Below are 144179 nucleotides of genomic sequence, written 5' to 3'. Positions count from 1 at the left end.
GGTAAGTGTTAAGTGTCTGAGGCTGGATTTGAACTCAGGTCCCCCTGACTCCATGGCTGGTGCTCTATCCACTGTGCCACCTAGCTGCCCCTCACTAATAGAGTTTTGCTATTTCTTCCTGTAACTCAAAACTTCTTCTCTAAGAATTTGGATGCTGTACCACTTAGTGCATATGTTTAAGATTGATATTACTTCATTGTCTAGATACCTTTTAGAAAGATGTAGTTTCCTTCTTTATATCTTTAAATTAGGTCTATTTTTGCTTTTTCTTTGTCTGAGATAAGGATTGCTGCCCCTGCTTTTTATTTTTTTACTTCAGTTGAAGTATAATATATTCTACTCCAGCCTTTTACCTTTATTCTGTGTGTGTCTCTCTGCTTCAAATGTGTTTCTTTCTTTTTTTTTTTTTTTTTGCGGGGCAATGGGGGTTAAGTCACACAGCTAGTGTCAAGTGTCTGACGTTGGATTTGAACTCAGGTACTCCTGAATCCAGGGCTGGTGCTTTATCCACTGCGCCACCTAGCTTCCCCAAATGTGTTTATTTTATACGACATATTGTAGGATTCTGTTTTTTAATCCACTCTGCTATCCAGTTCCATTTTATGGGAGAGTTCATCCCATTCACATTCACAGTTATGATTACTAGCTGCGTATCTCCCTGCATCCTATTTTCCTCCTTGTTTATACTTTTCTCTTTACTTTCCAGTCCCTTCTCACCAGTGTTGTATTTCTGGCCACCACCTCCCTTAGTTTACCCTCCCTTCTATCAGCCCCAACTCCTTTTTTCCCTTTTCCCTTTCACCTCCTAGTTTTATCCTCTCTTTTGTCAGCATCCCACCCTTTTCTTTTCCCTTTCCCCTTTTACTTCCCTATAGGATAAGATAAGATTCTATGCCTAACTGAGTGTGTATGTTATTTCCTCTTTGAGCCAAATCAAATGAAAGTAAGGTCAAAACAATGCTCACCCCTTCCTACTTTGCCTCTATTATAATAGGTCTTTTTTGCCTCTTTATGTGATACAATTTACCCCCATTCTGCCTTTCCTTTTCTCTTCTCCCAGTATAATCCTTTTTGTTACCTCTTAAGTTTTTTTTCCATATAATCACACCGAAATCAACTTATACCCACTCCTTCTGTCTTTGTGTACTCCTCCTATCTGCCTTAATAGAGATACAGTCCTCAAGAGTTACAGGTATCTTCTTCCCATGTAGGGATGGAAGCATTTTAACCTTATTGAATAGCATGTTTTGTTTCCCCCCTTTACCTTTTCATGCTTCTCCTGAGTCTTGTATTTGTAGATTAAATTTTCTGTTCAGTTCTGGGCTTTTCATTAGGAAATTTTTTAAGTCTCCAAATTTATTGAATACCCATCTTTTCCCCTGAAAGATTATGCTTAATTTTGCTGGGTAGTACACTCTTCGTTGTAATCCCAGTTCCTTTGCCCTTTGGAATATCATTCCAAGCCCTCTGATCCTTTAGTGTTGAAGGTGCCAGGTCCTGTGTAATCCTGATTGTTGTTCCTTGATGTTTAAATGGTTTCTTTCTGGCTGCTTGCAGTATTTTCTCCTTTACATGATAAGTCTGCAATTTGGCTATGATATTCCTTGGAGTTTTCCTTTTGAAGTCTCTTTCAGGAGGTCTTGCAGACTTCAGAGAGACCCTTGGGGTCTGACAAGTTTAAATATGACTTTAGGAACATGAGCAGAAAGACCAAATGTGTCCTTAAGTTAACCTTATGGCATTTAAACCCCAAAAACCCACCCCTAGGAAAAAAGTACCCACCTTGGGGGATGTCTTAGCACCCCAGGAATTTCAAAATAAGATGTGAACCTCCCACAAGTTAGAGATAAAGATAATGAGAAAATAACTTACTTTTCTCACTATAAATATAACCATTTCCATCTCTCTCTTTGAGACACATTTCTTCTTTGAGTGATTCTGTGATCATCAGTCTTTTAATAAAACTTGGGAAACTGAGTCACTGAGTCTTGTAATTCTTTGGGATGCCTCATGATCAATTTGATCAACTAAATCCATCCTGACTTCAAAATGTAAATTTTAAGTCTGCTTATGCTCCAATTTTTACTGGACAAACAGTGAGAATGCAGAAAATTACACCATACCATAACTTGCAAGCTGCATCCCTTCCAATGCCCATGCCCACAAGGACACTTTAGGTCTTTGTCATGATAAAGTCCCATATTGACTATATCTTCTGGTACATAAGGAGCTGTGGGCAGAGGAGAGCTGGTTTACCCTTTCCCCTTGGCCTCTTGGGCTGGAATTGTGGCCTGCCCAACCTGTGTGAGATTTTGCTAGTCCAGGTCTTGGGAACTGGGGTGCAGGTCAAGCAGCAGACTGAGACTGTGGACAGTCAGAATCTGGGGACTCTACCATTATTTATTGTAATATTTATGTATTTCTTATTTATTTAATATGTATCAAATTGTTACTATTTTAAAAATCAAATCTCTATATTTTTTACACATAACTGACAGTTTTTGAACATTGTATTCCTGACCCTATTTCTCTTTTAAGCCTTGTTATTTTTATTGTGTGATTCTACAAAATGTGATACTTTTTGGGAATGCAGTAATCATGTTATATCAAAATTGACTATACTTGGTTCTGCAGGGTAAGTTATTCTTGCTTATAAGCTTTTGTATTTAGCTTTTTGGAATATCATATTCCATGCTTTTTTCTTCTTTATGATTGTTTTAACCTTTTTATGTCTTCCTGACTAGAATTCCTTGGTTACTTGAACTCTTTCTTTCTGCCTGCTTCTAATATATATGTGTGTGTGTGTGTAATATATATATAAAATATGTGTGTATAAATTATACATATATACACATATGCAATAGAAACATATCTCTGTATTTATACACTCATATTTATCTGTACATATCGATATATTTTTGGATTTTGACAGTTAAATTCCTGGACATTTTCAGTTTGGAACTGAGGTGATCATTGGATTCTGTCTATTTTCACTTTACTCTCTTTTTCTAATAGATCTGAGCTGTTTTCTTTTATAATTTATTGAAATAAGGCATCTATGTTTTTGGTTAGTTATGTTTTTCCAGAAGTCTTTCCATGTCAGTTAAAAAAAACCAAAACAACTATTTTTTCAATCTTTTAATTTTGTTCTAATATTTCTTGTTGTCTCATAGGATCACTGTGTTCGGTTTGATTTTGTTTTTCAGAGAGTTCATTATTTGGGTAAGGTTTCCTATATTTTGTTTTTAGCTACTTATTCTCCTTCCATTTTTCCCTAAAGACCTTTTAATTTCACTTATAAATTCACTTTTTAATACCTTCATTTGTTCTAGGCACTCTGAGCCTTTGGAGTCAAATCAGTTTTTTTTCTATGAGGCTTTGCTAGTATTCTTTACAAAGTTATTTCCATATACCCTCCAACATTTGTCATTTTCTGGTATATTCCGTTCTATTTCCATTCAAACTGAGTTATTTAAAACCCTGAAAGATGATGCTGTTAAAGTGCTGCACTCAATATGCCAGCAAATTTTTAAAAACTCAACATTGACCACTATATGGAAAAAGATCAATTTACTTCTCATCCCTAAAGAAGGGCAATAGCAAAGAGTGTTCAAATTACTAAACAATTGCATTCATTTCACATGCAAGCAAAGTTATGCTTAAGATTCTGAAAGCTAGGCTTCAGCAATATGTACACAGAGAATTACCAGGGGAGCAGGATGGTATTTGAAGAGGCAGAAATAAGACCATCTTGTCTCCTGAAGAACCTGTATGAGGGTCAAGAAGCAACAGTTATAACCAATCATGGAACAAATGATTGGTTTAAGATTGGAAAAGGAGTATGAGAAAGCTGTGTAGTGTCACCTTACTTATTTAACTTACATGCAGAGTACATTATATGAAATGCCAGTCTGGATGGATCAAAAGCTGGATGAATCAAAAATTAAGATTGCCAGAAGAATGATCAACAATTTTGGATATGTACATACCACTCTCATGGCAAAAAGTAAAGAAGAATTATGAAACCTCTTGATGAGGGTGAAAGAAGAGAATGTAAAAGCTGGCTTGAAGCATAACAGATTTTGCTTTAGCCCTTTATTTTAACTTTGTGTGTAACTTTCTATTTCAAGTGTATTTCTTTTTAAAAAAAATTTATTTTTATGTGCGATATATAATTATATTTTATACATATATCAAACATAGAATATATACATACACATATATGATATATAATGTCAATTATCTGCATGATTACATTTAGATATACCTAGATATATTCTAATGCATATAACTTAGTATTTTAAATATTTAAATAACTTTTATAAATAACATACATATCAATTTGTATAAATAATGTATATGACAAATTTGTTTAAATATAATGATTATATACATAAGACCTAAATAACTCATATATGTGCAACATATATATTTATGTGTGTGTATATAAATACATATATACCTCCTGAATCCTATCAGCACACCCCTCCCTCACCTATTTTTTAAAAAATATTTTTTCCAGCTTAAACATTTTTATTTAGATTTTTCTGTTCTAATCTCTATCCTTCCTTCCTTTCCCCCTCCCCAAGGTGGCAAACAATCCAATATGTGTTTTACATATATGATCATGCAAAACAACATCATATTTGTCACTTAATAAAAGAATGCAAAAAATAGCATGCTTCAATCTATTCCCTCAATATCAGTTCTTTCTTTGGAGGTGGAGAGTATGTTTCATCATTGGTCCTTTGGGATTGTCTTAGATTATTGTTGAGAATAGTCAAGTCATTCACAGTCGTTCATCGAACAATATTGTTGTCTCTGAGTACAGTGTCACTTCCCAATACATCATTTCATAAATGTCTTTCCAGTCTTTTTTGAAGACATCCTGTTTGTTGTTTGCACAGTAATATTCCATCACCATCATATACCACAGTTTGTTTAGTCATTCCCCAATTAATGGGCATACCTTTGATTTCCAATTTTTAGCTACCACAAAAAGAGCTGCTATAAATATTTTTGTACAAATAGGTCTTTTTGTCTTTTTGGAGATGTCTGGGATATAAACCAAGTAATGGTATTGCTGGATCAAAGGGTATGCACAATTCTATAGCCCTTTGGGTATAATTCCAAATTGCTCTCCAGAATACATGTAACCATTTTGACCTTTTTTAGTATACGGTGTGAGATGTTGGTCCATACCTAATTTCTTCCATATTGTTTTCAAGTTTTCCCAACAGTTTTTGTTAAATAATGAGTTTTTGTTCCAAAAGCTTGGATCTTGGGGTTCATCATATACTAGATTACTATAGTAATTTACTATAGTATGGTTTCTGTCTATTCTATTCCACCTCTCTATTTCTTAGCCAGTACTAGATTGTTTTGATAATTACCACTTTATAGTACAGTTGGAGATCTGGTATTGATAGACCACCTTTTTTTGTATTTTTTTAATTGATTCCCATGATATCCTTGAACTTTTGTTTTTCCAGATGTATTTTGTTATTATTTTTTCTAGCTCTGTAAAATGTTTTTTGATAGTTTGATTGGTATAGCACTAAATAAATAAATTTAGGTAGAATTGTCATTTTTATTATATTGACTGCCTACCCATGAGCAATTAATATTTTTCCAATTATTTAGATGTGACTTCTATGAATTTGTCATCCTTTAAGTTTTGAAGCATTAATTTTTTCCACCATTTTCCACTGGAATTCCAAGTATGGCCAGGGATTGTGGAAGTGCCAGTTCAGTGATTAGGCATGACAACCCTGCCCTACTTTGTTGTCTTAATGGTTCTGTAATGTTGAATTGTCAAAAATAGGAGCAATTAAATTGAGGATGACATTCAAGCAATTCAAGAGCTAGCTTTCAAAAGTGCTTAGAATTGTATTTGATTTAATTGCATAATTAACAATTGCATAATGATGTAGCCTTGCAGCAACCACGCCCTGGAAAAACAATTTTGGCAGATAGGCTACACTAGGTTGAGAGTAACCAACAAGTCTCAGATCATCAGTGAGGTAGGGGAATGTCTATCCCAAGCATGTGAAGACTTCTGCTAGGCAGAATGGGCTAATGAGAACAATTTCTTCCAAGGGCCATGAAAGCAGCTGCAGCAAGTATCATGGAGTGTTTAGATATTGGTTAGAGATTGAAGATGCCAAGGTCATTCACTACATCCTGGGCTATTGCCAGTCACTTGATTTTTTTCTTGCCACTGGAGTTTGATGACTCTGTAAAAGAGAGTGTGGCTCCAACTTTGTGCAACTCTGCCTCACTTAAATCTAATTTATGTGCAAATAACCCTATGATGTTATTGGTCCTCTTTGAAAATGAAGGACAAACAACAATTGAACCCTAACAAGATCAGAGATATGAGGGTAGGAAATGAAAGTTGGAGTGAGAAATCAAAATTTGCCCTGGAAGTAAGAGGACCTTTCTCAATGTGCTTCAGAGCGGATTTGGAGAATTTTATTACAAAAAGAGTTGAGAGGCATCAGAAGTTTAAGCCTAATGAGTCAATTAGAAAAATGGTTGGTGAGAACATCATCAAATGGGTTTAGTATGGAGTTCTTGTTGGCTGCAGAGTTCCATGGATTTTGGGGGTCTCACAGAAGACTTGCTTTTGTAAGACTAGGTAAGTCAATTACAGGCTCAGTTTAAGGACCATCCTTTGTCCCCTATGAGGTGGTCAAAATAGGGAATTGTCCATACCTGGTTCTGTCAAGATATGTTCCCTTTAAAAATTAAATGGATTTTAGGAGGACATAGTAAAATTGTACTAATGAGGGACCTCAACTTTACCTTTTCAGAACAAAATAAATAAGAAAGAAGTGAAGAATATGAATAGAATTTTAGAAAGTTAGCTATGATAGACCTCTGGAGAAAATTGAATGGAAATGGAAGGGAATACACCAGAAAACGACAAATGTTGGAGGGGATGTGGAAAAATAAGGACACTAATGGACTATTGTTGGAGTTGTGAACTGATCCAACCATTCTGGGGAGCAATTTGAAACTATGTCCAAAGGGCTATAAAACTGAATACTTGGGGCAGCTAGGTGGCACAGTGGATAGAGCACTGGCCCTGGATTCAGGAGGACCTGAGTTCAAATCCGGCCTCAGACATTTAACACTTACTCGCTGTGTGACCCTGGGCAAGTCACTTAACCCCAATTGCCTCACCAAAAAAAAAAAAGATTAAAAAAAATATGATAAAGGCCTTTTTTCTCAAATATATAGGGAACTGAGACAAATTAATAAAAATACGAGCCATTTCCCAATTGATGAATGGTCAAAGAATATGAACAGGCAGCTTTCAGAAAAAGTAATCATTAATAGTCATATGAAAAAATGCTTTAAATTACTATTGATTAGAGAAATAGAAATTTCTGTCATATTAGCCAACCTGATAGGTGTGATGAGCTACCTCAGAGTTGTTTTAATGTGCATTTCTCTAATTAATAGGGAGTAAATGCCTTTTCTAAGATGAGAAGCACATTGGAGAGGGCTTGTGAGCTACCATGCAGGAATAGTCACCCACAGGTTTATCCCTAGAAACCAAGGCAGCAGGTGCCCCTCTGGGCACCCAGCTTGTCAGTAGGAGTTTAGGAGTGGGGTAAGAGTGAATCTTGGGATGGCACTACAGAAATAATGTCTAACTGAGAGGAAAGGAGAGCACTAACAATCTGGGGTGATCAGTGAAGGCTTGTGTGGAGGTAGCCCTTCAGCTCAGCCTTGATGGAAGCCAACAGCTATGTAAAGTTAGGGACGCACTGGTTAAGTGTATTTAAAGGCAAGCAGGCAGGAAGTGTGATCTTTGTATTGGGAATAGTATATGAGCCAGTTTGTCTACATTATATGAGAAAGGAAAGCCAGATTGGATCCAGATTCAAAGCACTTTTATTTCCCATATAGTGAGGTGTATAGTGGGAAGAGAATCTGATTTAGAGTCAGATGATGTGGATGGAAATCCTGATCTTCCTTCTGTGACTTTGGGCAAACCATTTCTTCTATTATTCCCTCATCTTTAACAGCTCTAGATTCAGTGGTCAGTAGTAGAAATATATTCCAAGTGTTTATTTACTGCTTGTTAAAATTAGTAGCAAGGAGAATAGGGCTTATTTAAAAAAATTTTTTTTTAAATGTTAGAGTCTGATTCCGAGAACTTTGCACAATTGGAGCTCTTGGCAATGCTCACTGGAACACTGGAGAAAACAGTGAGATTTGGCAGCTAAACTTGCCAGGGTATGCCCACAGAGGATATTTTTGGTTAGGCACTCCTGCCTGTCACTCCTCCAAATTGCGCCACCAGAACACACACATCTGCTCACACACTCTTATCTTCCAGACAGACTGGTCTATTTGCCCTTTCTTGTAACTGACCTCTTGCCTATAGACCTTTGCACAAGCTATTTCCTTAGGCTTGGAATATGTTCCCTCCTCCCTCTGCCTCTTGGAATCCTTAGCTTCTCTTCAAGGTTCAGGCAGATAGTGTGATCTTTCACCCATGAACCCCTTTTTGTTCTCTTGGATTTACTTCTCTCTTTACAGGTCCAGTAGATCAATCAGCCAATCAGTGAGCAAAGATGAAAAGAGTCTTTGCCCTCAAAGAACCTACATTCTTTTGGAGGGAGAAGGTCCCCTCCACACTAAAATGTTGATAGTAGCCCTTTTTATAATGGCAAAGAACTGAAAACAAAGCAGAAACCCACTGACTGGGGACTGAATAAATGAGTGGTAGTGGAATGGAGTAGAATTACAGTTATCCTTTCCACATCATGGGGTTAGCAGGGTGGTGCCCTGCCCCCTCAGTCTGGAAAATCCACATACAATTTTTTTTGTTCTCTCTTTGTGCCAGAGAAGAAGTCTGAATCATTATGGCATTAAAATATAAAACATGCTGATGTTATGCAATAATATAGATAGATAGGTAGATAGGTAGATATACACACATACATAATACACAACACACACATTTGCTTATTTATTTTCATTTATTCATTTGTTCATTTATGCATTTCTGAGTTTCAAAACTTTTTGGTGTCATCTGACGTGTGTCTTCTGTAGCTTCTGCAAAACTCCCTAAAAATTCTCATTTACTTTCTTATGCCAACCAGTGATATAACGAAACCTTGATGGGGAAGGTCATGATGTGAAGGGATAACTGTAGTTACTTTGACCAAAACTGACAGCTTTTTACGATTTTGGAGGCTGCTCTCCGTATGGTGGTGCCCACCTATAGTCCCTACCCTAGGGGAGGCTTGAGTTCAGGAATTCCAATCTGCAATGGACTAAAATGATAGGATAACTGTGCTAAGACTAGCTCCAACATGGTGAACCCTTGAGAATGGGGCAGGGGGGTCCACCAGGCTGCCTAAGAAAGGACGAACCGACTTAGGACAGAAATGGGCAGCTTCTTTACTAATCAGCAGTGGGGTCAAGCTGTACTTCCAGCCTGGGCAAACTAGGGAGATCCAATCTCAAAGAATCAACAAAACAAAACAAACCAACAAAACCCCAAATCAATCAAACAAACAAAGAAATTGGCAGCTAAGTGGTGTCTAGCCAGGAGACTGGCCTTCAAACCTGAAAACCTGGAATCAAGTCTGTTCTTTGACACACACTGACAGTGTGACTTTGAGCAAGTCACTTAAACACTCCCTGCCCTAGATAACTTTCTAAGACTGAAGTTGCAAAAAACCCCAAACCATACTGACTTCCATTTAGAGAGTATTTTCTAGCTCAATTAAATCAGTGATGCAGTCCCTACTCTCTTTAATACTATAATTTTATTTTAGGGGCAATGAGGGTCAAGTGACTTGCCCAGGGTCACACAGCTAGTAAGTGTCAAGTGTCTGAGGCTGGATTTGAACTCAGGTCCTCCTGAATCCAGGGCCAGTGCTTTATCCACTGTGCCACCTAGCTGCCTCCCTACTCTTTTTAATGCTATCATTTTTTTTAGGGGCAATGAGGGTTAAGTGACTTGCCCAGGGTCACACAGCTAGTAAGTGTCAAGTGTTTGAGGCTGGATTTGAACTCAGGTCCTCCTGAATCCAGGGCCAGTGCTCTATCCACTGTGCCACCTAGCTGCCCCATTGCTATAATTTAAAAATAGAAAAGCTGGGCTGCTCTATTGCCGATATCTTCTCTTCCCACTAAGGTGCGGAAGAATCTGTCTTTAGCCAGAGCCTTGGAGGATCTCAGGAACCCTCTTGTTACCCTGCCACTTCCCCCAGAGATCTTTTGGGATCAGCCACACAGCCCCTCTGAAATGCCGATTGGGCACCGCTGAGGGGAGGCACTCTTCAGGGGCGGAATTTCCTCAGGGGCTTGGGAAGAGGGGGAAGGCCCTAAGCATCAGTGCATTGGGCCAGGGGCTCTGGACAGCACCTGGGGCTTTGGCTTGGTGTACCACAGTGCTGTCCTTAAGCCCACTGCCAGGAGCAGCCTGCAGCAGGCTTCTCCCTGGGCCAATTCAGGGAAGCCCCAAGCCCGTAGCTCTCATACTGCATGCGGCAGCTTTCCCCCAGTTCTTCTCATCTGCTGCACTGCCAAATGCTGGAACCTCTCCGAGGTCCCAAGCACAGAATTCCCAGAAAGAATCCCTTAGAGCTGTGAGTTGCTGGACACACCCCAGCAGCTGCTTCCCAGGAGGGATGGGGGCCAGCCAACTTCTTCATCAGCAAATGCTAATATTTCATGTGATGTTTGTCGCAGATATTGTAGCTGGCCAGGAACAGCTTCCAAACGTCCTATTTAATGAAGGACAAACTTTCCTGGAGGTTCATCCTTTTTGGGGGGTGACTGGGGGCTTTTTCCCATTTTTTCTCCTCTCTTTCTAGGAAGAACTTCATTTTCCCTACTTCATTTTTCCTCCATTGACTTCCACACTTCCATTTCCACTTTAATTTCTTTTTTTCTTTCATCCCCTCATTTTTCCTCCTATGGTTTTGGGGCTTCCCTTTCTAAGTGGGATTCATAGTATTTGTCTTTGCAAGATATCTCCTCTTCAGATAAGGAGGGAGGGGTGAAAGAAGGGAGGGCAGATTGGGGGAGGCGGCAGTCAGAAGCAAATCCCTTTTGAGGAGGGATAGGGTGAAAGAAGATAGATAACAGAGTAAATGTCATGGGGAAGGGAACAGGATGGAGGGAAACAGTTAACAGTAAGTGTGAAAAAAGAGAAAAGGAAAAAAATTGCACAAAAAAGATTTATAGCAACTCTTTGTGGTGGCTACGAATTGGAAATCAAAGGGATGCCCATCCATTGAGGAATGACTAAACAAGCTGTGGTATATGATTATAATGGAATATTATTGTGCTATAAGAAATGACAAGCAGAATGACTTCAGAAAAACCTGAAAGACTCACATGAACTGATGTATAGTGAAGTGAGCAGAACCAGGAGAACACTGTGCACAGTGACAGCATTACTGTTCTATGAGCGATTGTGAATGACTCAACTACTCTCAGCAACACAATGATCCAAGACAATCCCAAAGGCAAAATGTCTCCTCTTTGCTGCCCAACGTCTCTTTCTCCTTCCCTTCATCCCCCCAGCACATCCTAGGATCATAGATTTAGAACTGGAGGCTATGAAGTCCACCCCGCCCTGCATTTTATAAATGAGGGAGCTGAGGCAAAGAAAGGATGTCACACAAGTCGGTGGAATTGGAATTCAGGTCCTCTTGACTTCGTGCCCAGTTCTCCATCCATAAGTAACACACACACACACACACTCCTTGAGAGAAGCAACTATCCTGCTTTTGCCTTAGTATCCCCAGGAGACATAAGACCTTCCTTTTAAACAGAGGGTGCTTAATACGTGTTTCTGAATTGAATTATTCTGTTACCTTACATAGACTCCCTTGAGCCCTTAGCTCTTGACTTTTTGTTGTCCTTTTGGTCTTGCCCAACTCTTCCTCACCCCATTTAGTGTTTTCTTGGTAAAGATACTGGAGTGGTTGGCCATTTCCATCTCCAGCTCATTTTACAGATTAGGAAACTGAAGTGAACAAGGTGAAGTGACTTATCCAGGGTCACACAGTAAGTGTCTGAGGCCACATTTGAACTCATATCTTCCTGACCTTAGGCCTGGATCTCTATCCACATAGCTGTCCGTAGCCCTTGACCAGACTGTTACTTTAATGGTGTGAAAAACCAACATCCATGTACCATCCCTTTGACTTTAGGCAAAGACACATTTATCACCTCCCATGGGGGCAGCTAGGTGGCACAGTGGATAAAACACCGACCCTGGATTCAGGAGGACCTGAGTTCAAATCCAGCCTCAGACACTTGACACTTAATAGCTGTGTGACCCTGGGCAAGTCACTTAACCCTCAGTGCCCTGCATAAACAAAAACAAAAGAAAACAAACAACAACAAAAAAACCCCATGGATTATTGCAAGAGCTGCTCGTTGGTCTGTCTGCCTCAGGTCTTCCCCACTCCAGTCCATTCTCCATTCAGTCCCTAAAATCACCTTTTGAAAGGGCAGGCCTGACCATATTCCCCTTCCCATTCAAGTTTATAACCCAGCACCTCCATATTCAGTAAATCCCAGTGGCTCCCTATTACCTCTGAGATCAAATAGAAACTACTCCCTTTGGCCTTCAGAGCCCTTCAGAACTGACCCTTTCCTATCTTTCCACTCTTCTCACCCCTTAGTCCTTGACAAGGGCCTCCTTGCTGTTCCTCACATGGGACTCTCTTTCTCCTCTGGCTGGACCCCGATGCTGAATGTTCTTGGATCATCTCTGCCTCCCAGATTCCCTGGTTTCCTTCAGATCTCAGTAAAGTCTTTCTTTCTGCAAGAAGTCTTCCTTAAGCTTCACACTTTCCCTCCAAACCTATCCCCATCCATGTTTGTATATAGTTGTTTAAATGTTGCCCACCCCTTCCCCCCTTGAGTGTGCCCTCCCTGAGGGCAGGGACTGGCTTTTGCCTTTGTTTTTTTTTTCTTTTTTCTTTGTTTTCTTTTCTTTTTTTTTTTTGGTGGGGCAATGAGGGTTAAGTGACTTGCCCAGAGTCACACAGCCAGCAAGTGTCAAGTGTCTGAGGCTGGATTTGAACTCAAGTCCTCCTGAATCCAGGGCCAGTGCTTAATTTCCCTTTCCTCCTTCCTTCCTTCCTTCCTTCCTTCCTTCCTTCCTTCCTTCCTTCCTTCCTTCCTTCCTTCCTTCCTTCCTTCCTTCCTTTCTTTCTTTCTTTCTTTCTTTTTTGGTATTTGCCTTTCTTTATATCCCCACACTTAGCACAGTGCCTGGCACATAGTAGGTACTTAATAAACGCCAGTTGCCTGGTGCTCACAGGAAAGAAGCACTCCTCCAGTGGGAGTCGAGGCCATTCTGGGCCCTGGTTAAATGCTTTGTTGTGGTCCTGTCAAGGGCATCCGCTGCCATCATGTGAATCAATGACTGGCTAAGTAATTAATTGGACTGCTGCCCACTTAATCAGATTCATTTGTTAAAATAGCCAAAATAACTGATCAGAGCCAAAGATAGCGCCTGTTCTCAGAACAGAAGCCTTCCCACTAGTCAGTCATCTTTAGCCACTTCTATTAGTCTCCCTATGGTCAGTATTAGAAGGAACCCTGAGGAAAACTGGCTTCTAGTCCTGGCTTTCCCAATGATCAGCCCTGGTAAAAACGTCTTATATAAAAACATGGTGAGATATGGCTTGATAGAGTGTATAGGCCTCGACTGGAAGTCAAAGTCCCAGGAATCTGGACTGTTCAGTTCCACTCTTAACCCTGAAGTTCCACACACCTGTAAAATGGAGATATTTGCACTATCTTTGAAAATGAAAAACTCTTAGGGGCAGCTAGGTAGTGCAGTGGATAGAGCACCGGCCGTGGATTTAGGAGGACCCGAGTTCAAATCCAACCTCAGACACTTGACACTTACTAGCTGTGTGACCCTGAGCAAGTCACTTAACCCCAACTGCCTCATTAAAAAAAAAAGAAGAAAATGACAAACTGTTATAGATGGGTTAGTTGTTAGTATTAATTTATGTAATGTTAAGGTATAGTATTATTATATAGCTATATAATTATATTACATATATTGAATAACTTTATTATTACATAGTTATATGGTTACATTATATATAGAGAGAGCACTTTAAGGTTTATAAAGCATTTTCTAAGTGTTATTTCATTTGATCCTCACAAAAACCCTGGGTTGAAGGTGATAGTATTGCCCACATTTTGTTGTTGTTCAGTTGTTTTTCAGTCATGTCTGAATCTTTGTGATCCCATTTGGGGTTTTCTTGGAAAAAAATGCTGCAGTGGTTTGCCATCAACTTCTTCAGTTCATTTGATAGATGAGGAAATGGAGGCAAACAGGGTGAAGTGACTTGCCCAGGGTCACACAGCTAGAAAGTGTCTGAGGCTGTATATGAACTCAGGGAATCTTCCTGACTCCAGGTTTGGCACTCTATCTACTGTACCACGTAGTCCTATTTTACAGGTAAACAAAGAGAAGCAGATAGAGATTAAGTGGCTTGCCCAGGTCACACCTAGTAAATGTTTAAGGCCATATTTGAATTCAGGTCTTCCTGACTCCAGGCCCAATTCTCTACCAACTGTACCATGAGCTGCCTAATTTGAGCCGCCAAATCTTGTGAGCTGTCTAAGTAAAGCCAGCAGCATTCCTTTTTCAAATGTCACCAGGAAAACGTGCTAAATGCCAGGAAAACAAAAAGAGCCAAAAAGACAGTTCTGCTCCTCAAAGAGCTCACAATCGAATGGTGGAGACTACCATGTACAAACAAGTCCTATACAGGATAAACTGGAAATAGTCAGCGGGGGGGAAGGCCCCAAATTCAGAGGGGTTGGAAAAGGCCTCCCACAGAAGGTGGGGTTGTAGCTGGTTTTATAGACTTGAGGGAAGTCAGAGAAGCTAGGAAGGAGAGGGGGGAGAATACTCCATGCACGCACAGTATACACAAAAGTCAATGGAAACGTCGGGTCTGGAGATGGGGCATCTTGTTTGAAGAGCAGCCAGGAAGCCGGTGTCACTAGATCACAGAGCACGTGGTGTGTACAGAAGAAGACTGGAGAGGCAGCCAGAGGGTGGGGAGGAAGATAGGTTATGAAGGGCCTTGAACGTCAGTGCCAAGCAGAGGATCGTGAATTTGATCCTGGAGGCAATAGGGAATTTGGTGTTTATTGAGAGGCTGTGGGGATGTGGGGAAGTAACACGGGCAGACATATGCTCATATGCTTTAGGAAATTCCCTTTGACAGGTGAGTGAAGGATGTACTGGAGTGAGGAGAAATGGTGCAATATATTAGAGGTTGGACATGTGCAGTCATGTGGAACACATTTCCATATTAGTCATGTTGTGAAAGAAAACAGATAAGAATGCCCCCTCCCCCGAGAAAAATGAAGAAAGTAAAAAAAACCAAGTATTCTTTAATCTGTATTCACACTACACTCACTCTTTGTCTGGAGACAGATAGCATTTTTCATCATAAGTCCTTTAGAATTGTCTTGGATCATTATATTGCTAAGAATAGCAATCATTATACACAATTTCTGTTACTATGTACAATGTTTTATTGGTTCTGCTTACCACAAAACCAAAACAAAACAAAAAACCAAAACAGCTATAACTATTTTTTTGACTTATAGGTCCTTTTTTCCCCCCTCTGATCTCTTTGAGATAAAACCTAGTAGTAGTACTCCTGGGTCAAAGGGTATACACAGATTTTTTTTTTTTAATCGTAAAAGTATTTTATTATTTTCTAGTTATATGTAAAGATAGTTTTCAACATTTGTTTTCATAAGATTTTTAGTTCCAATTTTTTCTCCCTCCCCTCCCTTCCCTCCTCCCTCCCCAAGACAGAAAGCAATCTGATATAGATTATATATGTAAAATCACATTAAACATATTTCTGCATTAGTCATGTTGTGAAAGAAGAATCCGAATGAAAGAAAAAAAAGTAGAAACAGTATGGTTCAATCTGCAATCAGAATCCACAGTTCTTTTTTCTGGACCTATTTGTTTTTGTTTTTTGTTTTTGTGGGGCAATGAGGGTTAAGTGACTTGCCCAGGGTCACACAGCTAGTAAGTGTCAAGTGTCTGAGGCTGGATTTGAACTCAGGTCTTCCTGAATCCAGGGCTGGTGCATTATCCATTGGGCCACCTAGCTGCCCCCGCACAGTTCTTTTTTCTGGATGTGGAGAACATTTTCCATCATGAGTTCTTTGGAATTGTCTTGGATCATTGCACTGCTGAGAGGAGCTAAGTCTATCACAGTTGATCATCACACAATGTTGCTGTTACTGTGTACAATGTTATCCTGGTTCTGTTCACTTTACTTAGCATCAGTCCACTTATGTCTTTCTAGTTTTTTCTGAAATCTGCCTGCCCATCATTTCTTTAAAAAAAATTTATTTAGAGTTTTATTTTTCCAAATTACATATAAAAGCAAATTTTGACATCATTAAAAAAACAACAACTGTGTTCCAACTTCTCTTCCTCCCTTTCTCACCCCCCCCCCCCCGGAACTCAGGCAATTCGGTATAAGTTATACATGAGTAGTCATGCAAAACATGTCCACCCTAGTCCTGGTTCCCTTGCACCCTACTGTGCCCCAAGGTATCTCCCCTTCCTATAACAAGGAGGAGATTATAAATCTTTAGTGTTAACTCCCACTTGCTTAAGCCCATATGTTACCTTGGGCTATTTGGATCTCAGAATAAGAATCCTACTGCCTCTTCTCATATTAAAGTCAGAAGAGGAACCTGGGATAATTTTCTTTGGTGGGCTTGGAAAACTGCTGCCCTCACTATTCCTTTTGTTGGGTAACTTGAACATGAAGCTATGCTTACAAATTTAACATTGGTAATAGAAAAAGTTTCTAATTCCACTGCATTAGGGTTACAAGAATTGGAAGAGTGCTTTATCTCTGGCAAATGACGTCCTGGACTGAGGTGGAGTCTATACGGTTCAGAACACCTCCTAAAGGTTGAGATCCTTGTACAGAGGTTACCTGGACGGCTGAAACTGTTCATAACTGTTTGCTTCGTCCAGTTTTTCATGGAACTCTTGGATTTATTCTGTATTAGGGTCCCTGTTGCCCCTCGCTCTGTTAATCATTTGTGTTTTGTGTTGTGGTCCTTGCATTTGTCCTCCCTCCTAGATCTCTCTCATTTCATAGACCCGCCCCCCCCCCCCATGGGCCCCTATGTTGCCCCCACTCAGCAGGAAACAGTAACAGAAGAGATGACCTTCATCCTTTTTCCCGGGGTATATGAAAAGGGGGAAATGGTGTAGGAGGCAAAAAAGGGGTTAACAGAAAAACTTAAGACCCAAGCTCTAACTTAGATGTGGGCTCTAAGAGAGATTCAGACCCCAGTTAATGGATAACAAGACTTGAGTCTTCATTAATACAAGTCAAGGCCTAGGTTCTTATTCTCCACACAAAGCATCCCCAGTTCCTTATATGACCAGCATTTAATAACACCCTTTGCCATGCTGCTTACCTTCTTTTGAATGCTCTCTGGCTTGTAAGGGTCCTTGAACAGTAATGTTTAACCAGTGCCATTCTCCCAAGTGTTCTGCGGAGGGCACTGGATAGAGGAAGCATCACCCACTTATTCCACTTCTCTGAATGGAACCTGTCTTTTTTCTGAATTTCCTCACATTTGTCATTTCTTATAATTGTACAGTGAAATGCATTGTAGTCATATGCCATCATTTATTCAGCCATTCCGGGTTTTTTTGTGTGTGTGGAGGCTATGGGGGTTAAGTGACTTGCCCAAGCTCACATGGCTAGTAAGCGGCTAGTGTCTGAGGCTGGATTTGAACTCAGGTCCTCCTGAATCCAGGGCAGGTGCTTTATCCACTGAGCCACCTAGCTGCCCCCTCAGCCATTCTTAATAGATGGGCACTTATTGTTTCCAGGGTTTTTACTTTGACCAAAAATGCTGGTGAGAGAAGTAAATGAAATGTGCTCTCCTCAGATTAGGCAGGCCACATTGTTCAAGTCCCAGGGGCTTTCCTCCCCCTCCTCCGCCCCCCCTTCCTTTTCCTGCTGAGCTGAGCTCTTACAGTTATCTAGAGTCAGATAACAGGAGAACCGTGAAGTCTCCGCCCAGAAGTTGTCCCACAGGTGGGGTACAAGTTTAGGAGTTAATCTGAAGTAGGAGTGTCGGGAAGAGTGTGCATCCGGAGTAGCCACCCAATGTCCCGCCACAGCGAAACGCGGGAGGGATTATCTGCTTTAGAGACACAATAAAGGGTTCCTGCGAGGAGCTCACGGTGCACAACGTCTTTGAAAGTGTGTGCCCTTTCTTGTAAGAGCGTGATAAAATGGCCTTCCTGCTCTGCACCAGACCGGGAGTCCTGCCTCAATTGATCTATTTCTTACACTGGTATGCCGATTTTGTCTATTTTATTTTTGGCCATTCTTTGAATCCTCATTGCTTAGGACTGCGCGAGGCATATAGCAAGCACTTAATAAATGCTTGTGAATGGGACTTCTTTTTGTCTTTGACCTCCTTCCCAAACCCTGTTAATTATTTCCTATTTATCTTGTGTTCAGCTTGCTTTGTATATTTTTGTTTACACATTGTTTCCCTCAATCGATTGTTAGCTCCTTCAAGGACTGCCTTTTGCCTCTTTTTGTATCTCCCCAGTGCTTAGCGTACGTCCTGGAACATAGTAGGCACTTAATATTGCTTGCTTGGTACATTCTATGATGGGATCTCTGGTTCAAAGGGTAGGAAGCTGAATGGATGTTCTTACTTAATTCCAAATTGTTTTTCAGAATGATTAGAGCAATTCACAGCTCCACCAACAGTGCATTAGTGTGTCTCTATTCCCTTAGCACTTCCAGCATGAACTATTTCTGTCTCCTAACTTTGCCACTTTAAGGCGTGTGAGGTAAAACGTCAGAGTGGTTTTAATTTGCATTTCTCTTAGTAGTGGTTTGGAAAAAGCTCTCAAGTTGTTGATGGAAGTTTGTTAATTTCTTAAGAAAACAGTATGTTCGCATCCTTTCAGACATGGGCTCTCCAAGTCCTTATTTTTCTTGATCTCTTTGTTGCAGTTGTTCATTCAGTTCTTGAAAGTGTATCTTCCCTATGCTACTCAGACCAGGATTTGTCTCCAGTTCATGCTTTCTTTCTGGGTTCAATATGCTGCATTGCAGGTGGCATTTGGAAGGAACTTTGGGAAATTGTCGAAGCCACAGCACATAGGGACTTCAGTAAGGGCTAGATTGAATGAGGTTTCTTATGATGTGTTTATGGAGAAGATAGAATGTGGTCAGATGATAATATAGTTGGGCAGATCCATGAATGGTTGAAAAATAGGCCTCATTGTGGCCATTACTTGAATCCAGGAGTTCTAAACTGCCATGTTTTAAGTTGATTGGGTGTACATACTAATTCCAGCACTAATCTGGTGGCTTCTCAAGATCAAGGGGTTGGGGGGAGGGGAGGCAAAAGGCCACTCAAGATGGGGAGAGCTCAGGTCAGAAAAATGGAGCAGGTTAAAGCTCATGTCCTGATCAGGCCTGTTGGTGGTTATTTCATTACTAGCCTGGGTAAGATAGGGAGACCTGGTCTTGGGAACAAGGAGGGAAGGAGAGAGAGAGAGAGAGAGAGAGAGAGAGAGAGAGAGAGAGAGAGAGAGAGAGAGAGAGAGAGAGAGAGAGAGGGAGGAAGGGAAAAAGGGAGAGGGAGAGAATGAGAGAATATGAAGGAGGGAGGAGGAGAGAAGGAAGTAAGGAAAGAAGGGAAAAAGAAAGAAAGAAAAAGAAAAACAGGACTGAAAGAAGCCTCAGTTAATGTCCATTTGGACAGAAGGCTTCAGTGGAGTGCCATAATTTACCACTTTTATCAGTGACTTAGAAAAAGTCATAGAAGGCATGTTTTGGGTTGACGTGAAGCTTGGAAGGGTACATATGATGTTGAATCAGGATCTGAAGAGAGCTAGGTGGCAAAGTGGATTGAGCTCCTGGCCTGGAGTCAGGAAGATCTGAATTCAAATCTGTCCTCAGACACCTGCTATGTGACCCTGGGCAAGTCACTTAACCTCTGTCTGCCTCAATTTCCTCATCTGTAAAATGGGGATAATAATAACACCTCCCTCCCAGGGGTGTTATGAGGATCAAGTGACTTAAAATTTATATAAAGTGTTTTACAAACTTTAAAGCCCTGTATAAATGCAAACTATCACCATCATTAATCTTAACAAGCTTTCTAGCTTGTTATCCTTCTGGATAGGCCAAGTCAAATAAAATGAAATTGAATGGGGATAAATGTAAAGTCCTATATTTGGGTTTTAAAAAGTCACCTTTGCAAATATGGAAAGGGTACAATAATAGTCTCATATTACCCAGGTCCTATCACATCTAGTGTCTTATATTGAGTTCCATTAGCCTCCTATTAGCATGGATGTTCACAAGTTTGAGAGTGTCTGTTGTAGGGGAGCCTAGGCTGTAAAGGAATATGTACAAGCCAGCCATGGGATGATTGCCTGGAGAAAGTGGGGGTGTTGAGCCTGCAGAGTGGCAGGTCTAGGGGTGACCAGATGATGCCTTTAAGTATCTGAAGTGCAATTGTGTGGATTAGAGTAGATTAGATTAGTTTTGCTTGTCCTTGAAGAAAGGAATGGAAGCAATGGGTAGAAAGGCAAATTTAGTATCTATTAAGGTATAAACTATAGGCCAAAGACTAATCCATCCACCATCCATCCTCCATCTTTGTACATAGCTGTTTGCATATTGTCTTCTACATTAGAATGTGAGTTCCTGGAAGACAGGGACTATGTTTTGCTTTTTTGTTGTGTCCAAAAAACACCAAAAAAAAAAAAAAAAAGGTCATCATAACTGCTCATTGAGTCCTTGAGGCTAAATCCTCTCTGACTTCCTAGATATGGAGAAAGGGATGGGAGAGAGATCTGAGCCTCTCTGTGTCTGTCTCTGCCTCTATCTGCCCCTGTGTGACTCTGTCTTTCCCGACACTCACATTCTCTCTAATTTTTTGTTTCTGTCTCTCTTCTGTGTCTGTGTATTTGTCTCTGTCTCTCCTTCCCCCTCCTCTCTCCTCTTTCCCCTTTTTCTTTCCTTCTTTTGTTCCTTCCTCCTTCCTCCTCTTCTCTCTCTCTCTTTCTCTCTCTCTCTCTCTCTCTCTCTCTCTCTCTCCCCCTCTCCCTCTCCTTCTCCCCCCACCTCTTTTGTTTTGTCCACAGTGACACCTAGTGTTACAAAAAATCAAAGTTTTCTACAAATTAGAGTTCTTTAAAAAAAAAATTAATGGAATGGGCTACCTAGTAGACACTGATTTCAAGCAGAAGCTTGATGTGGTGGTATCCCTTGCCAAGGACATTGTATAGAAATTTCCTATTGTTGAATTAGACTTTGGATTCTGAATACAACCCTGAGATACTCAGAAATTATTTGAATGTAAGATTCCCTTACATAAATCCCAAATGCCTTATAAGATTCCTAACTTAAGTCAACATAGTTTGTTATTAACCTGATATAGAATTTAGAACTAGAGAAAGCATAGAGATTCTTTGGCTCAATGGTTTCCAAACTTTTTTTGACCATTCCCAATTTTTAATTTTTTTTTTTGAGCACCCCCTCTACAGCAGCTAGGTGGTACCGCAGATAGAGTGCTTTACCTGGAGTCAGGAAGCCTCATCTTCCTGAGTTAAAATCTGGACTCAGACACTTACTAGCTGTGTGACCCTGGGCAAGTAATTTAACCTTGTTTGCCTCACTTTTTTCATCTGTAAAATGATCTGGAGAAGGAAATGGCAAACCACTCCAGTATCTTTGCCAAGAAAATTTCAAATGGGGTCGTGAAGAGTTAGACACAACTGAAATTTTATTTATGTCTATGTCTACACACATATGTGCTACTGTACTAATATTTTATGTATATTATAAAACACATGAAGAAGGAAATTTAAAAGTATGAGATAAAGATGAAGTGGATATTTAAAAAATAATTATGAATAGCACAAAACTTTTTGCTCTTACTATGCATAATTATTAAAAATAATATTTCAACTGAAAGCTATGTTATAAATATGCTTCATTATTTTTGAAAAATTTACCAATTTGTGATAGTGAGATTTGATAGTATGGTTCCTCTTTCAATTTATTGTACTACTTATTTTTAAGCATCCCCATTAAACTGTGAGCTCCTTGATGACCAGGGATTGTTTTTTACCTTTCTTTGGATCTCCACCACTTTAGACATAGTAGGTGCTTCATAAGTGCTTGTTGACTGACTACTTTAAGGAGCTGTCACAATAGTTGTTGCTAGCTCTGCATTCCTGACTTCTATCCAGTCATATTGTTTCCTAGCATCTAGAATAGTTCATACTTTATAATCAATCATTTTGTTTTATGCTTCCTGTTCTTTGTTTTCTTGTACTTCCTTAAACTATATGAAGGCTACTAAGCCTTACCTCATGATCTTTTTTTTCATAAAAGTATTTTATTATTTTCCAGTTACATGTAAAGAGAGTTTTCAACATTTGTTTTTATAAGATTTCTAGTTCAAATTGTTCTCCCTCCCTCCCCTCCCTTCCCCCCTTCCCAAGACAGCAAGTAATTGATATAACATATATATGTACAATCACATTAAACATATTTCTGCATTAGTCATGCTGTGAAAGAAGAATCGGAGCAAAAAGAAAAAGCCTCAAAAAAGAAAAACTACAACAACTAAAACAATAGAAATAATCTGCATCTAGATTCCACAGTTCTTTTTTTTTCCTTTTTTCTGGATTTGGAGAGCATTTTCCATCAACCTCATGATCTTTTGACTGACTGGGTTGAGACCCCTTTTATCGGTAATTGCTAGCCTTACCAATAAATTGAATGTGCTTGAAATTTTGTGTTTCATTTTATCTCAATTTCAAATGTAACAGTATATGGCATGAGATATTGGTATATACCTAGTTTCTGATAGATTGTTTTCCAGTTTTTCCCACAATTTTTGTTAAGTAGTGAGTTTTTGTCCCCATACTTGAGATCTTTGGGCTTATCGAACCCTAGGTTACTATGCTCATTTGCATTTGTGTATTATGTACTTAATCTGTTCCACAGATCAAGCTCTCTATTTCTTACTTAGTAGCAAATTATTTTGATGATTACAGTGTTTTTGTTTTTGTGGTTTTGTGGTTTTTTTTTTTTTTTTTTTGTTGTTGTTGTTGTTTGGTGAGGCAATTGGGGTTAAGTGACTTGCCCAGGTTCACACAGCTAGTGTCAAATGTCTGAGGCCGGATTTGAACTTAGGTCCTCCTGAATCCAGGGCCAGTGCTCTATCTACTGTGTCACCTAGCTGCCCCAAATGATTACAGTTTTGTAGTATAATTTGAGATCTGGTATTGCTAGACACCCTTCCCATTTTTTTCATCGATTCCCTGGATATTCTTGACTTTTTGTTTCTCCATGTGAATTGTTATTAGGTTTTCCCCCCTCAGCTCTGTAAAGTAATTCTTTGGTAGTTTGATTGACATGGCACTGAATAAATAAATTAATTTTGGTAGTATTGTCTTTTGTATTATATTGGCTTGATCTACCCATGAGCAATTTCGATTTCTCCATTTATTTAGATCTGTCTTTATTTGTGTCGAGTGTTTTGTCATTATGTTCAATTAATTCTTGTGTGTGTGTTGGCAGGTAGACCTTTTATATTGTCTGTAGTTATTTTAAATGGGATTTCTCTATCTCTTCCTGCTGGGTTTCATTGGTAATGTACAGAAATGCTGACTATTTGTGTGGGTTTAGTTTACATCTGGCTACTTTGCTGAAATTATTGTTTTGATTAGTTTTTTTAGTTGACTCTCTAGAGTTCTCTAGGGAAAACATTGTATCACCTCCAAAGAATAATAGTTTCATCCTCATTGCCTTTGCATATCCTTTCACTATCTTTTTCTTGTCTTACTACTATAGCTAGCATTTCTAGTACAATATTGAATAATAGTGAAGAAAATGGACATCCTTGCTTCACCCCTGATCTTAGTGGTAAGGCATTTAGCTTGTCCCCATTACGGGTATGCTTGCTCTTTGTTTTAAATAGATACTACTTATCATTTTAAGAAATGCTACATTTATTCCTTTGCTTTTTAGGGAAAAAAGAAATAAAAGGAATGTGTTGTATTTTATCAAAAGGTTTTTTTTTTGCATCTACTGAAATAACATCTGATTTTTGTTGTTAATATGGTCAATTATGCTATAGTTTTCCCAATATTAAACCCATCTTGCATTCATAGTATATAGCCTAATCATTGTGTTTGATCCTTTTGATATATTGCTGTAAGCTCCTTGCTAGTATTTAATTTAAATTTTTTGTATTGATATTCATTAAGGAAATTGGTATGTAGTTTTCTTTTTTCTCTTTGACACTCCCTGAAGTCAAAAGACCATGTTTGTATCATTGAAGGAATTTGGTAGAATTCCTTCTTTATCTAGTTTTTCAAACAGTTTATGTACTATTGGAATCAGTTGTTCTTTAAATGTTTAGTAGAATTTGCTCGCAAATCCATTCGGTCTTGGGTTTTATTTTCCCCCAGGGAGTTCATTTAAGGCTTGTTCATTTGTGTGTTTTTAAGTTTTCTTCTTCTGTATAAGTCTCAAACTTCCTCGTCACCACAGGCTCCTTTTTCCTCTGCTCACTCTTTCAGCTGATTCCTTGATTTGGGATTATGTTCACTTTGGAGGGTGGGGTGGGGGAATGCCTGGCTCGAATATCTGTCCTTTTATAAACGTCTGCTGCTTTCACAGCTTAGTTTGAGACCTTACAAGTTTTTGATGCTTCCAAAGCAGTGTGAGCCAGGAAGAAGTCTGTTCGTGGCCCTCTTGGCCTAAGCTTTGCACATTCCTGACCCAGGGTTGGGTTGTTGGTTTGTCTGTAGCTGAGTTTCAGTAGATTGCTGTTAGATGCAGTTACTGTTAGCTTACTGGGAGGTTCTACAGGTTCAGAGCCACTGAACTGTTTATTGGCTCTCCTTTGGTCTTGATCTCCTGCTCTGCTTATGTTCATTGGGCTCTGAGTCACTGCTCTGCTCCTGGACTCAGAGATACATCCTGACGTTTCTGAAATTGGTTTTGTGCTCAGTACTCAGCCAGGGCTGTGTCCTAATTTATAGCTGCCCTTCTTTGCCTTGGATCCATGACCTGGAACTGGGTAATGGATGACAGTTGCCAGATGGCACCTGTTCCTGCTCCTAGCCCTGGTTCAGGGGTCTCTTGGGATTGTTTCCTGCCCTGGTGCTTTATCTCAGTTCCCTTTCTGTCTCTGGGTCCTAGAATCCTGGTCTGGCCATTGCTACAGTATGGTACTTCTGTTCAACTCTCACCCCAGTGCCTGAAGACTTAAATGACTCATTGTGACTCTTCATGGCTTTCCCATCAGAATTTGGTGTGGTGTGTTTTCTAGGTTGCCGTGGAAGACATATGTTGTGAGAACCAGGCAAAAATGCTGACTTTTACATGCTTCATTCTTCACTTCCCCTTCCCTCACCTTTTACCTTTCCTTATATCCCCAGGACTTAGTATAGTGCCCAGCGCACAGTGCATACTTAATAAATGCTTGTTGACTCACCAAAATATGTTTGTCCAGAAGTCCATGGACACCCCACCCCATCATTGATTGATTAAACTATGTTATTACAAAATTATGTTGGTTAAGGGCATCATATGCTGTAAATAATGTTACAGGGTATGCTTACAATTCTTCCTCCATCATTTCCCAGTCTAGTATCTAGGCTCCCTATTGAGACAATAAATGCAAAGAATTGAATTTTATTTAATTAGATTGGCAATTTCAGTGCTTCACAGATGCGTGGTTTCATTGGTTTAGAAACTTCCTCCACTGATATAGTAGGTCTTAATGAGCAGCTGTGATCACAGGTGCATGCACACTTACATACACTCTCCCTCCCTTCCCCCCATATCACCATTAATGTCTCTGAGTTCATCAACCCCAGACCATGCTTGATGTCTCATTAGCTGGATAAGACAACTAGGGTTTGTTCTCTGCTTGTGTAAATTTTGAAAATGTATAGTCTCAGGGCAGTTGGGTGGCACAGTGGATAATACATTGGCCCTGGATTCAGGAAGACCTGAGTTCAAATCCGGCCTCAGACACTTGACACTTACTAGCTGTGTGACCCTGGGCAAGTCACTTAACCCTCATTGTCCTGCAAACAAACAAACAAAACAAAACTTTATAGTCTCTTTCTCCCTGCCTCAATGAGATATTAGAAAAGCCACCTGAGGAGAACTGAATATAACTAGTGATAACATTTCAAAAAACACATCTATTTATTTATCTATTTGTTTTAAAATTTTTATCATATGATGAGTGAGATGAACAGAACCAGAACATTGTACACAGTATCATCAACATTGTGTGTTGATCTACTGTGATGGACTATATTCTTCTCACCAATGCAAGGGTAGAGAAGAGTTCCAGGGAACTCATGATGGAAGAGGATCTCCAAATCCAGGGGGAAAAAAAACTGTGGAGTGTAGATGCTGAATGAACCATACTATTTCTTTTGTTTTTGGTGCTGTTGTTTTTCTATTTTGAGGTTTTTCGTCATTGCTCTGATTTTTCTCTTATAACATGACTAATGCAGAAATATGTTTAATGTTATTATGTGTGTATATATATATATGTGTGTGTACATATATATATATATATATATACATATAACCTATATCAGATTACCTGCTGTCTAGGGGAGGGAGGAAGGAGGGGAGGGAGGGAGAAAAATCTGAAATTGGAAAGCTTGTAGAAACAAAAGTTGAGAACTATCTTTACATGTAACGGGAAAAAAAATAAAATACTTTATTAATAAAAAAATTGTAGACAACAGAAACAATTTTTATCATAAAAGTATTTTATTATTTTCCAATTACATGTAAAGATAGTTTTTAACATTTGTTTTCATAAAATTTTTAGTTCTGAATTTTTCTTTCTTCCTTCCCTCCCCTCTTCCCAAGACAGAAAGCAATCTGATACAGGTTATATATGTATAATCACTAGTGATAACTTTTTTTTTTTTTGAGATAATTTTTTTTTGTGGGACAATGGGGGTTAAGTGACTTACCCCGGGCCACACAGCTAGTAAGTGTCAAGTGTCTGAGGCCGGATTTGAACTCAGATACTCCTGAATCCAGGGCCAGTGCTTTATCCACTGTGCCACCTGGCTGCCCCCCTAGTGATAACTTTTGAGGAAAGAAGTTCAATTCAACAAGCATCTAATCAGTACAGTGGAAAGATCTTTGGCTCCGAAGTCTGAGGTTCAAATTCTGCCTAGAGGCAACTAGGTGGTGCAGTGGATAGAGGGCCTGGCCTGAAGTCAGGAAGACCTGAGATCAAATCTGGCTTCAGACAGTAGCTGTGTGACCCTGGATGAGTCACATAACCTTTGTTTGACTCTGTTTCTCATAAGTAAAATGAGGGTGATTATTATCCTATTAGTATTATTAATCGTCTCAGCACCTATCTCCTAGGGTAGTTAGGAGGATCAAATGAGATAAGAAAAAATGAAAAAGCACAAGGCCTGGCACATAGTAGGTGCTATATAAATGATGGGTATTGTCATGACCTCTAAAGCTTACTTCCTGTGTGACCCTGGGTAAATCTTTACCAAGGCATTCCTTCAGCTTCCTTTTCCTCATCAGAAAAGGGAACTGATAAGGGGGAGCAGGGAGAAAGGAGGAGAAGGTACTCCCTTGGAGTGAGCAGGGAAGCCAAGAGAAGAGTGAAGATGGCTGGCCAGGCCGTTCTTCAATAGGGGGGGTCTGAGGGGAACTTGCCCATGGGAGGAGGAAGCTGCAGGGACAGAGGCATCTTCTGGGGCGAGAAGCCTGCAAAGGCCAAGGGCTCTTCCAGTGTGTAATAGGACTAATATTTGTGTCCATTGCTCCCATGGAGTTTCTTTCCTGCCCCTGACAAAATGGGTTAGGTCCAGTCTGCTCCTCCTTCCCTCCTGCGCCGGGATTTGCTTTCCTTGAAAGAAGACGGCTAGATTTCAAGCTTATTGGCAAACAGGGCACAATTTGGAAAGACAAAATCCAACCAACCAAAAAAAAAACCCAAACACAAAACCCATGAAACTCCCCACACCTGCCCCTCAGACCTGATTGGCCCCAGCTTGCCTGATGCATCTACCCAGTCACCTATGGTCACAAAAAATCCCAACCACATTGAGTAGCCTCTCACACTTGGTGGATTTCTGAAGACCACACAAGTTGCCAAGTCCTTCACCATATCCTGCCTTGAGATGCATTTCCACTGGAAGATGTAGACAGGTCCAGAGAAGGTAAAGTCCGCTGTATTTTTGTTGCCTATCTTTGTTGTATTAGGGAAAGGTAAAGCTCATTTAATTAACTGTTCAATGATTTTCAAGTGCCTTATTTCAGCCCAACATCAAACCTGAATTAAGAGATTTCTGGCATTAGAACTGCCTCCAAAGCAAGATAAGAAGGCAGTTGAGACATGGGGGTGACATCTGGAGAGTAAGAAGACATGAGCGAAGGATGATTCGCCTGGCCCCTTCTGCAAAAGGGAGGTAGGCTATCTTGGTTAGAATGCAGAGATAGAAGGGGATAGAACATGAAATCGGATTGGAGAGATGGGTTGGAGGCAGACTGTGACGAGCTTTCAATGACAAACAGAAGATTTGATATTTGATATTAGAGACAATAGGAAGCCAGAGGAAGCTCTTGAGCAAGAGGGTGATGGGATTAAGTCTAATCAATTTGGCACTCCTGTGCTGAGTGGAGGAGAAAGACTGGAGGCAAAAAGATGGGTCAGGAGACTGTGGCAGTAGTACAGAAAAAAGGTATAACTTTGGTGATAAGTATTATTTCTAAATAACCCAAACTGATGTAAATAGAGGCCAACTTTGACTGTCTTTAAAAATTCAAGTGAGAAGGGGGTAGCTAGGTGGTGCAGTGGATAGAGCGCTGACTCTGGATTCAGGAGGACCTGAGTTCAAATCCAACCTTAGACACTTGACACTTAACTAGCTGTGTGACCTTGGGCAAGTCACTTAACCCCAATTGCCTCACCAAAAAAAAAAAAAATTCAAGCAAGAGATCAAACTCCCCATTGCTACCAAGTGTGGCATGTGATTCTGCTTAAAATACTGTCCTGGGTAGGAGAGCATTCCATGAACATGACTATAGTGTATAAATAGCTAAACATAGCTGGAAAATGAGTTTTTGCTCCATTAGGCCAACTTGGAAACAACTTATTAATAACCCCATGAACAATGCCATGTTCCTTCCTGCTGTCAACTGCTCCCCACAAGATATGGCATGTTCCTTCTAAGAACGTTGGACAGGCTCTGCCAAGTGAGTGGGTGGGGCCTCTGACAAATCCTGGGATAGCATGCCTGGGAGGAGGAATGCTTGGATTGTGGGCATGTGAAGCCCCGGAATGCCAGCCCTGGGAAGCTTCTAGAAAAAAAAATTCAGCAAAATCATTCAATACACTGAAAAAAACAACAACTGACTGGGGATTTGATGAATTGGCCTCTGGAATTTGCCCACACCTGGGTTAATTTTTTCATTTTTCTTGATTGGTGCTGATTCTGTATCCTAATTTCAGGTTTCAAATAGTGGAGGCACAGAGAATATGCCAAAGAAGAGATAAGAGAAGATACCTCACACTGCTCAGTGTTTTTTAAAAAATTATTCTATTTTTAATTTATGGAATAAACCAAGCATTTCCACAATGTCTTAATCTGGTCCTATTAATTTAATGTGGTTAAATTAAATCATTCCCACCACTGTGGAGTGATGCCAAGAGAATTCTCTATGTTTTACACTTTTTTATTTTTAAAATTTTTATTTATTTATAATTTTGCTTCTTATACCTCCACAATTTCCCCAAATATCCCTGCCCCTCACCCTTCCTTCCTAAGAGCCATTCCATGAAACAAATAGTATTTTTTTAGGAAGGAAAAGATGTCAACACAACCGATTGATGCATTGAAAAGTGTAAAGACGTGTGCAATGTGCTACACCTAAGGACCTGCGTGAGGGGTTAGGTTGGGAATGTCTACTCCTCCATGTTTTTATAGTATAAGGGATGGCTAAGGGTGGGTAAGAAGGCTATAGAAGGAAGTCCAGGTAATGTAAAAACAACAAATACCAATACAATCTCTTTTAAAATGTGGATAACCTGAGGAGGCAATTTTCCAAGCAATTTTTCAAATTTCCCATTTTTAAAAAATCAAAACTTGCTTCCAAGAAGCCTTTGATTGAACCTCTGCTCTCAGTCTTTGCAGTAACTATTTACCCATTTTCCCTCTAAGATTATTTCCCATCTATTCTGTATTTATCTTGTATATTAGACTAGGTTCCTTAAGGGCAGACACTTGTCTTTTCACTTTGTGTCCCCAGAACTTGACAAAGTGCCTGATTTTTAAGAGTTTAGTGAGTGCTTAAGAAGGACCTGGAATTCAAGAATACCTGGAAGGACGAAGCTGTGTCACAGCAAAGCATGAAGCAAAGAAAATAGAGATTGTAGTATGAAAATTTTTTATTTCAAAGAAAAACTATAATACATTATAATTAATTGGGTTTAAAGTGCATTTGCTGCAAATTAAAACAATTCTGAGGTACCACTTCACACCTATCAGATTGACTAATATGACAGAAAAGGAAAATGACAAATATTGGATGTGGAAAAATAGGACGCTAATACATTGTTGGTGGAATTGTGAACTGTTCCAACCATGCTGGAGAGCAATTTGGAACTATGCCTAAAGGGCTATACAACTGTGCATACTCTTTGACCCAGCAATACCACTACTAGCACTATATCCCAAAAGGGATCAAAGAAAAAGGAAAAAGACTTACATGTACAAACATATTTATAGCAGCTCTTTTTGTGGTGACAAAGAATTGGAAATCTAGAGGACACCCATCAATTGGGAAATGGTTGGACAAGTCATGGTATATGATTGCGATGGAATACTAATGTACTATAAGAAATTACAAGCAGAATGCTTTCAGAAAAACTTGGGAAGACTTATATGAACTGATGCAAAGTGAAGTGAGCAGAAGCAGGAGAGCTTTGTACACAGTAACAGCAATAGTATATGATAACCAACTGTGAGTGACTGACAGCTATTTTCAGCATTACGAGTTAAGGTAATTCCCAAGGATTTATGATGAAAAATGCTATCCACCTCCAGAGAAAAAACTGATGGTGTCTGAATACTGAATGAAGCATACTTTTTTTTTTTTTTAAGAAACTTTCTTCATTCTTGAGTTTTTCTGGTCTACAGTTTCTTTTGCGACATGGCTAATATAGAAATGTTTTGCATGACTGCATATCTATAATCTATATCAAATTGCTTGGAGGGGAGGGAAGGAAGGAGAGAATGTAACTCAAAATTTAAAAAAAGGATGTTAAAAATGTTTACATGTAACTGAGAAAAAATTAAAAGTAAAAAAAGGTACATTTGCACAGAAAAGAGAAATTATAGTAAATTATAAACTTTTTTCGTCATTTGACAGCTCTGAGTCTTTCTAATGTTAAATTTTCTTTTTGGGGGCAGCTAGATGGCGCAGTGGATAGAGTACCGGCCCTGGAGTCAGGAGTACCTGAGTTCAAATCTGGCCTCAGACACTTAACACTTACTAGCTGTGTGACCCTGGGCAAGTCACTTAACCCCAATTGCCTCACCAAAAAAAAAAAAAAAAAAAAAAAAGAAAGAAAAATTTTCTTTTTTTCTTTTTGCAGGGCAATGAGGGTTAAGTGACTTGCCCAGGATCACACAGCTAGTCAAGTGTCTGAGGCCAGATTTTAACTCGGGTCCTCCTGAATGCAGGGCCTGTGCTTTATCCACTGTACCACCTAGCTGCCCCTAAATATTTTTTTTAAGTAGGGAAGCTAGGTGGTGCAGTGGATAGAGCACCAGGCCTGAAGTTAGGAAGACTAGAGTTCAAATCCAGTCTCAGACACTTACTAGCTGTCAGACCCTTGGGCAGGTCACTGCTTGCTTCAGTTTCCTCATATGTAAAATGAGCTGGAGAAGGAAATGGCTAACCACATTTTTGTCAAGGAAAACCCCAGATGGGGTCATGAAGAGCCAGATATGACTGAACAACAAAGTTTTAGGGGGAGGACAGAGGGATAGGTTGCCTTCAAGAAATTGAAGAACCTTTTTGATTCCCCCAAATGTCTCCCAGAAATAAAAGCATGTCTTCAAAAAACCAAATTTCTAGCAGAGTTGCTACATATTTGCAAGTTACGGAATGCAGTCGTCTCTGAAGAACTAAAAAATGTGTCAGAGAGTGGGCGATGGAGAGGTATCGCAATATACAAATAAAGAATTTGGAAAAATTACTGGAGTAAAGGATGTCATTAAGAAGTGTCTGGGGGCAGCGAGGTGGCGCAGGGGATAGAGCACCGGCCCTGGAGTCAGGAGGACCTGAGTTCAAATCTGGCCTCATACACTTAACACTTACTAGCTGTGTGACCCTGGGCAAGTCACTTAACCCCAATTCCCTCACTAAAAAAAAAAGAAAAAGAAATGTCTGATTGGGGGCGGGGCAGCTAGGTGGCACAGTGGATAAAGCACCGGCCCTGGATTCAGGAGGACCTAAGTTCAAATCTGGCCTCAGACACTTAACACTTACTAGCTGTGTGACCCTGGGCAAGTCACTTAACCCTCAATGCCCTGTCCCAAAACAAAACAAAACAAAAAAGAAAATGTCTGAGCAAAATGTAGGAACCTGATGCCAGTCACTTTTCTCATCCTAATATTATCAGGTAAAATTGAGGAAAGTCCCTCCATCCTGGGTGGGTAGACTCCTGAGTTGAGTTCATGGGAGGGCATGGGCATGAGTTTCACAGGACAGAGTTGTGATCTGCGTCACAGGGAGATCATACAACCGATGGAACATTTCAAGTACTTGAAGGATAGATCTCTGGGTACCCTCTGAGTAACCAGTTAAGGAGGCCAGATTCTTGTGTATTTTTCCAACCTTGAACTGGGCAGTCAGGAGCTGATCCAACAGCACTTTCCTCTTCTTTTTAAGAATTTAATTAAGTCATGTTGAATTGCCAGCTGTGGATGAACTTGCTCAGCTTGACTGCTCTGGCTGAAAGCCAAATACCATCCAAGATGGGATCCAGTCTATGGAATTTGTTGTTTTGTTTTTGTCTTTTGTTTTTTAGGGCAATGAGGGTTAAGTGACTTGCCCAGGGTCACACACCTAGTAAGTGGTAAGTGTCTGAGGCCGGATTTGAACTCAGGTCCTCCTGAATCCAGGGCTGGTGCTTTATCCACTGCACCACCTAGCTGCGCCCCCTGTTAAACCCTTCTCATTTGCCCTTCCTTATTTCTGTCAAGAGTACTCCCATATGCTTAATGACCCAGGTTTGTAAGCTTGGAGTTAACCTTGACTCTGCCTTTTCACCATAGGCATGCCTAGGTCGTGGGCTGGTTGTCTTAACATTCTATGCATACTTATGCTCTTTTATCATATTCAATTAATTGTCAAGTCTTGCTGATTTTGCTACCACATTTCTCTTATCCACCCACTCCCTTCTTTCTTCTTCTTCTTCTTTTTTTTTTTTGACGGGGCAATGAGGGTTAAGAGACTTGCCCAGGGGCAGCTAGATGGCGCAGTGGTTAAAGCACCGGCCCTGGATTCAGGAGTACCTGAGTTCAAATCCGGCCTCAGACACTTGACACTTACTAGCTGTGTGACCATGGGCAAGTCACTTAACCCCCATTGCCTAAATAAAAAAAAAAAAAAGAGACTTTCCCAAAGTCACACAGCTAGTAACTGTTAAGTGTCTGAGGTCAGATTTGAATTCATATCCTCCTGAATCCAGGGCCAGTGCTTTATCCACTACACCACCCAGCTGCCCAACTACCCCCTTCTTTTTGCTCAGATGGCCACCACCCTAGTTCAGTCTCTTGTCCCTCTTTGCCTAGATGATTTCAACAGCCTTCTAATTAGTTTCTCTGCTTCCAGATTTCCCCCTCTCTATTTTCTCTCCTACACAGCTAGTGAAATATCTTTCCAAAGCACAGGGGTGATCATGTGACTCCCCCACCCCCAAGTCTTCAGTGGATCCCTGTTGCCTCTAGGACAAAGTCCACATTCTTCAACCTGGCTTTTAAGGTCCTTCATAGTCTGCCTCCAACCCACCTTTCCAGATGTATTCCAGAATCCCTTCCATATAATTACATTCCAGTCAAACTGTACTTCCAGCTGACCTTCACCCCTCATCTCCAGTCTCTGGGCATTTGCACAAGCTGTCCTGTGCTCACAGGGCGCACCTTCCTTCAAGGCTCAGCTCAAGCATGGCTTGAGGGTTTCCATGAGGGTTTCTCTATGCTCACCCAAGCTGCCTTGGATTGACTTCTCTGCCTACAGGGTATATTTCATTTTTATCTCTGAATCACCAGGACCCAACTTAGTGCCTTGCACATAGTAGGTGTTTAATAAATATTTGTTGAGTTAAGTCACATCTGTAAGGTTCCTTGTAACCTCAAAACCAGCCTTCTTTGAAATGTCATCATTTCTGTTGACGACGATACTACCCATCCAGTCATCCAGGCTGGCAACTTTGGAGTTGTCCTTGAATCCACTCTTTTTCATCCCACATATCCAATCAATTGTCAAATCTTGCCAATTCTACCTCTTCATCATCTCTCACACTGGCCCCTACTTCAGGGTATCGCCTCTTGCCTAGGCAGCTAGGTGACACAGTGGATAGAATGATGGACTTGGGGTGAGAGAGACCTGACTTCAACTCTTTCCTCAGACAATGGCTAGCTTAAGTCACTTAAGCCCTCTCTGCCTCAGTTTCCTCATCTGTAAAATGGGAATGATAATAGCACCTACTTGATAGAGTTGTGAAGACAAAATGATATTATATGTGCAAAGTGCTTTGCAAATCTTAAAGCACTATATACTATATACATGTTAGTAATTTAATAGGCTTTTAATCAGTCCTCCTCCCTGTAATCTCCTCCCTCCCCAATCTGTCCTCCAAATGGCTAACAAAACAGTATCCCTTTTTTTTTTTTTTTTTTTTAGTGAGGCAATTGGGGTTAAGTGACTTGCCCAGGGTCACACAGCTAGTAAGTATTAAGTGTCTGAGGCCAGATTTGAACTCAGGTACTCCTGACTCCAGGGCTGGTGCTCTATCCACTGTGCCACCTAGCTGCCCCAGTAGTATCCCTAAACGGCAGGTTTGACCCCATTATCCCTCTGGTCAGGAAGCCCCAGTAGTTTCCTATTGCTTTTTTTTTTTTTGTGGGGCAATTGGGGTTAAGTGACTTGCCCAGGGTCACACAGCTAGCAAGTGTCAAGTGTCTGAGGCCAGATTTGAACTCAGGTACTCCTGAATCCAGGGCTGGTGCTTTATCCACTGCGCCACCTAGCCACCCCCCAGTTTCCTATTGCTTTAAGGATCAAATGCCAGCTTCTCTGGGTGACCCTTTCTCATTGGGCTTTATTCCATTGAACACATCCCCATTCCCATTCTGGATTTACACATTTCCCACCTGCACCCACTCTCCTTCCTAACCAGCCTGACTTTCTGACTGTTCTTCATATTCAATGTTCCTACCTACATGCTTTGGGATAGAGTTCTGTATGCCCAGAACTTACCTTTTCCTCATCTCTTCCTCTAGTTTAGTAATCCTATGTTCCTTCAGATTTTCTTATCGGTATCATTGTCTCGGTGGGGTTTTTCTTGGTCCCCCTAGACACTAGTCTCTTACCTCACAATTACTTTGAGGGATCTGGGGGAGAGAGATAGGAGAAAGGAGAGGAGAGGAAAAGAGAGGGAGGGAGGGAAGGGAATAGTAAGGGAAAGGAAAGGAGAGGAGAGGAGAGGAAAGAGAAATGAGGGAGAGAGGGAAGAGTAGGGGAAGAGAAAGCAAAGGAGAGGAGAAGAGAAGAGAGGAGAGGAGAGGAGAGGAGCCTAACCCTAACCTCTCTGCTGGTATCCAGTCTTTCATCTCCAGCTGACTACCAGACATCTTGAATTGTGTCTCCCACAGACATCTTAAACTCACCATTTCCAGAACTGATTCATTATTTTTCTCTTCAGTTCCTCCTCTTTTCCTAACCTTCTTCTAGTAAGAAGGATGAGTCCCACCAGGCTCACAACCATGGTCATTCTCAACTTCCCCCTCTCTCACACTCTTGTACACAATCTTTTGCCAAAGCCCGTTGATTTTGCCTTTGTGGTATCTCTCCTCTTCTCTCTTCTGACACTGCCACCACTCTGGTGTAAGCCCTGATCACCTCATACCTGGACTACTGTAATAGTTTGTTCATTGGTCTGCCTGCCAAAGGTCTCTTCTCACTGATCCACCCTCTGCTCACTCGTCAGTGATCTTCCTAAAGTTCAGGTGTGAATACCCTGCCCCATCCCATGCCCTACTCAATTAACTCGGGTAGATCCCCATCACCTCCAGGATCAAACACAAAATCCTCTGTTCACAACTCTTCATAATTTGTCCCAACCCTTTCCATCCTTCCGATACCTTACAACCCCTCACCTCCATGTGCAACCAAGGGATACTGGTCTCCAACAAGACTCTCCATCTCTTAGCTCTGGACATTCTCTGTCTCCCATGCCTGGAATTCTCTCTCTCCTCATCCCTCATCTCTCTATCCCCTGGATCCCCTGACTTCCTTCAAATCCCAGCTGAAACCACGATTCTCCTGGAAGCCTTTCCCAATCCCTCTTAATTCCAGTCCCTTCCCCCTGTTAATTATTTCCTATTTATCCTGTATACAGCTTATTTGTACATAGTTGTTTTTATGTTAGATTGTGACCTCCTGGAGAGCACGGACTGTCTTTTGCCCTTCTTTGTATCCTCAGGGCTTAGCACAGTGCTTGACACATTGTAGATGCTTAATAGGTATTCATTGACTCAGTGACTACGGATTAAGAGGATGAGAGGAGAGGAGACCTTCCTATGTCTGGGAGCTAAATAGCAAACATTTTATTGGCTTTTTTTTTTTCCATTCTCTACATTCCTCTCATTCTTTCTTGACATTCTCATCCCTTGCTCCTAGTGGTATCACAGGGCCCTTCAGAACTAGTCCAGTCCAATCCCTTTATTTTACAGAGGCAGAAACAAAGGCTAGAGAGGACGAGTGACTTGGCCAAGGTCACAGAGCGAGTGAGGACTTAAATTTGTTCCTTTGTTTACAAATCCAGAGTTCCTTCCTCATTGTTGCCCAGCTTCACGTTCATTCTCCTTCCATAGTAACCATAGAAGCAATGTTATTGATGGATGGTCTGAGCATCATCTCACAAGCTGAGATTGATTTTCTCACAGCCCCTTGAGTGGCTATGTGCTGGAAATACCAACTGGGAGACTCTTTGGGCACTAGCAATTCCTACATAGTTGTAGCTCACACTCATATGTGGGCTTGAATAAAAACCAGGCCCAACATTTTACACCAAGAATATTTATCAATACAAGTTGGCTGAGGTTGCCCTAGTCTTATTTTAGTCATTTTATTTAAACACTATTTGTTATTGGAGTTCCACATGACAGGAGTGAGGAAAAAGATGGTGGTAGGCTCAGGTACAAAGTATATCCCACATGGTCATTGATATTTTGGTAGAGATTCTTATAAGATCTTTAGCTAATAGTCCTCAAGGGAGGCAATGTGGTATAAATGATGATTCAGGAAGACCTGGGTTCAAATCCTGACCCTGGCACTTACTAGCTATATTTTAATAAGTTAAGTGACTTCAACTCCACAAATCCAGTAGGTGCAGTGTGGCACAGTGGATAGTATGTTGTCAGGAACACCTGGTGTCAAATCCTCTCTACTGTAAGTGTGACCTTGGCCAAGTCACTTAACCTGTGTACCCCTTCGGCAAGCCCATAGGGTTGCAATATGGTTAGTGGACGAAGTGTCTACACTAGTTCTCTAGGCTAAAGAAAGCTGAGATCCCATATTTTTTGGATGCTCTTGTATCCAAAAGATACGTATCTTATTATAGAAAAATCTCATGTTCAGGTATTTGGGCAAAATGGGAACAATAATACCTGCTATTCTTACCTCACAGGGTTGTTGAGAGAGACCAGTGAGATTGTGTATCTAACATGCTTTGCAAATGACATATAAATGTCAGCATTGATTATTATAGAACTTTCCATTTAGGGAGCTTAGGGCAGCAACCAAAGTGTCTAATTGACTGATCTTTATATGACGCGGTGAAGTGGGTCAAGACAGACTCGAGACTATTGTTGTTGTTCAGTCATTCGGTCAAATCTGATTATTCATGACCCTGTGGACTATAGCCTGGAATGCTATGGTCCATGGGGTCACAAAGAGTGGGATGACAGTAGGGTGGAAATGCCGTGAGAGTAGGAATTTGGCCTCAGGGATGCTTCTGTAGAATGAGTCTCTTGATCCCATAGCTAAGAACCTCCCATTTCATAGAGAATGGCCTAAACTTGCTGGGAGTGCCGACATGCAAGAGGACCAAATGTCCCATGACCAGGTGAACCAATCCCATCTTGAAGGTGGTTTTTGGATTATGAGGACAGTAGTAACAGACAAAACACTTCACAGAAAGTGGGATGCGCTTCCCCACAAGTAAACTCTGAGAAGATGGTGGGGAGGGAGAGAGAGCACAAACAAGTTTAAGCTACTGAGAGGCACATGGAAGGAGCCCATGTGGTGAAGGCAGCTTACAAGACCAGAAATGCTGGGCCTCTCTGCCTTCTCTCTCCTCAAGGTCTGCATGAAGCCCTCTTTGTGATGGACAGCTTAGTGATGGACAACTTGCTCTGTTTCTCAGATGAACTTGCTCTTTTCAGAGAACAGCCGCTCAGCTGTGGCTGGACTGGGCTGGGCTCTTGGCTGTTGCACTCTTCACAGCATGTGGCATCTTTACTGGATTGATCAATAGGTTCCATTGGGCTTCCCGGGCGACTGCAAGCTTCGCCACCTCTGTCCTGTGGCTTGGTTAGGTAGGGCAGTGCTCTTTTTGGCTAGAAGGTGTTTGTGCTCTTTCAGAAAGGTAGGTGATCGTTAGCCTAGGATTGGTCAAAGTCCTTCCTCTTTGACATACTTGGGACCTCAGCTCTGTCTGGCAATAGCTGTTCAATGACAGAGAGGCTTAGCTAATCTCATCCAGCATCCTTTGTCTAGCCATTGCTTGAGCAGCCCAGCACCATCCAGAATCTGCTGCCCGGCAGAAGAGCAGCCTGCCTGGCCCAGTCCAGCAACAGTCAGGCCCAATGAGGGCCCCATGCCTGTGAATGACCCACCTGACTCAGCCCAGCAGTGCTTTGGCAATCCAGTGGAGACACTGCACCCCATGAGGAGAAGGCAGGACTTGTGAGACCCCAGTTCAATTGACCAGCAGACAGACCCTTCCTTCTCTCATATCATTAAGAATCATCATGGAGGCCTTGTGCCCGTAGAGTTGTGAGTTGCCTTGGGTACACATGTACCACACTGTCATACTACTTTGAGTTCATGCCGCCTCTCCATGAGCTTTGTGTGTGTATTTGTGAGGGAGTATATATACATTTGATTCAGGGTGGAAATGCTTTGTAACTACTGTTTTTGCTATGCTTTGAGCAAATGCTTTTGTTAAATAACTGAGTCTACTGGCTGGTTGTTAACAGGAGGCACATCGGTTGGGGCTCCTGAGCTAGTGTTAGGAAGATGGGCACCCGTAGCATTACCCTTAAATCTTGAAAGTAGCAGCAGCCAGTTCTCTGAGGACCCATCCTGCCAATGCCACCCTGGGTTGGTTGAGTGAGCCTGGGGGCAGGGGAAGGGAAGCTTACATGTATCTTTCTCTGCCTACAGAAAATGCAAACTGTGGTATCTGGAGAGGTTTGAAGAAAGGGATTTTCCTTTAATGTAGAACCCTCTGTGTCCAGGATGGGGTTTGCTGAGATTGTCAGAGGGAATGATTTCATAGGCAAGTTTCTGGAGCAGGGATGAAGGAAGGTGTTACTGATTTAGGGAGGTAGGTGATAAGTGAGCAAATAGCATGGAGCCTTGTACAAGAGGTGGCACTGGATAAATGTTTATTGTTGGAGTAGGGCTGGTGGCAGGGGGAGCGGGGGTAGGCAGTACGACTCAGAAATCCAGACCTACCAAAGGAAGAAATTCAGGCCCTGGAAGGAAATTCAAGAGACGTGGAGAGTTAGGGTGGAATTCCTGTAGCCCTCTGTGTAATCTTTGGTGACCGAGGAATCTTTGGATGGAGACGCTCTTCCCTTGGGTCTCCCAAAGTAGGCCCAAGTAGTACCAGTGTCCTGTGTGACCCCAAGTTGAGTGGGCTGCCTTCTCCCTGTGTGTACAGGGGAGGAAGTGTGTCCTGAGCCAGAATCAAGTTCTCTAAATTTAATTTCCTAATGGAAAAAAAAATCAAGGCACAGATGAGTTAGATACTGTTGACTTCAAGATATCCAGTAAGCTAGAAATGACAAAGATTAGTACAATCTACTCTGGGTAGGTAGGATACACTATGTCTACATTTAAGTATGATCAGATACATCCTTAGACCTATGTAATAGTATGACCAAAATAAGGGCCCGATACCCATGAGGTGTTAAAATATGTTGGTGAATAAGATTGATTTGGCTTTCTCCATCCTATGTTTGCATGGTGAATTAGGTGCAGCCACAGAAATGTAGGGGGCAGCTGGGTGGCACAGTAGATGGAGTGCCAGGCCCGGAGTCAGGAAGACCTGAATTCAAATCCTAGGTGTGTGACCCTGGGCGAGTCACTTAACTCTGTTTGCCTCAGTTTCCTCATCTGGCAAATGAGCGGGAGAAGGAAATGACAAACCACTCCAGTATCTCTGCCAAGAAGGCCCCAAATGGGGCAATAAAGAGTCCGACAGGACTGAAGGACAACTGCAGGAGCGTAGAACAAAGGCCTCCCAGCTCTACTCTACCCCCTCCACTCTTGTAAAACTAAGCTCTAGGGTGACAACATAGGGATTGAGAGGAACTCTTTGCAAACTGATTCCTAGGGAGGACTGGAGGAGGCAAAGGGGTGGAACAAAGACAGATCTGAGCTCACAAAAGGAGTCGAAGTGGCCTTGAACTCTGGGATCTGTTTAAAAAAGGGAACTCTTCTAGGGAAGAGACTGTGGAGAATCAGAGGGAGGCAGCAGCAGCTCAGCGGAGAACCAGCAGGGGGCAGTCTTGGAGAAAGTTGGCCAGTAGACCAGAGGAGGCAGCTCAGCCGGGACCTACTCTTTGTGACCCCATTTGGGGCTTTCAGGGCAGAGATATTGGAGTGGTTTGTCATTGCCTTCTCCAGCCCACTTTACAGAGGAGGAAACTGAGGCCAACAGGGTGAAGGGACTTCCCCAGAGCCACGTGGTCAGTAGGTCCAGCGCTCTATTCATTGTGTCACCTGGAGTAAGGAGCACCCTAAGAGACAGAGATGAGAGCCATTCCCCAACTGATAAATGATCAAAAGATGTGAACAGTTTTCAGATGAAATAATCAAAGCTATCTACAACTAAATGAAAAAATACTCTCACTATTGATTATAGAGATGCAAGTCAAAACAATCTCATACCTTTTGGATTGGATAATAGGACGGGAGAGGAAAATGACAAATGTTGTAGGGGATATGGAGGAAATGAGACATTAATACACTTTTGGTAAAGTTATAAACTCATTCAAACATTCTGTAGAGCAATTTGGAACTATGGCTAAAGGGCTATAAAACCATGCATGCTCTTTGACCTAGTAATATCACTACTAGGTCAGTATCCAAAAAGAGATAAAAACCAGAAAGTTAAAGGACCTATATGTACAAAAAATATTTATGTCAGCCCTTTTCTGGTGCAAAAAATTTGAAATTGAGGAGATGCCCATCAACTGGGGAATAGCTGAACAAATTGTGGGATGAAATTATGATGGAACACTATTATGCTGTAAGAAATTATGATCAGGATGCTCTCAGAAAAACCTGGAAAGACTTACATGAGCTGATGCAAAGTGAGATGTATTGTATACAAAGTAACAGCAATATTGTAAGATGATCAGCTGTGAATGAATTGTCTATTCTCAGCAATACTGTGATCCAAGACAATTCTGAAGGACTTATGAAAAATGCAGTCCATCTCCAGAGAAAGAACTGATGGTCTTTGAATACAGATTGAAGCATATTTTTTTAGTTTCTTTTTCTTAAGTTTTTTTTTTGTCTGTTTTCTTTCACAACCTAATGTGGAAATGTTTTGCATGACTACATATGTATAACTTAATATTGAATTGCTTGTGTTCTTAAGAGGGGGGAGGGAGGGAGGAAGTGAATTTGGAACACAAAGTTTCAAAGATGGATGTTAAAATTGTTTTTGCATGTAATTGGGGGAAAATAAAATTCTAAATAAAACTACATAAAAAAAGACACACTGTGTGACCCTGGCCAAGTCACTTAACCCCAATTGCCTCACTTAAAAAAAGAGAGAGAGAGAGAGAGAGAGAGAGAGAGAGAGACAGAGATGATCCAGGTGGGATTCAGTCTTAGGAATGCAAAACTAGATATTTTCCCTTGTTTACTGGTTTCATGCTTTGGAAGAACACACTTCTATGCACATACCTAGATATTTAATGAAATGCTTTTGCTTTGAGCTAACACTGTCTCTGGTTTGACCAGGTAAAAGGATTTTGAGCAGTGGATTTGAGTAGACACTTACCCAAAACATACCTGGAACCTGGATAGAGCTTTGAGGCACCCCTGATTGAGGGGGGAGAGGCCCGTGACCTTGGGTTTGTTGTGGTCCTCATTACCATTTGTTGAGGTCCCAATACCTCATTGCTGTGGGGAAATGACTAGAGCAGCCTAGTGCAAGCACGGGCCGGTCCACTGCTGGAAGGGCCTGAATAACCAGGCCAGCGGTAGATGGTGGCTCTGTCACATGATGACAAGCCTAGCTAAGTGCAAATAGATTCATTACCAGAAGGCTGAGTGGCCACCAGTGAATGGGAAGTTTTGGTCACAGTTCACGAAGAATGACGAAGAGGGCCTGGGAGGCCTGGGATTTGTGAGCTTTGGAAATCTCGAACCACTTTGCAGTCCCAGAGTCTTTCATTATGGCAATTTGCCCTGGTCTGTGTCATGTTGTTCACGGAGCTCTTGGGAAACTTGAGAATTCCTGCCAGCTTTGCTGGCTCTGAGTGAGAGAATCAGAAGTTCTAGCTTAGGTGGCCCAGTGGATAAAGCACCAGCCCTGGATTCAGGAAGACCTGAGTTCAAATCCAACCTCAGACACTTGACACTTACTAGCTGTGTGACCCTGGGCAAGTCACTTAACCCTCATTGCCCTGCCCCCTAGTTATCCTGGGTTTAAATCTTGAATGAACACATTTAAATGGATAATGCATTTATGAAGCACTTACTATGTGCCAGGTACTGGGAATAAAATGTATTAGCTGTGTGGCCTTGGGTAAGTCATGTGCTTCTCCCGGACCTTGGTTTCCTCATCTACAAAATAAAAGGCTTGGACTAGATGACCTCTAAGTTCCATGTGGCTCTGAATCTTTAATTTCTGATCTAGTTGGGCATGGCTGCCGGGGAGAGGTATGACTCTAGATGGACTTTGAAGAATGGCTGGAAGTTGGATGGATGGTGGGGGTAGGGAATGAATAAACAAATGAATAAAGCATTTGTTATTAAGCCTTTACTCTCTGCAAAGCTCTTCAAGAGCTCACATTCTATTTATGTATGTATGTATGGGGCAATGGGGGTTAAGTGACTTGCCCAGGGTCACATAGCTAATAAGTGTCAAGTGTCTGAGGCTGGATTTGAACTCAGGTCCTCCCGAATCCAGGGCTGGTGCTTTATCCACTGTCCCACCTAGCTGCCCCTAGAGCTCACATTCTAAATACAAAGCTTCTTAAACGGTGGGTCTGAATAATGGAATTTGGGAGTCCCCCCAAACTGGGCACCAGTAAAAGGTTATGTATACCTATTTTATATACCTATATATCTGAGGTTGCATAAACATTTTTCTGAAAATTCCTCCAGCAAAAAGGGGTCACAATTGGAAAAAGTTTAAGAAGTTCTGTTCTAATGGGGGAGACAAACATCTGGGGGATATCAGCTGCAAGTGACACAGGAAGGTACCAGGATCCTTTAATGGACAGCCTCATGCCTCCTTAATGTCATTTCCATTGATAAAAATCAATTTATTTTAATTTTGGGGGGAGGGGCAATGAGGGTTAAGTGACTTGTTCAGGGTCACACAGCTAGCAAGTGTCAAGTGTCTGAGGTTGGATTTGAACTCAGGTCCTTCTGAATCCAGGGCTGGTGCTTTATCCACTATAGCGCCACCTAACTGCCCCCTAAAAAACAACAGTTTCTGATGTAGAACCATTTGATAGGGAAATAGACTTTGGTGGCAAAAACACTTCTTTCTGGGTCTCCAGTAGCTGAGGCTTTAACACCTGTCTGAACAGTGGCCAGACTGCTTCTGCACAGGGGTCACTTCTTAGGATGATGCCTGAAGGCACTGGACTAGAAACATTGATCTTGGGATCAGGGTCCTGTCTGAGGGATGCGGATGGTCATGATTGATGGTAAGTGTTGTTTAGACTTGCCTGGCACATGCTGCTTCCTATCTCTCCCTTCTGGTATCTTCTGCTAGTCTGGCTTGTCTGCCCAGTGAGTGACAATTGGTTGGCACTTGGTGAGGGTGGCTGGCTGCCCCTTTGTGATTATTAGCTGTGTAACCATGTTTAAGTCACTTCAATTTCTTATTGATTTAACCTATATTGGTACCTGTGGTCCCCAACACTCCCACCACCGACTCCTTCCTTTTAAAGGAAAAATGAAACTGACATAGTGAAGAGGCTGACCCAGTTTATACCACATTCTACAATTGTAGTCCCCACATTTTCCAAGAGGAGAAAGATCTGTTTTCTTATCATTTCTCCAGGATGGGATTATTCATTACAATTTCCCAGAGTTCATAAACCAATTAATTTCTCTGTGTTTGAGTAACCTAATCTGTAATAATATGTAGAGTGCCTACTTTCCAGAGCTTTTTGGCAGATTTGGTCCCCTCCTCTACATTGCTGATGTAATCACTGAGTGTAATCAAATGATTGAGGGGTTAAAGGATTCACCACGTCTTAACACCATGATCACTTTACTAGTATAGACACCTTTCCCTGATGGAATGAAAGGAAGCCTGGGCATTGGATGAGAAAAAAAAAATGGCCACGCCTAGGGGTTAGGGTGGGGTGGTTAGGAGTGGCGGTGGTTAATTAGTTTAGTCTTGGAGACAGGCAGTTCAGACAAGTCTGTGAGACTGACAGTCAGTCTATGAGACAGTTGGGGAGGAAGCTAAGGCTTCATTGGGGGGGGGGGAGGGGAGGTAAGGAGAAGGGAATTTTAACCCTATTCCGCTTCCTCATAGGCCATGGCATCAAGCAGTGGAGCTAAATGCCTAGAAGGAGACACCCCATCCAGCACCTGAAGAGTTGGTTTAGGACAGTCCAGGGAATAAGACAACAGTTAAGCAGAGACACACACTCCAGATAGGCATGGGGGCAGCTAGGTGGCACAGTGGATAGAACACTGGCCCTGGAGTCAGGAGGACCTGAATTCAAATCTGGCCTCAGACACTTAACACTTGCTAGCTGTGTGACCCTGGGCAAGTCACTTAACCCCAATTGCCTCACAAAAAAAAAACCAAACACAAAAACAAAAAACAGGCATGGATACAGCTGTTCACTTGAGACTGGAAGCAGCTTCAAGGATCTTTTCCCCTTAAAAATACACAAAACAACCACCACATTTTCTGTATCATACCTGAAGGGGAGTTGAGAAAATGGACTGACTTCCTTTCTTTGCAGAGGTGGAGACCCATGGGTGTGAAACATTGCATACACTATTAGACTTGGCTGATGTGTTGGTTAGTTTTGCTGAAATTATCTCTCTGCTTCCCCCCTCCCCATTTTTATTCTGTTTCAAGGGATGGATCTCTGGGGTAAGGGAAAGAAATATCTTTGGAAATGAATGTGATTCAAAATCAAAATATATCAGTAAAGAGTGAATTGTTGAATTTAGTGAAAAGGAAGGATCTAATCCCTGGAATGGGGGCTCAGAGTGTAGAGATGAGAGGTCAATTTTGGGGAATGTTCCAGCTCATATCCCTAGCCCTTTATTGGAGGAGGGGGTAAGAGAGGGGAAAAGGGAGCAGGTCAGGTTCATCACAGGCACTTTCAAGAGCCAGAGGGAGTCAGATTCTTGTGTGTTCAGAGCGCCATCTGGTGGCCGAAAATTATGCAGCCCTTTAGTTTACTTAACTGCTCTCTCGGTTTTGCAGAGCGCAGGGCAGTGAGCCAGGGCTCAGTGGCAATGGTTCTGACCGTCTGTGCAACACATGTACCACCAGTTGCCAAATCTTGCTGTTTCTCTTTTCCCAATATTACACCCGACGCCTTCTCTCCACTCACTCAGCTACCCCCTTGGTTCATGCAGGCATCCATCACCTCTCACCTGGATCACTTGGTGTCACCGCCCTAAGTCTCTTCCCACTCCAAGTCCGTCCTACATACTGCTGTCGGGCATTTTCTTTAGGTACAAAACTGACCACGTGACTCCACTACTCAGTGAACGCTAGAGGCTGCTATTACCTCTGGGATAAAACAAACTCCTCAGGTTAGCTTCTAGATCCTTTTTTAACCTGTCCCCAGTCTATCTTGGGTAGCTAGTTAGTGTGGTGCATAGTGCTGGACCTGTAGTTAGGAAGACTCCTCTCTGTGAGTTCAAATCCAGCCTCAGACACTTAGTAGTTGTGTGACCCTGGGCAAATCACTTAACTCTGCCTCAGTTTCCTCATCTGTAAAATGAGCTGGAGAAGGAAATGGCAAACCACTCCAGTATCTGCCAAGAAAACCCTAAATGGGATCACAAAGAATCAGACATGACTGAACAACAAGAACAACCTATCTTTCCAGCCTCATTGGTTGTTACACCTTTTCCTGCACTCTGCAATTTGGACTAACTTCTGTACTGGCAACTCCATCTCTTATTTTTGTGCCTGACCATCCCCCATGCCCAGAATTTACTCCTTCCTTATCCTTCACTTCCCAGAGTCACCCTTTTCCTTTAAATGCAGCTCAGGCACCACATTCTATATAAAGCCTTTCACCAATCCTTCCTAAGAGAGAAGGAACAGTGGGTTAGGGCACTGGACCTAAGTAAGGAAGACCTGAGTTCAAATCCAGCCTTGGAAGCTTCCTAGCTGTGTGACCCAGGGCAAGTCACTTAACCTCTGTCTTCCTCAGTACCTCAGTAATGTAAAGTGGAGATAATAATATCACCTACTTTGCAGGGTTGTTATAAGGATTAAATGATATAATATTTGTAAAGTGTTTAGCACAGTGCATGGAAAATAGTAGAACCTTTATAAATGCTTATTTCCTTCCCTTCCATAACTTTTAGCACTTCCCTCCCCAAATATCTTATTTAACTACTTTACATATATATATATTTATATTTATGTAAGCTTTACATTTTTGTTTTATACTTTTTTTTTTTGGTGTGGCAATGAGGGTTAAGTGACTTTCCCAGGGTCACAAAGCTAGAAAGTGTCAAGTGTCTGAGGTCAGATTTGAACTCAGGTCCTTCTGAATTCAGGGCCAGTGCTTTATCCACTGTGCCACCTATGCTATATACTTTTTAATATGCTTGTATTCTGTTCAGTAGAATGTAAGCTATTTTTGAGTAGGAATTATTTAATTCTTTGGCTCTCCCATTGTGCTAGGGCACAATGCCCAGTATATAGCAGCCATTATTAAATACTTGTCCATCCACTGCTTACCTGATCTTTATCACCCGTTGATTGCATAAGCCAGCGATCATGTTTCACCTTTATGTCATTGTTTATTTGGTTGTTCTTGTGGTTGAGTTGCTTCAGTTATGTCCAACTCTTTGTTTTCTTGGCCAAGACACTGGAGTGGTTTGCCATCTCCTTCTCCAGCTTACTTTACAGATGAGGAAACTGAGGCAAAAAAGGTGAAATGACTTTGTCCAGGGTCACACAATAAGTATCTGAGGCCAGATTTGAACTCAGGAAGATGAGTCTTCCTGACTTTAGGCCCAGCACCCTATTCATTACACTTTCTAGCTGTCTCCATTATTATTATTATTATTTTTTTTTAAATATAAGGTATTTTATTTTTTCCGTTACATGTTAAAATAGTTCTCAACTTTTGTTTATACAAGCTTTACAATTTCAGATTTTTCTCCCTCCCTCCCCTCCCTCCCCCCCTCCCCTAGATAGCAGGTAATCTGATATAGGTTATATCTATATATCTATATACCTATATACATATAGATATATATCTATATATCTATACACACACATATATATATACACATAATAACATTAATCCTATTTCTGCATTAGTCCTGTTATAAGAGAAAAAATCAGAGCAATGATGAAAAACCTCAAAATAGAAAAAAAAACAACAGCACCAAAAACAAAAGAAATAGTATGGTTCATTCAGCATCTATACTCCACAGTTCTTTTTTTTTTTTCCTTGGATTTGGAGATCCTCTTCTATCATGAGTTCCCTGGAACTCTTCTGTACCATTGCATTGGTGAGAAGAATATAGTCCATCACAGTAGATCAACACTCAATGTTGATGATACTGTGTACAATGTTCTTCTGGTTCTGCTCATCTCACTCATCATTTAGCTGTCTCCATTATAATGTACCCACCCAGAGAATTAAAATTCAAAAACCTAGGCTACTGGCTAGTCAGTGAGAGAAGCTCCATATTCTCACCAGGAAAATAGACAGCTAAGTAGAAATCACGTAAAAAACTACTATTGTCAGGGACAGCTAGGTGGCACAGTGGATAAAGCACCGGCCCTGGATTCAGGAGGACCTGAGTTCAAATCCAGCCTCAGACACTTGACACTTACTAGCAGTGTGACCTTGGGCAAGTCACTTAACCCTCACAAAAACAAAACAACCCCCACTACTATTGTCATAATTCCAGGGAGACAGTTCAAGAGAGTGAAGTGCTGCCATTGGTACCACCATTCTTCTAGTCTCCCACTGTCACAACTTCAGGGTCATCCTAGACTCTTTACTCACCCTCATCCCCTGTACAATAATTTGTCAAGTCTTGTTGATTCTCCTTTCACAACATTTCTCACATCTTTCCCCTTCTCCCCATTTACCTGGCCTTTATCACCTCTCTCATGTTCTATTACAATATTTTTCTCACTATTTTCTGTGTCTCCAGTCTCTTCCCACATCCTATACTCTATACAGCTGCCATAGTGTAGGATGGATGGCTTCCAACAGCTGGATTACAGAGAAATTAATTGGAGAAAACCAATTGTAACACGACGAAGCTAGAAATCACATGGGACTATCTTGTGAAAAATGCAGCTAGAGAGATCAAACGAGAGTGGAAATTTTGTAAATGGGTTGAAGTCTCGCTAGAAGATCTAGTTGACTTAAAATGTTCACTAGGCACACAGAAATCACTTTAGAAGGCATGAGAACCTGCAGTTTGGGAATGAAAGTTCTATCGACAGTGGCTCCAATAGAGATAATTTCCAGAGGAAACCCCTTGGGGTGGGGTCATGGGACATAGCAGATCATGATTCCAAAGAGAATCAATCAGCTGTCAAAAAATCACTTGGGCATCCCAGGATTCCCACAATGGTGCGGTCTACTTATACCCTCTGGGTCTATTGACCAATTCCTCCCCATTTCCTGTTTGATGGCAGGTAGCCATGAGCTGCCATAAGCTCTGACATTGCCTAAAAGCCCTGGGCTGGCTGGGAGGAAACCCAGAAACAACTCGGGCATAAGGGCAGAGTTATAACAGAATTTAGCTTTTTGTTGTTCTTTGGTTGTTTTTCAGTCGTGTCTGACTCTCTGCGACCCTGTTTAGAGTTTTCTTGGCAGAGATACTGGAGTGGTTTATAATTTCCTTCTCCAACCCATTGTACAGATGAGGAAACTAAGGCAAACAGGATTAAGTGACTTGCTCAGGTCCAGGCTCACACAGCTAGAAAGTGTCTGAGGTCAGATTTGAACTCAGGAAGATTCCTCTTCCTGACTCCAGGCCATGCCTGGGGCAAATTTAGTGGAAGAGGGGAGTTGAACTGTGGCATAGACATCTTGGCACTCTGTCCATATCACTACCAAACCTAGTAGGGGGCTATTGCCAGTCATCTTTCCATGGGACTCCACTGACTCTGGAGAAGAGAGTAAGGCTGGGGGCCCTGCCCAACTCTGCCTCACTCAAATCCAATTCACTTGCAAGTCAAGACATCACCCTCCTGATGTCTTTGTTCCCTGTTCGAGAATGAAGGATTAACTACAATCCTAGGTTTTCCCCATGGAAGGTGTGGTCTATGATGTAACACAAGGCTGGTTGTTAGTGGTCCCACTAAGAAAGGATCTATCCCATCTTTCAGAGTATCTGGACCTCACCCATCCATCCCCTAATGCCTGATTAGAGGTGGGAGGGAAGCAGAAGAAAGGTGAAGTCCTGGGAATAGATTGGGCTCTGTCAATGAAACCCTGAGGGTGGTTACCAGGGACAAATGAAGGAGTGGGAACAGTCTTATGGGCTTGTAGCACAGGTGCAGGGATGGAAGACAGGTCAGGGGACTGCTCCAGGGAGGACGTGCCTCACTGACCGTAGTCAATAACAAAGGCCGGGCACTTTGGTAAGTGCTGGAGAAATAAAGACAAGACGTCCCCACTCCCTTTAAGAAGGAAGACAATTCACAAAGGAAAGCTGAAAAGGTGGAGACATCCGGGTCCCCATCTCTGCTGTGAACCTTTGGAAGTGCTTAGCCCTTCCCTCCTCCCCACCCTACCCCATTTTCCTTGGATCTGTTCACTATCCACAGTGGGACAGTTAATCCTGAGGCTTAAAATTCACTTTGGATTTTCTGGAAAGAAAGAAGAGGGCACTCATGGCCAGACAGAGTCATGTGACACATGACTCAGAATTTGTGAGTCTCCTCTTATCCAGGGAACAGAGTGCTTTTACAAGATGGACGAGAATGCTCATGTCAACAGGAGGAAGCGAGAAGAGTATGTGGAGAAGATTATTGAATGTTGCCAATGGCCAGTTTGTGTTAAGCAGCTCTGTTTTCCTGTTTTAAGAGTGAGTCTTGGGGCAGCTAGGTGGTGCAGTGGATAGAGCACCGGCCTTGGATTCAGGAGGACCTGAGTTCAAATTCGATCTCAGACACTTGACATTTGCTAGCCGTGTGACCCTGGGTAAGCCACTTAACCCCCATTGTCCTGAAAAAAAAAAAACAAAACCCTTCAGAACTCATGGGAAGCTTCAACAACCATCTACCAATAAACAAATTGTTCCCAACAACCTGTGAAGCTTCCATCTCTTTAGAGTCAAGCATTGGACCAAGCTTCCAGCAGGTTTTGCCTCTCATCCTCTATGTGATTGGCTGATCTTAATTTAAAAAATCATTCCCTTCTTTAATGTTAGCCTTTAATGATGGTATCAATCATTCTCTACCCATTGTTTTACCTGTAGTTCTCCAGCAGGTGGCATCATTAGCCCTTTTTATTCTAGAGGAAAACCCTCTAGAATTGCAGTCTCCATTCTGCAATTTTTAATTCACTGAAATTGCAGGCTTATTATTACAGATTTTGTTTAAATATATAAAAAAACTTGGTTTCATTTCTAAAACTCCAAAGAAATAATATTGTTTATAAAAGCTAGCTACTGTTAAAATTTTGCAAATTAAAAAAAAATGAGAGAAAAGTGGCATTGTTTTACATATTTTTGTAAACTTCTTGAATGTTTGGCTTAATAGAAGACAGCTGGATTCTCTGCTTCTGCATTTTGCCATATGTTGTTTTGGTTGAAGTATATTAAGAAAATCTAGCCTTCTACATAATATGTAGTTGGAAAAGAAAGAATTATTTTAATAGGCAAAAGACATCTTAGTATATGAAGATAGTTCATCTCACAAGCCTCCAGAAAGGGTCTGGGGTCTTTCAGGAGTCTACAGACCATACTTTGAGAACTGCTACTTTAGATAATTTAGATCTATTTGTCAAGAAAAATGTACACAGTTATATATACTATGAGAAATGGGTAGTTCTCTCCTCTCAATGTAGCTATAACAGTCAGTCGTACTCCCCCCCCCCCACCTGTTTGTAGGACAAAGGTCTCAGATCCCCTCCTCCCCCTCAGGTTAGCAAGGTCACATGGTTCAAGGAGCCCTGGTCGCAATAAAGTCCACTCCAGAGTTGTGTCCATATAAGGAAGTATAAGGTCCACTCCTGAGTTATGCCCATACAAGGAAGAGGGGTAGGAATACTGCTTTCCAATTAGCTTGTTTTTGCTTGAAGATTGTAACCCCACCAGTGATGAAAAAGGGGAGGGTCCATTCGAGTTAGGGACTAGGGTATAAAACAGGGCCTGCGAGCCCCCTTTCTGGGCACCCACTAGCTGCACACTAGGGTGCCTCCCTCTCACGAGAAGAAAATAAAGCCTTTGTCACTTTGCTGCTGAGTTCCCTGAGAATTATTGAGAAGAGGATGGATTTTGCCCTCACATGTACTAGAATGACAATCTTCACTAACTACAGGGAAATCAGACCCAGACTACTAAAACACTCTACTACATGACCTTGGACAAATCACTTAGTTTCTTCATCTGTAAAATGAAGAGTTTGGATCAGGTGACTTCTGAGGTCCCTTTCAGTTGTAGATCTATGGTCTTACTGAATGGTCTGAGATCTGTGAAAAGACTATTTATTTATTCATATTACTGATTAGTCCGGAAAAAACTGAAGGTAATCTAAACAGGAAAATCTGAAGGAAGCAATTTAAAATTTAAAATGAACATGACCTCTAGCTACAAGAATCAGTAGATTCCCTCTTGGGGGCAGAATTACAATGATCTTTGAGTCACTAGATTATAAAATGCATGTCTGGAATAGGAATTAGTGGAAGGAGACACATTCTTAAAGTATGATACAAATTAGGTCAGCATGAATTAGAGAAGTAGCCAGTCTGTTGAGGTCATATGGAAGAGGGACAAAGCACTTAACAGTCTCTTTTAAACTCAACCCTAGGTCATGATGGCAAATGGTATATTTACTATATAGTGGTTGATGATAGAATATTGTGGCAGGAAACAATCCAGTTTGGAGGAATACCATTCAGAACCATTCTCTTGGGCTGCCTGTACCCTTTAATTGCATCAAAAAGGACTCTGAACTCAATTGTCTTGTTTTCCGAGTCTGGAGGCAAAGACACTGAAAGTAACTTAGACTAGGGTTTATTCTCAGTAGACAGCTCATGTGGAAAAAGAAAAAAATCGATTCTGTTATGTAGAGCTCTGATGGAACTTTCAGCCTTGATCTCAATCATGAGCATTCTTCCCCAGATTTTACCTCGAGGGAGAGACCGGGGAGGAAAGAGGAAGATAGGCTTGTGTGCCTCAAGCTTAATCACCACTACTCCCTTGACATTGAGAGAGCCCAGAACCTTGACCCCAAGAGCAATACTTCCAGCCCAGTGCCCATAGCCATCCTCCTGGGAAACAGGTCCCGTGGAAAGGGTCCAGTCACTGCCCTTGCAGGGGCTACAGCCACAGCTATGGAGGCCCTGATGGGAATGCTCTTGCCACCAAGGCCCTTGACAGTCAGTTGATTCAACATCAGAAAATATGATTTTATTGGTGAAAGTGACATGAAAGAAAATACATTAACATCTGCTTTGCTGCTCTACCCTAAGATGGGACCTTTCTATCTGTCTTCCTGCTGCTGAAACCTTCCCTATGTGTTGTCTCTCCCCATTAGAATGTGAGGTCCTTGTGAGCAGGGACTGTCTGCCTTTTCTATTTGAATCCAAAGCATTTAGTACTGGGCATAAAGTAAGTGCTTAGCAAATGTTTTATTCATTCATACCTTTGGAAGGAAATCCTTTTCCTTGGATAGGAAGCTGTCCCCACAGCCATAGTTTTTTTTTGCTATGTAGACATGGCTTTTGCAGAACCTCAGGGAAATCTAATTATTACTTCCCAGAACTCAAAATGCTGGAAGGAACATGAACAATTTCGGATATGCAGACATTCATTCTGATGGTAGAAAGTGAAGAAGAATTAAGAAGCTTCTTTGTGAGGGTAAAAGAGGAGAGTGTGAAAACTGGCTTGTAGCTCAATATATTAAAAAAACCCCCAAAGATCTTGGCAACTGGTCCCCTCTCTTCCTGGCAAACAGAGAGAGAAGAAATGGCAGCACCATCAGATTTTATATTCTAGGGCTCAAAGATCCCTGCAGATGGTGACTGCAGCCATGAATTGAAAAGATGCTTGCTCCTTGGAAGGAAACTTTTTTTTTTTTAGTGAGGCAATTGGGGTTAAGTGACTTGCCCAGGGTCACACAGCTAGTAAATGTTAAGTGTCTGAGGCCAGATTTGAACTCAGGTACTCCTGACTCCAGGGCCGGTGCTCTATCCACTACACCACGTAGCTGCCCCCAGAAGGGAACTTATGGCAAATCTGGAGACCATAATAAAAAGGAGACATCAGCTTGCCAACAAAGGTCTATATACTCAAAGGTAAGGTTTTTCCAGTAGCAGTGTACGGCTGTGAGAGTTGGGCTATAAGGAAAGCTGAGCACCATAGAATCAATGCTTTCTTGTGGTGCTGGAGAAGACTTTTGAGAGTCTCTTGGGCTACTTAAAGAAATGAATTCAGGCTATTCACTGGAGGAAAAAGGAGAAAAAAAAAGCTCTCATTTCTTTTTGTCCACACATCAAAACTTCAGAAGTACACCCACCACTGACCGTACCAACAATCTCTTTTGGTAACTGTGTGGGGGTGGATTCTTTTTTTTTTTTTTTTAGTGGGGGCAATGAGGGTTAAATGACTTGCTCAAGGTCACACAGCTAATAAGTGTCAAGTGTCTGAGGCCAAATTTGAATTCAGGTCCTCCTGAATCTGCCCCTGCCCCAAGCTGCCTTTTCCCCTTCTTATTTCCCCACTCCCTGGCTGGAAACTGACCCTTCTTTCCCCTCTCCCCATCCTGACTTCTAGTGGAGGAAACCCAGAACCCAGGTTCTTCTTTGAGCCTCAGGCCCACTCTCTCCCTTAAAAGGGGGTAGGTTACTGCTAGGTTTATATCCCAAAGACACCCCAAAAAGAGAAAAAGACCTATTTGTACAAAAATATTTCTAGCAGCTCTTTTTGTGGTGCCTAAGAATTGGAAATCAAAGGAATACCCATCCATTGGGGAATGGCTAAACAAGTTGTGGTATATGATGGTGATGGAATATTATTGTACTATAAGAAATGACAAGCTGGATGATTTCAGAAAGGCCTGGAAAGACTTGTATGAACTGATGTATAGTGAAGTAAGCAGAACCAAGAGAACATTGTGCACAGAGACAGCAATATTGTTTGATGAAGAACTGGGAATGACTTAACTATTCTCAACAATACAAGACAATCCCAAAGGACTATTGATGAAATATACTACCCACCTCCAAAGAAAGAACTGATATTGAAGGAACATACGGAAGCAAGCTATTTTTCACTTTCTTTAATTTTTTTTATTCAAGTTTTCTTGTACAAAATGACTCATATGGTAATGTTTTACATAATTGCACATATATAACCCATATCTGATTGCTTACTGCCTCAGGGAGGGCGGAGGGGAGGGAAGGAAAGAGAGATAAAAGTTGGAACCCAAAACTATAAACAAAAATGTTTATTACTTTAAAAAAAGGAGGGGGGTAGGTTTCATCCTTTCCAGGTTCTTCACCTTGTTGGGCATATACCTGCAACAGAATCCTCCTATCCTTCCAAGGCTTATTTGTGTTATAGAATAAGATTTTACAAATCCTTTCTCTCTAAACTCTTTGAAATCTGATCTCTCCCCAAATCTAGAGTGGATGTCAAAATTGTGGCTTTCTTTTCCCTCATCCACTATAACTGATTCTTACTAGTCACTTCCTAAGGTTATCATCACAATATATTACATAATTGATACTCTGAATAGTCTAGTACTTAGCACACTGTGCCCAATATATAGTAGGTGCTTTATATTTATCAACTGACCAACTGACACATGACTACTTCACATAGGATTCAGCTGTACTTCAGAAAGCACTTCCTCCTTATTAGTAAGAGCAATGGCCAGAAAAACAATTCCTACAGTGATTCCTTGAAACTCTAAAGGATGAAATTGTCATTAAGCCAAGCCAAGAAATTATTAGCTGCTCTGCTTTTGGCAAAGCTCCAGCAGATGTCTGGTTAATTGAGGTCTTCCCCCATGACCATTTATTCCATTCCCAAGTCAAGAGACTTAGGATCTCTTTCCCCAGATTCCTCATCTATTTACTCCTCCTTTCCAAGTGGTATGCCATATATTCCAACAACAATGTCACTTCTGTTTCTGTCCATTGAGCTTAACCTAAATGCCTTCCCTTCTCTCAACTTTGGATTTCTAATGACTTCACTTTCTTAATACATAATACATACCCACTAGCCCTGCAGTTCTCAGACACCATCTTTTTATATAACAGTCCCTTGGCTGTGGAAGAAGTACAATCTGATATTCTAACACCTTACATTTCAGAACAGTTGCCTGTCTGCATTGGCAGAGCTAGTCTTCTCAAGTACACTTCCTTATACTAATGAAATCACAGGTTGAGATAAAAAAAAAAAGTGTAGTCAGCAGGTGGTAATTGACAGGTCAAGCTGTCAATCATCCACTGAGCCAGACAATGTGTTAAGTCGGCTCATACTACTCACCCCCTCTCCTTTCATATGGATAGAATTTTGCTAGCAGCTCATTCCTCTTTAGAGTTAGGATTTCCTCTTTCCAAGCAAGTCACTTCCTCTCCCTTTATAGGACATAACTTGGTTTTCAAAGACTAGTGTGCTGACTGGCCACCACCAGAAAAAAAAGGGAAAATGACAACTTTCTACTACTTTGGTCCCTTTGTAGTCTGTGATTCTTGCCAACTCTCAGTTTCATCTCTTGTCCAGCGGCTTTTTTTTTTTTTGGCGGGGCAATGGGGGTTAAGTGACTTGCCCAGGGTCACACAGTTAGTAAGTGTCAAGTGTCTGAGGCTGGATTTGAACTCAGGTCCTCCTGACTCCAGGGCTGGTGCTTTATTCAACTGTGCTATCTAGCTGCCCTGTCCAGCGGCTCTTAACCATGTTTGTATCACGGGTCCTTTTGGCAGTCTAGTAAAGCCTAGGAACCCCTTCTCAGAAAAAAATGTTTTTAAATGCATGAAATAAAACACAAATGAAAGCAATAATAATGAAATACAGTTATCAAAAAAATAATAAAAAACAGTTTGTGGACCCCAGGATAAGAACCCCTGCTCTAGGGATTATGTAAATTTACAATTTGCCGGGTTTGTAGCAGTTGAATACCAATCTCTCACTTTGCCCAACTGTTCTAAATTGGCTCTAAGCCCTCATATGAACCAAATTTCATTTCTCTGTCTCTGACTCTCTGTCTCTGTCTCTTTGTTTTTCTGTTTCTACCTCTCTCCCTTCCACTTTCCATGGTCTCACATTGCCTGTTCACAATGAAATCCTTTCCCTCCACCCTCTTGTTTGCCTCTTTGTGTCTAATATGTCCTGCTTAGGCATCTTCTAGCCACAACCTCCACCCTGAAGATCAAGATTGGCAGAACTTTGAGTAGTCTGTCTGAAATTCCCTTGGGGGCTTAGGTGGAAAAAGGCTGTTCCCAATGACAGACATTCCACCATCTTGGTCCACAGCCAAACCTTTTGGCTGTGCTCCAATAGGTAGGTCAGAAAAGTAAATACAAAAAGAAAAAAAAAAACCCAAACCCAAACAGAAAATCCCAACGTATAATAACCAGATGTTTACACAATTTGGTAATCCCCAAAGATTTCAGGTTTCTAATCTTGACTTGTCATTGCCATAGAGATTTCAGGACCAGATTTCTGTGGTAATTGAATGCATTTTCTCAATGTGCAGCTTTATCCAAAGATTATAAGGATCAATTTATATTTTGTTCTCACTTACATGTAAGAAAATAAAATGTCATGAAGTTGTTTCATATCTTCCTACTTATCTGAAATGAATCATATTCCATTGATTTCAAGTACTGATTCCCCTCCCCCCCACTAAACACAGGCTATAAAGAAAGTTCTAGTTCAGTTTAAAAATATCTTACATTTGCTTCTTGTTGTTCGGTTGTTTTTCAGTCTTTGTGATTCCATTTGGGGGTTTCTTGGCAAAGATATTGGAGTGGCTTGTCATTTCCTTCTCTGTCTCATTTGACAGATGAGGAAACTGAGGCAAACAGGGTTAAGTGACTTGCCCAGGGTCAGACATCTGTTAAGGGTCTGAGGTATGATTAAAATTCATGTTTTTCTGACATGACACTATGAATTCCTTGAAAATAGGGATTATCTTTTGTTTGTTTTGTTTTTGCCTTTCTTTGTACTTAGCACAATGACTGACAGATAGTAAGCACTTATAAAAGCTTGTTGACTGATGACTGACTTGTAAGCAAGCACTTTACCTACTGTGCTCCTTGCGTTTGTAGCTCTTAGCAAACCTGGGTAAATGTCATCCCCATTTTATAGATGAGTAACCTGAAGACTCAAAGGATTTAAAGAACACACCCTGAAACCAGACAACCACAAAATGACAGAGCAGAGACTTGATCCCATGTTTTCCTACTCCTGGTTTTATATCTTTTCAAACACATCATACAAATAATTTTTGGCCACTGCCTTCGAGTTATTGTAGAGGCACATACTCAAGGACATGTAAGATGAGGCTGATACTTGGTATGTCACAAAGTCAGAGAATCATAGAATTTCAGAATTGAAAAAGGCCTTTGTCAGCCAAGAGTCCAACCCAAGCCCAGAATATAACATATCCAACAAATGATCACCATCCAGCTTCTGCTTGAAGACCTCCAAGGGGATGGATCCCACCACCTCCTTAAGTATCCCTTTGGGACAGCCCCCATTGTCTGTGTGTTTTTCTCAACATCAAGGCCAAATTTCCCTCTTTGCAACTTCATACCTCCACCCCGTGGGACCAAACAGAAAAAATCCAGCCCCTCCTCCACACAACAGCCGTTTGCATTCCTAAGGACAGTTTCTGAGTGTTCTCTTGTTCACATATTATCTTTACATCAAATTTTGTTAATATTAGATCCTTCAACTGATTCCTCAAGGCCCTTCACTAATGCAGTTGCCCTCCTCTAGGCTGTATAGCCATTCCTCTTGTCAATGCCCCTCAACTCTGCAAAACAGAATTGTAGACAACACTGGGGCTGCTAGGTGGTAAAGTGGATAAAGATCCGGCACTGGATTCAGGAGGACCTGAGTTCAAATCCAGCCTCAGACACTTGACACTTACTAGCTATGTGACCCTGGGCAAGTCACTTAACCCCAATTGCCTCTAAAAACAAAAAACAAAAACAAAGCCAAAAAAAGAATTGTAGACAATACTCCAGATGAGGTCTGACCAGGTTTGACTCCATGATCACCCCTCTGTTCCTTCTGTAAGTTGTGTCCCTCTGAATGCATCCAAACATTACGTTAGATATTTTTGGCCACTATATCCCACTGCTTCCTTACAGTGTGCTTGCAGCCCACCAATGGCCCCAGATCATTTTTCTTTTTCATGCTTGTTGATGCCTCCCCTATTCTGTGCTTGTAGAGTTGTCTCTTTGAGTTGTGCACATTTTAAAGATGAGGAACTGAGGCAAATAAGGTTAAGTGACTTGCCCAGGGTCACACAGCTACTAAGTGTCTGAGGCCAGATTTGAACTCAGGAACATGAGTCCTCCTGATTCTAAGCCCAGGGCTCTATCCACTGCAGAGTCACTTAGCTGCCTTTATTCCTTTACAATTTCACCTTATTCAATAAAAAATGGTGCTCCAGTCCATCAAGATCTTTTCCAATCTCCACTCTTATCTAGGGTGTTAAGCTAATCCTCTTTGGGGAGATTTATTATCTGTTCTCCATTCCTCCAATAAACAATATTTATCCTTTGTTATGCCTCTGTAAAAAACAACAAATAACGACCTGCTGTTTACACAACTTGGCAGTGCCTGGAGGTTTCAGATTTCTAATTCTGAATTATCAGTCACTCAGCCAGCAGAGGGAAGGGGAAGGGAACAAGATTTATATTAAGCACCACTATATGCCAGGCACTGTGCTAAACCCTTTACAGATATGATCTCATTTGATCCTCACAACAACCCTAAGAGGCGGGTGCTATTACTCTCTCCACTTCATTTATTTATTTATTCATTCATCTATCCATCTATCTATTTATATTTATTTAGAATTTTATTTTTCCCAAATTATATCTCCATTTTATTTTAAAGATGAGGGAACTGAGGCAGACAAAGGTTAAGTGACTTTTCCAGAGTCACACAGCTAGTAAGTGTCTGAAGATGGATTTGAACCCAGGTCTTCCTGATCCCCTAGGGGTAGTGAGGTGGCACAGTGGTCAGGCCTAGAATCAGGAAGATACATCTTTGTGAGTTCAAATCTGGCCTCAGACACTAGCTGTGTAATCCTGGGCAAGTCACTTCACGTTGAAAATGAGCTGGAGAAGGAAATGTCAAACCACTCCAGTATCTCTGCCAATAAAACCCCAAATGGGGTCATGAAGAATCTGAAAGGACTGAATAAAAATTCCTGACTCCAGGTTTAAGGCTCTATTCACAGCCCCACCTAATGGCCTCAGGGTGGCAGAGAAATCTGAAGTCAATTAAAGTTTGATTGAAATTGATTTCTCCCTCCCCCCAATTAACTTATTTTCAGGTGGATCTGTTCTATTGTACTCTCCTAGGGATAGGTTCTAAGTGGATTTTTCTTCCATGTTTTCCTTTGATTTTTAGACACCACAAAATTTGGTTATGTATTCAGATTCTTTCACAGGAGCCTCTAAGAACCTTACACTCCTTTGGTGGGAATTAAGACCTCTTCACAATCAGGCTCTTTTTAGCCTGACGTTTGCATGGTGCCTGGTACACAGGAGTGCTTAATAAATGCTGTGTTTGAGGAAAAGCAAGGAAGTGAGGGGACTGAAGATTATGTGGAGATGAGCAAGTTTAAGAAGACTGCAAAGGTAAGAAGGGTCCACATTATAAAGAGCTTTAAATTTTCAACTGAGGAGTTCATATTTTATCCTCAAGGCAACAGAGAATCATGGAAGTTTATTGGGTAGAAGAGTTACATCATCAGATTTATGCTCTCACTCTGGCAGCTGAATGGAGGATGGATGACATTAGGTAAAGACTAGTGTATTATCCAGGGGAGGGGTGATGAATACCGGAACTAGGGTAAGTTGTATGAGGGGCCAAGATGGAAAGGACAACACCTGGCAACAGGTTGTATTTGTAGGGTGAGGAGTTGAGGATGACACTGAAGTTGTAAGTTGGCATGCCTGGAAGGGTGTTTGTTGTTGTTGGTCCTTTATGTCTTGACTTGCAAGTGAACTGGATTTAAGTGAGGCGGAGGTGCCCAAAGTCATCAGCCTCAAACTCCTCCAGAGTCATCAGAGTCCAGTGGCAAGACAAAAGTCAGGACAACTGGCTGGATGTAGTGAACGATGTTGGTGTCTTCTATGTCTGACTGAGCTCCTGCTTAGGGTAGACATCCCTCTAACTCACAGACCCTTTTGAGGCCTATCACTTATTCTTAACCTGGCTTAACCCATCTGCTGAGATGGTTGACTTGGGGTATGGCCATAGCTTCTTGGAGCTGCAGGTGAGAATTGGGTGAAGATGGACACTAAAGGTGGATGAATAGTTCCGAAAAGGGCTCATCAAGCTCTCATACCAGAGGTACCAGTTTTCTTGAATGCCCCATAATCCCCAATCTGTACCTGAATAGTGATCCCTACCACATGCTCCCTGACCAGAAGCCACTGAGGCTTTGACTAACAGGGAAGTTTGGAAAAAGGGAAGGTTGAATTTGTAGCAGTTGTGATTATCCAAAATGCAGATGAGACGGTCACCCTGTATTGTAGCTCCGGAGACCGGCTAGGGCTGGATACTTAAATGTGGGCATCATCTATATAGGACCCATGAACAGGTGAGATAGTCTCACTTTATCTCTTAAAAACCTACTTTAGAAAAACAAACCTCATCCTTGAGGAATGTCACATGAATGACTTTCTGGAGACTGGAGATATCCAAATCTCTAGGAATGAGAAGTAAGCAGCTGTTAGGTCAGCTCTGGAGGACAGCTTGAGGTTCAAAGGAAGAATCTTGGCTCTCAGAGAGAGAACATTCTACTCATCTAAGAGTATTCAATTCAATCTGTGGCGATGCAATGCAATTTGATGTAATAACCATTAAAATTTTAAAATTTAAACAAATTTTTGAATAAAACATTTTTTTTGGTAATAACCATGTATTAAGTGCTGGGTACTTGTAAAATCAAACACGAAAATGAAAATGGGTCTTTTCTTCAAGGAGTTTACATTTTCCTCCAGGGAATCACACAGATAAGAAAAAATGTACACATAAGAACAACACAAATAAGAAACAATGCATATGGATAAGAAAACACAATAGACATATTTGTTGCTTAGTCAATTAGTTGTATCCAACTCTTCATGACCCCATTTTGGAGTTTTCTTGGCAAAGATACTGGAATGGTTTGCTGTTCCCTTGTCCAGGTTATTTTATAGATGAGGAAACTGAGGCAAATGGAGTTCAATGAATATCTGAGGCTGGATTTGAAGTCAGGTTTTCCTCACTCATTATCCAGCACTCTATCCTCTATACCACGTAGCTTGCAGATTCTTCCCCTCTCCCTCCCTCCCCTTCCCCTCCCCTTCCCCCTCCCCCTTTCCCTCTCCCTTTCTCTCCCTTTCTCTCTCTCTCTCTCTCTCTCTCTCTCTCTCTCTCTCTCTCTCTCTCTCTCTCTCTCTCTGGAAAGGCATTATGTAGAAAGTGGTACTTGAACTAAGCCTTGTTAGTAGCCTTCTAGGAAATGCAAGTGGGGAGGAAGTTTTTCAGGCACCAAGAAACCTGAAATGAGATAAAGATTTCATAATAACAAATGGAAAAAGAGATGGGATTGATAAAAAGTGCCTTCTGCCATACAGAAGAGTTTGCCTCCAGATAGAATAAATAAGAACATGACAAAGAGTCAAAGGAATCTGGTTCTCATGGCAATTTGAACCTGCCAGGTCTAGAAATCCTTGGGCTTGCTCTACTGCCATCCAACCTCGGACAAGCTGACTCTGGGAACAAGGTAGAAAAGAGGACTGTGATCAGGCAGTGACTAATTCCTTGCACATTTTTTATGGAAGGTCAGGGTCAGCTTTTACGATTTCTGCCTTTTGTAAGTTTTCATTTAATTATTTTAAACCCTGGCATATTTCTTTGTAGTGATGAGACATGTGTCCCTTTATTAAAAGAAGGAAGAAAATGGAAGAAGAGACAGAAGAAAGGATACAGAAGAAAAGGAAAAATAAGGAAGAAAAGAAAGAGAAGGAACGAATAAAAGAAAAGGAAGAAGAGGAAGAAGAATAAAGAGAAAAGTAGTGGAGAGTTGTGTGCTGTGTCAGAGTGATTAGGGCAAGGGAAAAGTGAAAGTTTACATTCCCTTTTGACCAGGAACTTGATAAGGTAAACCTATTATATGGAAAGGGTGTTGGCAGCAAGAAACCAGTAGATGGCATGTAGGACCCACCAAGTGGGGACAGGGACATGTTTAGCCACGAGTGCCTTCAATTAACAACACAGAAACACAGGTTTGAGAGTCAGGTCGCCCTAGACCTCTGTACAGAACTTTAGTGTGGTTTTGGCCATTTCCTTCTCATATATTGCATCAAATATTTCATTTTGGGCCACGGTGAAGTAATTCTTCCAGTCACCAACAATCCCTGAAAAACAAAAAAGAAAGGGAATGACACTTTCAACCCATTTCTGTCTTGACAATTGTTTGTGAGTTCTTAGAAAAGGAATAGGTCATGAACCAATATAGGGCTTAAATGGTGCTTTAATATGTCACCTCATTTAATTCTCACAACAACCCTGTGAGGTAGGTGCTATTGTTATTTTCATTTTATAAATGGGGAAACTGAGGCAGACACAGTGCTTTGTCCAGGGACACACAATTAGGAAGTATCTGATTTGAACATAGGTGTTTCTGACTCCAGGTCTAGTGCTCTCCCCACTGGACCACCTGGCTGCCTCTAAGAATTTTATCTCAAAAAGGTCAAGATGAGTCTCTGGTTAGTTGGAGGCTCTGGTTTGAGTCATTAGCTTCTTACCAAGCATGAGAAAATGCTTTGAGAACAGGGTGTAGGAAGAAATGATAAAAGGAGCAGCAAGAGAGTGAGCCTACGGGCAGCTAGGTGGCACAGAGGATAAAGCACCTGCCCTGGATTCAGGAGGACCTGAGTTCAAATCCAGCCTCAGACACTTGACACTTACTAGCTGTGTGACCCTGGGCAAGTCACTTAACCATTGTCCTGCAAAAACAAACAAACAAACAAAAAAAGAGAGAGTGAGCCCAGGAGAGGCACAAGAAGCAGGGAGCAGAAGACCCACAAGGCTTCCCATTGGTCAATTTCTTTGCAGGGACCGTGAAAGAGAGGTTCTGCTTTGCTGATTAGCTGGAGAAGAACAGTTACTGGAGACTTATCAGCAGTCTTCTAGTGACACCTACAGGCTGAGAAAGGGGAAGTCAATGTTGCCTTCTATTGTCCTTTTCCATTGGATAGTATTTTCATGAGATCCTATATAGGACTTTTGATAAGTTTTTTCATGAGATCCTACGTATGAGTTACAAATAATAATAATAATAATAAACATTTTTATTTAAAGTTTTGAGTTTGAAATTCTATTCCTCCTTCCCCCCTCCTCTTTTCTCCTCCCTGAGGCAGTGAAGCAATCAGATATAGGTTATACACGTATAATTATGTAAAACATGACCATAATAATTTTGTATAAGAAGACTTAAAAGAAAAAAAAGAAAGAAAATGAAAAATAGCATGTTTCAGTCTGTGTTCAATCAATACTAGTTTTTTCTTTGGAGGTGGATAGTACACTTCATCATTAGTCCTCTGGGATTGTCTTGGATCATTGTATTGCTGAGAAAAGCTAAGTCATTCACAGTTCTTAGTCAAACAATATTGCTGTCACTGTGTACAATGTTCTCCTGGTTCTGCTCACTTCACTATACATCAGTTCATACAAATCTTTCCAGGTCTTTCTGAAATCATCCTACTTGTCATTTCTTATAGCAACAATAATATTCCATCAAAATTCCAAAGGACTCATGATGGAAAATTCTCTCCACATCCAGAAAAAAAGAACTGGAATCTGGATGCAGATTGAACCATACCATTTCTACTTTTTTTTTTTTGGTTGAGGTTTTCCCCTTTTGTTCTGATTCTTCTTTCACAACATGACTAATGCAAAAAAAATAATATTCCATCAAAATTATATACCACAGTTTGTTTAACCATTTCCCAGTTGATGAGCATTCCTTTGATTTACAATTGTTAGCCACCACAAAAAGAGCTGCTATAAATATTTTTGTATTTTCTCTTGGCATGTCTTTGGGATATAAACCTAGAAGTGGTTATTGCTGGATCAAAGGGTATACACAGTTTGATAACCCTTTGGGCATAGTTCCAAATTGCTCTCCACAACCACATATGACTTTTGATAAGTTTTTTTAAAAAAGGAGATCCTACATATAGCTTTTGAGAAGTTTTTTTTTTAATTGTTGTTGTTGTTTTCTCCATAAGATCCTTTGTATGGCTTTTGATGGAGTTTTTTCATGAAATCCTTGTGGACAAGATGGAAGAGATGTAAGGTACAATTAGGTGGGTTCAGATGGTTTGACTGCCTCGATCCAAAGAATCGTCATTATTAAGCTGATATCAAACTGGAGAAGGCTAGCTAGTTGAGTCGTTTCTATATAGTACCTTCTTCTGTTTGAAATTTTTATGAATTCTTTGGATCAAGGCATATATGGCTTTCTCATCCAACTCATATGACACAAAGCTGAGAAAAAGAGCTATTTTCTCAGGTGGCAGCATTTAGATCCATGAAAATCCAGAATGGGGGACTGAAAAGGGACGGAATTTCATAGGGCTAAAGGTAATGTTCTACACAAATGTTCAAGAAGTTATTTGTCCATGGATGAGATCATGAAAGCAATTCATGTGAAAAAGAAGAACAAAACCCCAAACTGGAGGCACTTTATTAGCTGTAGGTTCATTGTGAGTCAACACTGCGATGAGGTATCACCCTAGCCTCCCGAAACAACAGTATTAGGTCGAATCAACAGAAACATAGTCCTGGGCACCCTCCTTCAGAAAGGACATCCACAGACTGGGGTGTGTCTCAGGGAGAGTGACCAGGATGGTGATGATATTTGAAATCTGTGGTATATGAAAGGTTGGTTGAAAGAAATAAGAATGGTTAGCCTGGAAAAGAGAAGACTTGAGTGTCTTGTGGTTGGGGGACATCCTAGAAAACTTTAAATATTTAAAGGGTTGTCTGCTTAGCTCCTGATTCAACATTAGGATCCATGGGTAGAAATTACATAGAGGGGTGTTCGATCCCTCTGTTCAAGCCAGAACTGAACTGGCTTTTGAGAGCCCATTGTTAAATTTTCAATATGATTTTTTGGTGTGTTGTTCAGTCATTTCAGTCGTGTCTGACTCTTCCTGACCCCACTTGGGGTTTTCTTGGCAGAGATACTGGAGTGGCTTGTCATTTCCTTCTCCGGGCTCATTTTACAGATGAAGAAACTGAGGCAAACAGGGTAAAGTGACTTGCCCAAAGTCACATTTCTACTAAATGTCTGAGGCCAGATTTGAACTCACGAAGATGAATTGGGTACTCTATTCACTGTGTCACGTAGTGCCCATTTGAGAATTTACAGCCCAGGAATGACAATCACCACAAATCAGGACTTGATTTATTGTTTTGTTGATTGCCTACTTAATAAATTATTAATAACATCAATTACAGGTAAATGTTTGGGGGCAGCTAGGTGGCACAGTAGATAAAGCACCTGCCCTGGATTCAGGAGGGCCTGAGTTCAAATCTGACCTCAGACTGCTAGCTGTGTGACCCTGGACAAGTCACTTAGCCCCAGTTGCCCACCAAAAGAAACAAACACACAGACCAAAAAAAAACCAAAAACAAAAACAAAAAGCAAATGTTTCCCTGCCTACATTTCTTTCTTTTTTTTCTCCCTCTACATTTTTTTATACTCCTCACCCCTACTCAGGCTTGCTTATTAAGCATTTATGAGCACAACCCTGATATTACAGGGAAGCAGATTTCGGCTTAACAAAAGAAAAACAAAACAAAACAACTTCCCAGCCATTAGAACTCTACCAATGTGGAATCAGTTTCCCTCACCCAAGGGATGAGTGGGATTCCCATTCTGGGGATGTTGTCAAGACTGAGGTTCCCTCCAGTTATCTATTTCTATGATTCCATGATTCCCCTATCATGTCAGAAAAACTACCAACCTGGAAAGGCTTAGTGTAAATGAAATTTGGTAAATAAAAACAGATTGGAAATGCACTAAGGGAGTTGTTCTTTTAAAAAACCCCAATAATCAGCCTTTGATTGATTTGTCTTATCATGTAGATGATGATCTAGATTTATGTGATTTAAAGCAAGATGTTTTAGTGAAGGAGAGCTCTAGCTCAGAATGTATGAAAAGTCTCAATCTGCTATTTTACCCCCCCCACCCCCACATTAATCTAGCTACCATTCCGAATACACCAGGGATTCCCCAACCTTGAATACATATAGCCAGAAGGATATGAAAAGCTTATTCTTTCTTTTTTATATGCTTAAACTCTAGACTAGATTTCCTTTCAGATTAAGTTGAGGGTATGATAAGGTTTACCAAAAGCCAAAATGGAATAGGGACTGAAAAACTATGGAAATCCTGACTTGGAAAAAAGAAGAATTATGTCTGGGAGGGTAGAAAATAAAGTGCTTGACTTGGAATCAGGAAGAGAAATTCAAATCCTCCCTCACACTTGTGTTGTGTGAAACTGGGTAAGATATTCAATCTCTCTCTCTGCCTCAGTTTCCTCATCTGTAAAATGGGGATAATAGTACCTACCTCCTAGGGTTGTTGTGTGGATCAAATGAGATATTTGTAAAGCTAACCACCATCTGCCTCAGTTTCCTTATCTGTAAAATGGGAATAAGGCCACTTACCTCCTAGGACTGTTGTATGCATCAAAGAAGATAATATTTCTTTTTTTGTTTTGTTTTGTTTTGCAGGGCAGTGGGGGTTAAGTGACTTGCCCAGGGTCACACAGCTAGTAAGTGTTAAGTGTCTGAGACCGGATTTGAACTCAGGTCCTCCTGAATCCAGGGCTGGTGCTCTATCCACTGCAGCGCCACCTAGCTGCTCTGGAGATAATATTTCTAAAGCATTTAGCACAGTGCCTGGCAGGTGACATGCAGGCACTACATAAATGCTAGCGATGATGATGATACTTACTATTATTATTGTGAGAAACAGTAATAGTTTGATACACGGTGAAATCTTTTCAGAATAGCTTGATACATGAGGAGATCTCAAAGAAAGCATGCCCCGTATAGGGAACAGCAGGGCAATGTTATCTAGTGAATTACCCGACTAAAGAAAGAGAAAAGTAAGGTTTTTCAGGGCTAGATATAGAAACCATTTTGAGCTGTCTCTTGCTGGTCTCTTTCCTAAAGTAAGTAAAAGGTTAACCCTAGTCTCTACTGTGCTTGCTTAATAGATTTATTAATATTAATTTCTCCTCCCCTGTCTAAAATCTCTACCCCATTTTCCATCATGGGTCGCATGAAGGTGTATGTGTATGGGAGGGTTAACATATCAAGGAGGATTTAGCTAGAACTCTTCTGGGAAGATTGTGAACCTAACCTGTACCTAGCAACCTGTGGTGGCTCAGGGAGGGACTCATTGCAGCAGCGTGTAGGATAAATATACAAGGTGCTTGCTTTCAGCATTTGCACTCACTCTTCTACTGCTTTTTTTCTGTGGGTGCCCATTCTCAAAAGAATGCAGTAAAGGCTTTTGTCATACCAAAGCTGCCTCAGAAAGAACTTATTTTGAGAAGGTGGTCTGCACCTGTTTCTCACAATTATCATTCCTTCCCACCACACCAAACAATGAGAGCACAGAAATGGTTATTAAAATCTTAGGAAAATAGTTACCCTTCCGCATGTGAGAGGAGATACTGTGATCCATCATTTTACTTGATATATTTGTGAAGTTTAACAAGGGATTGCTTTTCATCATTTCAAATGAGGTATGATGGACGATCTTCTCCAAGACTGCTTGATCTACTTTTTTCCCCAGGAACTGCACCACCTTCTCGATTTCTTTCTTAGGGTTCTGCCAATGGAGAGAGAGATATTTTATTTTTTTTGCCTTAAAAAAAAATTTTTTTTTTGGTGGGGCAATGAGGGTTAAGTGACTTTCCCAGGGTCACATAGCTAGTAAGTGTCAAGTGTCTGAGTCTAGATTTGAACTCAGGTCCTCCTGACTCCAGGGCCGGTGCTCTATCCACTTAGCTGCCCCCAAGAGAGATATTTTAAAAGAGTTAGAGTGCCAAGTACGTCAGTGAATTTGTTTTTCTGGAATATGTCAAGGAGAGATGATGGAAGAGAGGATTTGGGTCAAGGAATACATCTGATCCCTAGGTGTCCTCCTTCCCCACTCCCTCAAAGAGTGGTGGTAACTGGAGCTCATGGGACACTGCTTACTGACCCTACCTTGCCAGTAGTCAGGTATGGAGAAAAGACACAGGTCTGTCCTCTGGCTGCATTACAAAAAGGCTGCTGTTCATTTATATGGTTTACCTTTAATTGGGTCTCCTCCCCCTTCCATTTAATTATAATTGGAATAATAATAGCTAGCATTTATATAATACCTTAAGGTTTGCAAAGAGTTTTACAGATATTTGATCCTCAACCCTGAGGAAATAGGTGCTATTATTATCCACATTTTATGAATATGCAAACCAAGGCAGAGGCTTAATGACTTGCCCGGGGTCACACAGCTAGAAAGTGTAGCTATCTGAGACTGGATTTGAATTTAGGTCTTCCTTACCCTATTCACTCTTCTACCTAGCTTCTTGAGAGTAGGGATTGCTTCATTCTTTGTATCTGCATCCCCAGTACCCAATATGGTAGCTGTTTCATAGTAGACACATTGAAAAACTTATTTGGATGATTATAATGTATGTTCTATGTCTAATTATTATTATTTTTAAAAAAAGTTAAGCGCTAGCTAAATGCACATCTGGGGTGATAAATGTTGGCCAGAAGTAGAGATTTGGGAAGAAGTTTTGATTCCGTAGAGGCAAAAGGCCTATGGATAATTCCTTGCTCATGAGACATGGGGGTGGGTATGGAAGAGGGGAATAGTGGAATCTGAATTCATTGGATCTCCCACAATCACGAGAGGACTGGCAAATGCAAATTTCCAGTAAAGCTTTGAGGTAAACAAAAACCTAGGCAGAAGCAGCTTCCACTGGATTGGTGTTGAGGAATCAGTGAAGGGTGCACCTGATAACCTCCTCTTTGTCCTTGACTCCCACTGTCCTATTTATTTCTATTACAGTTCTGAGCTCCCTTCCACTTACAATTAAAAGGGGGGGTTGCTCCCCTACAAATTATTGTGGGTTGTTACTGCTCCCCTTTTACATGCCCCTTACAATGAAAAGTTCAATGTTTTCATATTATGTTCTCCAGGGTACTCTTTCTTCTTTTCCTTCTCTCTATTCTCTACTCAAAAACAGCCAGAAAGACACTGGTGTTGAACCATGACAAGGGAAAAAATAGTCCCCAATTTTTAGAGTTCTATTAAATATGGAATAAGATTGGATTTGGGAGAGAGAACTTGGTCCTTTTGTACTTCCTTCATATTGATTCCCCTATTAATGTTTACTTGTTTTTTTTTTTTTTTTGCGGGGCAATGGGGGTTAAGTGACTTGCCCAGGGTCACACAGCTAGTAAGTGTCAAGTGTCCGAGGCCGGATTTGAACTCAGGTACTCCTGAATCCAGGGCCAGTGCTTTATCCACTGTGCTATCTAGCCACCCCCTAATGTTTACTTTTTTAAACATTATGAACTCGAGAAACATCAATAAACAAAAGCATTTCCCTATAAAAAGAATAGAGAATAGATGAAATCATGAGTCTCCATGATGCACATCATGGAACTCATGATTGAAGAGCTTGGTTTTTTTTATCTTATTTCACATTTAACACTGTCCTACTTCTCTATGTCTCCTTCTGAACTTTCTTCTGCTCTCCTCTGTATATTTTAATGACTTGCATTTTCCCTTTTATTCCTTTATATTAGAAATATATGATCTCCACACACTGGACTGAGTCATGGGTATAACTGTGGGTAGTTTTTTAAAGGACATGAGGCTAGTATAAAAAGACTTGGTTGTTTTTTTTTTTTTTTTTTTGCAGGGCAATGAGGGTTAAGTGACTTGCCCAGGGTCACACAGCTAGTAAGTGTGAAGTATCTGAGGCCAGATTTGAACTCAGGTCCTCCTGAATCCAGGGCCCATGCTTTATCTACTGCGCCACCTAGCTGCCCAAAAGACTTGTATTTTAATGATTTTACATTAATTCTATTTTTTATTGTAAATTTTCTTTTTCTTATGAATGTAGTCTTCAAAAACATAAATATTTTAATATAGAAAAAGGCATTGATATTACTATCAATACTTTTCTACTGCCTCCTTCTCCCTGCCCAAATCCTTGTGACAAATTATTGTTGTTGAATTGTTTTAGTTGTGTCTGACTCTTTGTGAACCCATTTTGGGGTTTTCTTGGCAAAGGTGCTGGAATGGTTTGCCAATTTCTTCTCCAGTTCATTTTAAAGATGAAGAAACTGAGGCAAACGGGGTTGAGTGACTTGCCCAGTATCACACAGCAAGTATGTGTCTGAGGCCAGATTTGAATTCAGAAAGATCCATCTTCCTCATTGCTACCCAGTACTCTATGTACTGTGGTGCTGCCTAGCTGTCAAATCCACATACTGGCTCAGAAAATATAAGTCTTATGCTGCCCCTGTAGTCTAGAACTTCTCTGCCAGGATATGTTTATTAATTGTATATTTCTCCGCATAGTAACCTCTTATTCGTTTTCTCCTTCCTCTTTCTGTACAAAGAAGGAAGTAGAGAAAGAGAAGGAATATGATCAATCCTAGTTATTTATAATTGAAATGGTCTGTTCGTAGTCCTCTGCCCTTCCTCTCCTCACCAAGCCCAAATCTAAGTAAATAATTGAATTCACTGTTAGGGCAAGTGCTTCGAATTTGTTTCTCCCTGAGGATGGAGGCTGGGTAGACATTCTAGGAAGCAGAGAGGAACCTTTGAGACTGTACTTAGGGGTCTGATTTTCTGGGAGCTTGATCTTTTTACATTTCTTTTATTTTTTTTTCTTTTTTAGTGAGGCAATTGGGGTTAAGTGACTTGCTCAGGGTCACACAGCTAGTAAGTGTGTAAAGTGTCTGAGGCCGGATTTGAACTCAGGTCCTCCTGAATCCAGGGCCGGCGCTCTATCCACTGCGCCACCTAACTGCCCTCTTTTTACATTTCTTAAAGACCAAGGGAAAGGACTTCAGAAAATATGATTTTGGTCAGAATGTGAGGAAGAAAATTGAATACATTAATTTTTTGCCCCACTTGAGTCCTGATTTTTCTCTTTACATTCTGCCCATCAAGTATGTAAAAAAGGAAAAAAATTAGACTTTGCTCCACCTTGTATAGAAGCTGCTCATTGACTGTAGATGAGTGATTCATTCTTGTTTATACATCCCTGGCAGTCATAACCACCCCACCCTCTGAGATGAAACAGGGTACAAAGGACTCTCTATTGACCATCTTCTATATATTAACTCTGAGGGAACATAATTAAGAGTTGAAACTAGATAGATGAGCACCTCTGTCAGTGAATGAGTGAAGAGTATAAGCCCAAACATCTATTGATATGAATCTTCTTACCCCATGGTAGTGAGGAAGAATCAACCACAGTGTAATGCATAATATGCTTTACCTTTTTCATATCTTCATAGAACAGATAGAGCATAGGGTAATCTTCCTTTTTATTCCACCAGCTCTTTACATGGGCAAACCAGGAGCCATAGGATACTAAAAACAGAAAAAGGGAAAGGTAATTTCTGTAAGAATCTATCCAATTAACCATATTTCTATCTGATTAGATTTTTGGTGTCATTACAACTGGTTAAAGATTTGATCTAATTTGGTTACCAGGGCAACTGAAAACATAAGACTGAAGACTTTTTAGCTTAGTATTTGTGTTTGGATGTGCATTGTGGGGGGATTCTCTTTTTGTTTTGTTTTGTTTTGTTTTTTGCAGGGCAATGGGGGTTAAGTGACTTGCCCATGGTCACACAGCTAGTAAGTGTCAAGTGTCTGAGGCCGGATTTGAACTTAGGTACTTCTGACTCCAGGGCTGGTGCTTTATCCACTGAGCCACCTAGCCACCTCCGTGGGGGTTTTCTCTTGACAGAGAGGAATAGGACCTCTTGGGAGAAGCTTTCCCATAAGTGGAGGCTTGATGACTGTGGGTCAAAGATATGGTGCCAAACTGAAAGCAAAGAAATTTATTGGCACACAAAGGAAGACTGCTCTTGATGATAACAATTTTAGTTTCTTAGGTTTTTTTTTTCGGGTCTGCTTAGAGTACATTGCCAGTCAGAAGCATTTTGTGGCATTTAGGATAGATAACATAAAACATTTCACAGGAGGAGGGGGGATAGATAAAGGGGGCATCATTCAAAAAAGGGAGTATTTGAAATGTAACTAGTATGCTTTGTTATTAGAATAAGGAAACATTTTCCGTCCAAGGGCAGGAGGCAAAGGAAAATGACCAAATACTTTTACAATTAAACAAAACTTGATGGTTGAGATTACCATTTAGACAAGATTACAGGTATCTTTTATCTAAGGACCACAACTATTTATTACCACAGTGAATGAGGCTATATGTTTTTTCATATATTTACATAGTTTGTTATATCTTATTTCTTCTTCAATAAAGGATGGGGGCTTTCCACTATTAGGTCACCAAGAGGTTGGGGGATTAGTCCATCAAAATGTCACAAAATAATTATGATTTGTATTTTTTTCACCATGACATTATTAATGGTAAGAAAAAATGGGAAGAATATTAGAAAAATTTCAGGGTGAAAGTATACATATATTTAAGAAATAGAGAATTAGCTACAAAGATACATTCACAGAATGCCAGATAGAGATCTTAAACAAACTAATTTTAGAAAAGGAAATTGAACCAAAGGGTGGAAAATCACAGCAATCTGGGTCCAGTGATTTTACCAAGGAATTTTATCAAACCTTTAAAAATAATTATTACCTAATTATTACGCTAATCATTCTCAAAAATTGATCAAGAGAACCATGTACCAAATCCTTTTTTTTTTTTTTTTTTTTTTTTTTTTTTTAGTGAGGCAATTGGGGTTAAGTGACTTGCCCAGGGTCACACAGCTAGTAAGTATTAAGTGTCTGAGGCCGGATTTTGAACTCGGGTACTCCTGACTCCAGGGCTGGTGCTCTATCTACTGCGCCACCTAGCCGCCCCGTACCAAATCCTTTTAACAGACAAATGTAGTACTAAAAAAAATGGGCCCTTCTTCCCTCCACCATTCCATCTTATCAACTCCCCATCCATCAAAGCTTGACTAAGGATAGGCAGTATAAGGCTTTTTGGAGGAGGAAGCCTTCTCCTCTTCCAAGGATATGATCAGAGGCAGAATGATACTGTTATAAGTACAGTGACTGTAGAGTCACAAGACCCCCATGGGTTCAGATTCCATCTCTGCTACTTATTATCTCTTTGACACAATCATACTAAAAATAAGGACATTCAAAGTCTCATGATTCTATAAATAGAAGCAGAAAAAGCCTTTAATGGTGTGTAATACTCATGCTAAAAACCATACACAGGGGCAGCTAGATGGCGCAGTGGATAGAGTACCGGCCCTGGAGTCAGGAGTACCTGAGTTCAAATCCGGCCTCAGACACTTAACACTTACTAGCTGTGTGACCCTGGGCAAGTCACTTAACCCCAATTTCCTCACTAAAAAAAACAAAAACAAAACCAAAACCAAAACAAAAAAAAAAAAACCATACACAGATCAAGAAGAACCTTTTAATATGATTTAAAAAATCTATTTAAAATCAAAAGCAAATGTTGCTTGTAATGGGGAAGCATTAGAAATTTTTCCATAAATAAAGGAGTAAAGCAAGACTATTTCCTTTCCTCTCTGTTTTTTGTCATAATTTTAGAAATGTTAACTATAGAAATAAGAAAATAAAAATAAATTAAAAGCATAAAGATAGGCGAAAGGAGATAAAACAATTCTATTTGCTGACAATGTGATTTGCTTAGAAAACCCTAGAGAATAAGCAAATAAGCAAAGAAACTGATTGAGATAGTTAATAGTGTCAGTAGGATACCTAAAATCTAAAAGGAAATAATAGAAAAGAAAGACTCATTCGAAGTAATTACACAATTCATTAAATATCTGGGATCAATCTACCAAGGTGCACCTAAGACCTATATTTTTATAGTTACAAAATGTTTTTCAGTGAAATAAAGAATAACATATATAATTAGAAGGATATTGGATGCTCATGGATAGGCCTTACCAATTTAGTAAAATGATACTACCTAAAGTAATTTACAAATTCAGTAATATATCAATCAAACTATTAAGTGAATATTTTATTGTTGCTGTTGTTTGTCCATTCTCAAAGAGGAGGACAACAGGGTGATGTCATGACTTGCAGCAAATTGGATTTAAATAAGGAAGGGCTGTGCAAGGTCACCAACCTCACTCTTTCCTCCAGAGCCTCTGGACCCAGTGGAATGATATATATAAGGATGACTGGAGATGGCCCTAGATTATTATTATTATTATTATTATTATCATCATTATTACTATTACTATTATTATTATTTTAACACAATTGGGGTTAAGTGACTTGCCCAGAGTCATACAGCTAGTAAGTGTCTAAAGTGATATTTGAACTCAGGTCCTCCCAACTTCAGGGCCAGTGCTCTATCCACTGTGCCACTTAGCTGCCCAGAAGTGAATACTTTATAGAGTTGGTAAAAACAAACAAACAAACAAACAAACCATAAAATTTGTTTGGAAGAATGGAAGGCTTTTTCCCCCCAATAAACATTTTTATTTAAAATTTCGAGTTCTAAATTCTATCCTTCCCCTTCTCTCTCCCCTCCCCACTCCCTGAGGTAGTAAGCAATCATATGTAGGTTATACATGTGCAATTATGCAAAACATTTCCATATTAGTCATTTTGTATAAGGAGACTCAAGTAAAAGAAAAGAAAGAAAGAAAGTGAAAAATAGCATACTTCAGTCTGTGTTCTATCAACATCAGTTCTTTCTCTAGAGGTGGGTAGTATGCTTCATCATTAGTCCCTTAGGATTGTCTTGGATCATTGTATTGCTGAGAATAGCTAAGTCATTCACAGTTCTTCATCAAACAATATTGCTGACACTGTGCACATTTTCTCATGGTTCTGTTCACTTCACTGTACATCAGTTTATGTAAGTTTTTCCAGGTTTTAAAAAAAATCCTCCTGCTTGTCATTTCTTATAGCACAATAATATTCCATTACAACCATATACCACAGCTCAGTTAGTCATTCCCCAATTGATGGGTATCTCTTTGATTTCCAATTCTTAGCCACAACAACAAAAAAAGCTGCTATAAATATTTTTGTACAAACCGATCCTTTTTTCTTTTTTGGGATGTCTTTGGGATATAAAACTAGCAGTGGGATTGCTGGATCAAAGAGCATGCATAGTTTTATAGCTCTTTGGGAGGAATGGAAAATCTTGAATCTCAAGGGAAATGACCAAAAAGTAGTGATATAGTGTGGGTGGTATTTCTAAATTCAAACTAGATTATAAAGTAGTAGTCATCAAAAGTGTTTTATGCTAATTAAAAATAAGGAAGAATGAAAATAAAACAATTGAACTAAATAACCTCGTATTTTATAAACCTGAGATCATAAATTACAGAGGGAAGGATTTTCTATTTGTCAAGAATTGTTGTGAAAACTGAAAAGCACTTCATCATAAATTAAGTTCATACCAACATTTTATACCACATACCACAAGAAGGTAAAAATACATATATCACTTGAATATGAAAGTGTGTGCCACAAAAAATTAGAAGAACATCAGATCTAGAATCTTGTACAGATATGACTAGGGAGACAATTCTTACCAAGATATGGTCAGACTTGCTAAACCAAGCAAATATTAGAGGCAATCACAAAAAGTAAAATAGATAATTTTAGTTACATGAAATTTAAAAAGTTTTAACATGAAAAAAGTAATACACCTAGGAAAAGAAGGGAAGCAGTTGATCGGGAAAATTTTTTTTCTTTGCATCAAATATTTCTGATAAGGGTTTGATATCTAAGATACATAGGGATATACAATAATATACAAGAACAAAACCTAATCCCAGTGAATAAGTGGTCAAAGGATGTGAGCAACAGTACTTAAATGAAGAATAGTAAATTATTAACAACCACATGAAAAATTTTTTTAACTCACTAATAATAAGAGAAGCAATTTTGAGGTTTTACCTTCTCACACACAGAAAATTGACAAAGATGGAAGTACTGTTGCTCACATCCTTTGATTTTATTTGTTTGGGTTATGGGGGGTCATGGAAAGACAGATACACTAATAAGCTATTGGTGGAGCTACGAATTGGTCTAACCATTCAGGGAAGTCATTTGGAATTATGCCAAGAAAGTGACTAAAACATCCATATTCTTTGACCTGGATATTCCACTGCTAGGCATGTGTACCTAGGAGGGCAATATAAAAAAGAAAAGCTCCTTATATACCAAAACATTTATAGCATAACTTTTTTTTGGTGGCTGCAAATACTTAGAAGCAAAGTAGATTGGGAATAATTATATGAATTGTGGCATGTGAATATAATGGAACATTACTGTAGTGTATTTGATGGATGTGAAAGATACAAAGAAGCCTAAGAAGACATATGAACTGATACAAAGTGATAAACAAAATCAGTACTACAGTATACATAATGACAGCAATAGTGTAAATGCAAAGAACAATAGTAAAACAATCAAAGCTGATGCCTGAACTTGGTCCCAAAGAAGACATTTGAGAATGTCCTTCTCTTCTTTGCCAAGGTGTGGGACTATGAATATAGAATGCTACATATAATGTGTTTGGCCAGTATGTGGGGTAATTTCTCTGCCTCTGCCCCTCTCTGGACTAGTGAGGGAGGAGGGAAATTTTGGGAAATGAAATTAAAAATGGAAAGTACCAGAAAAACAAAAAACAAAACAAAACCCCCACCAAACAGAAACATTCAAGAATGAATATATTTTTTGGGATAATTCCAACATACCTTTCCCAGTCATGTACTTCTCCAGGTATTCTGCCCATGAGTTTGGGTAAGGTTCTAATTTATTCATCAAGTCAAAATGGTAATATGAAACTGCAACATCTTTGGCATTTCTTGCCATGTAAATTATCTGTAAGAGGATGGAAAGGAGATTTAGTGGGAATCCCAGGAAGAGACTTGGAATCATGAAAGTAATTGAGCTTCAAAAAAGCTAATAATTCATTAACATACTTAATTTTTAAAATTGGTAGCTCATACCTATAGGTTGGCTTTGGGATTGCCTTTCCAGGTTGGTAGTGGTGGTTAAAATGTCATTATCTATATTTCCCCTGCTTTGATAGGTAGGCTTCTACCTTATCTTGCCTCCATACAACACTGCTCTTCACTATGCTGCTGTTTCCTCTCTTCCTACTTTGTCCTTTAAATTTTCTTTTACTATTTCTTGTAATTTTATTGATGTTTTCTGTTTCTTTTTTGTTTCTTTTTATTTTATTTTGATGTTTTCTGTTTCTTACATTACCATTTTGTCCCATGTATCCATCCCTTCACTTCACCCTCCTTGAGAGCCATCTGATATGACGAATAGTGTAATTTCTTTTAGAGGAAAAAAATCATCATAATTGATGGATACATTGGAAAAGTCCAAAAGCATGTGCAATTATATCTCAATCCCTTAGCACAGGGTCCAGTAAACAAGTGCTAAATAAATGTGTTATCCATCTATCTATTAGAGATAGACAGAGTGATGGACCTTTAGAGTCAGGAAGATCTGAATTCGAATCCAACCTGAGACACCTACTAGCTATGTGTTCCTGGGGAAGTTATTTAGCCTTTGTTTGCCTCAGTTTTCTCATCTGTAAAATGGGGGTGATGATATCACCTACCTCTCAGAGTTGTCATGAGGATCAAATCAGCCATTTGTAAAGAGCTTAGCACAAGGCCTGTTGTATAGTAGGCTCTCAATAAATGTTTATCCCTCCATTCCACCTATTTCTCCTTCCTACTTCTCTTCTCCCAAATACACAGGAGATGTGAACCTGGGAAAGTCATAGTTGCCCTATAGGGTCCTGTCTATGCTTGTTTCAGTATCAGATATCCAGGGAACTCCTCAGAAGTAGACAATTCATTCGAGAGTTGCTTTGGTTACTCTAGGTCCTAGCTTCTTCTTCTTTTTTTTTTTTTTGTCGGGGCAATTGGGGTTAAGTGACTTGCCCAGGATCACACAGCTAGTAAGTGTTAAGTGTCTGAGGCCAGATTTGAACTCAGGTCCTCCTGAATCCAGGCCCAGTGCTCTATCCACTGCACCACCTAGCTGCCCCTAGGTCCTAGCTTCTTAAATTCTGGGTCATGACCCCACATGAGGTAGCATAACTGAATGGAGGGGTCCCAAAAAAATTTGGCAACAGTAAAAGTTTATATCTATTTTATATACCTATGTACCTGGGGTTGTGTAAAAATTTCTTGGGCAAAAAGGGGTTGTGAGTGGGTAGTTTAAGAAGTCTTGCTTTAGGCCAAAATGGTGATGGTTTCCCCCCAAAGTTCTAAACCACATTTTATGGCCAAGATCATACAGTTCCTCATGACTTGCTAGCATTTTACTCTCTGCACACCCTACAATCCTAATCACCAGTGTAGCAAGGTCTCCTTGTCTGACTGGCATGTCATTCACTCATATGATTTAAAGCAGCATCAAGCTCAGTAATAATGTCTACTCCTTCCCACCCACTTCTCCAATCAATCAACAAGTCAACTGTGATCCAATCACTGAAGCTTCACATACAAAAGCCAATTTCTTCTCCTTATGGAGCTTACATTTTATTAAATCATCCTGAATGTTCCATACTTCCTCAAGTTCTCTTGCATCGACTCATCCCTATTCTGATTCCCATCCCTCTTCCAGGAGAATATAAGCTCTTTGAGGACAGGAATTGTTTTGGTTTTGTCTTACATCTCTAGAACCTTACATATAGTTAGCACTTAGTGAATGCTATTTAATTGACTTGGATTAAATACCAGTTTTATAGTTTAAGCCTCCCATTCACTTTCCAGAATAGGACACAATACATTGAGAAAATGGGGAGTCCCTGGAGTGGTGCTTTATTGTAAAACGAATGTACTTTTGCTTTAAGTCCTTAAATTAAATCCTTATCTTATGGAGTTGAGACAGTAACTTTTTGTGGTGGCCAGTAATATGGATGACAACTTTGGATTGACAGAAGACAGTAATTATCTGTGCCCCTATATCTAGCTCTACCAATTAACAATCAAGCACTTAGTGAGCTTTATGCTTCAGAGAAGCTAGGTGGTGCTACAGTGGATAGAGTACCAGGTCTAGAGTCAGGAAGACTCAAATTCCTGAGTTCAAATTTGATCTCAGACACTTGCTACCTGTGAGACCCTGGGCAAGTCACTTAACCCCATTTGCCTCAGTTTTCTCATCTGTAAAATGAGCTGGAGAAGCAAATGGCCAACCACTCTAGCATCTTTGCCAAGAAAACCCCTAATGGGATCACAAAGAGTTGGACACTACTGAAAAATGATTGAACAACAACAATAATGATGACGATATACCTAAATGGTTTAGAGAGCTGCATCAAATTACCTTGCAGTTGTTTTTCCAGAAATCCTTGGGAAGCAGATCAGTTGGCAGATGGGTCTTGATAAGGCGGGGTGATGGCATCTTCTCTAATGCCTCTGTGCCTAGGAAAAGTCCATTTGGTACACGGAGACATTAGACTTTGCCAGGAACATTTTCATAGCACCAATTTCATAGCCAATTGTCTCAATATTTTTCTGAGTAGCTGCTGTTCAACTCTGAAACAGTTTGCAAATTTCCTACTTGGGTTTTTCTAGTATAACCTTTGACAAACATAGTGGAGGTTGAGGGGTATTCTGAGCAAATTAGAGGCCAATTTACTCTTTAACACACAAAATTTGCTCCTACACAGTATTTTTATCAGCTAGGTGGTACAGTGTATAGAGGGCTGGGCTCCTCTTCATGAGTTCAAATCCAGCCTTAGACACTTACCAGCTGGGTGACCCTGGGTAAGGCACTAAACCCTTTTTTCCTCAATTTCCTCATCTGTCAAATGAGCTAGAGAAGGAAATGGCAGACCACTCCAGTATCTTTGCCAAGAAAGTCCCAAATGGAATCACAAAAAGTCAGAAATTTCTCAGCAATAACAAGTATTTTCATTGGCCAGCTCTGTACCAGTTTTATTCATTTAGGACTTGGAGGTAGAAGAAACCTTATAAATCATTTAAGCCAACCCTTTCTTGGCTTGTCTTCATAATCTGTTAACCAGAATACCAGGATAGAGACTCAAAGACTCAGTGTGAGGGTGGCCTAAGGAATTACAGTCAATGTTTGGCTTCACCAGGATTCTCATTTTGGAGTCTATGTAGGAGAAGGTAAAGGAAAAATTGAACCAAAAAGGAATTATGAAGAAGACTTAGAGGGTTTTGGAATTGGGAAGGAAATTGAAGTTGGGGAAGGAAAATTGGGGAAGTTGAAGGAGAAGAAGGATCTGAGATAAAGGATAATGAGTATAACTGAAGGAAGATGAAGGACCCAAGGAAGAAGATTGGGGCTTAAAGTGAAGAAGGAAGCAGAGGATTATAGGAGTTAAAGGAAATTGGTAGGGAAAAGTCATTAAGATAAGGTAGGAGGAGAGAAACTGGTATGCCTAGGTAAGAGGTTAGCAAAACAAGAGAAAGGGTGTGGTTGTCAAAGTAAGAAGGTGAGAAGGAAAGTATTACCCAACAGTTGCAGAACAAGCAGGTTGACTGACCTCTTTGCCTCCATTGTATGTCTTTGAAGTCAAATCTACCTCTGTCATTGAAACCTATTGCTTCTGGTTCTACCCATTTTGGCCAAACAGCACATCCAATCCCCCTTTGGATGCCTGAAGACAGCTACAATCCTGTCTTTGCCACTCATGAGATGGGTGACCATGGGCAAGTGACTTCAATTGCTCTGAGCTTCATTTTTTTACAACTATAAAATAAGGCAAGGAGTCGGGTTCAAATCCCAAATCTATTACTCAGTGGTTCTTTTTGGTATCACCCCCACCCTGTTCCCTGTGCCACTTAACCAGGGTACTGAAGGTCTTTAAGAAGCTGAATGACTACTTTTTGGGAATGTTATAGAGGGGATTCTTCTCTCTCTCTTTTTTTCTTTCTTTTTTTTTTCTGGGGCAATGAGGGTTAAGTGACTTGCCCAGGGTCACACAACTAGTAAATGTCAAGTGTCTGAGGTCAGATTTGAACTCAGGTCCTCCTGAATCCAGGGCCAATGCTTTATCTACTGCACCACCTAGCTTCTCCTCATAGAGGGGATTCTTATACATGTTCAGTTTGGATTAGATGTCACTGAGCTTCTGTTGGAACTTTTACACCATGACAGAGGACTTTCACATAGAAAGACAATGGGGACTCTTAAAGAGGAATAGGTCAAAGGAAAGAAGCCACTGAGGCACAGAGTTAGGAAGATCTAGGTTCACATCTTGCTTCTGAAACAGAGTGACTCGATATCCCAGTGTCCCAAGCAGCTTTCTAAGAATGTAAAAGTAGGCAGGCATCTGCACTGGTGAGGAGAGTTTCCTCACTTGGGATTCCCTATGCCAAGGAAAGCATAGGTCTGTTGCAATAGACAAAGAAATATAAAACAAATAATTTAAACTAGCAGCAAGAAATCCAGGCTTGGAAGTGAGGCTGAAGGGGATAATTTGCTGGGATATTTAATGCCCAAAGTAGGGGCTTATATAACAGGTCTTCAAGACAAATTTAGAACCCTGCTCTTACCACATATGTTCATTTAAAAAGTAAATGTCAGATCAGTTCACATAAAAGTGATCAATTTGAAAAAAATTGTAAAATAAATTTGGATATTTCTCCCATTCCAATTTTTTTGGTGATGAATAGATTTCTGGCAGAAAACTAGCGATATGCCCATTACATAAATAATGCAACAGAAAGTTTCCTTTTATATGTATAGAACTCTGGATATTTCAGAATGAGAAGATTTCAAATTTGTGGGCTGTGACTATGTAAGCATCTGGAGATGGAATGTTGTTTGCCAAAAACAATGAGCATGGCTTTCTTTTATTACACTTGAAAATGTCCCCAGTACTCTAAAAATGACAATCCTGTGCAATAAACTTGAGTCAAGTCTGTTCAATAATAATTCCTGTGTTATAACGAGAGTAGGCCTGAAACATAAACATTGTTTTGAGGCAACCTCTTGCCCTTTGCTCAAAGGAAAACTGGAATAGGGCTGCTGGAAGCAGTCTAGCAAGCCAATTCCCAGATACAGAATTCTGTCAAGCCATTTGGCAGAAAGGAAGGAAGAAAGGAAAAAGAAAGAAGGAAAGAAAGAAAAAAGAAAGAAGTGCCATGGGAGGATTATGGGCTCCGGTTACCCCAGCAGTTCTCTGGGGAGTTCAAGGAGCTTTTTCCTTGAAACCTCAGGGGTTTTCCCTTGAAATCAAGTAGGCCTCTCCTTGAACTCAGTCAAGGACACACATACACCCAAAAGAGATAAGTGGCACCAGATTGAACTGAGCATGCTCCAGGACCACCACCCTACATTCCAGTCCTCCGGAGCACCTGGATGAGCTAGTCGGGGAGGAAAGCATTTTGTTCATGCAAAACCTTCCTCCCGGCCAGTTTCTCTTGTACCCCAATAAACCTGTTCTTTTATTCCTAATTAGGTCTTGTGTGAGAGTGTAATTCTTTACAGAGGGATCCTAAGGATCCACGTGCTTTCTCCTCCCGGTTTTTCCCCCATTATCAGAAGGAAAGAAAGAGACTGGATTGAGCCTTGGGCATTTCAATGTAATTTTGTGATAACTTGATTGCAGATTGCTAGGGGGCACAGTGGATAGAGTATTGGACTTGGAGTCAGGGAGACCTGAGTTCAAATCCTGCCTTAGACACTAACTGGCTATATCACCCTAGGCAAGTCACTTAACCTCTGTTTGCCTCAGTTTACTCATCTGTATTCATCCAGAGCAGATGTTGTGAATTAAACCTTTGTCACACATATTTCTTACATATGTGCCTCACTACTAGTGTGGTACAAGTTTAAGCTTATTTCCTTCTATGGACGGCATGTACATTTGTCAGAAGGAGTGGACCAGGCTTTTAGGAGAATGCTTTCTACTGTCTTTACCATGTTATCTGAGCAAATACATTTGGCAAAAACTAATTGAGACTATTGGATGACTGTCAGTGGGGACTACTGCTTTGGGCACTCAAGGTCTACAGCACAAGCCTTCTCTGAGTGCTGGAGCAGAAGTTGTAGAATGCTGATATTTCTCCTCCTCCTCCTCCTCCTCCCCCTCTCCCTTACCACATGTGGTCCCTCTCTCCACCTGGGGCACCATATTCTTACATGTGGGTCCTTTGTTCATAGGAATAGAATTTTTAGTTGCTTATATTTTGTAAGATATTTTGGGGGTTGGGGCACAGCTCACAAATTTATTTATTTGTCTAGCAATCTATTATTATTATTATTTTAAAGCTGGGATAAGTTACTTTTTGTCTGCCGTTTTCATTTAATTATGATTTCTTGTAACATATTTCTGAAAAAAAAAAAAAACAACTCCGGCTTTTAAAAAGTCCATTGTGTTTCAAATGGAGCTACTTAACTACACCTTCAACCCCAAAGACTGACTTTCGCCAAATAATAATCTCCAGACCAAGCCTCGGTGGCTCACTGTTTAGGTACTGATGGCTTAGAATGAGTGTAAATAGTAGTTGTTTTTTGTTCTAGCCAGAACCTTTGAGATTCATCCCCTCCCAGATTGATATTTTTGTGATGGTGAATTAGGCCATCTTTTGTCTTAATTCTTATTTTGCCCTTAGTCATTGAATGGGTTTGCCTTAGACAAACTGAGACCTAAGAAAGACCTTAATTTAGAAAGGCCAAGGTCACCCACTGCATCCTGGGCCATTACCAGTTGTCTCAACTTTTGTCTTACTACTGCACTCCTTTGGCTCTGGAAGGGAAAGCAAAGCTGATGACTGTGCAGCTCTGCCTCACTTAAATCTGATTTACATTCGCTTCAAGACATTGCCCTCATGATGTCACTGGTCTTCTTTGAGAACAAAGTATAGGCAACAACCTTATCTATAAATATAGGGATAATAATAGCACTTTCCTCATGGAGTTGTGAAGATCAAGTAAAATAAGGTGCTATGTAAGTGCTAGTTTCATTTTCAGGGAGATGCTAGGACTTTATATACCCCCAGGAAGTGCAGTGGATAGAGTGCCTTACTTGGAGTGAGGAATGCCTGAATTCAAATCTAGTAGTTGTGAGACCCTGAGCAAGTCACTTAGTCCTTGTCTCAGTTTCCTCATCTATAAAATGGGTATCATAATATCACCTATCTCCCTTGGTTGTTGTGAGGATCAAATAAGATAATTGTAAAATGCTTAGTACAGTACCTGGCATGTAGTAATGATGGAGGAAGCAAAAAGGGGTTAACAGAGAAACTGAGGCTTGAGTCCTTATTAATAATACCTAAAAGAGTTAACAGAGAAACTAAGGTTTTTGTTCTTATCAACAGTATTGTAACCAAGAGGGTTCAAGTCCCTCTTCAACCAGTACCATCAGCAGCGACACTAACTAGGGACCATTAACCATTAATAGCCATTAATATTCCTGGATGACAGGACACCTAGAAACCATATCTAAGTAAAGAGAGATCAAAACCACAGAGACACTCTGGCTCTGACAAGTTTAAGAATGTCTTGAACAACATGAGCAGGCCTTGGATTCAGGAGGACCTGAGTTCAAATCCAGCCTCAGACACTTGACGCTTACTAGCTGTGTGACCCTGGGCAAGTCACTTAACCCTCATTGCCCTGCCCCCCCCCCAAAAAAAGAACATGAGCAGAAAGGGCCAAATATGTCCTTAGGCTCACCTTATGACATGTAAACTCCAAAAACACACCTCCAAGGAAAAAGGTACCCACCTCAGGGGTTGGCTTAGGACTCTAGGAACTCCAAAGTAGGATAAACCCTCCCCTGTACCTCCTTAATGTGGAGATTAAGATAATGAGGAGATAACCAATTCTTTCTCACTATAAATATAACCATTTCCATCTCCCAAACTGAGATACCTCCCTGGTGCTCTCCCTGTGGTCATCGGTCTTTCAATAAAACTTGGGAAACTGAGTCACTGAGTCTTGTAATTCTTTGGGATGCCTCACGATCAATTTAATCAATTCCCCCCCCCCACTTCAGTAAGAGCGATATAAATGTTAGCCACTATCATTATCATCATCATCATCACTGTGGTCATCATCATCCATTTCGGGGTTGAAGGAGAATCGCAAATATTCTTGTGTCTATATTAATTCATAATGGCACACAGTGGAAGGACAGAGCAATAAAAACAATCAAACAAACAAAATGAAGAAGATACCTGTAATCCTCAGTCCTGGGACAAACAATTCCAACATTGGAACTTTTTCGGTAATGGCATTTCGACTACATTTTTCAATGTCACCGTCATTTTGAATCATATCCACAATCTCACAAATCCAGGTGGTACCTGAAGCAGAAAGCCAAGGAGGACAGCTATCAAATGAACCCACTTAAGCTATTTGGCAAACTAATGATACTCCCAATATCTTAATTATTCCATTTGAACTTTTGCTGTACTGAGTTCTTTTTGTTGTACTGAGTACAACAACTTTCATCATGTCAATTTGGTGTTTCATTCATTCCCAGGTTCACTGTACAGTCCTGTCATGAGGTGCAGAGCACCCCAGAAGTTCTCTGGGGCACAACAAGGAATCTTCTCCTTGAGAAACTAAACCAGAGGACAGCTACACCTTAAGAGATAAGCGGAACCAAATTGGACTGAGCTAGCTTAGAATTCCTAACCTTCATTCTGGTCTCCCTTTACCCTGGGGAGATAAATTTGGGTGTGGCTGCGGCCTTTGTGTCCTGAAGAGAGGTCTGTAGCCACCCCTCACCCAATTCCTTCAGTCACTACCAGTGGGGGATGGTCCTCTTCACTAAAGGAACTTTCCACAGGCAGATGGTCCACCCCCGTTAGCCCCCTATAAAAGTACCTGCCGGGCTCCTGCTTGAGGAGATCGGTACCTCTGAGCCATGTGCTTTGTGCCTATCTCCCCATGAGAAGTCCAAGGATTTCTTTCATGGCCCCTCCCTGCCCCTTCCCTTCCCTTGCCCCTAAATAAACTACCATCTTATTCTAACTACTTTTGTGTGCAAGAGGGTGTAATTCTTTAAAGAGGAATTCCTAAGAATCCCACCGCCTACCCCTAATCTAAACCCATACCCCATTTCCCCCCATAACAGTCCCATTTAGTTCTTTGCCCCACAATCAACCAAATTACAAAGCAGTTACACTGTTTGGATCCGGGTAGCCGGAGACAAAACCAAAACTCTGCCTCTGCCCTCAACGACATGACACTGTGTTGAGGAGACAAAATGTACTCGTGTAAGTCAACACTTAAGGGAAATGGGTGGGGGCATTGGCAGGTCAAGAAAGATGTCATGTGGGAAGTATTACCTGAGTTGGAGAAAGTGTATTCCAGGTGTGGAAGAGACATGCCTGTGCAAATGTGCAGAGTTGGAATGTCGGATGTTTGTTGACCATCTCCTTCCAACTTCAGCCATTTAACATCCCCATTTATAGGTGTAGGTTAGAGGGACTGGGACCAACTCAGCTCCAGGCCAGGATATAAAAGAATGGATAGGTCTCCAGCTCATGTGTGTCAGCTTTGAAGTACTTTTGCTGTTCTGTTCTGGCCTGGTTCTACCTATTAAGAGTAACTGGGCCTAGTACATGGTGAAAAATTTTGCCACAAATTCTTATGATAGGTCCCTGTCTTGTCCTCGTCTCCTCATCCTTAAATTCTATCATTATCCTGCCCTGTAACTCAGTTTCTACCTTGCTTTTGCCAGTCCTTACATGGGCTCAAGACCCAGTGTAAAGGTCATCTGGCACTGAGCAGGAAACAGTGGTTTAGAAAGGAGAGTGGTCCATATCAGGGGACCCTGGAAGCATGTACTGGAAACTCATGTCCAAAATGCACTATGCTCTACCTGTCAACTAGGATGTCCCTGGACTGCCCTACCTCCCTAAAGCTTTCCTGTCTACCCCAGATCCCTTTCTACTGCCTGCTATTAAAATAATAACAATGAATAATGTCAATTAATAATGTTATTAAGCACTTATGGAGGTGCCAGGCATTGTGCTAAGAGCCAAGGATACAAAGAAAGGTAAAAACAGATCCTGCCCACTAGGAGCTTATATTCTGATGGGGAAGACAATATGTAAATAACACGTAAATAACTAGATCCATCCAAGACATTTTCCAGTGTAAATGGAAGGGATCATCAATGGGAAGGCACTAATGGCTGCAAGGATAGGGGGAGTCCTCCTGGAGGAAGTCAGGGAAGCTAAGAGGTCGAGGAGAGGGGAAGCCAAAGGCTCAGAGGAGGAGGATGAATGGTGTGTTTAAGGAAGAGCAGGAAGCCCAGTGTTAGCTGGACCACAGAGTAGGTGGAAGGAGGCAAAATATAAGAAGACTAGAAGGTAGGAGAGGGGTCAGGTTATAAAGGGTTTTTCGATGCCAAACAGAATAGTTTATATTTACTCCTGGAAGTTGTAGGGAGCCACTGAAGATCCTTGAAGTGATATAGGGTGCCAGGCCTGGAATCAGGAAGACCTGAGTTCAAATCCAGCTTCAGATGCTTGCTAGCTAGGTGACCCTGAGCAAGTCACTTAATCCTGTTTGCCTCAGTTTCTCATCTGGAAAATGAGCTGGAGAAGGAAATGGCAAACCACTCCAGTATCTCTGCCAAGAAAACCCCAAATGGGGTCACAGAGAGTTGGACTTGCCTGAAAAGACTAAACAACAACAAAAGAGGTCCTTGAGTAGGGAGGGTGACAGGGGCTAAACTTTAGGAAAATCACTTTGGCAGCTGAATATATATAATGGGTCCCAGTGAGGAGATGCATAAGGCAAGAAGGGTTCAGAGCCTAATGAAGATGGCAACTGTGTGAGTGGAAAGGGAGGAACGTGTATGAGAGATGCTGTAAAAATAGAAATGACAAGATTTGCCATGGATTGGCTACGTGAGGTGACCAGGATCATTGTAATTTGGTAAGGATTGATGTGCACATCAAGAAACCTAGAAAGAACCATATGAAATCATGCAAAATTGAAAAAACAAAACCCCAAAAAAACCAGAATCAGAGGAATGGCATCTATGCCATTGACTATAATCAGATGAAGGAAAATGAGTGAGAATTAATCAGCAAGCAACTGATGGGGACTTAAAGAAGGTCTAGTGACTAAAAAAGTGAAAACATGAAACTCGGGGGGCAGCTAGGTGGTGCAGTGGATAGAGCACTGGCCCTGGAGTCAGGAGGACCTGAGTTCAAATCCTGCCTCAGACACTTGACATTTGCTAGCTGTGTGACCCTGGGCATGTCACTTAACTCCAATTGCCTCACCAAAAAAACCCAATCCTAAAACAAAAACCAGAAAAACAAAACATGGAACTCAGATAGTCTCAAAGCAACCTTAGTTATTTGTCTTAATGCTAAATGTTGTTTCAGATAAAATACTAAATTTAAAAAATACCAGACAAGAAGATTGTGTCAAGCCACTGCTTACTGACAATCTGACTCATACTGGACAACTGGTATCCTTACCATGCCTATGAACTCCCTGCCTAGCTTTGGCCAACAAAATCCTCCAAGGAGTTTGAAGCATTTTTTTTAAAGGCTAGGCTGGTGTTCTCTGATGGTTGAAGCTGATATTTCATTGTGCTAATTGACAGGCCTAATTTTATTAAAAAAAAATGAAATTAGAAAAGGACCCACATGTATAAAAATATTCATAGCTGCCCTTTTTGTGGTAGCAAAGAATTGGAAATGGGGGGGGGAAGATGTCCATCAGTTGGAGAATGGCTAAACAAGTTGTGGTATATGAATGTAATGGAATACTATTGTGCTATAAGAAATGACAAGCAGGCAGATTTCAGAAAAACCTTGAAAGACTTACATGAATTGATGCTGAGTGAAATGAGCAGAACCAAGAGAACATTGTACACAGTATCAACAACATCTTGTGATGATCAACTGTGATGGACTTAACTCTTCTCAGCAGTACAATGATCCAATACAGTGCCAAAAGACTTTTGACAGAAAATGCTCTCCACATTCAGAAAAAGAATTATGGCGTCAGAATGTAGACTGAAGCATATTATTTTCACTTTTGTTGTTGCTTTTTTTTTGTTATTGTTCTTGTTTATTCTTTCTTGCATTTTTTCCTTTGGTTCTCTTTAATGTGGAAATATGATTAACATGATAGTAATGTATAATCTATATAAAATTGCTTGCTGGCCTCTGGAGGGGAAAGGGAAGGAAGGAGAAAAATTTGGAACTTAAAAATGTTTTTACATGTAATTGAGAAAAACTGAAAAAAGAAAAAGAAACATTCAAAGGAACACCCAGAAAAAAAATGAAATTCAAATAGCAAACACAAAGCATATATTTTACAAAACTAGGTGATGCAGTGGATAGAGCACTGGGCTTGGAACCAGGAAGATTCATCTTCATGAGTTTAAATCAAGCCTCAGACACTTACTAGCTAGGTGACCATGGGCAAGTCACTCAACCCTGTTTGTCTCAGTTTCCTCATCTGTAAAATGAGCTAGCAAACTATTCCAACATCTTTGTCAAGAAAATCCTTTATGGGGTCATGAAGAGTTGGACACAAGTGAAATGATTCAACAACAAAAGAATAACCAATAACACAAATAAATTAAGTGTGAATAATTCAAAAGCTTTCTTCTTCTCTGATATATATGTATATATGTGCATGTATACATACATATATATACACACACACACATATTTTGTGGGGCAAAGAGGGTTAAGTGACTTTTCCAGGGTCACATAGCTAGTTCTGATATTTAACTATACTCTGCTTTTAGCCCTGCTCACATGATTGTAGGGGAAGGTCTTAGAAGTCCATAAAACCATTGTTGAGTTTTTTCCCCCTCCTGCTATAATAGTTATCATTATCAGGAAACATGAACCATGGAGGAAGATTGTCTAATTTCTCTGAGCAGGGAAGAGGCTTGATAAAACTATGAGATTTCTTGGCCAAGGAAAGAAGTTCAGAGACTTGCCAAAGGTCACCAGACTCACCAGATTTTGGATAAGTGGCAATCACAATGTCATCCGGCCTCCACTGGAACTTCTCTATTCTCTCCCAGTTGTGTGAAAAGGCACAGACTATGGGGTATCCCTGGATAGTCTTCGGCTCTTTCCTGATGAAATTTTCCAGGGTGAGCATCCTAGCGGGAGGTGCTGGGGTGCAGAGAAATGAACAGAATAAAAATCAGAATCGTTGGTAGGCAACTGGCACAGAAACATGCATTTGAAAAAACTACACACACACTAACAGAATACAAAGGGCGAGTGGGAATAGAAACAGGGTGTAAACAGGAGCAGAGGCCATGTGACAAATTGCACAAAGGTCTCTGGGAGAGGAAGGGTTGGAATAAAATCAGATAAATGTTTTCTTTGAAATTCTTATTGAAACTTCAACGTAGAGTATAAGCAAAAGTCAAGTGGGGAGAATGGAATCTTTAGGTATCAGGTACATTCTCAAGTTGAGCCCCCTAGCTCACTACCAATTTCAGTCTCCTTGAAAATGTGTTTTTAGACAAAGTCCTTGCCATGGGGCAGCTAGGTGGCAAAGTGCATAGAGTGCTGGGCCTGGTCAAATCTGACCTCAGATACTTACTAGATGTTTGACCCTGGGCAAGTCACTTAACCCTGTTTGCCTCAGTTTCCTCATCTGTCAAATGAGCCAGAGAAGGAAATGGCAAACCCCTCCAGTATTTTTGCCAAGAACACCTCAAATGGGATCACAAAGAGTAGACACGAATGAAATGACTGAACAACAACAACTTGCCATCGAAATAACACTTTCCCACCAAATTCCACTATAATTTCTGAAACTGTTCATCTTCATTCTGATTTCTTGTTTATATGTAATTTGCTTATACATAATTTGTCCTTAAAGGAGAATTAAATGTGATAATATCTGTTAGCTGCTCTGCCTTGCTCAATATTAGCATATATACAGCAACTTTACATATATTATACTTTATATATGTTATGTGGAAATTTATTTTGATTTGGGGACCCTACCTTTAGGCTGAGATTAGAAAGCCTTAGGCCCTCAGGGTCTTTCCCCCTCCTCCTCAGCTTTAGCTGAGTGAAAAAGCCCCGTGGGCTATACAAGATGACAGGACAGACAGCTGGGGGGAAAAAAGAGCCCCAGCTCCCTCCGACCCAAGCGGAGCTATCTAAAGGATCCCGGATAGCCTGTGCTGAGGCATGAGGCTCGAGAGCACCCCCCCCCCCCCACCAGCTGCAGCTCTGGCTGGCAGATTAGCTTGGTCTGTGGGGGCGAAGGAAGCCCCGAGATTTGAGTGGTGAGAAGAAAAGGTATATATAGACCTGGGAGTTAGAGGAGGGGGGCCTGACTAGAGAGGACGGATTAGCTAGACAAGATTAGGAGGGACTGACTAGAGGGGAGTTCGGTTTGGAAAAGGAGAGTCGGGGCTGACAAGGTTACGGCCTTAATACAAACCAGGGAAAGTGTAACGTGCCCTGAGGCAGCTAAGGCCCTTATTGTATTCAAGAAGTTCGAAGTGCAGCAGGTGGGAAAGAGACACAGTGGAAAGAGACCACGGGAAAGCAGTCAGGTTGTACATTTTATTTTCCTGTATTCTTAATTTTAAATAGTACCTCATAAATAAACTCTGCTTGGATTATTTACTTAAGAGGCTTCTTAATATTTTGCTTACCAACTTGGGAGTGGAGCAGTGTGGTGGAACTTTATAAACGGCACATATTAAATTAACGAAGTCAGATAGCCAAATAGTCAAAAGTCGCAAGATTAGTCCTCCAGTCAGCTTCAGCCCCCAAATTAGGCCTAGTCATTTAAAAATATTTCTACAGTTACCTCATTTGATCCTCGTGACCCTTGGGAGAGGATTTCTCCCCCATTAGACCATGAACTCCTGGAGACCAGGGACTGTTTCTTGGGTTTTTGCCTTTCTTCCTATCTTTAGTAGCACAATGCCTAGCACAGGTGCTTAATAAATGTTTATTGACTGACTAATCTGCTTGGATTAGGGGCTTTTAGACTTTGCCCTTCCCTCTCCTAATTTACCATTTCTACCAAGTGCATAATGGACAGAAATAGATAAGCATAAAGAAAATGTCACATAAAGAGATTCTAAAGGAACTCTTACTGTAAAGTGAATAATCCCTGCCTCCCTTGGCTAGGATTTTTTAAAGAGAAACAGTCCAGGGATACATTCAGCATGAGTTACAGGGTATGCAGAGAAAACAGGTTACTTTGAATCCACCATGTTTAATGTGCTAATTTCTTTGAAAAACATTTTGAAATGTATCATCCTTCACATAAAATAAATTATGTTACTGATTCACTTCCAGTAACGCAAATATTTTGAATTATTTTCCATGAGTAGCCCTCAAAAGCAAGGTCGATCAGCCAATGAGATTCTATATTTTTCCATGCCTCTCTTGCATATTTGGGTATCAAACCCTATAAAAAATAAGGTCCTGGGGACCAGGGGCATCTCAGATTGTGAGGAAGATCTGAGGTGTGCTTCATTAGAGAGGACCATGGCCCCTTTATTAAAGTGCCATTGGCTCAGAGCTCTGCCTCAGTGATTTTTCTTGCAGATTGGGAAGTGATAGTCCCCACACCTCTCCAGTAATTCCATCAGGTTGATGAAGGACCTTCTTCACACTTCCCAAAGGAGTGAAGAAGAATAAACCTTTTTTATCCTTTCTTTATGTTGGTTTAAAGTCTGAAAGGCCTTTATAAGATGCAAATGGGCCATTTAAGTTATATGCTCTTTATAGTCTGTTTCAGGGTGTGTACCTTTGGAAGTTTCATGTCTTTTACAAGCTGTGAATAAATGTATAACACTCAAACCTTGAAAGAAGCAAAACTTTAACCCTTCATATAGATATATTACCTGTCCTTCATAGCCTGTTATTTCATCCAGTGAGTTGTTGTTGTTGGGGACTTAACTGATCAACTCCTACATTCAGATGAAGGCCTAATAAGGTGAGGTGACTTGACCAAGGTCTCACAGAAAGTACATAGCAGAATAAGGATTTGAACATAGGACTTGTGACTACAAATTCTCATATGGCTCAGTCTCTCAACCTTCAATGATGATAAGACATTTATATAGTTATTTCCTAAACCCTGTTCTCATGCAAATTTTGACAGACTTGGTTGGCTCACTGAAGGGGACTAAAGATTCAGGATGTCGTTAACATGACTTCCTTGATACCTAAGTGCAAAACAGTTTCAGGCACTCTCTGATACTGGACCACAGTGGACAACTGAGAACTCAGAGCTTCCCTCAGCTGAATCAAGTAGTTGCTGTTGTTCAGTCCTTTCAGTCTTGTTTGACTCTTTGTGACCCCATTTGGGGTTTTCTAGGGAAAGATACAAAAGCGGTTTGCCATTGCCTCCTCCAGCTCATTTTACAGATAAGCAAATGGAGGAAAACAAGGTTAAGTGACTTGCCCAGGGTCACACAGCAATTGTCTGTGGCCGAATTTGAATTCAGGTCTTCCTGACTCCAGGCTTAGTGCCTTCTTTACTGGGCCACCTACCTGCCCCAAGTAATGGTGTCCTCAATGCCTAGCTGTGTTGAATTTCCCTTCCTAGCTATGGCTAAGTATGTGCCCTTTTTCTAATTGTTGATTGATCTACAAACCTCTCATTTGGTTCCAATTTCAAATCTAAACTACCAATTTTCTTCTTTCTTTTTTTTTCTGTAGGACAATCAGGGTTAAGGGACTTGCCCAGAGTCACACAGCTAGTAAGTGTCAAGTGTCTGAGGCCTAACCAGAACTCAAGTCCTTCTGAACCCAGGGCCGGTGCTTTATCCACTGAGCCACCTAGCTGCCCCTAAACTACCAATTTCAAAGCTAGACTGGGCCTAGGCCAGAATAAGAATGCTCCGAGTTTGACAAAGTACTTTGTAAAAGCAAAATCATCTCATTTTATCCACCCATTTGGTGATGTAAGTCCTATGAGGATTGTTGTTTTCATTATGTAGAGAGGATGAATAATTTGCTCAGTTTCAGAGTTAGGGTCTAACACACTGAGAGATGATATTTGAACTCTGATGGTTCTGATGCCAAGACAAGCTCATTTCTCCACTCAAATAGAATGATTCTGAGAATTGCTATTGCCAAATAGGTCAGAATCCTTTTGGCCAACCTTGTGGAATCTTCCCAAACTTAGATGGGCAGGCCTTCAGACAACAGGCACATAGCCCATCACCAGGTCTGTATGCAGAGATGTTCTTTTTTTAAGGACAGGCCAGAGCTTGGGCAAAACTGTGATGGTTTCCAAGACGAGGTGGCTTGGTGTGGCACTTTAATGGAATGATGTATTTTTTTTTTTTTTAGTGAGGCAATTGGGGTTAAGTGACTTGCCCAGGGTCACACAGCTAGTAAGTGTTAAATGTCTGAGGCCAGATTTGAACTCAGGTACTCCTGACTCCAGGGCTGGTGCTCTATCCACTGCACCACCTAGCTGCCCCTGGAATGATGTATTTTTCTACAGATTTCTGACAAGAGTCAAGAAACACATGCCACAAGGCCTAATCCCTGACCAAAATGTCCAGATTTTAGTGGAATTCATTGCTGGCAGAATATAATGTCATTCTTCATTAACCAGGGAAGTGGGACTAAATGATCCTTTCTAGCTCTGTGTCTATGAGCCTATGAGATCCCAAGGCCAGTTGTTTCATTCATCACTCCCATGTTACCAGTAGGAGTCAGTATAGAACAAACATCAGCCTTTAGCCACAGGAAGAGAAGAAGCCCTGATGTAATGGGAAGAATGTCAGGTTTGGAATCAGAGGAACTGGTTTTGACTATTGGCTCTGCCCCCTTATTACCTTGGGCAAGTCTCCTGACTTCTCTTCCATTTTCTGATGTGTAAAATAGTGGGGCTGGAGTAGATGGCCTCTGAGGTCCTTTTTAACCCTATGGCAAATAAGTACATGTTTTTATGAAATAGGCAAAAAGAGTGAAATAAGGAAAAGTAGAAAGAATTGATATCTACTCCGCAGAGCAAACATTTATTAAAGATCTACTATGTGATGTTCCAGGCACTGTTTTTTTTCTAGGGCTTGACATCATGACCAGGTGGGGCGTGGCAGTCATTAGGAAGGGCATCTCTTTATAATACAAGTACCATATTTCTGTTGTTTCATTTCCTGTGGAATTTACCCAAATTATGGAAAAAAGTCATTGCAAAAAAAAAATAGCAGTGACTATTGCCAGTCCTTGAGAGCCAAGGACTTGTTTTGTACCATCCTCTTCCCTTGGCTCCAGTGCCCAGCACAAGGTGGGTACATCATGAACATTTAGAAATATTTATTTATGTTGAATTTCTCAAAATTTGAATGATCATAGAGCTATTAATTGATTATCCTTTGCCCATTTGTAATATCATTTTATCCCCTCAACTACCCTGGTGGTGTTATTACCCCATTCTACAGATGAGGAAACTGAGGCAGATGGAGGTTAAGTGACTTGTCCAGTGTCACACAGGCAGGTATCTTAAATATATGCATCCCTGAATAAACTAAATTCTACTCCAGGAAACAACTGGCCTTGGGATCTCATAGGCTCATAGACATAGAGCTGGAAGGGATCATCAGAGGCCAACAAATCAACTTCCTCATTTTACAAATGAGGAAATCAAGGCCCAGAGAGGAGTAATTGCCCAATTACAGGTAGGAAGTAACAGAATTTGAACCCAGGTGTTCTGACTCCAATAACCAGTCAGTGTTCTTTCTACTGTATTCCGGAGCATCTTAACCTCATGCTTCAGGTCAACACTGTTCTCCGATGCAATTTCCTCTTGCGGTCTCAGTTGAAGTCAAGGCCTTCAGTCATGGAGAGGAGGAAGAAAATGGAAGCTCTCACAGGATCTTTTTGTTTTCCCAATAATACAAACATTGCTGACAAAAAGTTTCGTGCCAGTAACAGGAGGGAGAACCACCCTCTCTGAAGGTTGTGCATACATTCCTTTGTTGACACATTTACATTAACAACCACACACCCAGGCTAGTGAAGGACTTATGGCCCCAGCTGGCTCTACTGCACACAAAAGGACTCAGGTTAGGGACACTGGTTCCATTCCCATCTGAGTGGAAGTTTTCTTGGCAACAAAGGTTTCTTAAAACTTATTCTCTTTAATAAGGAACAGTCCAGATGCTGAAAGCCTCAATGTTCTCACTAGCATGAGGTTGGTCCTCAATGCAAATATCTGAGACACAGCAATCACTGCTACATGTGGATGCCTGAGGGCTCTTGGGGAAGCATAACCTATGGACACTTCCATTTTTCTGGGTGATGGTTCAGTGAAAAGGATCCCAAATGGAGGGAAAAATCAGTTTAAATTGGTCAAAGTCCAGGTTAAAGGATACTTTGAAAGAAACACAAGTCTATTACTTTCTTTTCTTTCTTTTCTTTTTTTTTTGGTGACAAACATTTATTTTATTTTTTCCAGTTATGTGTAAGGGTAGTTTTCAACATTCATTTTCATAAGATTTAGAGTTCCAAATTTTTCTCCCTCCCTCCCTTTCCTCCTTCCTCCACAAGATAGCAACAAATCTGGTACAGGTTATATATGTTCAATCCACAAGTGCTTTTTTAAAAAAAATCAGTTCTTTCTATGGGAATGGATAGTATGCTTCATCATTAGTCCCTTGGGATTGTCTTGGATCATTGTATTTCTGAGAGTAGTTAAGTCATTCACAATTGCTCATAGAGCTATAATGCTATCACTATGCACAATGTCCTCCTAGTTCTGCTCACTTCACTATACATCAGTTCATATGAGTCTTTCCAGGTTTTTCTGGGATCATCCTATTTGTCATTTCCTATAGCACAATACCATTCCACTAAAATCATATACCACCACAGCTTCTTCAGTCATTTCTCAACTGATGGACATTCCCTTGATTCCCAATTCTTAGCCACCACAAAGAGTTGCTATAAATATTTTTTGTACAAATTTTCCCCCTTTTCTCTTTTTCATAATTACTATTGTTAAGTGTTTACCTCCATCCTATTCCCTTCCCCATGATATTTACTCTATTATCTACTTTCACCCTATCTCTCTTCAAAAGGGATTTGCTCCCCTCCCCCAATCTGCCCTCCCTTCTTTTGCCCCTCTCTCTTTATCCCCTTCCCCTCCTATTTTCCTGTAGGGTTAAATAGATTACTCCACCCAATTGAGTGTGTGTTATTCCCTCCTTGAGCCAATTCTGATGAGATTAAGTTCTTTGAGCCAATTCTGATGAGTGTTAGGCTCATTTACTGCCCAGATTAAATAGATTACTCAAGTGTGTGTGTGTGTGTGTGTATGTATGTATGTGTATCCCTCTTTGAGGCAACTCTGATGAGATTAAGGTCTTTGAGCCTATTCTGATGAGTGTAAAGTTCATTTACTGTCCTGTTTCTTCCCCATCTCTTCCCCCACTCTATAAGCCCTTTCCTGTTTCTTTCGTGTGGGATTTTACCCAATGCTACCTCTGCTCTTACCCCTCCCCCAGTGCATTCCTATCACCCCTCAGTTTTTTTTTTTTTGCGGGGCAATGGGGGTTAAGTGACTTGCCCAGGGTCACACAGCTAGTAAGTGTCAAGTGTCTGAGGCCGGATTTGAACTCAGGTACTCCTGAATCCAGGGCCGGTGCTTTATTCACTGCGCCACCTAGCCACCCCCATCCCTCAGTTTTACCTTAAAGATTTCATCATGGGGCAGCTAGGTGACACAGTGAACAAAGCATCCACCATGGACCCGGGGGGACCCCAGCCAAAACCGAGCCTCAGACACAAGACAGTCACCCACTGCATGACCCTAGGTATGTCCCCCAACTCCAATTTTTTATGGTTCTCTAGGGTCTTGTATTTGAAAGTCAAATTTTCCATTCAGTTCAGGTCTTTTCATCACAAATGTCTGAAAGTCCTCTTTTTCATTCAAGTCCCATTTTTCCTCTGAAAGATTATACTCAGTTTTGCTGGATATGTGATTCTTGGTTGTAATCCCAATTCCTTTGCCCTCTGGAATATCATATCCCATGCCCTCCAGTCCTTTAATGTAGAAGCTGCTAGATCTTGTGCTATCCTGACTGGGACTCAACAGTACTTGAATTCTTTCTTTTTTGGCAGCTTGCAATATTTCCTCCTTGACCTGGGAACTCTGGAATTTGGCTATAATATTCCTGGGAGTTTTCCTTTTGGGATCTCTTTCAGGAGGTGATTGGTGGATTCTTTTGATTTCTATTTTACCTTCTGCTTTTGGAAAATCAGGGCAGTTTTCCCTGATAATTTCTTGGGAGATGATTTCTAAGCTCTTTCCTTGGTCATCGTTTTCAGGTAGACCAATAATTGTCAAATTATCTCTCCTGGCTTTATTTTCCAGGTCAGCAATTTTTCCAAGAATATATTTCACATTGCCTTCTATTATTTTTTTATTCATTTGGATTTTCTTTATTGTGTCTTGGTTTCTCATAAAGTCACTAGCTTCCATTTGTTCAATTCTAATTCTTAGGCAATTATTTTCATCAGAGAGCTTTTGTATCTCCTTTTCCATTTGACCAATTTGGCTTTTCAAGCTGTTGACTTTTTTCTCATGTCTTTCCTGCATCACCCTCATTTCTCTTTCCATTTTTTCCTCTACCTCTCTAACTTTATCTTCCAAGTCCTTTTTGAGCACCTCTATGGCCTGAGACCAATTCATATTTTTCTTGGAAGCTTTAGATATAGGGGCCCTGACATTGACATCTTGCTCTGAGGGTGCACCTCAATCTTCCCTGTCACTAAAGAAACTTTCTCACCTTTCTCTGTCTGCTCATCTTGCCTTTCTTTTACTTGACTTTTAGCTCCTTAAAGTGGGGCACTGTTTCCAGGCTGCAGTATCCAAAACTTCAGGAGGTCCCAGGTGGTTTTATTTAAGGAGGATCTGGTTCTTCACTCTCCTGGCCTGTTCTCTGGTCAGTAGATGACCCCAGACAAACTTGCTAATCAACCAGCTTTGTGTGCTATGGTCCTCCACCTGGGCCACTACTACTCAAGCCTACCTCCTGGTTCCCAGCAGGGGTGAAAAACCCAAGTTCTGCCTCCAGCAGAGACCCCTGCAATCTGCCCCCTGCCAAGGGCTCAGCTCTCTCACCAGATTGTGAGCTTGGTTCCATATGACGCTGGCATTGCAGCTGATTCATAGGCTCTGGGGGTCTCCTTCTCTGGCCAGGCCTTCCTGGGGCTTGATCTGTGTCAGTGTGACTGTGGGGTTGGGCTCCACTACTGTTTTAGTACAGCAATTCCCTCCTTCCAGCCTTCCAAGCTGTCCTTGGTTGGGAAATGATCTCAGCACATTCTTCTGTGGCTTTTGCTGCTCCAGGAATTGTCCTATGGCATTGTTTGGATATTTTTTGGAGTGGTCATATAGTGAGTTTAAGAGCTCACTGCATTTCCTCCACCATCTTGGCTCCCTTTCTGTCAGGATTGGAGGGTTTCACCTTCCTCCCTCTGGGGGTTGGTTGACCATTGCATTGATCAGAGTCTAAGTTGTTATCGTTGGACACTGGATCTGTATACTCCGCTTTGCATCAGTTCATAAAGCTCTTCCCAATTTCCTCTGAAATTGTTTACTTCATCATGTGACATTTAAAATCTAATGTGTGTGGTTGTCTTTTTCTGCCCCCAGTGTGGGGAGAAACTAGCTAGGACTTACTTATAAGTAGGAAGCTTCAAAAACAGTTTAGTCATTAAGCATTTATTAAAGTATATTAGGGGTTAGTAGAGAACACATGGAGTTCAGAAAATTGAGAAAGAAAACCTTTCTACCCTAAGGTTCAGAATGGATGCCTTCTTCTCTTTCCTTCAGCCACTAACCCGAGGTTCCAGAACAAAAGAGGCCCCAAGTCTATTATTTTCAAATAATAATTGGGATTCAGCTGCTAAGATATTTCTAAGATATTTCTGAGTTCTCTGGAGAGAACTCAGAGTCTGTTTAGTTCTACCCCCTCATTTTACAGAAGAGGAAACAGATAAGCAATGGTTAAGTGTCTTGCTGAAGGTCACAAAATTAGAAAATGGCAGAACACTATTTCACAACGAAGTACTACAAAATGTGGCATTTTTTCCCATCAGGTCAGGGCAGCTAGGTGGCGTAGTGAATAGAGAAATTGGGAAGATTTTAGAATCTGGGAATTGGGAAGATTTGTCTTCATGAGTTCAAATCCAGCCTCAGACACTTACTAACTATGTGACAAGTTGGTTTGCCTCAGTTCCCCACCTGTAAAATGAGCTGGAGAAGGGAATGGCAAACCACTTCAGCATCTCTGGCTAAGAAAACCCTAAATGAGTTGGACAGAACTGAAATGACTCAACAATTCCTCTGGATCAAAGTTAGAGATTTCCAGTAAAGCTGCCTTAATGAAACAACAAAAGAAGGGGGAGGGAAGGAAACAAGAATTTATAAGTGCTTACTGTGTGCCAGGAACTATGCGAAGGGCTTTACAAATGTCATCACATCTCATTTGATACTGACAACCACTCTGTGAATTAGGTGCTATGTGAGATCCTCATTATATAGTTGGGGAAACTGAGGCAGGCAGAGGTGAAGCGACATGCCCAGGGTCACATGGCTAGTAATAAATGTCCAAGGTAGGATTTGAATCTAAGACCTCCTTACTCCAGTCCTGGTGCTTTATATCCTAACTTCTTAAACTGTGGCTTGTGACCCCATATGGGGTCATGTTAACTGAACATGGGGGTTGCACTTTGCACTGCGCATGCCATCATGGGGTGGAGTAAAAGTTTCTTGGGTGAAAAGGAGTCACCAGTAGAAAAAGTTTAAGAAGCCCTGTTCTATACAATGCCAACTAGCTGCTCCGAAGAATAACATAATTAGCACATTCATGGCTTTTAAATAAATGGACTGTTCCAAGTCAAGAGAGGTAGTGTGTTGTAATGGACAGATTGAAAGCTACAAAGTCCTACTTTCAAGTTCTGTCCCTGGCACATGATAGCTGAGTGACTCTGCATAAGTCAATGGATCTTGACTTTCATTGATAGAGGGAGTTTCATGGGATTTCCTTAAATCGATGAATGGTCCAGTCTCTATCCCCTTCTCTATCCCTGTCTCTATCCTTATTCTTTTTTTTAAATCATTACTCTTTAAAAAAATATTTATTTATTTAAGTTTTCAACCTTTGTTTAGATAAGATTTCCAATTTCAAATTTTTCTTCCTCCCTCTCCTCCTTGCCCCCCTTCCCTAGACAGCAGGTAGTCTGATATATAACATTAAACATATTTCTGCATTAGTCATAATCATTATTCTTTAAAGGCACATGAATCATAGATCCAGAGCTTACAAATTAGACTCAGGAGGTTATTAGGAGAGCTAGAGGCTCACTAACACCTTCAGATGATCTGGAAACATTACTAATGATGCTAATAGTTTCTTCCTTTTAAAAGATATATATTAATAGTTTCTTAAATGATTTTCCACTATCAGATGCCTTAAACTTCTCTTGTAGAAAAAATGTTGGTTGGGAAGTATGGAATTAATAATGAACTCATGATTTTGGAACAGTTAAGCCTGGGTACATAGACACACTGAAATAACAGCCTCTATTAAAAATATTAAGAGATCCCACCCAATTCAGTCAATAAATTTTTACTAAGCACTTACTATGCGCCAGGCACTGTGCTAAGAGCTGGGATATAAAAAAAGGCAAAAGACAGTCCCTGCCCTCAAAGAGCACACGATCAAATCCAATACAGTCACCAGTGGAATTTGGGATGGATTCAGATGATTCACTGAAAATTGAAAATATCTATTTAGGAAAAAAAAATTCCATTTTAATGGACACTTGTTAATAATGGATGACAACAACAACAACAACAAAAAATAAAATAATTGTTCCAGGTCATAGGATTGTAGATGTGAAGTTGTCAGGGATATTATAAGTCATTTAGTCTGACCTCATTATTTTACAAATGAGGCAACTATGGCCCAGGGTGGTTAATTGATTCGTCCAAAGTCACACAGCTAGAATGTAGCAGACATAAGATTTGAACTCGGGCCCCTTGACTTCAAATCTATCACTCTTTCCCCTGATTTCAAGACAAACAGAAATAGAATTCATTTTAAAAATTTAATTTAGAGTGCAAGTTAGATAGCGTGGTTTAAAAAAATTAATTTTTTTTTTTGGTGGAACAATGAGGGTTAAGTGACTTGCCTAGGGTCACACAGCTAGTAAGTGTCAAGTGTCTGAAACCGGATTTGAACTCAGGTTCTCCTGAATCCAGGGCCAGTGCTCTATTCACTGTGCCACCTGTGCCATACAAAAAGTAGAGTATATACACACAAACATACACATATATGTGTGTGTGTGTATATATACATGTGTATATCTATCTACTCCACCCCCCCATCCATCCATCTATCCATCCATCTGTCTCGCTTGATCACTATTATTTATACTATTATATTTATATTATTATACTATTATATTTATATTATTATTTATACTATTATATCAGATCTATGATTTCATTGGTGTAGGGAACTCCTTTTGAGGAAATTTCTTCCATCAGTGCAAGCTGGCCCTGCCACCTACCCTGTAACATATGACAAAAAGAGTTGCATGAGACTCTGAGAAGTTATGTAACTTACTCAGAGTCACAGAGTTGTATTTGCCAGGGGCAGGAATTAAACTCATCTGAATATTATGTGCCGTGTGTGTGTGTGTGTGTGTGTGTGTGTGTGTGTGTGCGCGCACGCATGCATTTATCCATCCATCCCATCCATCCATCCATCATCTTATAGATAAACTATATATAACATATAAAATAGGTATATGTGTGTATATATGTATATATTTACATATGTGTGTCTGTATATAGATATGTGTGTGTATATATATATGGCAGGTAGGTGGTACTGTGGATAGATTGAGCAATGGAGTCAGGAGGGCTCATTTTGCTAGGTTCAAATCAAGCCTCAGATACTTATTAGCTGTCTGACCCTAGGCAAGTCACTCAGCCCTGTTTGCCTCAGTTTCCTCACCTGCAGAATGATCTGGAGAAGGAAATGACAAACCACTCCAGAATCTTCATCAGGAAAACCCCAAATGGAGTCACCAAAAGTTGGATATGACTGACATGACTAAACAACAACAAACTATATTTATGTATCTGTGATTTCATTAAGACTTTAATAGACTTTAGGGAAAGAATTGAAAGACTTTGGGGAAGATCGATGGAATGAATGAATTAAATACAAGAATAATACCCCTAGGGGTAGCTAGGTGGCACAGTGGATAGAGCACCAGCTCTGGAGTCAGGAGGACCTGAGTTCAAATCTGGCCTCACACACTTAACAATTACTAGCTGTGTGACCCTGGGCAAGTCACTTAACCCCAATTGACTCACACACACACACAAAAAGAATAATACCCCTGAAGAAAAAGAGGACTTAGCATAATGCAAAATGTAGTGTAACTATCACACAATGTTGTTGATACTGTGTACATGGTCTCCTAGTTCTGCTCATTTTACTTTGCATCAGTTCTAGTTTGTCTTAAAAAGGAAAACTCAATTTTCTGCCTCTTTTCTCCCTGCCCCCTTCTGCCCCCCATCCTACTATGCCCTGCTCTGTCCTGCACCCACATGCATTCACACACAGCAGCTGTTATTATAAATTTTTTAGTTAATATCCTGGAAAAGATTATAATGGTAGAGTGGGGATTGGGAGTTAATTTCCAGATTTAGGGTTTCTACAAAAAGGGCCCTGAGATACTCAGTAGTAAGGCACAGTGGGAGTGCTATATATGGAGGAGCCAAAGTCAATTTACTGGGGCTTCTGTTTCTTTGTTTGGGTGTCTTTGTACTTGGATTGACCTACAGGGGCCATCCCAGGGATTGTGTGAATAGGAAAATTCCTGGGACTCCAAGGATGTGTGTGACTCAATACTGAAAGGAGTTGGCTCTTTAGTATGATGAAAACCCTGAGTGGTCCCTTAATCCTTTCCCCTGCCCAGTGACATCATTAACATGGTCAGGTATTGCATCAGTTAAAAAGAAGAATCAGCTTCTGATTAGATTTCTTCTTTTGACTCTCCTTTGTGGCAAATGGTCTCTCTGTCACTAGATTCTGTCATCAGTCTCTCTGTCACCAGACTTCTAGTAAAGAATTAGGGGAGATGAGTGATGTTCTTTCCTCCTGTTCTGTGGCCACTCCTAGGATCATGGCTAAATCAACTAGGAGACTTGATGCTTGGGCCTCTGTTTGCCTTTTCCTCTTTGTGTTTCCTTTCCAGAATAGGTGAGTAAATGTTGTTTTCAAGGTGTGCCTAGATCTAGAGGTGACCTTGTGAGAAGTGCTGGCTCCATTAGGTGAAGCTGATTGGACCAAGGGAGCTTCTTCATTAGAGAAGATGACCATTGACAGGAAGATGTTTTTGGGAATTGTTTGGACAGTGCAGAAACAAGGTGAAATGTAGCTATGTCTGTTTAGTGGTCCAGCAAACTACTTCATGTTCCCATATTTATAACTTAAACTCCCAGTAGAGGATTAATAGTACAGTTACCTCTTCCACATTGTGACTCTCCCCACTGTGGTTCTGATATATCATGGGTCAGCACAAGAAATTAAAAGGGAATTTTTTTGGGAGTTGTGCAAAAGTCACAGATGACATGTGAAGGCCAGCAGATAACACAGAGCTTATGACCAAATACTTAACCCAAATTTTACAGTAAGGTACTGTAAATATCTCATAAAAGAAAAATAAAAAATTCAGACTTCTTCTCTGGTATGAAGGGAGGGCCAAACATTTTAACCAGTTTTTCCAGATTGTGGAGGGGGGCACCCCTAACTCCTGAGATATGGAAAGGATAACTATACTTTTAAGCTACTGAAGCATTATTAATGTGTGCTGTCTTTTTTGTGTCTTTTAGCATATTTATACTTTTTGTAATTAGGAAATAATTGCATGCCTCATAACCAATTATTATTGTAAAGTGAATATCTTTTTACTTCCCCTTTTAGAGATATAAACTGTAACATGAGCTTTGACTAATTTTTCCCAGGGGCACATGGGTGGAGCTTTAGCAAGCTGAAGAATTTAAGAATAAAGAAAGCCTTAAACTGACCCCTTCTTAGAGGGCAGACTCTCCCAGAATTGAAGCTCATTTGGCTTGTAACATCGGTCCAGAGTAGACAGGCCCCTTAGTGGGAAGCACTAGGAAGGGAGGAAGAGCTGTTCCTTGATGCTAATTGCAAAACGAGGAAGCTGGAGCCAATGAAGTCTAAGGGCCTTTCAGCTCTCAGTTTATAATTTGAAATTCCTGGAGCTGGATGGTGCCCATCAAAATAAGAGTCTCAGGGAGAGCCAGAGATCTCTCTCAATATTATAGTTCTGAGTTCTGCAAGGGCTAATTTGAGATCCCTTGAGAAGTCACAGGAAGTACAGACACATTTGTGAAAAGAAAATCCATGTAACCAGCTCTGGACATGAAGCAGGAAACACCAAGAAAATAGAAAAGCTGACAAACCTTTCCTTGTCTCCTTTGTCAGGCGGTCATCCATAGGGAGCAGCAGTTATGGGTGGGAGTCAGCAGTCAGAGGATGAATTCCACAGGGGAAGGTGTCCAGTTGAGCAGCTTCATTATGTTAACTAGAAAAGAATAAGCTTCAGGGATCTTTGGTGTTAAAAAAACCACTCAAGAGTCTGGTCCTAAGCAGCTGTGTTAGACAATGAGTGAGGCAGGCCCTGCTATTTCAACATCTGTCAGAGTGAAGAATGGGTGAGAAGGAAATGCAGCTGGGAGGTGGCCAGTGGTGAGCAAAGGAAAAGAATGCTCAGATTTGAGTCATGGGGGCTCAGACTGCATTGGCAGAAAATTGCAGGGATTACTGGCAGAACTGCCGTTGTATATGCAAGGGGAAAAGACTTGCTTCTTCATAACTGGTTCTTTTTATTTTTGGAGGCAATTGGGGTTATGTGACTTGCCCAGGTCACAGAGCTAGTAAGTGTCTAAGGCCAGATTTGAACTCAAATCCTCTTGATTTCAGGACAGGTGCTCTATCTGATGTGGGAATGGATTTAATTGACCAAATTGATCATGAGGAATCCCAAAAAATTACAAGACTCAGTGACTCAGTTTCCAGTTTTATTAAAAGACTGTGATGGGGGTCAGCTAGGTGGCACAGTGGATAGAGCACCGGCCCTGGAGTCAGGAGGACCTGAGTTCAAATCTGGACTCAGACACTTGACACTTACTAGCTGTGTGACCCTGGGCAAGTCACTTAACCCCAATTGCCACACACACACACACACACACACACACACACACACACACACACACACAAGGAAAAAAACATCTATGAATCTTTGGGGGCAGCTAGGTGGCGCAGTGGAAAGAGCACTGGCCCTGGAGTCAGGAGTACCTGAGTTCAAATCCGGCCTCAGACACTTAACACTTACTAGCTGTGTGACCCTGGGCAAATCACTTAACCCCAATTGCCTCACTAAAAAAAAAAAGAAAGAAAAAGAAAAAAAAGACTGTGATGACCACAGGGAGAACACTGAAAGGAAAAGGTGTCTTGGTTTGGGAGTTGGAAATAGTTATTTTTATAGTGAAAAATGTAGGTTACTTCCTCATTATCTTAATCTCCTTGTTCACATCCTATTTTGGAATTTTCAGGGTCCTAAGATCTTTCCCAAGGTGGGTACCTTTTTCACTAGGGGTGTGTTTTGGGGGTTTGAATGTCATAATGTGTGGGACAATTATGGATTTGAGTCAGATTAAACTCTGACGATGGAGTCTGAAAGCTACCTAACCCTCCCACCCCCAGAATAGCTAGCCTCTCGCTTTGCCTAAAAGTTAATTGCTTGTCAAATTCTCACTGTCTCCTTTAAGTTCTATTGTTGAGATAATGGACTTGGGACAGTTCTGTAAACTTTGGGGATGGGGTCTGGGAGATATCCAGTCCCCCAGTAAGTTTTATTACTTGTCACAGTTCTCCCAATTAGCACTATTTACTTTACTTCTGCTTAGTTCCCACATGCCAGCTACACCTTAGTTTATGGCCTGTAATAAAAATTGTGTCTCCAAGTAGTCGGCCTACTTCTCTCACATGTCAAACCCCAGTCCCTGTCATGATAAATTGCAGTCAGATAAGGGAGTGATTTCTGCCTCCCTCTTTCTTTGACATTCCTCAGACTTGTACCCCTTCCCCTTCTCCCCTTTATTCTTGGACATGTCTCCATACATGGATCACGAGCTGGGTAGGTATCTTGGGTGAGACAGGATTGGATGTTAGATTGTGAGCTCATCCACCCTAGATGTACGTGGGGACAGTCCTTTTCAAGATTACTATAAAAACCTAGGGGATTGGGCATATCTTTGCAAGACTTCAATGTGTAATTGGGTTTTGCCCGTCCTCATGAGGATGTAATAAATCTGTCTCTGCTTGACTTGGTGGTCTCCTCGAGTTATTTGGATAAACTGAGGCAGTTTGTCCCAAACAATAAGGTGAATTTAAGGACACATTTGGTCTTTCTGTGCATGTTCCTAAAACATGTTTGAACTTGTCAGACCTTAAGGGTCTCTCTCTGTTTAGGATATTTCTTTACTTCAAGATCTGGTTTCTAGGTACAGTTTCTGTTTCCTGTTATCCTGTTATCCAGGTTAATTAATGCCTGGCTACTCTTTAAGTTTCTGTTGATAGTGTTGGTTGAAAAAGACTCGAACCCTTCTGGTTACTGTACTGTTGGTAAGAACTCAAACCTTAGTTTCTCTATTAACCCTTCTGGCCTCCTCCATCATATCCTCTGTGCCACTTAGCTGCTCCGATATCTGATTCTCAAGGACACTCCTTGCAGGGGCTCTTCTAACCCTTCTTTTCTCTAAGAGGCATTGGATTATAGTGGAAATAGTACCAATTCTCCTCTTAGAGGACCTGAGTTCAAATCTCTTCTCTTGATACTCTGCCACCTTGGGAAAGTGACTTAATCTCCCCGTCTTAATTTGACTTAATTTACTTGTCTGTCCAATGAACAGATTAGACCAGATGGGACTCTCAATGTTCCTCCTAACTCTACATTTATGATGCTTAAACTTCTTTTGCCACCCCCTTCTCTGCTCCCTTTAGATGAGGACCTCTTCCCATACTTTGTCATTTATATTGGACTTTAAGGTTTGCAAAGCACTTTACACATATCTTGTTTGATCTTCACAACCACTCCTATGTTATTATTATCCTCCTTTTACAGATGAATAAAGTGAGGATGACAAAGCTTAAGTGACTTCACAGAGTCACATATCTAGTAATGGTCTGGGCACAATGGCTAGAACCCTGGGCTTAGAATCAAGAAGACTCATCTTCCTGAATTCAAATATGGCCACAGGCATTTACTAGCTGTGTGACCCTGGGCAAGTCACTTCACTGTGTTTGCCTTAGTTTCCTCATCTGTCAAATGAGCTAGAGAAAGAAATGGCCAACCACTCCAGTATCTTTACCGAGAAAACCCCAAATGGGGTTATGAAGAGTTGGACATAACTGAAATGACTGAACAAGAACAACAACTTTCTAACTCCAGGCCCACCTCTCTATCCTGTGGGCCACCTCACTGACCAGATAGGGCCCATTGGCCATGAGTTCCCTCTTCTCTCTTTGTCTTCATCTCAAAACCCTTTGACACCATCTTTTGTCCTCTTCTTTCTTACTGTGTCTGATGAAGATACTGATCTCCCGAAGGTCTGAGGGCTAGCCCCTTGTACCCTTGATCTGGGATCTCTTTTCGCAGATCACTCCCATGATCAGCCCTCCTCTCTCTCAACTTCCATCTCTTTCCATTTGCTGGCTCTTTTCCTGCTGTCTACAACCATGCCCATGTCTTTCTCCATCCTTATTTGTTGTTGTTGTTGTTGTTGTCTGACCATTCTCGAAGAGGACCATGATATCACCCCCCGATGTCATAACTTACAGTGAATTGGAAATAAGTGAGGGAGAGCTGTGCGAAATCACCAGCCTCCTACTAAGCAATCTGGGTCTCCAGTGGCAAGATTCTCTCTCTCTCTCTCTCTCTCTCAGGATGACTGGATATGGCCCTGGATTTTTGTTTTTTGGCAATGGGGGCTAATTGACTTGTTCAAGGTCACATAGCTGTCTGAGGTGAGATTTGAACTAGTGTCCTCCCAACTTCAGGGCCAGTGCTCTATCCACTGGACCACCTAGGTAGCCCCCATGCTTATTTATAAAGGGTTTGAAGACTGACTGCAATCTTGGGATTTGTAGTTCACAGGGACAAGCATTCCTGACTAGGCTCCTGGAATTTAGTTAATACTTCTAGCCAGCCTTGGTCTTTTATAAGTTCAGATTTAGAAAGGGAAGGCTAGAGTTTTGGTGAGGATTACTATCAGCCCACCTGTCAGCTAACATTTGGAAAGGGATGTATAGGTGAGCAAGTCATAGAATAGAAAGGACTGCCTGACTAATGACCAAGGGGTCAGCCCAAATGATGATATTCCAAGGGAAGCTGGGGAAACAGTTACACATCAAGCCAGACCATGATGGTAACACTCTACCCATGCATGTAATTATACATGCTCAATAAAATGCAGATATTAGTTGTCCTCCTAGTCCATGCTTTCCTGTTTCATGATTGTTTCTCTCTTTATAATTGCTTTGTACTAGTCTTATGAAAGTATAGTGTAGTATAGCACAGTATAGTAAAGTATAGTATAGTATAGTAAAGTATATAGCATAGCATAGTATAGTATAGTAAAGTATAGCATAGTATAGTAAAGTATAGCATAGTATAGTAAAGTATAGCATAGCATAGTATAGTATAGCATAGTGAAGTATAGTATAGTGTAGTGTAGTATAGTAAAGTTGGTTCCAAAGGTTTGTCGTGCTGGGGTGGGAATGGGGATAAGCTCCCACTCTCTATAAAATGCTCCAATAGCGTGGGTCTCAAATAGCCTCTGACAATTGAAGCCCAATTCCTGGCCTTCTTGTGGTGGAACTGTTTCCACTAACAGGAGAAGGGGCGAAGGTGAGTCACTGGTGCCTTAAAACCAGTCACTTCAGGCAGGTGGGGCTCGTTAGCCTTGGCAGGCAACCCGCCTAGGGGAAGGAAACTCTGATTTTAAACCTCTGCTGCCTGTGGCTATACCCATATATGGGAAGGCTTCAGGAGTTAACCCCGAGGAAAAATCAGGAGTCGGAGTCCCTTAGGCAGTTGGATGTTGGACATCACATCCCTCTGGCAACTCCTGGTGCCAGACTGTATTGGCTCTGCCTCTCCTTTGGATCCACCAATGTCGCAGAGAGGGAAAACCTGCTGCATGGGCAACAGCTTGTTTTCCATATTGATCCGCCCAGGCCAGCGCCCTGAAGAGGACACTCCAGCTACTCCTCATGGGGTAGATACAACACAGGATGCGGCAGTTACCGGTTATTGGACTGCACAGTCACACTGTGGCCTGTGGCTCTTCAAGGCACTGATCCATGGTTGTCCGTGACTGGTGGAGGCCTACTACTAGTATAGTAAAGTATAGTATAGTATAGTAAAGTATAGTTTAATTGGGCTTTGTTTGTTTTTTAAGCTATGTGCCCATAATCTGGCTCTTTTCAGAAGGAAAGGAGAATAGGACTAAATGATTATATAGCATCTACTATGCACCAGGCACTGTGCTAAGCACTGGATACAAAGTAAGGGGAAGGGGGGAAAGGAATAAACATTTTTGTAGCACCTACTATGTGCCAAGCACTGTTCCAAGCCCTTTATAAATACTTTCTCATAGAACAGTGGGGGGGGGTAGCTACTCTTATTAGCACCATTTCACAGATGAAGAAACTGAGGCAGACAGAAGTGACTTGCCAAAGGTCAATAGCTCATAAGTGTCTGAGGCTGCATTTGAACTCAGGTCTTCCTGACTCCAGGCCCATCACTCTGTGCACTCTGGCACCTCCTAGGGGCCACTCTGGGTGTTTTACATAGCCTGGAAACGTTCTCATTGATTTTTGTTTGCAGTTACTTTGTGTTACATGGATATGTTGAGACATATGTGTCTCCTACACATGGATACATTGTTCATGTAATATATCCCGCATGAAATTCAGACCTGTTATCATTAAAATGGCCTGTCAAGTGATGCCCTCGAAGTGGTTAGAGCTGGTAGTCAGAAAGATGCATTCAAATCTAGCCTCCTGACACTGCCTAGCTGCGTGACCCTGGATGCGTTACTTGACCTCTCCCTCAGTTTCCTCATCCATAAAATGTGACTCATAATAGTACTTACCTTCCAGGGCTGGATAAATGGAAATACTTTCAAAGTAATTCACTGACCATAAAGCTTTACCTAAATGCTAGCTAACTAGCTATTGTATTGTTACTGTTATTACGATTCCATGGATTGTCTATGTGTGTTGCTGTGAAATGGCCTTTTCCAGCCTTTCCCCACATTGTTCACCTGGTATTCTGTGTTATGGTCAAAATGGGCCACTTGCTATCTTGCAAACAAGACATTCAGTCTCTGTCTGTGCCCCATGACCAAGGATGAAGAGGGAGTACACTTCTGCCTTCTCCCAACCTTTTAGAATTGCTGCCTTCCTTCAACCTTCTCCTCCATGAGACTTTTCCCTGGTCTCCTTGGATGCTATTCCTCCCCCGCCTCTGTATTTATTCTGCATGTATATATATATATATATATATATATGTGTGTGTGTGTGTGTGTGTGTGTGTGCACATGCACATGTTATCTATTTAGCAGAGTGAAAATGGTGAAACTAATACACTAGAATTAGAGAAGCTGTTTTCAATTCTGAAATGGGGGGGGTTGGATTAGATGAGCTCCTCCCCCACCTCTCCATCTATGATTCTCCTTGGGGGCTGGGGCTATTTGAATTTTGGCCTTGTATCCTCCATGCCTCATGCAGTGCCTGGTATATCACAGATGCTTGATAAGTACTTTTTGTTTGTTTGTTTTGTGAGGCAATTGGAGTTAAGTGACTTGCCTAGGGTCATACAGCCAGTAAGTGTTAAGTGTCTGAGGCCGAATTTGAACTCAGGTCCTCCTGACTTCAGGGCCGGTACTCTATCCACTGTGTCATCTAGCTGCCCTGATAAGTGCTTTTTGATGGAACAATCAAATGGTTGATGAGAATGAGCAATAGTAATGACATCATCCTTTGGTGGTCACTATTGTGGTGTCCCTCATCTGATACTCTCTGGGTCTTTATAGGAAGGTGTTCACTCTAAGTAGTGTTATATTGACTTTCTGAGCCAGAAGTGAAAAGGGTATATATATATATATATGTATATATGGGGGCAGCTAGGTGGTGCAGTGGATAAAGCACCAGCCCTGGATTCAGGAGAACCTGAGTTCAGATTCGACCTCAGACACTTGATACTTACTAGCTGTGTGACCCTGGGCAAGTCACTTAACCCTCATTGCCCCCCAATTAAAAAAAAAAAGATGGTACATGCCTTTCCAGTGTCAAAAAGGGTGGAAGGCAAAGAGCTGGAGGAGGTACAGAAAAATTGATACCAATGCTGCTGGGATCAGAGCAGTCAGTGTATTTATCAGGCTTACACGTTTGGGGGTTATCTGGCTCCTTGTGCCTCCAGTGTCCCACAGGGGACTGGATGTTTAGGGGGCTTATACCCAAGTGAATGCTTACGTGGGACTCCAGTTACAGCAGAAAATATGTGGGTTTGGCAGTGAGGCCACCAACCACGTAGCAAAGAGGAACAAAGAACAGGTTTGAGCAATCGAGGCATAGGGATGTGGTTCTGGAAAGCGCACGTTTGGGAAAGAGCCCATTTAGGAAAAGATGTTACCTGCTGCCTTACACTAAATCTTGTAGACCTTGCACAAAGGTTGCCTCAGGGCACTCATTGGTTATTTTTGCTCCTGCCCTCACACTAGTACACTTGAACCTAGTAGGCCAGTAGGTTCTAACCACCTACCTGTATCTAGTTTGTGTATCTTGCTGTCATCAGCTGCTACTCCATTTGGCTTTGATCAATTAGCATTTATTAATGAAACCAACTAAAACTAATTATAAAATTAAATTCATGTGGCTCTTTCACATTAAGAATTTCTGATCATGTAACTCACAATGAAAAAAACACCGACACCTCTAAAATGATTCAACACCTTTATATGTAGATGAAGAAATGGAAACCAAAAAGAGGGGACATGACTAGGTTGAGATTCCACAGTGAGTTCATGTCGGGCCAGGGTTAGTGCCCAGATCTCCCAAGTCCTGGTGTACACTGCATTTTTCTCTAAATGCTACTTTATGGAAAAGGTGGGGATTGATGGTCCCTAAAAAACTTCTCTCTTTGTGCTGAAATGCACTCCATCTTGGGTTCCAAGTAATGGTAGGACAGCTGTGGTTTGTGGAGTAAGCACAAGGTGTTTCTTAACATTTGTAACTAAAGAAACGTCTTGTACCTTTTGTCCTGCTCTAACAGCTATTTCTTCATGGCAGTTAATTGTTTTACACAATATATCCTTGGTGTTTCTGTTGGTGCAGATGTTTCATTTGCTGCAATTAATTATCTAAGTCACATATCATTTAGTGCTTTTTAAACAAATGTTTCTTTTTTCAAAAAAATTACTAATAAATTTCTTATTTAGAATTTTCCCCAAGTAACATGTAAAAACAAATTTTTCACATTGAGTTTTTAAAACTTTGTGTTCCAAATTCTTTTCCTCCCTCCCTCCCTCCCTCTCCCTAAGAAACCAAGCAATTCAATATCTTTTGCATGACTGTACATATATCACTTATATTGAATTACAGATGTTTCTTAACTGTAGATTTGTTTTTCTGCATTCCTGTGTATTTTGATGTCTTGTTAGCATAGCCAGCCAGAGTAAGCAATTTTTTAACCTTGTTTTTCTGTTGAGAAGAAACCCTCCAGTAAAATCCAAAGGAACCATAACATTTGTCTTTGTGTATCTCCTTTTCTGGACAGCTAGGTGGCACAGTGGATAGTGCCCTGGGCTTGGAATAAGAAAACTCATCTTCATGAGTTCAAATCCAGCCTGAGACACTTACTAGCTGTGTGAGCCTGGACAAGTTAGTTTGCCTCGGTTCCTCATCTGTAAAATGAGCTGGAGAAGGAAATAGCAAACCACTCTGGTATCTTTGCCAGAAAAGGGGTCACAGAGTCAGATATGATTGAATGGACTGAACATCAACAAAATTTTCTTTGCTTATAAGTTAATCTATTGACTAACAGTGTGTCTCTGAGTTTTTTCTTTCAGGCACTATAATACTGCCATTAGGGCAGCTAGGTGGCACAGTGGATAGATTGCTGGGTCTGGAGTAAGGAGGACTCAAATCTGGCTTCAGATACTTACCAGCTGTGTGACTCTGGGCAAGTCACTTAACCCTGCTTGCCTCAGTTTCCTGATCTATAAAATGATCTGGAGAAGGAAATAGTGAACAACTGCAGTATCTTTGCCAAGAAAACCCCAAATGGGCTCATGGAGAGTGGACATGACTGAAATGACTGAGCAAGTCTGCCCTGGCTTGAAGATCTTTGTTCCTCAGGCCCAGTGACCTCCCTGGCAGGATCCTTTCTTTCAAACTCCTGTCCTAATGGTCTGGATCAGCAGTGGGTCAAGCTTACACCTTTTTATATCCTGTCCTCTTATTTTTAGGCTACCAGCAATTCACATTAACAGTTTCAGACTTGACCCCTTGGACCAATAAATTCTAGTTTGTTTTTTTTGTGAGGCAATTGGGGTTAGATGACTTGCCCAGGGTCACACAGCTAGTAAGTGTTAAGTGTCTGAGGTCAGATTTGAACTCAGGTCCTCCTGAATCCAGAGCCGGTGCTCTATCCACTGCGCCACCTAGCTGCCCTGACCAATAAATTCTCTTTTTTTTTGAGGGGCAATGGGGGTTAAGTGACTTGCCCAGGGTCACACAGCTAGTACGTGTCAAGTGTCTGAGGCCGGATTTGAACCCAGGTACTCCTGAATCCAGGGCCAGTGCTTTATCCACTGTGCCACCTAGCCAGCCCCCCCCCCCCCTCCGACCAATAAATTCTTAGGATGATTTCTTGCTTTTTAGGGAAAATGTAGCTTAGCCTGCATACAGTAATGTGGCTCCTACCACAATGGCATATGTTTCAAAACATATCAAATGTCTTAAATTCGATTGTTCTGCTTTATTCTTAGTGCAAGCAGTCTTTATGGGAGGTGGGGGTTGGGGTGAGGGCTGGGCACCCCTTAGCGTTTAGCATCCTAGACCATGAATTTTGGGCTCATTTTGTTCTGGATGAGGGAAAGCCCCGGAACTGGGGGGAGGATCTGGTTCCTGTTCCCCCTCCCCCAAAGCATTAATTCCCCTTTGGAATTCCCCTTCTCTCTTAGTCATTTCCCCTTCCCCCATTTTCCTCATCTTTTCCTTGGGATTAGTATAATGTTTTCACCAAGGGAAAGAAAAATGGGTTTGAGGTCCTTACCCAGACTGCCAGTTAGATTTACATGATAAAGAACTCCTTAAATCTGTTACCCTGATTTGGTATTTAAACTTTTTAGGTACAAAGATTAGGGATTAGGTTGGCTGCCATTTTGGACCCTGAGAAAGAATTCAGAGCTTTAAAGACAGACCTCATGGGTCTTTCATCAGGGATCTGGAGGGCCCTTGACTTGGTACCTTCTCTACTTCTATGGTCTCTAAAATTCATCAAGCAAAAACTGATTTTCTTAGGCGCTAGATCTATCAACAGAAGCCATGGGGAGCCATGGCAACCTGATTATACCAACCTTATGGGGAGGGAGCAGGTCTGTTGACTTAAAGCATCCATGAATTTACTTTGATGAGCAACTTCTTGCCTTGTTCCTCTGGAAGCTGGGCTGTGTGGCCTTGAGGGATGGTGGGAGCTTGATTGAAGACAATAACAGGAAAAAACAAAGGCAGCAACACATGTGCATCTTGCCTGCCTGAGACCCAAGAGAAAGAGTGCTCTGTATTTGATAATGGTTTTTCACATCTTATTACTAATACATTCCCTTCTCCATGCCAGTTTCTTGGCAAAGCCATGAGATAAAGGAGGATGGAAGAACAATTAGGATGCTCTTTGGCAAATCCTTCATATGCCTGCAGAATAAATCTGAATCCTGAGTGCATAAGGGAAGGAGGTATGATGTTAGATTTGAAATATTTATTGACATGTCACTACAATTTTATTACAACTGACTTGTTCATTAAAAGCACAGTACAACAGAGCTGAAGAATTCACAAGTTATAAATTGTAATAATTTCAAACGGAAGTTTAATCAATGTAATGATGTCTGAAACAAAGAGACAAAAATGATCTAAAACACATTCATCATCAAGCAGTTGACTATTTCCCAAGCAGCCAATGTAACACACTTTAGAACATAAACTAGTTTGTAAGATCTGAATAGGGAAGATGGTGGAAGGCTATGAACTTGGAGTAACATGTCCATCAAATGGAAGCAGTGGAGTATGAAACCCAGGTAAAAAAGTTTGGCAAGGGTCGCAGCTAAGCAAAGTTTCTCCTGAGGCCATTTAGGATTGAAATCAAAGGGCAATAACAGAAAAAAATATAAGCATCTGCAAAGATTTTATAAGAAAACTTCTTCACCATTGAAGAAAATAAAGTTATCATACCTGGACTCTAACATCAGAGTCCTTTGGAATGGCACTAAGAGAATAGAGAGAAAGCATCTGAATTAGACCAAATGTACAAAAATGAGATTTCCGTTGGAGGCCACAATGATTGTGACAGTATGAGAGGATTGGATTAGGAGTTGTTATGTGTCTTTAGTTGCTGTTTTCTTTAATGGGAGCAAAAGAAGGTCAGGGGTGAGAGAGCAGTTTGTTGGGCTACAGTCTGGAGTCATTTGCTTTTCCTTGGTAACCCCTTCCTAATACAGAATCAGATCCATGGATACACACTGTCCCTAATCCCAAATGGAGTACCTATGCAATATAAAACCAATTCAAAGGGGGTCAGAGGAAGCCACTTCATATAGTTGTTAAAAAAGTGGTGGTTTTGGCTTGGATCCAACTTTGACAAGAAGAATTTATATGGGTTGAGAATGGTGGTAGAAACACATGGGTCAATTAAAAACTGTGATCAACACAATGGCCAACTATCATTCCAGATGATGAAATGTCCTACCTACCTACTGAGAGAGACGCAATGGACTTCAGGTGCAGAGTGAGATATATTTTTGGACATGGTTCAAGTAGTAAATTTATTTTGCTTGGTTATGTATATTTATGTTAAGGGTTTCCCCCTCATATGAAGTGTGGAAACTAAGATGAGAAAGAGGGAAATAGATTTGTGTTATTGAAAAAAAAAAGAAGAAACTTTTGGTTAGGATTTGAACAGGAGCTGGTTTTCTTAGAAATTGCCTCAATTTTTGGCATCTGTTCTTCTATGTGATTACTTTTATTGGAACTATCTAGGTAGTTGCTTTTATTTTACAGGTTAAGAAAAAAAAACTGTTTTCATTAGGAGAGATTTGTGGAAATGAAATCGCAAGAAATCTGTTTATGCAGAAAACCCCCAATTTCTTCATATTTCACTTCGGAACTTCAGAGTTGTTCCACTCATCTTTTTCTCATAATCTGCATCAAATTTCTCATTTTGGGCCACAGTGAAGTGGTTTTTTCAGTCACCACAATCTCTAAAGACCGACCTACTTTGAGGGAGGGCATTAAGGAGGAGGAGGGGCCAATGATAGTTGGAGGACCAATAACATTTTAATACATGTTAACAATTACTTCTTGCAATCATTAACACTAGGAAAGAAAGCCATGCCACTCCACAGGGCGAAATGAGAGGAAATGAAGTGCAAAAAAGGTTGAGCAGCTAGGTGCTGTAGTGGATAGAGCACTGCACCTGGAATTAGGCTGAGATCTGAGCTCAAGTCTTTCCTCAGACAACTAGTTTCTTGATGCTGGTCAAATTACTTAGGCTCTTTGTACCTCTGTTTCCTTAACTGTGAAATGGGGATAATAATAGTACCTGGCTCCAGGATTATAAAATGCTTTGCCAGTTTTAAAGCACTGTATAGCAACAAACTAATAGTAGTAATAATAATAATTCCCTGTTTTACTGCTTATAAGATATGTGATCTTGGATTTAATGCCCTTGGGCCTTAGTTTCTATATGTACAGAATGAGAGGATTAGAGACCTTTAATTTTTCTTCCCAATCCAACTGTTTAGATTTGCACTTTCAAACTTATGGTGCTATATGGAAAGGTAGCTTCTGTGGAGGGTAGGAGGTCACTTTGGGGTCAGGAACAGACATTTGACCATGGACAAGGCATTTAATGTCTTAATGTTCCAGACAACACTTTTAGGCTATCAATGATGGGTCAGTGAAACACCTGAATGGTATTGGTAGAAGGTCTTTCCATACTTGGGGTTTCCCCACAGTGATGAAATCATAGGGCTGAACCAAAAAAGCTAAAAATGGGGATATTCACCCTTGCGCATGAAAGGATAGGTATCCTGATCAAAAAAGGAACTTTGATATGGCTTGTAATTCACCAAGATATTGTTTTTCATTGTTTCAAAGGAGGTGCGTTGAACAATTCTGTCCAAGGTCTCTTCATCCAATTGCTTCTCTAGGAATCGCATCACTTTCCAAATTTCTCTCTTTGAGTCCTATGGATGGAAAAAGACACCTTCTGAGGTAAGAAAAATGAAGGTCCTCAGTAATAGGATGAATTAAATTTAAACCAGTTAAAGAAAAGTTCTGTGGTTTTAAAATCTGTAACTCCCTCTTCCAAATGTGCTTTTATTTGATTAGTAATATAATATTTTTCAGTGGCATTTGATTCTAAGTCATGTGGATTCCAATAGTAAGATCCAACAATCCTTAATAAACTTCATGATCTTCTTGATAAAGAAATTTAATTTAAAATTTAATAAATGTTCATTGATTTTTTCAGAGTCAGAGAAAATACCTTAACATTATCACTTGGTTTATGATGAGAAACTTATTTTGGAGATGGAATGTCTGTATATTGCATTCTCATTTCAATATTCTGCCTTCCATAAAAAAAAGCTTCCTTGGGCAGCTACATGGCACAGTGGATAAAGCACTGGCCCTGCATTCAGGAGGACCTGAGTTTAAATCCAGCCTCAGACCCTTGACACTTACTAGCTGTGTTACCCTGGCAAATCACTTAACCCTCATTGCCTTGCCAAAAAACAAACAAAGAAATAAACTCAAAAATTAAAAAAAAAGCCTCCTTATTTTCCTCTACATTTACTATTTTAGTGAGGCAGCCATAAGAGGCAGAAAGCTTGATGCTCTCATAGTGATTCAGTGGATAAAGAGCTGGACCTGGAGTCAGGAAGACCTGGGCTTAAATCTCAATTCTGACACTTCCTGTTTATTGTTTTTTGTTGGTCCTTCCTTCCTGAAGAGGACAATGACATCAGGAGGGTGATGTCTTGACATTGCCAATTAATTGGAATTTTAGTGAGGGCAGGGCTGTGCAGAGTCATCAGCTCCACTCTCTTCTCCAGAGTCATTGGGGTCCAGTGGCAAGACATAGGTCAAGATGGCTGGAGATTACCCAGATGCCTTGGGAAGCTTTGGTCTTTTGCTAGTTAGGTGACCTTTGGTAACTCAGTCTCCCTAAGCTTCAGTCTGCTCATTTAATAAGGAAGATTTTGAACTGAGGTACACTAAGGTCCCTTCCAGCTCTTAATCTATGATTCCATAAATTAAATCATGATCTATGATTCCATAAATTAAATCATGAGCTATATAATCCCAATGAGACACTATAGAGTTGATTTAGTTTACTAGAAATTTGAGATAGACATTAACATACCCAAAGTCACCCCAGTAATAAACATCAGAGTTGGGATAGGAACCCAAATCCTTGGACTAAAAAGAAGTCCATCTGAAGAATTTGAAGCAGAAATGCTTCTGTAGGATTATCATATCCTCATTGGTACCTAACCCATTGTAGCTGAACCTTCTAAGAGCCATGGTTATGCATACCTAATCTTCAAAACTAAGGTGGAAAAATCATTCATTCAATAGGTGTTTGTATCAAGGCACAAGGTTAGGATGGGCCTCTTGCATGGAAGCCCTTGGTCAGCAATTTGTCTATTTCACTTTAGATAGAATCAATCTCACGTGTCACTTGTATGAAAAGGATGAGCTGAAATATATCACTGTCTGGGCATCTAGGTGGTGCCTAGTGGATAAAGCACTGGCCCTGGATTCAGGAGGACCTGAGTTCAATCTGGCTTCAGACACTTGACACTTACTAGCTGTGTGACCCTGGGTAACTCACCTAACCCTCATTGCCCCACCAATATATATATATAGTGGAGGTTATATATATATATATATATATATATATATATATATAAAAACCTTAAATACATATAATATATTTATATTATATTTACTATTATAAATATATATTATATTATATATAATATATTTATATAAATAAATATATATATAACCTTAAAGTTACATATATATATATATATATAACTTTCAACTCCACCTCTTTTATGTCCTCATAGAACAGATAGAGTATAGGGTAATTTTTCTTCTTCTCCCACCAGCTTGTGACGTGTTCATACCAGGAGCCATAGGGCACTAAATCAGAAAACAAAATAAAATGGAGAGGAGAAATGCATTAGAAACATTTCAGGCTAGATATGTGCCTACATTTGTTTGGGATCTCTAGACATCCCATGAAGTATACCAGTTATCTGCTTTAACCCTGGGTATGGAAGTAGAGAAGGAAGGAAAAAAAGTGCTTTCTCTCCCCACTCATGCAAACTAATTGTCTATGATTGTGTGACTGTGAAACTGAGTGCCTATTTCTGGGGAAAGGGAAGTGCCCAGAAATATTGGTTACAGGTTTAGTGGAAAAACATAAAGGAAAAAGAAAGAGCATGGAAAGAGGTAGAAAGTCCATCAAGGGCAGAACAAAGAAGATAAACGTTAAGAGGAGGAAATGTCTTAGGATCACAGTGATAATACACTGTATTTACTGGTCACTTTCTGATCTATAAGGAAGGTCCTTTTTGCCATCAGTATCTTTTGTGACTCTCATCCCAGTAAATTTGTCTTAAATGATTAACCTACCATTCCCAGACATGAATTTCTCCAGGAACTCAGGAAAGGTGCCTGGCTCAGGGTCGAGCTTGTTCATCTTTTCAAAATAGTAATAGGAGACTACCACATCCTTGGCGTTCCTAGCCACATAGATGACCTGCAGGCCAGCAGCAGAGGAAATAGATGTTACAGGATCTAGAAAGCTAATGAGTTTCCCATCTAAATTTGTGGCTAAAACTACCCAAGCTTTGGGAGTGGGAAAGGTAAAGATCAAAATGAATGCTTTTCAGTGAACCGATGTAAGGCAAGCACACAGTAGGCACTTAATAAGTGTGGTTCCTTTCCCTTCTTGTACTTTCTTTATAATATCCCCATCCCAGCCTCCATCTTTCTCCCACCTCTTTTTCAGCTCTTTTTTATGTTGTCTTCTCCCATTAGAATGGAAACTCCATAATGACAGGGACCATTTTTATTTCTCCTTGTATTTGTATTTGCAGAACTCAGCAGAGGGCCTGGCATCCAGCTAGAAGTTAATATATGCTTATTGACTGATGCAAAGTTGAAATTCCTATCAGTAGTCCCAGAATTCTCCCAGGAATTTCTCTTCCAGGAGAGTGTGAGAAGACTTTCATGTTTTAAGTATCTGTCAGTGTGGCTTTCTGAGTCTTTTTTATTTTAAGCATTTCTTTTGTGCTGGAGGAAATAAATAACAGTCCTATATCTGATATGTTTTGTACAGATGGTATTTTTCTAGAAGGGATATTGTTAATATTTCAGAGACTCTAAACATGAGCCATCAACAATTTTCTACTTAGAGGCAAGGGCAGAATGAGCCTGAGAGCAATGAGAAAAATCTAATCTCATTCTTTTCCTGGATGGGCTTAGTCTACATGAGGCAGCTAGGTGGAGCAGTGGTTAGAGCAGTGGACTTGGAGTCAGGAACACCTTAGTTCAAACTTGACCTCAGATCCTTCCTTATTGTGTGACTCTAGACAAGTCACTTAATCTCCAAGCCAGGGTTGTTGTCAGGATAAAATGAGATAATATTTTTGTAAAGTGTTTTGCAAATCTTTAGGTGCTATATATCAATGCAAGTCACTATTATTATGAGTCCGTAGCCTGGGGACCTTAGTTAGAAGTTGGGCTCCATCTCTGGGCATTTAGTCCCAATATCTTCACCATATAAATAATTAAATTGTGATTTTAATAGGAAAGCCCTGCCAGGTCAAAAATATATATTTTTTCCCATCATGAAAAAATTCAAAATGGAGTCTTCAAGCTGTGCTGTAACAACCTTCTGGGTCCCTGAAAAAGGAGAATTTTTTTGAAGGAGGGACTATTTATGAGGACTTATCACTTAAGATTAAAATTATTGATGTTTGTCCTTCATTCTCAAAGAGGACCATGAGGCTGAGCTGATGTTGTGACTTGCACTGAATTGGATTTAAGTGAAGTCACCCACATCACTCCCTCCTCAAGAGCCATTTGGATCCAATGGCAAAATCTACATCAGGGTGACTGGAGATGGACCTGGATGTGTAAGGCAATTGGGGTTAAGTGACTTGCCCAGGGTCACACAGCTAGTAAGTGTCTAAGATGAGATTTGAACTCAGGTCCTCTTGACTTCAGAGCAAGTGCTCTATTCACTGGTCCACCTAGCTGCCTCTTCAGATTAAAATAAAACTGGCTGGTTGTTGAAATGGACAGTTTTTACTTGTTATCAAATTATTAAGGTAGAGGCTAAGATATTTGTATACCCTAAACCTGTCCTTTGAGGAAAAATAACCAATTTGCAGTTAGCCTGTATTCAACTCTGATCACTCAGTAAAAGTTCCATTACATTTGCGGGTACTGTGGTGTAGTGGAAAATTTGAACAGAAGTTCAGTGATTTCAGTTGTGTTCAACTCGACCCCATTTAGGGTTTTCTTGGCAAAGATACTGGAGGGGTTTGCCATTTCCTTCTACAGATCATCTGATGGATCAAGAAACTGAGGAAAACAGGCTTAAGTGACTGGCCCAGCTGGGGTCATACAGCCAGGAAGTTTCTGAGGCCAGATTTGAGTTCAGGAAGATGAGTCTTCCTCACTCCAGGCCTGGTGCTCTATGCACCATGGCACCACCTCGTGGGCACTTTGATAAGTAAACCTGGGCTCAAATCCGACCTATGCTACTTAGTTACTGTGAGACTGAGAAAATCACTTAACCTCAATGAGTCTCAGAGACTAGATGATCTGTGAAATATTCCAGGCTTTAAAGCTATTATCCTATTCCTAGTGGGGACAGTCTAACAAGGTTAGTTGATATCTACCATGGAGTGCGATTAGATTCCTATTAATGAGATTATGGACTTCACATATGTGGTATATGTAAGTGTATATGTGTATGTACAAACCCATCTGTACAAAGGCAGCTGGTGGCTCAGTGGGTAGTGTTGGAAGTCAGGGAGACCTGAGTTCATATCCTGCCTCAGAGACCATCAATTTATTCATTTGTAAAAAGAGGATAAATATCAAACCTACTTCCCTGTGTTGTTGTGTAAGGAAAAAATGAGATAATTTTTGTAAACTGCTTCATGAACCTTAAAGCATTGTATTTGTATACATGTGTATATATATATATGTATATATACACACATACATGATATATTTTAAAATGTAATAATGTACAAATAAAGAATATACAAATATAATCATATAATATATACACATAAATATAGTATGTGTATATATACATATATTTAAATTATATGGTTATCATATTTTAATTAATACATGTATTATATAGAATATATACATAATTTATAGATGTAATTATATAAGAATGTATTCCAAATGTATGTTATACATGCATGTGTATTTGTACACATATGTATACATATATAAACAATACACAAATATACATATACATACACACATGCATGTGTGTGTGTAATTTGAAAAAATAATGATTAATAACCGATATCTTGGGGTTCCCAGTTTTCTACCCTTCTTTCTTAGTCTTTATTGACCTACTTCCTCCAAAGGCAAGTTCTCCTCAAAGTGAGATTCATCTGAGTCAGAGAGTCTTGGGTGGAGACATCAGTTTTTCTAGATAGATGAAGGACTTTACTGATGAGATCTGGCCTGCACGAAGCAGTTTTAGGTGGGCACCATTGTGCTCCCATCAACTTAGGTGGGGGTGTAGATTCTTTCTGTGATGCCATTCTTACCAAGGTTTGGGCGACCAGAGTCATGTGTGCCCAGCTTTCTTTTTGATATAACATACCTCCAAATCATGTCAACCAATTAGATTTGATCGTTATGTGATGGACCTCCTACAGTTAGAAGGGTATATAAAATGAGACACCATGACCATTAGGGGTCTTTGGTCTGAGAGAGATGGCCAAATGACCATCCTTTTATTTATAAATTGTTGGCCTATTAATACAATGATTAAATTACCCAGAAATGATGTCTCTCATATTTTTAATTGTCATAATACACTTGTAATTTTTAATATGTAATTCTGCAAGGCTAAACTGTTTGACTTTTTGGACCCTGGCTGTCCCTTAAAACATTATACACTCTTAATTGCTGGAGTTGGATTTCTCCAACAATCATACCAGCAGCACTCCATCTCTCATCTCCATGCCTTTGCTCAGGTAATCTCTAACTTTTGCAATGAGTTCTCTCAGTTTTGTTTGTTTTCAAGATCCTGGTAGCTTCCTTCAAAGATTCATGCTACATGAGCATTTTCTGATCTCTCTAGTTCTTACATGTTCTCTTTCCCTTTTGAAGATACTTTGTCTAACTGAACTTCTTTGGAATTTACTTAGCTGGTACGTGGTCTGCTTTTCCAATAGAATATATAAGGAATTGGATTAGTGTGTCTTGGATCAGTTTGAGTTACAGGGTGTCGGTCATGGTTTGAAAGCAACTGAAGGGGTTCAGAGAACTAATATTTGTCCAAGTAAGCATCAGCAGCCCTATCCTGGTGGCCTAAAAAAAGTAGTCTTGCTCTTAGGGCTCCCTCTTTGACTCTGCCCTTGTGACTTCTTCCAGAGTGCATTGGAGCAAAGGATTTCTCTCTCTTCTCCTCTCCAGGAACATAAATGCAGACCAACCACATGTGCTTTCTTCACATGACAGAGGCATACATGAGTTTGCATGAGCCCAGGGAGGTAAGCTCAAGGACACTGTCTTTGAACCCCAACACTTTGTGTAAAGAGGGGGTGTTATGGGGATTTAAAGTGCATATGCAGTGTGGTCCTAGATTGCAGCCTTCTGGCCAGATTTTCTTCTGAAACATCAGCTTTGGTAGTTTTGGGGAGCTTCGATAACCTCAAGGTTCAGTTTCTGAGTTTGAGAATTTGGCGATCAAAGCCTCTAGAGAGGGACAATTTGTGGATGCAGTATGCTCCCTGGAAGAAAGGAGGATAATCTGCATGGTGGCTGCTCAGTGTCTGACTTCTAGAGCAAAGCTGGGGAACTCGTTAGGCAGGTCCAATGGGAAGGTCCTGAAATGTTCAGCAAGATGCAAAGTATGATTATTCCCTTCTGGGGAAGTCTAAACCAGGGGTTGGAGCTGCTTCTTTTTGTTCTGGTCATGAGCTGAAGATGATTTTTATAATTTAGAATACAATCCAACTTAATTTAAAAATGTAAAAACCACTTTGAGATCACAGCTAGTACAAGAATAGTTGGCTGGACAGATTTGGCCCATGGGCTATCTGTTTTTACCCTTGGTTATACCCCAGGTTGGCATTTTATGTCCTGTGGGGACTGTGGGAAAGACAGACTCCCCAGAATTACAGAGGGCTGCCTAGGTAGCAGTTTTCTTCCAGTCAGAATTGATAGATTGTGTATGAGCCATATCTGCTATGAAGGCTTTGCCAGTTTTTCCCCTAAAGGTCAGGAAACTGTTCTTGAGACAGGATTGGTGTAGGAGGCAAAGGTTTTCTGGTTGCTTATGGCACAAAATGTCCATCAGCCTCAGTGGATGTTGTGCACCCCACTCAAAACATCCTGCTGATCAGGTTCTATTCTGTTTGGAGATGTTGTTGTTTGGTCATTTTTGGTCATGTGCAACTCTTTGTGACCTGATTTGGGCTTTTCTTGGGTAAGATACTGGAGTGCTTTGTCATTTCCTTCTGCAGTTCACTTGACAGATGAAGAAACTGAGGCAAAAAGGGTTAAGTGACTTGCCCAGGGTCACACAGCTATTGAGTGTCTGAGTCTGGCTTTGAGCTCAGGTCTTCCTGACTACAGGGTCAGTACTCTCTCCACTGTGCCTCCTAGCTGCCACCTGTTTAGAGATGAGTGGGACCATTTGTCCTTGCATCCTTCCTGTGTATTCTGCCTAAGGTTAAGCAAGCCCTCATTTTTTGTTATTAGATGGCCTACTTTCATTCTGATCCTCAGCCTGAAGCACCAGACCAGCCGGAGTCAGACCTTGCCTATAACAGAGATTCTTTGCAAGGTGCCCCAGCCTCAGGGTTCTGTAACTGTTAATGGGTTTGTATCTTATTAATACAGTGATGTGTTTATAAATTTTCTCTGGTGTGAAAATAATGGCCATCCCCTACTCATTCCCCATATTATACACTCAGTATGTAAGAGTCACAAAAATGAGGATTTAACTTGAAACTGGTAGAAAATTAAGCTGAAAGTCATGCTTAGCTTACTTCCCTCTCTATACCCTTAGGATTGTGGGTAGTGAGGGAAGGTAGGTGGTAATACAAACTTGCATCATCTATGAATGTACCATTTAAAATCACTTTCACAATATGGTCCAAGGCAGGTGCTATTCTCTAGATGAGCCCTGAGTCTTCTGCCCCCTAGTCTGGTGTTCTTTTTATCTACACTGCTCCTCAGGGGTGTGGCTACCTTGCTTTTATTCTCCCAGAAATTCTTGGGAAGGAGGGAAACTGGCAGATGAGACTTCACAAACTGAGGAGATGACATCTTTTCTAAATCCTCTGTACCTGGGAAAAGTCCATTTGATACATGCAGAAGTTAGATTTTCCTCTTGAAATTTCTACCATCTGGTCTTAACTGATGGATTCCCTGCAACTTCCCCCCCCCCCCCCGCAACTTTGTGAAAAGTATTATCTGCTTGGGAATTCCAACCCACTCTGCAGTTATGTTTGCCTTTTCTTGTGCTGGAAAGGCTGGAATGGAATCCCTTCCCCTCCATCTCTCCAATTACTGTGTAACCTCACCAGAGTTCCCCCGCTTAATAAAAGGAGGGGATTGTGTCTTAGAGGTTCCCTTTAATGGTCAAGGAACTACCGTAGCTCAGAATTAAGAGCAATATTCTTGCTTATGACATTGTCTCTGCTAATATGACTCCTCAGATTTGAACTCAGGTCTTCCTGGTCCAAGCTGGGCCCTCTATCCATTGCACCACCTAGCTGCTCCCCTGAAAACACTGCAGGTCCATATATTGTATACTCTCTCCTTGAAGTAATTTGTGTAGAAGTTATAAAATCAGAGGTAACATGGCCTGGGTTTGAAGTCAGGCTTCAACTTCTACTTCTTACACTTCAAATTTGACTTGGGCAAGTCAAGTAATATATTGAGCCTCAGTTTCCTCATCTGTCAAGGAGGGGGTTGGACTTGATTGGCCTTTAAGGCCTTTCTAGCACTTAGTCTCTGCTTCTATTAGATGCTTTGAAGACCAGAAGTACATTTTCCAGGTTCATGTATTATCTCTTCTGCAATTCCAAGTAATTTCTATGGAAGCTGATGGTATGGAGAACAAAGAATATATTTCTGGTCTATTGGTGTGTTTCATCAATTGGGAAATGTGATTTTGTTTTTTCAAAGATGGGGTCTCCCCTCCCTCTCTTGCCTAGGCTGTAAGCTCAGCAGTCACTTGCTAGGCTGATCAGTATGGAACCTTTAACTTGCTCTATTTCTCCTACCAGGGCTGGTTTAACCCTCTTTAGACTGCATGGTGGAACCTTTGCTCTTAGCGGGCCTCACCTTGTGGATGCCAAACATTGTAGACACCCTCCTGTCACTCATAATTCCCCAAATGAAGTGATTCTAGCCTCTTCAAAGGCCTCAGCTTACCCCAGGGAAGGGAGTAGAGCTGTTTGCCCCCACACTGAGCATGGACCTGTGATTTTGGTTCTCAAGTGTGGACCTATTAGAATACTCTTCCTTTTTCCAACCACACATATGTGTGAGGCTGGATTTCCTTCAGGCAAAATAACATTGCAACAGATTGAATGCAGAAGCAGATAGGAGAATTCTTCTATTAATGTCTTCTATTAAGCTGGACATTAAGTTTTGACAAAAATATGTCAAGCAATATTATTTTCTAGCTGATTTCTAAATTATTTCTATTTTTAAAATTTCAAATTAAAAATTATTTTCAAAATTTGAAATTTTTTCATAAGTTATTTTAAGTTAACATGTGATGGGTTTATTACTGTTATTTAAAAATTTTATCAGTTTTAATTTCAAGTACATTAAATATTCATGGAGATCATATAACCCACATAAAAACAAGCTTTTGGGGGTCCTCAAAATTTTTTTTTTCTTTTCTTTACTTTTTCTTTTGGTGGGCAATGGAGGTTAAGTGACTTGCCCAGGGTCACACAGCTAGTAAATGTCAAGTGTCTGGGTCCTCAATAATTTTTAAGAGTGAAAAGGGGTCCTGAGACCAAAGTGTTGGAGAGCCACTGGTATTAGGTAATGTTCTGGTGAGGAAATAACTTCTACCCATGTAGTCTTCACCTTCTCTGTAATGTATATAGTCTTAGAAAGTTGCCTTGATACTAGTATGTTGAGAAGTTTGATGACCTGTACACAATCACACAGCCAGGATGGGTCAGAGGCAGGATTTGAACCCATTTCTTCTTGACTTTGAGGTAAATTCTCTTGTCTACTCAGCCAATTACAGACATCCTCACCTGCCTGTGTGTTTGCCTCAGGCAGTCCATTTTGACATGGCCAATTAGCATTAGAGCAAATGTGTGTCTATTGGAGGATCTTCACTTAACTTCAGTTTGCCTCAGTTTCTTCCCCCATAAAATGGGAATAATAATAGCACCTACCTCTGATGGTAGTTGTGAGGACCAAAGGAAACTTAAAGGTTTATGTGAAATTTTTGCTCTTTAAAGAAGGGTGTGGGGGAATGAGGAAGGGGGCATTGCAATGTAATTGAGAGAACACTGTACTGAGCTCTAGCAAGCTTTGAGCCCTGGATGATGACTCTTGACCAAACAAGTTGTTTTATTTTGCTTGGAATCATTTTCTTCTTCTGTAAAATGGGTGGATGGACTAGAAGCCTTCCAAGGTCTCTCCTAGCTTCAAATATCACCCTATGCCATTAGAACCATGATGACTCACTTCTTTAAAGAGCAAAAATTTCACATGTACCATTGAAATTCGTTCCAGGAACTGCTAATTCCAACATTGGCACACGCTCAAGAATTAGAATGTTTCCCTGTTTTTCAACATCACCATCATTTCTAATCAAGTCCATGATTTCACTTACCCATGTGGTACCTGAAATAAAGGCAAAGAACAGTGCAGTCATCCATTCAACTTGTATTCAAGGGTACAAGCAGTAATGAGGGGCTTAGTTGTCAGTGGCTATAAGGCTGGATTTGAGTCAGGAAGAACTCACTCTGAATCCTGCCTCAGTCACTGCTTAGCCAGGTAACCCTGGGAAAAGTGAGCTGCTTTCTGCCTCCATTTTCTCATCTGCAAAATGGACTTAACAATAGCAGTTACTTCCCAGAGTTGTTGTGAAGATCAAATGAGTTAATATTTAGTAAACCTTAAAGTGCTGCATAAATGTTAGCTCTTATTATTATTGTCATTATTTTATTGTTGTTATTGTTCATAGTCAGTAAGTCAATAAACTTATAAAATTATATTAAGTACCTATTATGTCACTGGCACTGGGCTGAGCACAGGGGACACAAAGAGAGGCAAAGGAGAATCCCTGCCCTTAAGAAGCTTCCACTCTAATGGTGGAGACAACAAGCAAACAGATACACAGGAGAAAGAGGACAGAGTTAACAGAAGGAAGGTACTGGAATTAGAGGGAATGGGAGGGACTTGCTGGAGCAGATGAGGGTAGCTGGCAGTTATGCAAGCACTTTCAAGTTTGACAAGCCCTTTTCATATATACTTTTATTTGTTCCTCACAACAGCCTGGTGAAATAGCTTTTGTTGCTGAATTGTTTTTCAGTCGAGTCTGACTCTTTGTGACTCCATTTGGGGTTTTCTTTGTAAAGATACTAGAGTGTTATCTCCAGCTCCTTTTACAGATGAGGAAACTGAGACAAGCAGTAGTAAGTGACTTGCCCAGGGTCACTCAGATAGTAAGTGTCTGAGACTGGGTTTGAAGTCAGGAAATGGGTCTAACTGACTCCAAGTTCAGCAGCCTATCTATTGTACCACCTAGATACTGTTAACATTTCATCCTCACACCAAGCCTGTGAGATACAGTTTATCTATCATCTATCTATTTTTTTTTTCTCTCTCTCTCTCTCTCTAATTTTTTTCCTTCCCTCCTCTTACCCCACCCTCAGGTGGCAAGCAATCAGGTATGAGTTATATATGTACGATTATGTAAAACATTACCATATTCATCATTTTGTACAAGAAAACTTGATTAAAAGTAAGTGTGAGATTAAAATTGGATATTAGATCATAAATCTACCCTACTTAACCTTTCCCTTAATTTATCTCCCAGACTAGTAAATGGAAGAAGCTTCTGGTTTTCTAGATAGAACTTTTATTGTATGGTAGTCACAAGGTGATGTTGATTAGAAGGATAGGAAAGTAGAAATACAATACAAATCGTCTTAAGTCTAGGCTTAGTCTATATTCTGTATAAAACTCACCAAAAGCGGAAGGCCACCTTTGGGGCAAGAGACCGAGTCAAGCACGTGTTGTTAACCAAGAGCCGGGCCGAGTCAAACTCCAGTCTGCGTCTGTCTGTGCAGCGCAGCCAGGAGACCAGCGGAGCAGGAAAAAAGGCCCCACTTCGGTTCTCTCCTTGCCTTTTAAGCTTGCACCCTGGAAGTCGAGTGCTTAGCAGGCAATCTGGCGTGCGTCGCAGGTGGACTGGTGTGCGTAGCTCATGCTGTTGGTCTCCTCCCCAAAAGGGTGGTCCTAAGAAAAACTGGTGTCTCTCCATTATCTAACCGACTGTTAAAACTTTTTACCACATTTCCCTCTTTTGTTCCTCAAGAAACAAAATATTTCCTTGACGGAACAGTAAAAATAATATAATAACTATTGCTAACTAATAATATGTGAAAAAATTTAAAGGGAAAACACAGCCAGTATGCCAGTACTTAGCAGTTAAAGGCAGAGGGTAGGGGAAATTTCTTACCCAACTGAAAGATCAGAAGTGAGGTTCAGCTTTCCTCTTCGTGGTCAGCCATCTGTTAAGGGCTAAAATTCTAGCTAGTCTGTCTAAAATATCTTATGAGTGGTCGCCAATAAATTATAAGCTTTAGCAAGAGTTAGGCTTTTAAACATTTATTAAGGAGAATAAGAATTTGGTAAAGAGAGAGAAAGGCCTAGATTCCTATCTATTAAAGGGAGAGCACATTTCTAGCTCCTCTCTCCACCAGAGTCCAAAGGAAAGAGAGCGAGACTGAGCGCCAGTCTCTTCCTTCCTCCTCCCACTCGCCCGCGTCACTTCCTCACGCCAAAGAAAAGACTCCTGGTCTTGCCCTCAAAGACCTTCGCTTCATGGGCGGAACTCTTCTACAGTAAGTCTCCAGCAGGTGGCATCATTCCAATCGTTACAATAGGCAATATAGCAGTGTCTACTTTAAACTGCCATATCCTTAAAGAGTTATACTACAAAACCATTAACATTTGGTGCATTCATGTATTGAGGTATTATTTCTATAGAAAAAATTTCTTCCTAAATTAAAAGTTTTCCCTTTTACAGGGAGGTAAAATGATGATTTATTCACATAAGGACATTTTGCCAATATTTGTTTCATATTATATAGTGATACCCTTGTGAATATTTAAATGATTGAGAAGTAATTACTTGTTTCAGAATGGGGTTTGGACATAATTCTTTTTTAAGATCCAATTAGAAGCTGATGTGAAACTGGACTCTGAACTCCAAGTTGCTACCAAATCTTTAATTGCTCTAAATGCACCATTACTTTCTTTTCTTAAAACTTTGTGTCCCAACTTCTTTTGCTCCCTCCTTCCTCCCCACCCCCCCAAAACTCAAGTAATTCAAGTAGGTTATACATGAATAGTCATGTAAAACATCTCATTTCCACATTAGCCAGGTTGTGAAAGAAAACAGACAAAAACAAAGCTTGAGATTAAGGAGGTATCAAACAAAATTATGCTTCAATCTATTTTCAGATACCATTAGTTCTTTCTCTGTAGAAGGATTGCAATTTTCATAAGTCCTTCAGAGGACTACATTGGATCATTGCATTGCTGAAAATAACTAAGTCCTTCATGACAGATTATCTTACACTATTGTTGTTATTTTGTATAGAGTACATTTCACTCTGCTTCAGTTCATGTAGGTATTTCCACATCTTTCTGATAGCATCCTGTTCATCATGCTTTTTTTGGTTTCCTATAAAATAACTAACAAAAAAGAATTATGTTTCAATCTGTATTCAAATATCATTAGTTATCTCTCTGTAGATGGATTGCATTTTTTTCATAAGACCTTCAGAGTTGTCTTGGATCATTGCATTGCTGAAAATAACTGAGTCATTCACAGCAGAACATCTCACAATAATACTGTTCTTTTGTATACAGTAGATTTCACTTTGCATCAGCTCATGCAGGTTCCTCCAGGTCTTTCTGATAGTATCCTGCTCATCATTTTTTTTTTATTGTAAGCTACAATTATATAGTACTTTAAAGAGAGATTTCCTTATAATAAACCCATGAGGTTGATTATAGCAACAGTAATAGATAACTTTTATATAGTACCTTAAACTCAACAAAGAATTTTCAGCTGTTTCCCTCTGTCCTATTCCCTTCCCATGATATTTACTCTATTTTCTATCTTCTTTTACTCTATTCCTCCTCAAAAGTTTTTTGTTTCTGACTGCCCTCTCCCCTGCTCTGCTTTCCCTTCTTTCACCCTTCCGTCCTTATCCCCTTCCCCTTCTTTCCTTTTTTTTTTAAATTTATTTTTTTGCAGGCAATGGGGGTTAAGTGACTTGCCAGGGTCACACAGCTAGTAAGTGTTAAGTGTCTGAGGCCGGATTTGAACTCAGGTACTCCTGAATCCAGGGCCGGTGGTTTAACCACTGTGCCATCTAGCTGCCCCTTTCCCCTCCTTTCCTGTGGGTTTAGATGGATTATTCCACCCAATTGGGTTTGTATATTATTCCCTCCTAGAGCCAACTCTTATCAGATTAAGATCTTTGAGCTAATAATGATGTGTGCGTAAGGCTCCTTCACTTCCCCACTCCTCCCACATCTCTAACCCCACTCCATATGCTTTCCTGCTTCTTTCATGTGAGATTTAACCCCATTTTACCACTCCCCTATCCTCTCCTCCAGTGTATTCCTCTTCCCCTCAATTTTACCCCAAAGATGTCATCATGGGGCAGCTAGGTGACACAGTGGATAAAGCACCTATCCTGTTCCCAGGAGGACCCAAGCCCAAATCTGGTCTCAGATGCAAGACACTCATCAACCCTGACCACCCGCCCCCCCCACCCCCAAAAGAGAGAGAAATAAAAAATAAATGCTTTACAGGTATCATCCCTTCATAATCAATTCCCACCTGTGACCTCTGTCTAAATTTATTCCTATCATCTACACTAATACGCAGAACGCTCTTATCATTTAGACATATCATCTTCCCATGTAGGAATGTAAACAGTTTAACCTTTTAACATCTCTCGTGATTTCTTTTTCCTGTTTATCTTTTTATGCTTTTCTAGGGTCTTGCATTTGAAAGTCAAATTTTCTATTCAGTTCAGGTCTTTTCATCACAAATACCTGAAAGGCCTCTTTTTCATTGAAATCCCATTTTTTCCTCTGAAAGATTATAATCAGTTTTGCTGGGTAGGTGATTTTTGGTTGTAAACCCAATTCCTTTGCCCTCTGGAATATCATATTCCATGCCCTCTGATCCTTTAATGTAGAAGCTGCTAGATCCTGTGCTATCCTGACTGTGGCTCCACAGTATTTGAATTGTTTCCTTCTGGCTGCTTGCAATATTTTTTCCTTGACCTAGGAGCTCTGGAATTTGGCTATAATATTCCTGGAAGTTTTCCTTTTGGGATCCCTTTCAGGAGGTGATCGGTGGATTCTTTCAATTTCTATTTTACCTTCTGCTTCTAGAATATCAGGGCAATTTCCCCTGACAATCTCTTGGAAGATGCTGTCAAAACTCTTATTTTGATCATGGTTTTCAGGCAGACCAATAATTTTCAAATTATGTCTCATGGATTTATTTTCCAGGTCAGCAGTTTTTCCAAGAAGATATTTCACATTGCCCTCTATTTTTTTTATTCATTTGAATTTGCGTCATCATGTCTTGTTTTCTCTTAAAGTCACTAGCTTCCATTTGTTCAATCCTAATTCTTAGGCAATTATTTATATCAGAGAGCTTTTGTCTTTCCTTTTCCATTTGGTTTTTCAAGTTGTTGACTTTTTTCTCATGACTTTCCTGCATCATCCTCATTTCTCTTTCCATTTTTTTCCTCTACCTCTATAACTTTATCTTCAAAGTCCTTTTTGAGTGCCTCTATGGCCTGAGACAAATTCAAATTTTTCTTGGAAGCTTTAGGTAGGGGCCCTGATGTTGCTATCTTCTTCTTAGGGTGCACCTTGATCTTCCTTATCATTAAAGAAGCTTTCTATGGCTCACAACTTTCTCTGCTTACTCATTTTGCCATCTTTTACTTGACTTTTAACTCCTTCTTAGTGTCGGGTACTGCTTCTAGGTTATGCTGTCCCAGGCTTCAGGGGGTCCCAGGTGTTATGAATTAATGAGGGGCAGCTTCTTCACTTGCCTGGACTTTTCTCTGGTCCCAGGCCAACTTGTTAATTAACCAGGCAGAAATACTCTGTGTCCTATTGGTTGTTGGCTCCAATGAGCCTGCACTCCTCCCCCACCTGGGCTGCCACCACTCAAAGTTTCTTCCTGGTTCCCAGCTGGGGTAGGGCATCCAAATCTCCCCTTAGCTCCTGCTTATATACCCCCATAGACTCAACCCCAGCCAGCCATTCAGTCCTCTCACCAGGCAGTGAGCTTAGTTCTAGAAGATGCTGGTACTGTAGCTGATTTGGAGGCTTGGGGTTAAGTTTCTCTGGTGCAGCCTGCCTGTGGCTGGGTTTGTGTTGGTGGGATCTCAGGGCTTGACTCTATTTCCAGCCCGGCTCCCCCTCCAGCCAAACTTTCAAACTGTCTTTGGCTGGAAAATCATCTCAGCCATCTTTTTCTGGGTTCAGCTGCTCCAGGAGTTGTTTTCTGGTTCTTTTTGGAGTTTTTTTGGAGTAATTGTGTCAGAAAGTCTGAGTGTTTACTGCCTTTCTTCCTCCATCTTGGCCTGTCTATCTATCATCTTCCTTCCTTCCTTCCTTCCTTCCGTCCTTCCTTCCTTCCTTCCTTCCCTCCTTCCTTCCTTCCGTCCGTCCTTCCTTCCTTCCTTCCTTCCTTCCTCTATATCTCTCTCTCTCTCTCTCTCTCTCTCTCTATCTATCTATCTATCTATCTATCTATCTATCTATCTATCTATCTATCTATCTATCTATCTTCCACCTGAAGTAGATGCTGCAAGTGTTACATGCTCATTTAACACACTGAGAATCTGAGACTCTGAGCTGGCATGCTATTTTAGGGAAGACTCAGGGCATGCCTATGTCCCTCAATACATATGAATAGTCTTGCTGTGCACCTGATTGAAATGTCTTTTGATTGATGTCCAGGCTTTGTTCACACCTATGCTTGAATTATTCAATGAGATGTGTTCTGACCTGGTAAATGCAGGGCTAAGTGGAGATGAAGGAAGTCTTAGGTACTCTCCTCTCCTTCCCTCTAAGTTTGTTCAGTCCCACAACTTAGATGAGGATTATAGCATTTAGAACTGGAAAAAGTCTTAAAAGATTTTCTAGTATAACCTGCCCCTTATCTCCACCGTTAAGAGTAATTTTTTTTTGTTTTGAACTTATCAAACTTCAACAAAATGAAGATCTTCATATACAAAGGAAAACATAAAAGGAGGTTGTTTCTTAAAATGTGACTTTATTATATGTCTGATTTAAAACTGCATCTATTAAATCAAACATCATAGTACTAACACTTCCTTCCTTGTCAGTATTCCCTCATGAAATTCTTTCTCCTCTTTCCTATATATTTAAAAAATATTCTAATGATGTTCTTTTCTATCTTTTCCTTTGTGGAGGACACCCCATTATTTCTTCTCCACTCCTATCTAGAACTCTCCTCCCCCAATATTAACCTTCTCTTGTGACAAAAAATATAGTTAAAGAAAATCCATCTTTTTACCATGTCTGAAAACATATTTCATCCTGAACCTCTAATCTATCACCTCTCTGCCATAAGTCCTCTGGACTTTTGATGGCCATTGAATTGAACAGAGTTCTTAAATCTGCCAAAGTTGTTTTCTTTTATACTTTCATAGTCACTGCATGAATAATGCTCCTGGTTCTGCTTACTTTTCAGTGAATCAGTTCATAAAAGTCTTCCTAGATTTTTCTGAGTCAATGTCTTTTGGCATATTTTTTGGTGGGGCAATGAGGGTTAAATTACTTGCCCCAGGGTCACACAGCTAGTAAGTGTCAAGTGTCTGAGGCCAGATTTGACTTCAGGTCCTCCTGAATCCAGGGCTGGTTCTTTATCCACTGTGCTGCCTAGCTGACTCCTCTTTCGTTATTTCTTGTGGCATAATAATATTTCATTATGTTCATATATTCAAATTTGCTCCTTCATTCCCTAATTACTAGGCACCTCCTTTGTTTCTAGTTGTTTGCTACAGCAAAAGGTATTACTATAAATATTATTGTACTTAAAGAGCCTTTCATTCTTTCTTTGGCCTCTAGCATATGTTTGGTAGTGGTAGGGGCAGTTAGTTGGTTCTGTAGTGATAGAGTGTTGCACCTGGAGAGAGGAAGACTAATTTTCCTGAGTTCAAATTTGGCCCCAGACACTTACTAGCTGTGTGACTCTGGTCAAGTCACTTAACCTAGTTTGATTCAGTTTCCTTATGTGTAAAATGAACTGGAGAAGGAAATTACAAATCATTTTAGTATCTTTGCCAAGAAAATTCCAAATGGTGTCATGAAGAGCTGGACATGACTGAAACAACTGAAAAATAATGACAATAGCAATCTTGGAAAAATTTGACTTGGCTGAAAAATGACTGAACAACAACTGGTAGTGCTAAAAAACAATTGAGATTCAAAGTAGTCATGAGGGTTACATTTATATCTCTAACCATTTTCATCAACAAAAGGTAAAAACTACACATTACTAAATAGAACATGGATCTAGAAAAGGCAACCAATAAAAAATTCCATTTGGACACAAAAATAAAAATTCTGAAAATCAAAGAAGAGATAATAGAAAACAGAATACTCTAATAAATAAATTTACAAATAAAATTAAAAGCTTTTTTTTAAAGTGAAAAAAATAACTAATTTCACCATAAAGAAGAAAAGAAATTCTCAAAACAAAAAGTTAAAAAGAATCCAAATAGCAAATGATTGGAAATTGAGGGGATATCTACCAATTTGGGAATGGCTAAAGAAGTTGTGGTATATGAATGTAATGAAACACTATTGTGCTGTAAGAAATGATAAGAGGATGGATTTCAGAAAAACCTGGAAAGACTTACATGAATTGATAATGAGTGAAGTGAGCAGAACCAAGAGAACATTGTACACAGTATCAACAACATTTTGTGATGATCAACTGTGATGGACTTGGCTCTTCTCAGCAATGCAATGATCCAAGAAATGCCAAAAGACTTATGATGGAAAATGCTCTCCACATTCAGAAAAAGAACTATGGAGTCTGAATACAGACTGAAGCACACTCTTTTCACTTTTGTTGTTGATTTTTTGTTATTGGTCTTGTTTATTTTTTTCTTTCTTATTTTCCTTTTGTGCTGGTTAATGTGGAAATATATTTACCATGATTGTAATATATAACCTATATCAAATTGCTTACTGCCTTCAGGAGCAGGGAGGGAAGAGAGTCTGGGAGAAAAATTTTGGAACTCAAAAAATATCTTTACATATAATTGAGAAAAATTAAAATAAATAAATAAAAATTTAAAAGATCAACAACATATGAAGAAGAAGCAAATGAAACTATTCTAAACTATTTTTTCCAATTATCTGTCAACAAAAATGACAACAAATAAAATGACTGAATACTGACAAAAATGTAAAATGCTCAGGGCAATAAAATGAGGAAAAGAGAATTCAAACAATTTAAAAATAATTGAAGTTCCAAAGAAAAGAACCCTGGGTCCTAGAGGCAGAGGAGAAAAAATAAGAAACAGTCATGAACAGGTTTTGGAAGGAAGAGAGATGAGATACATGGTCACACATCAAGCACAAGAAGCAAGAATCCTGAGATCTCTAGGCTACAGGAGGAGTGTAACAATATTGGAAAGAGAAGCAATGAGAGTGAGGAGAAAGCCACAGTGATTTCCTTGTAAGCCCAGATCCACTGACAGATTTACATGTCCCAACTTCCACTTGTATAAGGCATTGTACTTTAAATGGGCTTTCACATACACCATCCATTTGATGCTCACACTAACACTGTGAGATATGTGTATAGGTAGATACAGACATATGTAGATATGCACACATAGGCTAGCTAAGCAGGTGTTCTTAACCTGGGGTCCAACAACTTGGTCTTATATTTTTCAATCAACTCTGATTATGTATGTATGTATGTTTGTATGTATCTATTTATCATCTATCATTTATCTGTCTATCTCCTCTTTGTATCCATCTCTATCTCTGTCTGTCTTTCTGTCTCTCTACCTCTCTACCTCACAGGGTTGGTGTGAGGATGAAATATTATTCTTTTTTTTTCCCCGCTGGGCAATGAAGGTTAAGTGACTTGCTCAGGGTCACACAGCTAGTAAGTGTCAAGTGTCTGAGGCCGGATTATTTGAACTCAGGTCCTCCTGAATCCAGGGCTGGTGCTTTATCCACTGTGTCCCCTAGCTGCCCCCGAAATGTTATTCTTGAAGATATCTAGTTGGCACAGTGGATAGAGCTCTTGGCCTACAATCAGGAAGACTCATCTTCCTCAGTTCAAATCTGGCCTTACTAGTTATGTGTCCCTTGCTAAGTCAATTTGCTTCAGTTCCTCCTTTGTAAAATGAGCTAGAGAAGGAAATGGCAACCACTCCAGTATCTTTGCTAAGAAAACCCCAAATGGGATCATGAAGAGTTCGAAATGACTGAACAACAACAAAATTACTATTATTTCACAATTGCATCAGAGTGTCAAAAATCAAGTGCTCTGTGAAGATTGAAGGGGAAAAGGTGGTTGCCAATGTGGGGATAACGAAACATGAATTTCGGGCAGAAATCCCTTTTAAAGACATGATACCCACCAGACTTTGGCTAAGTGATGATCCAAACATCATCTGGCCTGCATTGGAAGTGCTCAATTCTTTCCCAGTTGTATGTAAAGGCATAAACCATGGGGTAGCCATGGATAGTCTTTGGATCACGTCGCAAGTAATCTTCTGGAGAAATCATTCTGGAGTTAGATGGTGGATGTATCAATTGCACAACTGAAGATTCAAACCAGAAATGTGGTCAGCAAAACATTGTGAATAAAAGCAGAAATTCCTATGGGTTCAGGATACATTGAGAAGGAAAAAATATCATTAACTTTGAGGGTCTTGTACATGAATAGCAGATGAAAGGATGTAAAGCAAGTTAGGGGGTCCATGAATACCAGACCAAGTAGTATGACATTGTTTGTCCTTCATTCTTTTTTTCTTTCTTTTTTTTTTTTTTTAGTGAGGCAATCGGGGTTAAGTGAGTTGCCCAGGGTCACACAGCTAGTAAGTGTGTGTTAAGTGTCTGAGGCCAGATTTGAACTCAGGTACTCCTGACTCCAGGGCCGGTGCTCTATCCACTGCGCCACCTAGCTGCTCCAGTCCTTCATTTTTGAAGAAGACTATGACATTGGGGTGATGTCATGACTTGCAGTGAATTGGATTTAAGTGAGGGAGGGTTGTGCAAGGTCACCAGCCTCACTCTCTCCTCCAGAGCCATCTGGGTCCAGTGGCATGATATACATCAGGATGACTAGAGATAGAGATGTTTTAAGGCAGTTGGAGTTAAGTGACTTGCCCAGGGTCACACAGCTAGTGAGAGTCTGGGGTGAGATTTGAACTCAGATCCTGTTGATTCCCAGGCCAGTGTTCTGTCCACTGTACCTCCTGGCTGGCCCTGGCCAACCTGTGTGAATATTATCCTGAAGATTAGTGGGCTTCAGAGTGAGAAGCCATGGCATGAACCCAAAGAAATGTGATCAAATAATCAGAATGTGGGAATCTAGGCAGCATCTTCTCCTCTTCTCCTATATTGGAGCTTACCTCCAACATAACCATATCTACTCCTCACCTAGGGATAATAACACAAGTTTAGGAGAAAGCTTTTAAGAGTTCTGAGATAAAGCAGAGAACATGAGATGAAATGTGAAAACTTGCTACTTAAGCTTGCAGAGAATAGCCAGTGTTCAAATCAACCTCCTATTTAGATAAAAAACCATCCTCCCCTGGCTTGAATTACCATGTCAGATCTGTGGATATCATTTATTATAATGCACAGATCTATATCACCCATTAGTCAGACTTTGCTTCAGATTCAGTCTTTGGCCAGAGAGAAGAAAGAGGCTTCCTTCATGAAGATGGTGCCTGGGATCTAGTGAAGGGTTCCTCAGGGATTAATAATATAGAAAGCCCCCACTTTCCCATGGTCCCAATTCCCATATTACAAAAAGCCAAAACATTCCCCCCTTCCCTTCATCATTTTGCTATGCATTTTTTCTCTAAAGGAGGTATATTTTGGCAATAGAAAAAGATGGAATTGGGGAGCTTTCCCCATATTCAAATGGAAAAATGAAATTGTGAGGTCAGTACTGAAGGTTTAAGTCCCTGGACACTCTCTGATAAGATTTACATTGCATTTAGCACCATGCAAATGTGTATTAAGTATTCCCATTGGGGATATTGTTAATGGAAGCTGGGGCGGGCTGAAGAGAGGTGGGGAAGATGAGGTAGGCCAGGCCTCCAAACAGCCCATTGATGTGCACATTGTGCACTGGATGTCCCAGAGATATCACAGCATCAATGGATACAAAAAAGAATTTAATTTCCCCCCAAATCCCTTCCTTCTTCCAAAGTTTCTTATTTCTATTTTTTTTTAATAAGGCAATTGGGGTTAAGCGACTTGCCCAGGGTCACACAGCTAGTAAGTATTAAGTGTCTGAGGCCGGATTTGAATTCAGGTACGCCTGAATCCAGGGCCAGTGCTCTATCCACTGCACCACCTAGCTGCCCCTCTTATTTCTATTGTGAGAAAATAATAGGGTTTTGGGAATACCCAAAGACCCCTGCTGGTGGGGATTGATTGGATCAAGATTGATTGGATTGACTGATTTAGCTGATTAATTCACTTAACGTTTTTTTTTTTTGTTTTTTTTGTTTTTTTTTTGGTGAGGCAATTGGGGTTAAGTGACTTGCCCAGGGTCACACAGCTAGTAAGTGTTAAGTGTCTGATTTGAACTCAGGTCCTCCTGAATCCAGGGCTGGTGCTCTATCCACTGCGCCACCTAGCTGCCCCAATTCACTTAAAGTTAATTCAATTAAAACCACACCTGCCTGGCCCTCAAGAGGGTGTGTTCTCAGAGGATGTGAACTCTGACCTCAACCCTCAAGTACAGTGAACCAATGAATTTGGGTGATGCTAGCCAATTAGCTTGAAGCAGTATGTAAGGACTGGCTCTCCTCCAGACCTAGAAAAAACTTCCATACTCAGTTACTCTCAGTTAGACTCTCTCGGAGGTGCTCTTGGTGGCAGAGGACTTGGAGGAAGAAACAGGTCAGGCTGAGCTCTATTTCTCCTCTAGGCTTCTTAACTTTCTGAGCCAGGTATTCTCTTTTTACTAATACTTGGTATGCTTTAATAAATGCTTAATGCTCAAAACTGGTGCTAAAGCTTCTAATTTATAAGTAACGAATATATTAGAAACCCCAGCTAATTTTCCCCAAACTTGGGACAGAAATAAAGCAGCCACATATAGTTTTACATGCCATACTATCAAAGGTTCTATCATCCTGTTCATCTCCAAGGTCTGGAAGCTCAGCATTATTCTTGCTTACTCACTCTCCCATGCTCCACATATCCAACCAGTGGCCAAATCCTAGCATTTCTATCT

The 144179-nt window shown here is 40.6% G+C and overlaps 1 protein-coding gene and 1 pseudogene across 1 annotated transcript; both read right to left on the bottom strand.

Annotated features, from left to right (window-relative positions):
- Window positions 1-63764: 63764 nt before the first annotated feature.
- Window positions 63765-107388, bottom strand: LOC122730475 (sulfotransferase family cytosolic 1B member 1-like). Its single transcript, XM_043969613.1, has 8 exons — window positions 107209-107388; window positions 91698-91859; window positions 86922-87050; window positions 81091-81188; window positions 78492-78618; window positions 73076-73170; window positions 69213-69393; window positions 63765-63895 (listed from the first exon to the last, which is right to left on the bottom strand). Exons 1-8 carry the CDS (start codon window positions 107240-107242, stop codon window positions 63783-63785), a joined length of 939 nt encoding a protein of 312 aa, XP_043825548.1. The 5' UTR covers window positions 107243-107388; the 3' UTR covers window positions 63765-63782.
- An 11849-nt stretch (window positions 107389-119237) lies between these two features.
- LOC122731635 lies at window positions 119238-141487 on the bottom strand (annotated as a pseudogene).
- Between the last annotated feature and the right edge of the window lie 2692 nt (window positions 141488-144179).

The sequence above is a fragment of the Dromiciops gliroides genome, chromosome 6 (genome assembly GCF_019393635.1).
Source record: "Dromiciops gliroides isolate mDroGli1 chromosome 6, mDroGli1.pri, whole genome shotgun sequence".
NCBI classification, from domain to species: Eukaryota; Metazoa; Chordata; class Mammalia; order Microbiotheria; family Microbiotheriidae; genus Dromiciops; species Dromiciops gliroides.
Note: the sequence above shows the minus strand (reverse complement) of the source record. Positions and strands in the feature narration are given on the sequence as shown.

What these genes read in the sequence shown, in the direction of transcription:
- LOC122730475 (XM_043969613.1), bottom strand. Translation starts at nt 107,242, where the DNA reads ATGGATGACCGCCTGACAAAGGAGACAAGGAAAG. An exon ending in TCTGGAAAAACAACTGCAAG is followed by an intron (nt 78,619 to 81,090) that starts GTAATTTGATGC and finishes ATCCTCTTACAG; the next exon opens with ATAATTTACATGGCAAGAAA. An exon ending in CTCCTCTCACATGCGGAAGG is followed by an intron (nt 63,896 to 69,212) that starts GTAACTATTTTC and finishes TTTGTTTTTCAG; the next exon opens with GGATTGTTGGTGACTGGAAG.